At 37.2% G+C, this 144179-nt stretch overlaps 9 protein-coding genes and 1 long non-coding RNA gene across 14 annotated transcripts in view; 4 read left to right on the forward strand and 6 right to left on the reverse strand.

Moving 5' to 3' along the window:
* Positions 1-7391: 7391 nt before the first annotated feature.
* LOC133522605 (ras-related protein rab7) lies at positions 7392-11367 on the reverse strand. The gene has a single exon (XM_061857973.1). The coding sequence runs from the start codon at positions 11243-11245 to the stop codon at positions 10619-10621; it is 627 nt and encodes a 208-aa protein (XP_061713957.1). The 5' UTR covers positions 11246-11367; the 3' UTR covers positions 7392-10618.
* A 264-nt stretch (positions 11368-11631) lies between these two features.
* Positions 11632-48566, forward strand: LOC133522590 (serine/threonine-protein kinase CG17528). 4 transcript variants are annotated; one of them, XR_009800093.1, is made up of 15 exons: positions 11633-12006; positions 12083-12292; positions 13062-13161; positions 14677-14862; positions 23648-23764; positions 25681-25868; positions 26290-26376; positions 27902-28053; positions 32364-32482; positions 32973-33072; positions 33645-33790; positions 34224-34373; positions 35089-35331; positions 36605-42980; positions 46031-48566. XR_009800093.1 is itself a non-coding variant. In XM_061857953.1 (14 exons), exons 2-14 carry the CDS (start codon positions 12084-12086, stop codon positions 36659-36661), a joined length of 1854 nt encoding a protein of 617 aa, XP_061713937.1. In that variant the 5' UTR covers positions 11633-12006; position 12083; the 3' UTR covers positions 36662-48566. The 4 variants fall into 4 exon arrangements, 2 of the variants coding, with proteins under 2 accessions (XP_061713930.1, XP_061713937.1); XR_009800092.1 differs by having other exon boundaries at positions 36605-42907; XM_061857953.1 differs by having other exon boundaries at positions 36605-48566.
* Positions 20313-21572, reverse strand: LOC133522613 (uncharacterized). The gene is made up of 2 exons (XR_009800095.1): positions 21182-21572; positions 20313-20998 (listed from the first exon to the last, which is right to left on the reverse strand). It is a non-coding gene; the product is annotated as an uncharacterized LOC133522613 (long non-coding RNA).
* Positions 48567-52424: 3858 nt separating the features above from the next.
* Positions 52425-64123, forward strand: LOC133522554 (mitochondrial-processing peptidase subunit alpha). The gene is made up of 12 exons (XM_061857908.1): positions 52425-52667; positions 53484-53716; positions 53797-53876; positions 53991-54131; positions 54493-54630; positions 55665-55802; positions 56225-56362; positions 57098-57170; positions 57490-57622; positions 58301-58466; positions 62181-62313; positions 62919-64123. Exons 1-12 carry the CDS (start codon positions 52609-52611, stop codon positions 63095-63097), a joined length of 1611 nt encoding a protein of 536 aa, XP_061713892.1. The 5' UTR covers positions 52425-52608; the 3' UTR covers positions 63098-64123.
* Positions 64124-64268: 145 nt separating this feature from the next.
* LOC133522566 (succinate--CoA ligase [GDP-forming] subunit beta, mitochondrial) lies at positions 64269-69301 on the reverse strand. The gene is made up of 4 exons (XM_061857916.1): positions 68389-69301; positions 66434-66589; positions 65398-65632; positions 64269-64843 (listed from the first exon to the last, which is right to left on the reverse strand). Exons 1-4 carry the CDS (start codon positions 69061-69063, stop codon positions 64638-64640), a joined length of 1272 nt encoding a protein of 423 aa, XP_061713900.1. The 5' UTR covers positions 69064-69301; the 3' UTR covers positions 64269-64637.
* A 328-nt stretch (positions 69302-69629) lies between these two features.
* On the forward strand, positions 69630-70623 carry LOC133522577 (small ribosomal subunit protein uS7). 2 transcript variants are annotated; one of them, XM_061857926.1, is made up of 2 exons: positions 69630-69819; positions 69907-70623. In XM_061857926.1, exon 2 carries the CDS (start codon positions 69919-69921, stop codon positions 70576-70578), a length of 660 nt encoding a protein of 219 aa, XP_061713910.1. In that variant the 5' UTR covers positions 69630-69819; positions 69907-69918; the 3' UTR covers positions 70579-70623. The 2 variants fall into 2 exon arrangements, with proteins under 2 accessions (XP_061713910.1, XP_061713917.1); XM_061857933.1 differs by having other exon boundaries at positions 69714-69819; positions 69890-70623.
* A 17530-nt stretch (positions 70624-88153) lies between these two features.
* Positions 88154-92200, reverse strand: LOC133522630 (uncharacterized). Its single transcript, XM_061858011.1, has 3 exons — positions 91409-92200; positions 90075-91336; positions 88154-88493 (listed from the first exon to the last, which is right to left on the reverse strand). Exons 1-3 carry the CDS (start codon positions 91522-91524, stop codon positions 88489-88491), a joined length of 1383 nt encoding a protein of 460 aa, XP_061713995.1. The 5' UTR covers positions 91525-92200; the 3' UTR covers positions 88154-88488.
* A 145-nt stretch (positions 92201-92345) lies between these two features.
* On the forward strand, positions 92346-120353 carry LOC133522639 (AP-3 complex subunit mu-1). The gene is made up of 10 exons (XM_061858023.1): positions 92346-92550; positions 92695-92782; positions 93095-93238; positions 107144-107203; positions 107317-107438; positions 107910-108069; positions 109096-109209; positions 110571-110760; positions 113259-113410; positions 115520-120353. The coding sequence occupies exons 1-10, from the start codon at positions 92516-92518 to the stop codon at positions 115703-115705; spliced, it is 1251 nt and encodes a 416-aa protein (XP_061714007.1). The 5' UTR covers positions 92346-92515; the 3' UTR covers positions 115706-120353.
* An 883-nt stretch (positions 120354-121236) lies between these two features.
* On the reverse strand, positions 121237-140406 carry LOC133516110 (short transient receptor potential channel 4-like; the record flags this gene model as incomplete). Its single annotated transcript, XM_061849245.1, has 14 exons — positions 121237-121463; positions 124589-124741; positions 127888-128003; positions 129734-129905; positions 130253-130402; positions 130670-130797; positions 132026-132223; positions 132753-132903; positions 134848-134967; positions 136620-136762; positions 138762-138972; positions 139367-139590; positions 139681-139813; positions 140221-140406. Coding segments are annotated over 14 exons (2292 nt in total), but the record flags the coding sequence as incomplete, so codon positions are not given.
* A 2019-nt stretch (positions 140407-142425) lies between these two features.
* The window catches only part of LOC133522798 (odorant receptor 4-like), an 8320-nt gene continuing 6566 nt past the window's right edge, over positions 142426-144179 (reverse strand). Inside the window, exons 7-9 of the mRNA XM_061858249.1 lie at positions 144069-144157; positions 143547-143613; positions 142426-142693 (exon numbers count right to left, since the gene is read on the reverse strand). Coding sequence (XP_061714233.1) covers positions 142634-142693; positions 143547-143613; positions 144069-144157 — 216 coding nt within the window. The 3' untranslated portion in view covers positions 142426-142633. The remainder of the gene's footprint in view (positions 142694-143546; positions 143614-144068; positions 144158-144179) is intronic.

The raw sequence follows: 144179 nt of genomic DNA on the forward strand, positions 1-144179 counted from the left end.
GCAAGATAAACTGGCTTCACCAAACTGTCAGCATTTGTTATTGCGGCTAGTTTTTGTGGTTTTAATACAAAACAAAATGGAATAGCGATGCTACCAGAGCTGCCCCACAGTTAAATACGTCCATCTTCAAGCCCTGGCGCGTACTTGACGGCGAGATCGTCGCGAATTGTTATTTCTACAATAGCTATGAAAATGTGATGAAAAGAAGCCGTATTGTAGCACCACCACACTTTGTCACGTCAAAGTTGGTGCAGAGTAGACTGCGAGCAAGTTAAGTTTGCACTGGCTTAGCAGTGACAACACAAAGATAAATATCCATATCACTTGGCATGAAAATTAGCGTGGTCTAACACTAGCGAACTGCAGACGAAGGTACAGTTAAGGTATTAAATGTCGACATGGACAAAATGCCAAAAACGTATACACGAACTTATACCCTACACTACACAGTAAGGTAGTAGGTACCTATGTATTTATATTGTTGGCACTTTATTTGTTTCGATGTTTAATACCTTGACTGTACTACGCATTATTATAGGCTTATCAACGACCTGTAATATCTAACGCTCGCCACCGAATAACTTCAGGCAGACGTGGCTCACTCCGCGATTTCATCACGCCGCTACTGCAGCGCCGCTACAAGTACATGCGGCCCACACCGTTCTGGTGACTAGTAATGGTTGCCGCACGAACGCATAATTTTGGATACATTTTATACAGCCAAATTTGATAGATTTTGTTTTAGATAAATGACCTATGTATTTGACATTTCCTGCAATAATGCAGTCGACTGCAGCAGTATTGCAGCATGACTATACTGCGGACTACATTACTGCCGCAAATGTCAAAAACGATGTCACTGCTAGGATTTTTAACATTTGTGGCAGTAATGCAGCTGTTGCAATTATTGCTGCCGACTGCATAACTGCAGCAAATGTCAAAAATTCTGGCAGTGATATTGATTTTGACATTTGCAACAGTGAGGCAGTGATGTAGCGCTGCAATACTGCTGCCGATGGCGATATTACTGCCAACTGTATTACTTCCGCCAATGTCATAAATCTGGGCAGCAACATCGATTATGATTTTGCGGCATGTTGTCGTGCTGCAATACTGCTGCAGCCGATGGCGATATTACTGCCAACTGCATTACTTCCGCCAATGTCATAAATCTGGGCAGCAACATCGATTATGATTTTGCGGCATGTTGTCGTGCTGCAATACTGCTGCAGTCGAATGCATTAATACTACAGAAAATTTAAAAATATGCTTAACTAGTATACGTTAAACATAATAAAAGGTGACGGTATATACCTACTCGCTTCGGACGGTGCCAACTGTAGCGGTAGGCACGCTACAAGTGTGCTACGTGGGTCTTTCTTTACACAATAAGAAAGCCGATATATTTAATGACAATTAATTACTAATGCACACGTGTTTCATAAGACGGTTCTTAACACTCCTGCGAGGAAAAAAACTACACGTACCAGTAAATATATAGTGACGTATAAGATTTAAATTTTATGAATAAATAATTGAATTGAATTGAATCAAATATTAATTGTTAAAACAGTAAAAGTCTAAAATCTGTCATACTACCTGCCGGCCCCTCGACCCTGCCGCTGGCTCCAGTCCTTGTTGTAATATTTAGGTACTCGACCAATTTAAGGCTCCGTTTCCATAAATATTATTAGAGATTAGTTAGATATCTTCTTAAGTCAGTCGGATTAACATAAATTAACGCAGAAGTACTATAATATAATGAAAAAGCACCAGTGTTTATTTAGGATTATGAGCCTAAAAGCAATTCAATAACTTCCACTTTACGCGCAAGTGTTTGGTAACACGCAGCTATCATTTCATATAAAATAAAATTAGTTAGTGTAGGATTTTGTTAGCCCTGCCTGAGCAAGTATTAAGTAAACGTCATAATTTCATAGAATTGTGACGTGGAAAAAAACACTTGCACAGACTGGGCTATCAAAATCGCTGCCAACTTATCTTGGTCTGACTCTAATACGTTATACTTTTTTCAGGGCACTTTCTGGATCAGTCTGGTAGTGACATCTTTTGACAGCTTTAGGTATTTTGATTAAACTACTCGCAACGAGATGGCGCTGTACTTTCAAGTACGTAATTGCAAATGTTTACTCTAGAGGGCGACACAAGACCTTGACAATAACAAATGAAACGATAAGAGCAACGAAGTAAGTAACAGTAAAAAATTTAACTTCATTAAAAATTATTGCATAAATATAATAAGCGATCGTGCCGTAACACTTTATCACAACTGTTTTTTTTTTACAATTAAACCCTCTTAGATCTTTTTACAGACGTTTAAGAGTCTGTCTTAGATAATAACTTCTGCATCGACTTTGACTCTACTACTCATGTTTGATGTAAAAAAAACTACTCAGCCTGTTGCGCAAGGGCCCCCGCAAGCGCGAGGCCCCGGACGGTTGTCCCGTTCGCCACCCCCAAATGCCGCCCCTGATGATGGGACTGGCACCAGTAATGAGATGGTAGTATTTACCATCAGTCTTTAAGCACTGGCAGAATTTTACCATAAACAAGAGCCAAAGAGCTGCTTAAGTTTATTTTTTTATTGATATTTGCTAGTTTGAAAATAAATGGCGCCATACATCCGATGACTGGAGCAAAAAGCCATAGTTTAAATTTGTTAATAATATTGAAACCAGTTGCAGTAGCTTTAATCAAATACATAGAAAACATAAAGGACGGATATGACATTCAACGTTTAACGCATAAAGCGGTAGACATTTTGCAGGTGAAATATCAAATAATCGGACAGACAGACGGACATGACGAATCTCATAGAAATAGGATAGTATAGAACGACTGTCAAACTTCAAAAGTGTGACCAAAAATGAAATGCAAGTGTGTGCATAAATTGTCTATGTGCGAACAAAAATAGTGATGTCATGTTACAACATATTAATAATCTATCGATGTTTAACTGCTTTATTGACTACTTTTTCAAATGTGTTTGTTTTTATAAAAAATGTAATAGGTATGAGTATTATTACTACTATTAGACCTTATTAGCGCCTTTAGTACCTTTAATTTTCTTTAAAGCGGACGCATAGTAAATAACAATACTGATAGTGATAACCGAGGCTACAGTTACAGTCGTTACAGTCTGCATCAAAATGGTCAAATATATAGGTACACATGTGTCACAATGGTCAAATATATATTGTTACTTATTTTACAGTACATATGGAGCTACTTTACCGCACTAGTGCGATAATTAGCACATTACGTAACTATATCGAAAATTTTAAGGACCATATGTATTGTAATACATTTGCGAATAGTTAATTCGAAACTCGTGTCGACTTAAAATCGTATCGCCACTCATTGCGATTTTTTATTTTTCTCACCTGGTTTGGTGTTCTGGGACGTTTAGTAACTAAAATACTCGCTACTTGACTAAATTACTAACGTAGTCCGAACAAGCATTATGGAACGCGACGCTGTCGGTAAAGCAGGTGACTCGCGTTGATAAAGCAGGTTTCTGTCGTATGCGGGTGTGAGTGGTGTAACATGTGCAATGTCGTTAACACAAACACATGCTAAGTGTTAACAGTAGGCGCAAATAGTTGACTTACCAAAGAACATTTTAATTTCGCGCCTTTTCCGCCTGACAAGTTGGGTTGGGTGTGTATACGCTGTGTACAAGTATACGCTGTCTTGTGTTTCCTTGTGTTGGCGGCAAAGCCGTGGAAAAGTGGTTAAAATGTAAGTAATGTGTTGGAAAGTGAAGTTTAAATTTATCGCTGAACATGTGCACCTTCAAAAAAGGTATTATAACAATCGTTATTATTTTAAGTCGGTTATAAAGGTTAATATCTTAATAATGTCTTGTGAACAAATAATTCTATACCTACTAATATACCGACAAGTTATCGATACAGTCATATGAACATTTTGTCAAGCCCTAGCGTAAAGTAACAGTTTAGGTTTTTACACAAAATATTCTAAATTATTGACTAATATCATGAAATATTAACACGCAATTGAAGAAAAACTTATAATGAACTGTATAAATTGGCTTTTTACACTTTTTATGCTGTTAATTTGATAAAATATCGTTACGAAAATTTCGCTACGATTATCATAATTACCTGTGAAATGAGTATTTCCCTGGGTTTTTTGGCCCTGAAACACAACAATCCGGCACACAACATGACACCATCTTCACTAAATTACTTAATATTTATTTTTGATTTTGATTCTCGTATATTTTTAACGTTAAAAAATACGGCAATATGATTTTGGCCGCCTCGGCCGCCTTCGAATTCAAAAAATGGTTACGTTTTCTCATATGTAGTCTGCCTCTTTCACACTTGTGGCTTGTTCATATACGTGATGGCTTCCCTTTCGCACACTTCATCTGTCTGTTAAGCGAAGCGTATGACAAGTCTCTGACGAATCTATAAGGGTTCCGTTTTTTGCCATTTGGCTACGGAACCCTAAAAATAGGCAATGGAGTTCAAATAAGTAAATTAATTGATGTTGGGTAGATGTTCGCGCATCACTGTGAGCGCGGCAAACCAATTACTGCGCTCGCCCAGCGGTGGCCTCTATTGTCTGGCTAATAAGGGTCATGACATTTTGACTGAAATATACATATCTCCGTTCTGCAAATCGAATACCGCTTGGTGCCCATAAAACGAAATTAATTACATAGAAAACCTCTGCTGGGTTTTGGACTATTTTGACTTAGTCCTTTGAGCTCACGAAAGATTATATAGCATGTTACACTGGCATCTCTTTCAGCTCTCCCACCACGAGCATTGCACATACACTTAGGAGCAAAACTGTCCCATTAGTAGCATATTAGTAGAATGTGGAGAAGTTGATGTCGATCAAGGGGAGGAGGGGAGGGGCATATGATTAATACATAACAGTAGGTACTCCTTGAAATTTTCTACAAATCCGCCTAACATATGATGTACTTGGCATTTACGGTTATTTTGTAATTTCGAATCGAAAAGTAGAAAAAAACACAGTTTTATTTTTTCCAATATTTTTATTTCCTCCTATGGAAACTCCAAATAGGGAACCATATATAATTAAGAAATTCTGCCACTATAAAATCATCATGAAATTATTTTTATAGGGCATATTTTTGAAGTTACTTTTAGGTGCCATATAGTTCGGGGCAAAAGTATACCATTAAAACAGCCATAGAAAGTGTTTCTCAGTTCAATGTTAAAGACGACTGTTATTCTGCCGTAACTAGAAAACTATGTTCACGATTTAAACCTCATTTTAGAGAAGCTAAATTTCTTAATTATGTATGGTTCCCTATTTTGAGTTTTCATAGGAGGAACTAGAAATATTGGAAAAAATAAAAATGTGTTTTTTTCTACTTTTACGATTCGATATTACAAAATTACCGTAAATGCCAAGTATAATAGGCCGATTTTTAGAAAATTTCAAGGAGTACTGTTATGTATTAACCATGTGCCCCTCCCCTTGCTCGACATAAAAATGATATTGGAATTATATCAGTAAGCTGTCATTCGCGCGGGCATCTCGCTCGCACTAATCCTTGTGCGAACAAGTCTGAGCGAAATGAACGCGCGAATGACAGCCAACTGATATGATATGATGTACGTTCGAATGATGATGAATGAAATGACAATAGTCGCTGAAGCAGATATGAACACTTTAAACTAAATAGAATAGGCAGCATTGCACTAGGATTAATTAGAATAGACAGGCGATAAACGAAGTAAAGATTAAATAGCGTTTACTCATAAAGGTCAAATAAAGTAATGAAGCATTCAATAGATACGTACGGTGAACTCATTTCAAAGATTTGCTCGCATCGACCATTACGTAACTACAGCGCTAACGCAGCGGCTTACGTGAGCGAATAACTCGCGAACGCGAAGCGGCGCGGCGCGGGTTAATTCAATCCTATGGAAGTGTCCTACGTGGGTGATCTCGTTGTGAACGTGAATGCCGTTGGGCCGCCGCGCCGCGTCGCATTCGCGAGTTATTCGCTCACGTAAGCCCCTGCGTAAGCGTAGTAAAACTGTTAATGATTGTGCTATGTTAATGTGCTTAGGCCAGACATAAGATGCCACCTTTTTTGGTAGGTTAGACGCATGGTTAAACAATATTATTACGATTACGATACAAGTGCGAAAAATAGGAAATTCGCAACGAGTGGCGATAAATTAAAACACGACCGAAGGGATGGAGTATTTTAAATTGAGCCGAGATGCGAATTACCTTATTCACACATGTATCGTACAATTTAAATTTTCGTCATAGTCACGTAATGTGTTAATTATCACACTAGTGCGGCAAAGTAGCACCACATCACATGTACTGTATTTAAATGTACGCCATTCATATTCATGGTTGAAATTATCAGATATGAACTTTTCGAATATAATATTTTGTTAATTACCTATTTCCCTTTTAATAATTTGACGTTGTTCTTAGTTAACGCAAACAGAACCCCTAATGTAAATTTATTCGATAGCGTGACGTGACGTACGCGTTTGCTTTAAGTCTCATTTTGTACGGGATTTAGAAGCAGCGCGCCAAGCGGAACGTTTTGGAAACTCATATCCCATACAAAATGACTTGACGCAAACGCGTACGTCACGTCTCGCTATCGGATAAATTTACACTAGGGGGTACTGTAATGTACTTTACAGTACATATGGTGCTACTTTACCGCACTGGTGCGGAAATTAGCATATTACGTTACTGTGTCGAACATTTAAAGGGCCATATGTACTGTAAAACGTTGTACGGTACATGTGCGAATAGGTAATTCGCAACTCGTCTCGATTTAAAACACTCCCTTCGGTCGTGTTTTAATTTATCGCCACTCGTTTCGAATTTCCTATTTTTCGCACTTGTATCGTAATGTACTATTAAATAAATACACAATTCCAACAATGATCAATAAGGGAATCCTAGTGGAAATGAGTCATAAAACCACACCACAAATAAAACACGAGGACCTACATTATGATATGAGTTACGGGCGTTACGGCCTTACTCCCTGTAAAATAAAATAGAGTCAAACCAAGATAAGTTGGCAGCGATTTTGAGAGCCCAGACAGTGCAAGTGTTATTTTAAACGTCACACTTCTATGAAATTATGATGTTTACTTAACACTTGCACAGTCTGGCCTATCAAAATCACTGCCAAATTAGCTTGGTCTGTCTAGGATTTTTGAGGAAAGAGCAAGATCATAGAATGTATTGGTTGCCTTATATCAACTGCAAAAGTATGGATACCTATCTTTAACGATAAATTTATGAGTACGCAATAAAATGTTAAGCACTACTCTCATGAAAACAACCAATTTATTTTATATTTAATATAAACAACATTATGGGTTTTTATCTGTTTATTGATATAAAGTCAAAAGCAACCATTAGTACAGCATACATCATACTATGTAACTACCTTTTATTTAATATCCTAGAAAGTGTATTTTTTATATAAAGAATGTATAAACCATAATATATAATACTCCATATAGCTACTGCGTAAAAAGTATTAATGATTAATAATATGGTGTTAATCTTCATGCAAAGTAACAAATATGGGTATATATGTATATCTAAATTCTAAACGTAAAAGTAACTACAAATAATTGTAAAGGTTTATAGAACAAGCATCTTGTAACAATTAAAACAATAATTTTTCATAGGCAATATTCTGTCTTAGGGAACACAATGTATAACAAAAACCACTGCAAATCTCCTGTAATATTTTCAAATTCAAGGGTAGAACCGATCTACCTACAATATGTCATAGATGACGCACTGCCGACAGGAAAACTGATGAATTAAGTAGTATATGAAGATTGGACACAAAAATATTTTTTTATTAAACTTGCTATGAAATGATGACATGACTTGCGTCAAATTAGGTCCGGAATTACTAGATATCAGGTGCGATGAGTGAAGATGATATGTAAAGGAATTTCATACTGACTTACACACCTAGGACTGTAAAGCAACCTTCTTTTGTTTTTTAACGTCAAATTGTGACACAACGTCTTGGCATCAACCATCAACTAGCTTCAGTTAGCTTGGTACGGTGATTTGTTGTGCATATTCGTTGCTGAGCAACGGCGGTGGCGCACCGCGCTGACGCGCGGACTTACGCACGTAAGGTTGTACAGTCAGCGTCAAATACTTTATAGCAACCAAAGTATGGCTACTTTACAGTTCGGTACTTAATAGTTCGGTACACCATATATTTACTATGGTGTACCGAACTATTTGGCCACTTTGACTGCAACAAAGTATTTGACGCTGACTGTACACCGCTGGTAGAGTGGCGAGCCGAGTAGGTCGCCACAAAACAAATTAACTACAATTTTTTGTTTTAATTGCAAGTTTGAGAAAAGCACTATACATATCTCGGCGAGAAACGGGGTTGCCGGCCGCGTATCTTTATCCGTATATATCTACTTGGCCTGCAACCCTACGTTTCCCGGCCTCTATAGTAATGTACTATTTAATAAGTAATAACTACCATTTAACGGAAGGTAGGCTCCAAAATAGCTGAGGATGCAAGCGGCGACTGGGCAATATTGTAATCACATGAGTAGAACCGGAGCAGTTAACAACTTTCAGACCAACTCATGAATTAGAGTTAAATGACAGTAGATATTAAACGCCATTTTGGAAACGTGAGGTTAGCAGGTTTTTATGTTACACATTGCATTTATTTATCAGGATAATATAGCAAGAGCAGAACTTAAGAGTAGATTCTACTGATCATGCCAGTTTTGTTGGAACTACTGAAGTGTGGTCTTGTATTAACGCATTCACTGCCACCGACGCATATATGCGTTCACCGTCATACAAGTTTGTTCCTAGGCCACGCCCCCTGGCAGTGAATGCGTTAATAGCCTTAAAGTTCAACTCTATTTTAATGTTCAGCAGCCACCAATCAATCTTATGGTTTATAACAATGGCAAGTACTTGAACATTTGCTAGAATTACAGTTTAATTTGGGCTTAATTTATTAGGCACGTGACTCAAGCCGTCTGTAATTGTCAGAATTATTATTCCTGATTTGGCCATGGCTCTTTCTAATAATAATAACTTATGTATACAGATACATAATTATACAAAAACTTTTTTGTTCTTATAATGGCCTTAATGAAGTATAACTTGAACAATTAAAGCATTTCATCAAGTTATCATTAACTACTTAACCCTAACACAATATTTCATATATACACAAATAGTTTTTGTGTAGTATTAATAATCAAAATGAGTTAACTGATTTACTACTTTAAAGAGCTGAAATAAAATGGAATGCACCCATTATTTTAATTACCCGGTCAATCACTTACTGCTTGCACTATTTATTCCTTGGATGTGGCTGAATGTCACAAATATTTGCAAGCAAGCTGGAGTACGGCTTTGGCTTAAATTTCCTTCAAGAACTCTTAATAAGGTGTTCAACTGTGTTATATTAGACAATATTGTGGAAATTGAGAGTTCTATAATGGTTGACCACTGATGTGTATGAGCACTAATAGTTATCATGTTTTGCCCTATGCTGTTGATATGAGTAATTAAACATCAAAAACAACACTCACATTCTAAGTTTAAAGAGCTTGTGTGCAATTTACTACAAACAAGTCAAAGCCAGATGATTACTATGTTTAGTACAACTAGAATACAGTGTGAAACATTGTTCTAAATCAAACCAATCAACATCTATGAAAATAAAATGTTGCCAATAGCCTGCACAACAATTAAAACTATATTTTTCCAGAATTTACGGGTGAGAATTTTCAATATTGCTTTCTATAAAGTGTCATTGCCAGATGCCCAACCCAGCTTATTCATTGCTCAATATGACAGCCAACCAGTTAAGGAATCAAAAATTTATTTGTACATCAAGATTTTCTTACCTCTTACATTACTTGGACTATTTGTTTATCTATTTATTGCAGATGTAAGTACACTTGTTTGGTATGCTGAGTTCAGTTATTCATAAGGATCACATCACATGCAATTTTTTTCTAACTTTATGCTTGCATTGCAACATAAAAATCAGGTGCAAAAACACTGTGCAAATATTAACAACTCCGGTAAAAATATACTAAGAGGCCTACTTAAATATTGCTTATTTCTTTCGGAGGCAGAAATTCCGTTTGAATAATCTGTGTAGTACACTATATTCTGAGCTAGAATACAACAAAAAACAGGCTTTAAGATTATCCTTAGACCAAGATATATTTAGTAAAGTGAATTAAATGTTCAAGAACACAATTCACCTTGCAATAGTAAAATCTATGTACATCCTTGAACAGGCAGATCAGACAATGAATATAATAGCCGAGCCATAAATTGAAATGCAAAATAGTGCACTGTTACATATTAAACCATTTTAGTGGCAGGTGCTCAACAAACAAATCAAATCCATGTATTTCATTAGTATCATTGCAACACATCTTTACAAGACAATGACATAATGAAAGACATTACTTACACCATATAATTAAATATACTTTTTGTAATAGGTATTTAATGAATAAAAAATGAGACATGAATTAGCAAGAGCACAAGTTGCTTGCTATGAGGTTTAGCAAGCACAGTGGTCCCGTTCGCGGTCGCGGCTGTAGTCATTGGCATTCAGCTTTATCTGGTCAGGGAACTCGTTGTACAGCTCCGTCTCAGTGTCCTTGGCCAGGGCACGACGGGCGATTTCCTGGAACGCTAGTTCCACATTCACAGCTTCTTTGGCACTCGTCTCATAAAATGGGATATCATTTTTGCTCTGACACCATTGTTGTGCGCGCTTAAGAGTCACAGCGCGATTTTCCAAATCAACCTTATTGCCTAATATGAGGAAAGGAAAATTCTCTGGGTCACGCGGTGAAGCCTGTATCAGGAATTCATCTCGCCAGCTCTCTAAAGACTTAAATGTGTTGGGGGCAGTTACGTCAAAAACTAAGACGCAACAATCCGCCCCGCGATAAAACGCCACTCCCAATGATTGGAAACGCTCCTGCCCGGCAGTATCCCAAATCTGCATTGTAACGATTCTATCATCGACAATTACCTCTTTCGTGAGAAAATCTGCTCCTATTGTTGCCTTGTACTGGTTAGAGAATTTCTTGTTCACGAACTGATTCATTAGCGATGTTTTACCCACACCGCTATCGCCCAAGATGATTACTTTGAGGAGGACCTTTCTTCTAGAAGACATTTTTCTTAAAAGTGTACAATATCCCAAAATTCACAATTAAAACTCGCCCTTTGTCTTAACTTATTTATGACAAACGCAAAATTGTTAATGCGTCACCTGTTTCTGAGGACGAGTACTGCCAGTGGAAAAATTAATAACAATAAAATATATAGTTAATCATTGTAGGTAGATAGACAAACTAAGATTCACAAGTTATACACGTAATGCATTAGAATTTTACTATAAACTTTAACTAAATGAAAGGAAAATTTCATTTTTATAGAATACAATTTAAAAACAAATAGATTTTACGTAACTTCTTTTGATCTTGACACTTTGAGCCTGACAAAAATACTAAACTTTTGTGGCTACGGTTCGAGCAATTTTATTTTTATGCAAACAATCATGAAAAAGTGATAATATTCAATTATTTACATTTTATAAAAAAACTAAATTAATTTCACTTTTTTTTTGAGAATGACAATTCTATTGGCTGTATGTCTAGTGCCTGTGTTGAAATCGCGGATATTCAACGACTACAGTCATCACGAATGTCTAGTACACTACTATCTATATAGCTAATGAACCAACCGTTGGCATAGAATAGGTACCTAATAGTGCCTACTTAGCTTTACGCTGCTTTTCGTGTGATTCATAAATTAATCGAAGCCATAGCCGCTAATTAATTATTTCTTCTAGTTTGTCTATCCATGTGACGTTATCAAAAGTTATTTTATTCGAAGCCACATACAGTAGGTTTGCTGATTGTTGGAGGAAAAAAGGTGAGGCCTAAACTGATTCGTGTTAAAGAATACAATCCGTTATTCGTATCGTAACTTACTTCTAAACTGTTTTCAGGATGGAGAATTTGAGCGGTAGCGGAAGTCAATCGAGTTCCGTTAGTGAGCTCGAAAAAGATTTTAATGATATATTGCAAAACAGAAAAGACCGCCGTAGTATAGTTCTTCGAACGTCAGCTTCTCGAAAAGCAAAACGAGTAAGGTTTTTTCGGAACGGTGACAAGTTCTACTCAGGAGTAATAATTCCGGTCTTGCCTGAAAGATACAGGTATGTACTAATTTGTCAGCAACGTGTGCTAATTACATGCTGTAGAACTTCAAATAAGTTCATCCACTTTCACTAAACTTCATACCTATCTATACATCACACAGTGATTTAGCAATTAGTCACAGTGGACAGTACCCACAATGTTAACAATAGTTAATGTAATAGGGTTAGGGGAAGATTATTTTAGATGATTGTTACCATGTACTTGTATTTAAAATAAGTATTACTTCATATTTACCATTCTTGAATATAAAAACAATCACAACTGCAGGCTATAAAACTATTGTTTTAAGAACTGGCTTCGCCATTTGAGTGCTGTGCAGATATTTTTGTTCTAAGCCTGGTGCTCTACTAAGGGAAACATCCTAGTGCATGATAATGCCCAATAGATGACACTCTGCAGTCACCTCTGTTTATACTGGCGTGGATCAGTGATCAGCACTTGCAAGTCTACCTTATTAGGCAGGTCCACACAGAGCGAGCATATGCGCGAGGTAATTTGCTCATGCTCAAAGCTGACAGTGTAGATGTGCCTTGGCCGAGGCGGCGCGCGTGTTTTCCTCGCCTGAGTGCATTGCGCTATTAGGATTACTACATTAGCTTGATAAAAAAATAATAATTTCAGTACTTAATTTTATGAATTTTGGATATTTATTTTATCTAAAATGATAATAGGAAACAAATCATACTCTTTAACTGATAAAACATAAACATATTGCAAGTGATGGTACTGGCTTTTTTTCGGATTTATTTATGAATTTTGTTGCAGGTCTTTTGATAGTTTAATAGCAGATTTGACAAGAGTATTAGTGGACAATGTGACGTTGCCTAGTGGTGTCCGGACAATATATGCTTTAGATGGTAAAAAAGTAAGTAACCCAAAACATACTATGTATTCTCTTTGTATGAGTAGGAATTGACAGATTATAAATTCTTCAATCTAAAATAATTATTCATGTCAAGATAAGAATGACACATGTATAACATTTTTTATATTTTTTGTCTTGTTACATAGCTCTCATATAGAATTGGCTTTCTATTCACCTATGTCCAAAAATAATTAATACTATAATAATACTGCTATAATTGAAAAATTTAAACAAATAACGGACAAATAAACGCGGCTGTCCCAGCAGACCTGATAGTGAGACTCAAGTGGGACTGTGCAAATGTACTAATGCATGTCGCATCCCACAAGAGGCATCGACTCTTCTGCCATGGAACCAATGTCAGACCATCAGGCCTCTTGCCATCCGTGCGGCACAACCCTGGAGGCTCCAAATCGCAAGGAATATTGGCCGACACCGAAGCCCTGCGCATGACATCATTGATGGCATGATGCCTGGAAAAACGGCCCGCGCACTTCATGCAGCTAAAGCCATGGTGACCGTCTTCTTCAACCATGACCCCACAAATGCTCCGATGCGCCTCGCACACCTTACACCCCAAACGCAAGGCAACCGCGATTCTTAAAGAATCGTCATCCAAAAGTGTGCCTAGTGAGGGGGAAGGCAATGCGTGTAGCCACGCTCCTGACTCAGCCCTAGACGCGGCTTTGAGGCGCGCCAAGTCCGATCCTACCGCCTCCCCGAACATATTGGCAATAGTCTTTCTGCACAAAATATTGTCCCACCCGCACTGAACAATGGGATTGTCTGGCCGCTCATCGCCACCGCAGAAAGTGGTCCATTTGGCTAGAGCCTCCGCTACAAACGGTACCTGGGTAATGCCACCATCGTTAGACAAAATCCGAGTGACAACACCCAAAGTACCGTGAGCCGAGGCAAGAAAAGCTACCACTCCAACCTCTACAGCGACGTATTCCCAACCCACCGTGACGGACAGGAAGAGCAGCTTGACACCACTGCGCTTCATCCAGATGCACATTCAAGATGTATTCAAGCCCCACCTCGATCGTCTCGTCTAACCCTGCGACTTCGGCTTCAAATAACCAAGTTGGAGCTGTTCTCAAAAGATACATTATACGCGGCATCGCAAAACAATTTCGCAGTAGTATAAGCGAGACGTGCGCAGACAAGCTGTATCAGGTGTTCCTTGGCCCCAAACCAAAGCTAACCTTTTTGAAAAATTAATGCTGAAATAATTTTAACATTTATATATTAAATCTTTCAACTCAAATAACTAGGAAATCATCTTTCAATTCCAATAAATATATAAGTACTTACTATACATATAAAAAGGTTTTGATAAATTTGTAGAGTTTTACCAAATAAATTCTGCATGACATTTGCTATGACGAAGTGTTGCAATGCCAAAATATTATGTTCATAATGACACTCTCACTTTGTTCTATTCAGGTCGGCAAAGTTAGCTTAGACAGGCTGTACCTAATCTTACCATTCTTTTTTTGCCTTTAATTGTAGATAGGAAAACTTGATGACCTTGAAGATGGCCAGTCCTATGTGTGCAGCGGATTCGGAGAACCATTCAAACGATTGGACTATGAAGCCAGCGCTGTGACTCCACAGTCGTTTAGATTAAGTGGACCCGAATTACCTAGTGACTCTCCAAGTGTAAAAGCTACCAACAGATATTCCCGATGTATCCAGGTAAGGTTTAAGCATCAAGTTACTTTACCTATCTATTGCAGGTAATTTATATATAACCAGGGCCCGTACATTTCAAGCCGTTGATGGAACAATTACGTCACGCTACATAGAGTATGATTGCAATTAGTATTTTCGTAATAATTAATCATTTGTCAACCTCTTTAGCTAATTGATATAGATACTTGACAATCAGTACAGAAACGTCTAACTAACTTTCATCTTATTGTCACTCAACTAAATAGTAGATTATTGTATAACAGTGTATTTTACGGAACAAGTCTTTTTCTACGCGTCAATAGGTAAGTTATCTAAATTTTTAATGTTGTAAAAAAAACGTCATATTTGCGTCAACGGCATGAAATATACGGGCCCTGTATATAACAATTCCATTCATACTTAGATACTGACAGACAACAGAAACTAATAATTGCAGGTATTCGCTATGTGCACGACTGTCACGCAACCTAGCGTCCGTAAGTCTAGGGGAAAACGTCAATTCACTACATCTTATAAAACTACTCCAAAACTAAAAACTACTGAACGGATTTTCATACGACTTTCATCTATCAATAACCAATTTACACAAAAACTTGTTAAGGTTTTGTGTAAATTGGTGGAAATATAACGATCTTGTCGGAAAAAATCACGCTGGCTAGGAGCTTTAATCGAAAACGCTGCCTAATCAGTTTGAGCTGTAACAACACAATGTATGGTGGGGTTGTTTCTCATTTATAGGTCTGCAAAAAAATCTATCAATAGAGTGATTCTTGAGGAAGGCTTAGGTATAAAACTTGTTAAGGTTTTGTGTAAATTGGTGGAAATATAACGATGTCGTCGGAAAAAATCACGCTGGCTAGGAGCTTTAATCGAAAACGCTGCCTAATCCGTTTGAGCTATAACAACACAATGTATGGTGGGGTTGTTTCTCATTTATAGTTCTGCAAAAAAGTCCGATGTTAAATGTCTATCTTTTAGGGATAACTTACTATATCCATTCTTAACTTCTAGAAAATATCACGTAATATGTGGCATTTGCAAAGCTATCTACACGGATATATTATCAACAATTATCAAATTAAATGCGTTAGTTATATTAAACATTTCATACAGATTACAATGGTCCCTTACACCATACAATTTAAATGAATATTATTTCGAGCCATATAACTTGTACGAAATGTTAAAGACGCTATCCGCAGTTAGATTTAATTTTTACCACCTTATGCGCTGGGATCGCTTTACTTACCCCCACCATGCACTTCGCACGGTCCCAATTGTCACGAACAGGGCCCGTACATATCATACCGTTGACGGAAAAATTACGTCACGATACATAGAGTATGATTGCAATTAGTATATTCATAATAATTAATCATTTATCAACCTCTTCAGTTAACTGATATAGATACTTATCAGAACAGAAACGTCTAATTGACTTACATCTTATTGTCACTCAACTAAATAATAGATTGTTAGTTCATTAATGAATACATATTTTTGATTAGGAATTAACAGTGTATTTTACGTAATAAGTATTTATTTTTCTACGCGTATAACTTAGTTATCAAAATTTTTAGTGTTGTAAAAAAACTTCCTGTATGTTAAATTACGTCATTTTTGCGTCAACGGCATGAAATGTACGGGCCCTGGCATGAACTATGAAGTTCTTCAAATGTTGTACAGTTCTACTAAGAAAAATTATAGTTTAGAAATAGGTTGAATTTTGGGGGTGTAAATGAGTTACGTTGGGGAGAGGCCAGTACATCAGAATATTATCAACACACATACTCCACTTAGAATCTTGTTAATAAAAAGGAGATCCCAGCATCCTCCACCCCATACCAACCCCCACGCGATAAAAGCCAGAAGTATTTTTATAATTTGTAACAAAGGTAAGAATCTACACCTGCCTATAAAGAAATAAGTAAGCTTAGAGTGTTCACTTCATACATGGTTAAAAAGCCATTTAAGCGCGATTTCGAAAACGTTGGCTACGCTGAGTCTGTAGGTCGGCTAGCTCGGCTAGTGTCCCTCTTGTATGTTCGTACCTTAGTGCGACTGTCCTCTAACTTCTCAGTCTGCAGACACAGCGACTCGAGCAGCACTTGCTTCTCGTCGGCCAGCCGCTTTGTGTTGGCTTTGTAACGGCGTTGGTTGGTTGTTAATATATAAGTATGAAGTTTTAAGCGATACCTCCCGTATAACTTTGTATTAAATAATATTGAGAAAGGAAACTGCTCTAATGAGCACTCTAAGCTTGTTTATTTCCCTTATGACCTGACATACTATACGATGGTATTTGGTATATTGTTATAAGCAGGTGAACTCGCAAACTATCGTTTCGGTCTTAGTTAACATAGCCTTTTAATTACATACGAATAAGTTAAGCTATTACAGCATTTTTCATCACGCACATTGCACGCCTCGTTGGATCGCTTGGCGATTCTTATTCATGTGTGCGCGCGCTAATCCGCGAGCGAAGCATTTTCTTACTGTTTGTGAGACCTGATTAGACGGGCCACACAGAGCGAGCATACGCGCGAGGCAATTTCCTCACTCACAAAACGGTCAGTGTAGACGTGCCTCGGCCGAGGCGGAGCTCTTGGGCGAGCAAAACGCGCACGTCGCCTTCTGCGAATGCTCGCTCTGTGTGGACCCGCCTATTCACGAAGCCTATAGGTGTGCTAGTGTGCTCTGTATGTATATAATTGACACGCTTGTAAAATGGTACATTGGCACATTATGTTTGTTTCTTAAGCATGTTTAACAACACCAAAATAATACAAAACATGCAAAAAAGTGAAAGTTGCAATTTTTATATTTTAATAGTATTTTTGTAAAGATTTTCATGTTTAAAAATGTAAAATTTTGCAACTTTTTTTTACTGCCTTAATGTAACGAGTATAATAAATAAAATACGTTTATGAGCTTCTTTATGGTGTAACGAAAAAAAAAAGCGAATATAACGGAAACTTACTTTTCTAGATAAAAATGTTTGGAAGAAATCATGAAAGTAAGTGACGTCACAGGCTGCACGCTTTATGTATGGGCCGTTTATACACGCGGTGCACGCGTCATTTTTGGATGTGTTTCGGGTAGAATGATAACAGGTTTATTAGAAACATTTGAATTTCACTGGAAGTAGAATCGATGCTGTGATACAAAGCTTTTTAGGTTTTACTTTAAAAAAGTGAAGCATTTAGAACAAAAAGAACTTTTGATAATGATTCGATTTAAAATTCAACGTAGTTTTTTCTAGGGATATCGTTTTCCATCCGTCTGGTTGTCTGTCAGCGGACTGTATCTTAAAACATATAGGATGTATAGATATTTATGTATAGTTATTCAAAGGTTAATATCATCCGAAACAGGCTGTACAGCTCTTCTTTGACTAATTGCCTGCCGTGCGCTCCTCCGCTTGTATGCGGCGCTGTTGCGCTAAATTGTCTTTGTTGTTTTCTTTTATTGAGGTTTGCAATAAAGAATATTGTGTTAACTATTATATTTTATACCGGTTTCGAGCCATGATTATAATAATACCTACCGTACGAAAAATGGGCCCTTCATGTGAAAGCATCGTATTTTATCTTATCTTATTGATTGGAGTGCTATACAAACAATGATAGCGCGTCATTACTCCATTGATTGCTTTATTTTGTGTATTTACACCTATTTTTTTTTAACTTTAGTTCGTAGTTATTTCCGTGGTATGGTATAAGTTACGTTACAAACAGAGTTTGGTTCTAACATGGAAATAGCTAACTATTTTCTGCTCATAGCTGGCCATTGGCCAACCACATTGCTTGAGAACCTTTAACGTCTCTGCAACGTCACCGATAGTCTCATGCGATTTGCGATATATTGCGACATTTGATCGCACGATTGAATTCGTTGGTTCTACTTAGCCAGCAATTATCTAAAATCTCATGCCATTTTTTACAAGGTATGTCGAAACCTTTAGGTGAACTAGTACTTACAAGGTTATAAGTCTGGCTGGCGAAAAAAGCGCGGGAATTGTGAAACACGTTGGTCAAGTTTTTGATGTCTCGTTAATTTAATTTTTATTTTAATATTGTAGATCAGGAAATCGGTAATTTGTACGTAGTTTGTATACATGATTGTGTTTGTATATATACTTAATTAGGGTGATTTCGTCTTAATTATATTTAATGGACGACGACGATCGTCTAGTGTTGTCAACCTTTTCAACGCTTTTCCACACGTGTCAAGAAATGCCATGGACGCCAAAAAGTTAACCGGTGAAGAGCGAATATGAAGCTTAACTGACAGTAGGAAAGTCGCTTTGACAACGTCCGCCATAGCCTTTTTAATGGTCATTGGCGTCGCGGGCACGACAGACGATGACCGTTTTAGTGGTCTTTGGCGTTGAAAAGGTTAAAAGACTATTAGTCTTGAAGACTTTGAAACCTTAAAGGCTCGCAAACGTTGAAGGTTCAAGCTTTGAAAACTTAAGCATTGAAGGTTTGAGCCCAAAAACGGTTCAGAACCTTAACGGCTCAAGCTTTCTACGAGCTCTTAAGAGTAAGTTTTTAAGACTCGGGCCTCATAGAGAGCTCAGGCTTTAAAAACTCGGGCCTATTGAAAGCTCAAGCCCCCCGAACCTCGAAGGCCTGAGTCGAGCGTTAAGAGCTCGAACAATGAGCGTTATATGCAGAAAGTATTATTCTGTTTTTTTTAAAGAATATTATGAACCTAACTACGTTGCCACTCTGTAGTCATGTCTGGGTGTAGTGATTAACAGATCGCAAAAAGACTGATGTCACTCATAAAATTGATCTGCAGTCGAAATAAATCTTTAACTTTACGTTTAGAGGTATTGTTTATCGACTCTAATTGATATTTTACAAACAAAAATGCGATAAAGTCCTAATGTTTTATATCTTTTCCCCTATTTGACAAACATTAAAATAATATTTTTTAATTCTATTGACCTCAGGATTACGCTGTTAAAATCGCTCTGTTTCCTCACGGGCACCCAGTATAACTATCAAATATGGCATAGATTGATCTAATTTGTTAGAAGCTTTTAAGACTTAAATGCTCCAAACCTTATAGGCTTAAACCTTCAAAGCTTAGGAGGCTTTAAAGCTTGAGGCCTAAAGACTCGAGGTTTCTCTGATCGTAAGCAGTAACGCGAACTTATTAATTTGAGGCTTATACGGGCGAGACTTTAAGGTTCAAGGCTTCTAGACTCAGCAGTCACGACTCGAGTCTTGTAGTTTACGCCTCGAAGCTTAAATTCACAACACTACGATCGTCCCGATCCAGAGGTGCACACCTCCAGATCGGAATAATGTTACAATTGATTCAGCCACGGACACGGACACTGTAGGAAGCAGGAGTGAACTTAAAGAAATAAGACACACAAAAATCTAACATTCAGCCTACCACAAACTCCTCGGAAACAAACCAAATAATACAAATAATAGCACTACTAGCACCAAGGTTGGCAGGAATTTATTTTCATCCTCAGATACAGCTTCAGATACAGATGTATTAACATTTGACGGTCAAGTTTTACCCAAACGAGTGTTTTCATGATACAACTCTCTTGCCGTTGAACTACATACATACATTTTCCCTACAATTCAATGCTTTCTATGCTGCAAATTTGGTCGTACCAAAAATAACTGTAGATCAAAGCCTAAATGTTTTAAGTGCGGGGAAAAGCATCCTGGAAATACCTGTGTAGTGGAGGAAGAGGATGCCATTTGATTTCGTTTCGCCTCAAACAGGTCATGCCTATAGAAATAAATAATAGAAATTAGTATGGTAAATAGTAAATAACTGCATCTCCTATGGAGAAGCTGTAAACTGCACCCAGCCATACCCTCACCTGCAACTAGTATGTTAATTCGAATGAGATTGGGTCACGTATGTATACCGGTACACCTGAAACTACAAAATCGCGGGACGCATGTATTTGTGGAGCTGGAGTTGATCCCGCTGATCTTAATCACATATTCTTTTCATGTAACCCAATCAATCAATTTTTCGTGTTATGGCTCCATCAAGTGTTGATGATTCTGCCAATGTCGAGGTTGGATAAGACACGACTAGTATAATCTTATCATATTATGGTCATAGACAGTATCCGGTGGAGTATCCGATAAATCTGCAAATAAATATAAATTACCACTAACTAAACCCACCGTACCATATTATTATAACAGCTGTCAGATTTTAAAGTTCCGTTTCCCACATCTATTAGATACAACACTCCTGTATATTAATGATTCTGCTCCATATAATGTTTTTAAATTATTTCATGTCATACTCGTAACATTATATATTTTACCTTTTCCAAAATTCCGCTCTACCCATTTGAATGTAATCCTCTAATTCCGTTTTACTCGCCTGGCTGAATGCGCCATGAACGCGATGCCATAAAAAAGTCTGGCTGGCGAATACACAGGGCTGTTAGAATGGAATCTGGGATGTAACCATTCTAAACTTTAGTCCATCACGCACACAGACCCGCTGATAAGTAATGCACTTCTCATTGCATTTGTATCGACTAGACTGAATGGACGACGAGGTCCGATTACATTAAGTGGGTATAGGGCAAAGGTGACACTGGGCTATTATGTTTATATTTAATTTTATTTGTGTCGTACAATGCTCTTTCTACTCGTACATACCAAATACTATGAATCAGATTCTGTTTGCGTAGTTATAAACACACCAGTATGCAGGGCCTTTTGTCCGGGTCTGCCTAAAACGTAGTCTGACTAATTCGCATTATGCCTAGACCAACCGAGATATAGTTGCACTGAGACTTAGGCCTAATGAGTTTGTGTCCAAATGCGAATCTGGCATAAGAAGACTTAGGCCTCTTGCATTATTGTCCAAAAGCGAATCTGGCACAAGAAGACTTACACTTATGAATTAAGTTTGTATCCAAAAGCGAATCTAGTGTTACTTCTCCTATAATATAATTTTTTTCTAATAATTTCTTTTCCAAAAACATTTCCTCTTAAACGTAACTAGACGGAGCCCCGCTTTGCGGGGCTCCTATTTCTGGGTAGTTTGCCCTCCGGGCATCTGAAGCTACCTAACGAGCTTAACCTACCTAACTATTAACCTGACTAATTGTGACTTCCCTGAAAACATTACACTTTGGGGGGCGACTAGGTAATTAGGCGTATCGCGAAATGGATAAACAGCTACTTAGGCTTACTGCGTTTGGGACATATTGCGAAATAGGTAATATAAGTAATGGGTTAATAGCGATTTAGACGAATAGCGAATTTCAAATGAAGTTTTGTCATAACGCGAATTAGTCAGACTACGTTTTAGGCAGACCCGGACAAAAGGAAAATTGAACAGTGGAAATACTATAACAAATAAGGGGCCCTACCAGAAAGTTATACAAGACTGTACCTATATGAGGATTGTAGCTTAAGTTAATTTTTTAACAAGCAGATAAGTCGCTTCCGGCAGGACTCCCGCAACCTCCGCAATCCGTGCGTTGCTCTTAACCAATTGAGCTAAGGAAGCCTACCAGAAGGTTTCTGGTTTTTATAAAATATAAAATTAGTAGCTTAAGTGGTCGTTATTCGGGATCTAAATCACCGGGCCGCGTTCCAGCTGCATATACTTACACAGATAAAAAAAATATCTTAATTCAAAACGCAAAACTCTCTTGCGCACGATTGCTTAAATAAAATAATAAATTGCTTAGTCCAATAAATATGTCTTGAGTTAAAAACAACATAATTTTTTAAAGGAGAATAAAAATTATTTAGTTTTATCTTTACACGTTTTAAAGCGAATGGTAGTGATTTGAGTTAAGATATTAATTATTCGCCGCAAGAAAAAAAAGTCTTAGCAAGAGATATAGCACGCTCTTAAAAAACGTACCTAATAAAGGCTTGTATTTTGTACCTGCTATTTTGGACGTCGTTCAGTGGCAATGGCCTATTTCAATCTTACGACGAATGAACGAGGTTTTCTCAAGGGTTTATTTTACCCAGAAATCAAAACACCGATTTGTGTTTATTACAGTTAATAACTTAATAATGAATTCGTGTATAAAACAAATCAAATATGAAATATAGGCACCTGCTAGCTATTGGCCTCTGCATATTTCGCTTTCACCTTTATTATATTATTTCCTGGTAATCACGCACAGACACACTCACTCACATACACACGCACACACAAACACACTAAATTCCCATAAAGGCAAGCAAAATAATAGGCTCGCTCGCTTATGTACTGCATGTAATATTCTTATAACACTTTTACGAAATAAAAAATACAGTTTAAGATATTTTCATAGGAAAGTAGGAGATTTAATTTTTCTTATACTATTTTTCTTTGTATCTTAAAGATCTACAATTTAATTTATGTTTACAATTCTTGTACCGCACAAGTCACAAGTCTTCCCACAGATGATATTTTATTTTGTGTAAATTCCAGGGAGTTCTGTTATTGGCTATGCTTATAAGTACTATGTTTTTTATATATTATTCATTGTAAACGCTGTAGAACTTCTCAATAAATAAATAAATAAGATCTCCTAATGGGCACGTTTCTTCGCCGGCTTAATTAGCAATTTCATAGATTCTTTAGAGTTAGCAAAGTTTTACATACCTCTGTTAAATTTTGTCATTGATGATCAACGGTTTGTTAAATTTGACAAAAGTATATGAAGAACGTAATTCAACTTTATTCATCTTTAAAATTCAATCATAAGCTTGTGGTTAACATCAAATCCATATCACACCGTTTATTCAATCAATGTTTTTTTCTTGTACAGGCAAACGGTTCGCTAAATGTCAGCAACGGGACCGCGCGGGTCAGTCCAGTTCCTTCGGAAACCGTGATTCGATCACGTATCGTAACCATCATAAGGAACGGAGTGAAGCCACGCAAGGTAAGTTGTACTGGAGGGGATAAAACAAAGTCCCCCGACGCGTCTGTCTGTTTGTATGAATGTATGTTCGCGATAGTCTCTAAAACTTCTGAACAGATTTTCGTGCAGTTGTCGCCTATTTCGAATGATTCTTGAGGAAAGTTTAGGTGTATAATTTTTTAAGGATCTACCCGTGCGAAGCCGGGGCGGGTCGCTAGTTATGGATAGATAATATCAATTTTCTGTCAAATACATTTTCAATATGTTAACTTGTGTCACTTATTGTGTCACTTATTCATATAAACCAAGTAGCTTAAATGAGTTTAACTTTATAATACTGACGTTTATAATTTAATATTTTCGTTTATGTTGGAAATTATTTAATTTGATTAATTTAACAGCCGTTTAAAATATTTTTATATAATTTTCAATCATAGCTGAATGCCGAATAGGTCTGTGCCTTCGATGCCTAACCTGTCAAGAAATTACAAAAAGCGGACGAATGTTTGATATGTGACCGTATTTAAGAATAATTTTGCTTAAAATTTAGGTTTTTCGCAAGTGTAATGAAAAACATTGTTTGTAACTCCGTGGGTAAGAATGTTGCAAACTCGGGTCTTTAATTCCCTCCAGCCTGCGGCTGGAAGATCAGAGGTATGTAAATTACCACCCTCGTATCCAAAATTTCACTTACCCCCCTCGTTGCACAGTGTACTATTATTAGCATATGTGCATTGCAAGTCGTGATTTAGGAAGCGTTGCACAAATCGATCGCTGTGGAAACTTGTATTGTCAACTACGTTATTGAGTGATTGTTTGTATTATTGTTTATTTTTCTGGGTGCATTGATAGTAAATGTTAATAGGTTAAGATAGAGATAAATATGTAAGTACCATCAACCGGGTTGAAAATGACGGCTGGGCTGAATAGGGAACAAAACTTAAAGCGAGATTTACTTCATACAAAATCTACTATTATTTTTAATCGAATGATACAATTTGTATGGGTAGATATTAAGACTGTCTCTACTCACCCCGCTTGACGGTATAGAAAAAAGATGTGTCTTGCATCGCGAGTTATAATAGTCTTCTTATTTAAACATTTTTTTTAAATAGTATTGATATAAAATTCATTGTCTTCTAATACTAAACTCCAAGACAATTCTAATCTAACAAGCACAAACTGAAAGAGGTTGCGATATTTTAATAGACCTACAACCCTACTTTAACATACCTTCCCTACAACCTCAATCATATCGTAATTATTGTTCGTAAAATCACATTGGAATAGGAAGTATGAAACTATTCAACTCTTTCGGTAATTCTATTCGTCGCACTATCGCGCAGAAAAAGTGTACGATACTTTTGCAGATCTTGGAAAGGCTGTCCAGCATTGGACGTCTTTCGGCTTCCTTTTGATAGTTATGAATTAAGATGAAGGGAATTGAATTAGACGCATAAAAGCGTGTGTGTGTCCATTCGTTTCCGGGTTATACCTAGCTCGCGTATGATCCGTGTTAACGACAGCATTTTTGGATTGCTTTTGTTATTTTTTCTGTCACTTAATGTCTATCTAATAAATATTTAGTAAAGAAAGACCTATTTGGACAGCTTTATAATTTTTTTGTATCTTTACATGTCATTGTTTTTGTCTGTCACATAACCCGGTTATCATACATAGCGAATTCGCACGTCGCTCCGGTGCAATCAATTGTGCATTTTTTTATATGGCTTGCGAATTAACTCACAAAGTCAACACCTCGCAAAGCTAAACATTGTCTAAAAACGCGGGTACACGAAGCGCAGAAGAGCTGACCCTATGAGTTGTAAGCGTATAATTATGTGGGCAGGCTTGACTTTTTTAAATAACATCCAGATCTTCTATGCGCCGCTGTTCGTATTGTTCTAGTTTTTTTTTTAACAATATAAAATCTGCAGGTATGCAGACTGTTGCTGAATAAGCGCAACAGCCCGACACTAGAGCAGGCGCTGGCCTCCATCACAGACTGCGTGAAACTGGACACTGGGTGCGTTCGGAAAGTCTTCACGCAGTCCGGAACTCCCGTCACCGCATTGCACCAGTTTTTTCAAGGCGAAGACGTATTTTTTGCATACGGAAATGAAAGGTAGGCTCGCCTAGCTTCCTGTAGAGACAAACGTGAAATGATAATATAAACTATTTAATCACAAAACGTAGACCAAACGTATGTTTTCTACATATTGTAAACTCGATATAATGTAATGCACTGCGAGCTGGTACCTAACGTTCTTAGCAGTCAGCACAATAATATGGCAGGTATCTATATCTGATCACAGCATTTTTTGTATAAATATAAAGAATGCTGCGCTGTTTAGAAAATACTTTTAATTTAATTTACCCTCAAATTTTTTAGGTAAGTATTTTTAACTTATGAAGGCAGCTCGTCATTTATTTAAGTACCAACTTTAAAATTTAATTCGTTTAGGAAGATGATTTTCGTGAATAAAGTATGCAGTCCGTTCCCAATTATTTATATAAATAAATTATATTTTTTCAAATCTTTTTAGGGTAAATCAGGAAGACTTTGAACTTGAATTTGAAGAAAGTAAAGCTGTGCTACAATGCAGAAAGACGCCCATTACCAGAACCACAAGGTAACTCAGTTACTCTCAATGCAAATATATCATCCTATACGTTTTGTATTTATATACCTGTTATAATAAAATAAGAATTTTCCATATCATGTGTTTATTTTATAAGGAAATATTTTTAAGTCAAACAATGCTTCATGATTTGATTACATTGCGTCTAAATATCATAACGCCGTTGTTCTTATATGTCCTAAATTTTAAAACAACTTAGGCCCAAATTATCTAAATATCAAATTATTTCTTTCGTAAAATGGCTGAATGTCGATAACTTTAGTTCATATTGTCCAAGGCTCAAAATACCTAAATGTCAAAAAATATGTTTATCAAATGCCGAAATTCCGATGAGATTTCTTGTTCTAATATATTCAGTGTAACTATGTTCTAAGTACTATTTTGATAATCTTTGACGAAATGACAGTTATTATTTAACAAGTTGCTGGAACGACATACGATAATATTGGGTAAAATTGCACTCATTAATGTAGATAATTTGAGATTTAGGTATTATAACATCACGTCGAATTGAAGTTTAGGAATTTTGGAAATGTGGTATTTAAAAAAAAAAATTGGGGATATCTATGTTTTGAGATCTAGAAATTTTAGAGGTGCAAACAGACTTTACACAAGACGATACCATATCAATCTTAGGTAGTTAGTTCTGCTGCGCATTTTCCGCAAATCTTTTATCAGCCATTATTAATACTATACTGTATCTTAATCTTAATTTTATTAGACATTAGAAAAGGTCATGTTGCATAAAGAAACTTAAGAACATTTGTGACTTTTTTAACTACAAGGTACCACATTGTCGGTTGTCGATAAGGTTAATTTCAAATTGAAGCTTTATGGAAATAGCGCCTTATTGACAATGACAACCGACAATAAGTACCCTTTTGGTTGAAAACGGCACATTTATCGAAAACTAACCTTTCCGGTCAAAGTTAAAATCTTTATTGTTAAACGGCTTAAATAATTATGGGTGTGATTTTGTACATAGCTGCATAAATATTAACACGAAAGTAATTCAAGTGTTTGTGAGAGTCAGAATGGCGGGTGTACCTAAATAAAATCGAATGAAAAGCATACCATATTTTTGTACCTAATTTGTACTATTTAGTACCTCGTTTAAAAAAAATTGTACCTCACGGTACTTAAAGTTATCATCAAAAAACAGGTCACCCGCCATCCTGACAGTAAGAATGGCGGGTGTACTTTATTACGCTATGATCCCGTGGTTATTGATAAATTCTATAAAAGCCAAATTTTTGTACCTTCACATTCAATTATAATGAGCCATTTTATTTGTGGTTTTCAAGTTTTTTGATGATAACTTTAAGTACCGTGAGGTACAATTTTTTTTAAACGAGGTACTAAATAGTACAAATTAGGTACAAAAATATGGTATGCTTTTCATTTGATTTTATTTAGGTACACCCGCCATTCTGACTCTCACAAGTGTTTAACTACTTTCAAAATCTAATTCAGCTGAGCATGTAAATGCAATAATTGTGATAACCTGTTTCAACAGGAAAGGGCCGTCACCGGGCATGCCAAAGAAGGCCGGCGGGGCGAGCCGCAAGTCAGAGACGGGCGAAACGACCGACGATGCGACCAAGTCCATCGACCTGTCACTTATGCCGCAGCCTCTAAGGCTCAAGTACAACATTGGGGATATCATAGGTAAGTGCCGATGGCTTATATAGCTGTTGGTGTTGTAAAGAGCTTCAAGATAGTGGCAGGTGCGAAGCAGTATGAAGACCAGCCTCATGATATGCAGGGATATGATAGAGGTAAGTGCCGATGATTTAAGCTGTAGTAGTTATAGGAGAGGATGAGCCTTAAGATAGTGGCAGATGCAACGCTGTGGTCATCATGTCGACATGTCGGTCATGTTGCAGCCTCTAAGGCTTAAGTTACCGTGACCGTGGGTCAATGCTGCTGGTTATATATTTCTACAGGCGAGGGGCGAACATTTCCATGGTGGCAGGCGCAAAGCTAAGCAGTAGCAAAACCATTAGCTTAACACTCTTGCATATAAAAATGTATGCAGGGGTTCTAGCCGTTTTTCTGACTGTACATGAACTTGTCGTTCTTGTTGCATCTAAAGTTAAAGTAACATCAGTAGCCCTACCACGAGGTTGTCACTGACATGACACTGACATATTCGCTAGTGTGTGCGTAACTTACTTTCTATGCATCATATTAGTGCGAGTGAGATGTATGGACAGTAAGTTACGCAGACGTTAGCGAATATGTCAGAGTCAGGTCATTGACAAGCTCATGGTAGCCGTACAGGGATATCATAAATAACTCCATAAGACTTCAAATAATCAGCATTTCATCATTTCCATTAGGGGCCATGATGTGTAACGATTGTAGAAAAGACGTTTTCACTTCTCATGCTCATAAAATTTACGTTTAAATCGCATGTAAGCGCACAATTGCTTATTATGTTCTAGAGTATAAAGTATAGAGTATAAGTATCTCATCTATCCTAACAAATCTCTTGCCTGCACGTACTACTGTTTCTGTTTAGCCTGATGGTTGACTGGTAGGGAATGCCTTTAGGCATTAAGTTCGCCATTTGTACTTTATTTGTTATATAGTGCAATAAACTTTAAATAAAAAAATAAATAAATAAAAAATCTCGTCCAAAATCTGCCATACAATACTGCGCCCGCTTCGCGCGCTTCTGACGCCTGACCGGCCTGAGTACGATTTTCTTTAGTCTTGAAAAAATACGCCAAATAACCAAAATTATTGAATATATTTCTATAATTTCCTGGCATTCCAAGTGAAAAACAGAATGTATAACTCAGGCTTATGCCCTTGTTGTACAATCTACTATAGTGAGCTGTCGTTTCGGGTACCTGCTAAAACTTATTTTTGTAGCAAATGTGCGACCGATGTAACCATCAGGGTGGTCACTGCATATCTGTCCATTTTGTAGAAGTCGATTAACTGCTCCAGTTGGGGGATGATGCCTGGAAATATTAGTAAGTAAGTAGCAAACATTCAGTCATCTTATCATCCGAATAGTTTTACTGAACTCAATGTTTAAAATATTAGCCGGATATCTGCTCAATGTCAAAATTGGTCTATAAATTGTACATTGGTCTATAAATTGTACTTTCTCTAATATATGCCATATACCAAAGAAAAAAAAAAAATAAAAAAAAAAAAAAAAATATTATAGAACATTATTACACAAATTGACTAAGTCCCACAGTAAGCTCAATAAGGCTTGTGTTGAGGGTACCTAGACAACGATATATATAATATATAAATACTTAAATACATATAAAACACCCATGACTCAGGAACAAATATCCATGCTCATCACACGAATAAATGCCCTTACCAGGATTTGAACCCGGGACCATCAGCTTCGTAGGCAGGGTCACTACCCACTAGGCCAAACCGGTCGTCAAAAATGATTCTATAATTTAGAATCTTGAGCGTAGCAAGGGACTCAAGAGCGCACGAGATGTAAATAATGTACACAAGACTTTCACACCGGCAGTGAGAACATATTTGAATACATAGAAAAAGTATCTATGACAGTAGAGTTCATTATTTATTGCTTTATGCGTTTTTTAAATAATATAAAGTACTTGTTCTTTTATACTTACTGTACTGGAAGCGCTGGTGGCCTAGCGGTAAGAGCATGCGACTTGCAATCCGGAGTTCGCGGGTTCAAACCCCGGCTCGTACCAATGAGTTTTTCGGAACTTATGTACGAAATATCATTAGATATTTACCAATCGCTTTTCGATGAAAGAAAACATCGTGAGGAAACCGGACTAATCCCAACAAAGCCCTCCCTTAGCCTTACCCTCTGGGTTGGAAGGTCAGATGGCAGTCGCTTTCGTAAAAACTAGTGCCTAAGTCAAATCTTGGGATTGACACTAGTTGTTAAGCGGACCCCAGGCTCCCATGAGCCATGACAAAATGCCGGGACAACGCGAGGAAGAAGGACTTGTTCTTGTATACTTCTTGTTGCCCTAAATCATTCCATTCACGCCCTCACCTTATGCGAAATACGTGAATAGTAGGATACTTGCTTCGCCAGCGCATCGCATCCTACGTGTGCATAGGCACCATACGTTTATATTAACACGTGGGCCGTGGCATAGAATTCGATTACATTGTTACGTAAGCAATAATTGTACGCTCTCGAGTTTCATGTATTGGCAAATTATGAATTCCAACCTTAGAATATTCGGAAGAAATCTTTTGTAAATAGCAGACTACATTATTGTCATTATACAGGTGAAATTGTTATGTTTGACCATACGCTGATGAGTGAATAAAACATACATTGACATGTGATTCACCAAAATTTATGAGACGGCAGATTTGATTCACGATTTTGGGGTTGGACCCATAGTAAAAGTTGTTCAGTTCATATGCTGTTGTATACTTACCTACTTTTTGCAAAATTAGTTGATATATTGGTTAGACAGTTCGCAATTACTTTGTAATGTTATACTTGTACTAGGATTGGTCCAAACGTTGTTAGAAAAGTAGAGCCGGAGTAGCGATGGTAAGCGATTACCGCCGCCCATAGACACCTGCAACACCAGAGGGATTGTAAGTGCATTGCTGGCCTTTGAGATGGGAGTATGCTCTTTTCTTCAAGGTTTGACGATCGACTACTACTAACTAAAACTGGAACCCGCAGAAAACCATACAGGCAAAAAACGGGATGTTCAGAAGTAAAGAGCCCTTACATAATATTATTATAGGCAATGGGAAATCGAATGTAACAGATGGAAACATTTAATTTAAAGTTAATATATTTGTACTATCCCACACTTTTTCATTTAATATGTAATGTAAGGCTTCTATTTTATATCGCACGAATCTTGTATTCTTATAGTGTCACTAGTGTCAGTACTTACAATTCAGAATTATTGAGAAGTTTAGTATTTGTTGGTTGCATTTTTTTTATCATAGTTTTTTGTGTAATTCAACATTTAGAGACTATATACATCTCTAAGGAATATCTAATATTTCATATACATATTTGTAATTTTATTTGGGTATTTTTATTGTTTGTAAAAAATTTAATAAATGTTTGATGTTTGATTTATTATCCTTACGATAAAACTAAATTGAGGAAAAAAAGGAAAATAAATGAGCAGGCAAGTACAATGGTAAATAGTACGTGTAGTTACATAATTGACTATTTAGACTTTGTTTAACTTCCTGGTTGACTTTCAGGATGTTTACTTTTCTTACTTCGCAAGTTTTGTTATAATAATTCTATTTTTATTCTGATCTATGAATCTAATAATAATCGATTAAAATAGGTGATCTGTGGTATATAGTATATGTATTTGCTACATTGACATATATCTAAGGACGGGCCTTATGGACACTAAGAATGGTCTAGTTCACTGGTGTCAAGAATTCCAGCTAATCGTGCAGTCTAACGAAACTAGTTGCGACCAATCGCGCGCGTGATGCTAACTCATCAACCAATCACGTTAGACTGCATGTTTTTCTACTATTAAATATTTTTATGATAGTTAATGATGCTTTAAAAAGTTCACTGAAGGGAGTCTGCGACAAAAGCTTTAGGTCGTTATAAGCGTCCTGATGAGTAATTGTCTTGAATGGAAAGTACAAATAATATTTTCAATTAAAGTGCCCTCTGTTGTCCTAACTTTTTAACGGTTGATTTTTACAGTATGTCTCCCACCATGGGGCTTTAAATGCAGGGCTCGATTCGACTCGCTATATCGACCTACCTTTACTTCGAACCAACCCGAAATCGCGAAAAAAATGTTTGCTTTTCATACCGACATCTGATCAGCCAAAAGAATCCCGATTTCGTGCCCAATATTAAAAAATGATCGGAGACATCCTGTATTTCAACCCATTTGGATTCAGCAATTTTCAGCTCTTCGGAGCAGAAGATGTCTTTTAGTTTTATAAATGTCCGCAAATATGTTCCGTTTCCCTCAACTTTTGTTTTGTTACAGGCGAAGGCAATTTCGCGGTGGTGCGCATTTGCAATAACAAAACAACTGGCCAAAATTATGCTCTGAAAGTAATAGACAAGCTAAAATGCAAGGGCAAAGAGCATTATGTAGCAGCAGAGGTACGTTTACAAATATAATAACATTAAGTATACGTATGTGTTTCTTGTATCAAAGACAACTTGAAAATAGAGGTGGACTGTCAAAGAAAACTTTGTAGCCACAGTAAATTTACTGCCATCTTTCGACACATGATTAAACTTTTAGTACACCATTTGACTTTAATTCTTATTCTTTCACGGACATGTGTTAAACTTGTTAAATATTAAAAAGTGGCGTCGCTTTTCGGCGAAGCATCATTATTGCTTCGCCGAAAAGCGACTGAAATGAATGATTTTTCGTACCATTTACTAAGTTCCATTAACTCATTTGTATAATACGCACTACCCCTGGGCTACCAAACCTTTGAATGTGTCTATGTATAAATAATGGTTACGTAAATGTAAATAAATTCTACAGAAAATCCATTTACGTCATGGACGTAATTAACCCAATTTAACTTACATTTTCAAATTGTCATACGTAATATAACCTCACCTTGACGGTTTTCAGGTCCGAGTGATGCGAAAGCTGTGTCACCCCCGTATCGTCACGCTGTATGACGAGTTCCACACGCCGGAATGGCTTTTCCTCGTACTGGAGTTGGTTAGCGGTCAGTGTCAATTTCACACTATTTTGTTTAATTTAAAATATCGGTTTGATATAACTAGTAATTAGGACTAACATATTTTTACTTCTTGAAGTTTAAAAGGGCACTCAAAAAAGAATAACATGAACCATCACTGTTTTGGATCAAAGACTTCACTAGTAAACTCAGCTCAAGCGGACGAGGTGTCAAAATTACGTTCAGACGCTCTTTCTCTTAACCCCTTGAATTTTAGCACTTACTAATTCAAAAATCTTTTAGGACCTTGCTTTGGATTTTACAACACATTCTGAGCTATAAGTAAGTACATGACTGTGACGTGAGACGCAGAGGTAATTAAAGGTATAAAATCATGCAAGGTTAATTTTGAACACCTTGTTCCCTTAGCTACTTCTGTTATAGAGTTCCACATAATGTCAGCCTTGAGGTGTGTCCAGATCTGGTGAATACAAAATATGCGCAAGTGACCCTTCCTCAAAAGGTTCGTGAATGAGGTGTTAATGGCACGTTTGCTAGACCTGGACGCTACTTTGTAGAAATATGTCTGTATTCATAAGTTCATAACGTGGTATTTTCAGGTGGGGACTTATTTGACAACATCACCGCCTCCGGTGTGTTCTCGGAAGCGCAGGCCCGCTTGCTGATCAGCCACCTAACATCCGCCATAGCGTACATACATTCACTCTCCATCGTACATCGCGACATAAAACCTGAAAATCTATTGGTATGTGTGCTGTTTCAATCTTTTGAAGAAAGGAGAAGGCATTATATTTAACACCATTGTGTCATGGGCACAAGAGAACATTTTGTATGCTGCCTGCTTATACGGCCACTTGGGCACCATATTTTCAAAGGATACTTAACTTTATTATTTATCTCCAATAATCATACATTTTGAGATGTGGCCGTATGTGTCTGGCCACAAACAGTGTGTAAATTGTTTATAACTCATTATGTCTTCATTACTTCGAGAATCTTCTTTGCCTCCTAAAAGCAAACATTTGAAGTCCCTAAATCATAGGGCCCAACTTTTCGATTGCTAGATGAACTTTCAAAAATAGGAAAATATTTCATTGATATGCTGTAAACGATTCAAAAATCAGATTTTCGCCACAAAGCACTTTGTACAGCCAGTAACGTGCGTTAATAATTTATAGGTGGAGATCGCCCCTGACGGCAGCATACGAGGTCTAAAGCTTGCTGACTTCGGTCTAGCCGTGGAAGTCATGGGGCCACTGCGCGCCATCTGCGGTACACCTACATATGTCGCGCCTGAGATCCTCTTGCAAACTGGCTACGGCTTAAAGGTAATTGAGCCAGAGTTTAGGTGGGGATAGCTCCAGATGGCAGCATACGAGTCCAAAAGCTAGCCGACTGCGGTCTACCCGTGAAAGTCATGGGGCCACTGCGCGCCACCTGCGGGACACCTACATACGCCGTGCCTGAGGTCCTCTTGAAAACTGGTTACGGTAAGTAAGACAGAGTTAAATGTGTAGCTGTGTGGCTTACAGACGTATAGAATATACGTTTTAATTTGGTAATTTAGCCAGAGTTTAGGTGGAGATAACCCTGGATTTCGGTCTAGCCGGTCTAGGTTATGGGGCCATTGCACGCCATCTGCGAGCCACCTACATACGTCGCACTTGAGGTCACCTTGAAAACTGGCTAATGTAAGTAAGGCAAAGTTAAATGTGTGGTTGTGTGGCTTACAGACCTATATTCGACAAATATAAATAAAATCGAGGGAAAACGCTTGTATTATAAATGCTAATACAAAATAACGCTAGTTTTCTACGTAAGACATATAATATTCTTTTCCTGATGAATGGAAAAGACATCATTGGATATATTTGTTTTACTAATTGTAATATAATAGTACTGAGATTTTCCGAAACATATGTTACCAGTTTGCCGAGTATTGCGAGTACTGGGACATTAAAAAAAATGTATATTCATTCGATGTTAGTTATATCGGATTTGTAAGTGGTACGGTTTTATTTAACAAGTAATTGTTTTGTTTAGATCGACGTCTGGGCGGCGGGTGTGATCCTATACATCCTGCTGAGCGGCTTCCCTCCGTTCTCGTCTCCCAACGGCGACCAGGAGCGGCTGTTCGACGCGATCCTGTCTGGGCGGCTGGAGTTCCCGGCGCTGCCGTGGGAGCACGTGTCGGCCGGCGCCATCGACCTCGTGGCCAACATGCTGCGCCCGCAGCCCGAGCTGCGCTTCGCGGCTGAGGACGTGCTCGACCACGCGTGGATGTCGGTCAGTAAAACATTAGATTTGAATATTGTGTACTCACAAATATGTCTCTACTTCATTCGCAGACAAAGAACCAACTAGCAACCAGCATCCATATTTTTGAAGTGAAAACTTATTTAGCAGCGCTGTGCACTTTTTGTGATGGGGAAAAAATGTTTAATTCGCGTCAGGGGTGACGTGACCGTCAGATTGAAAATTCGTAAGACGGACACGTGCAAATTGAATGTCATCGAAGCCTGCAGGGCTAATATGGTCGGCTCGTTATCATTTGTCACCATACCTGTCACGTTCTAACAATTATGTAAGTGCGAAAGTGACGGGCATAGTGACAAGCGATAAGAATGGAACCATGCCGCCACTGCTGGTTACTTTTGAAAAATCGTATCTCATTCAAGTGTGACATTTTATTTTCTTCATAATCAAAGTGCTGTCATAACGGTTAAAGAGGTTTAATCTTTGTTAATTGTGTTGTATTGTATTTTTGTGTTGTTGGGTGTCCATGACTGTAAATACTGAAATTTTTCCTTACCAAAAACTTAAATAACAGAAAAGAAGCGTGATTGTTTTACTAATATGGTGGTGAACGATTCATTAACATTTACTGATTGTGTAGGCTGTAGTCCTGCTCACGGCTCATGAATTACTCTGTATATATTATATACACACACTAAAATTTGCATTTCAAAATATCTTCCACACTCAAATTTATTTACGTAGGTATAATAGAGAATTATGTCTTTTTATAAAACTACTACTCAATTTCTCCAAAATTTCAAAAATGCACAACGTTAATATTCAATTTTTCACTTCTGCCGGCACTCCTGGAGTGCAGCCCAATTTTTTTTACTCTACACTGTGCGAAAAGAAACTGCCCGTGTCACAGTTGAGACAAAATGTTTTAGCAATGAATCGAATGGTACTAAATTTTTAAACTTTGATGACTTGTATTATTATTGTATATTATAATTTTGCATATAATCTTTAGTGTCCAATTTTCATATTAAGGATAAATTGCCTAATTTCTATGTTTTCACCTGTAATTTGTAATAAAATTCAACATTTGTCATCATCTCAATTAAATTTAGATCAAAAAGATGAATGCTTTGTTCCTATTATAATCACACATTTACTATTTCTTATGGAATTTTCTTGTTCAACTCGTTCAGGGTATTCATCCGGACTCCAGTCTTTGTCTTTTATATTAAATTACTTATTGGGGCAGAAAAATATTAGGAAACGCTATCTAGATGCTATATTAGATCGTATTATTTTACAGGAGGACTACGACGGGAACTGCGACTCGGGGCTGTGGCAGGACGGGGACTCGTCATAGCGCGCCGCCGGCGCCGCGCCGCGCTCGCGCGCCCCTCGCTCGCTCTAGTGCAGTCCCGGGCTTCGAGCCTCATGGCGATCATATCGTTAATATCAAACGGCAAAAATCATACCGCCTTGTACTATTCAACTTGACAATGCAACTGACAGACATTTACTAAGTAGAGCAGACACCACAACATATATTTTGTGGCATTGCTAAGCACATTTTTCTTATATATACGTAGCTCTCCGTTGCTCCCTTACACATTTATATTGCTGTCGCATACGACCATCTTTATGGACGGGTTGTACATTTACCAAGTAACAAAGACAGCAAGACGTCTCAGCAGTGTACAAAATTCTGCGACTTCCCTTTACTCACCAACACGTAGAACTAAACTTTTCGCATTGTAATGAGTTTAACGAGGGCGTTTTCATTTAATCATGTACCCTTAAGTCGTCACAATACATCAATGATATAAGACGGATGTTTAAGTATAAGTTACAATGAAAATGTCCACGAATGTAATCAGTTAACTTTGCCATTCATAGCACAAAACTGTGATAGTAAATGGTCAGTATGTGACGGCCAGGGCAGTCATGTCACGTGTCACATCCTAAATTATTGGTTGTACGTGACTTCAGTAAATACCTCGTGAATCCTTGCAATTAATAAACAATGTGATACGAGCTCCCTATAAACTTTTACCCCCTTACTTATAAACGTCTACTAAAGTTACGATGCCGCTAATAATCGTTTTTCTCTTTCCATCATACCAATACGTCGGAAAGGGACAAACGATTATTAGCGGCATCGTAACTTTAGTAAACGTTTATGAATAAGGGGGTTAAAGTTTTTCATATTTGTTTGCTGGTGTTGATATTAACTGGCGGACTATTTTTGACACAGCTTGGTGGTATTAAAAGAAATCGCATATTTGTGACAAATGTGAATCCTTATTATCCTAATTTACTGTTTACTTTGTAAACTTTGCCATGTTTGATATTTACCGTATATCGTCGAGGGCCCGTTTAGACTAGCCCCGCGTATATTATAAGCGCTGTATGCAAGGCAATATTAGGCATTTATGGAACTGACACGTTTCGGTAGGTACCTATAAAATTTTTAGATACATATTTACATTTATGAAAACATGAATTTTGCCAAAAGGTTCCAGAAAGGTTCCAATCTTCGCGGGATATTAACGCATATCGATGCTGAAAGCATTTGCAAGTTGGGTCTTGCTCTACTGATTACTCTGTAGATTTTACTGTTAATTTCTGCGAAGAAAAGTTCCGCTATTTTTTGTTAGAACTTATAGGAATACAAATGCATTTTTGTCGTTCCACTAATAAAACTAGCGGGGACAGACTTTAAGCAACAGCTGCCCGGGCTTCGCTTATACAGCCTTCATAACCGCCGCGGAGCCCTATAGGCTGTAAGATAATAATTCATAACACCAATACCAAAGTTACTTCTAATATAATATCAATATCAATTTTTAACGTTGAAAGTTGGTATGAAAATAAAGTTTTCTGGACGTTTTATACATGGGTAAATAAATTATAAAAGATATGTAACTGATATTGATGTGATATATGATCAGAAATTTATGAAGTCCTCAAATAATTTTGTAATTTTTTAATTTGATAAGGCATTGGGACAAACGGATTTATACAGTCGGCTCGTGATTGTACACCATACATCCTTAACGTTTGACGAGGGCTTAGTATTCAAGAGCCCCGTGTCCTTAATAAATTGACACGAACAATGTCGACGAACATATCAGGTCTCTACAAGATACATTATGTTTATTTATCGACTGTTGAAGTCTAAATATGTTTTCCCCACACCAACTGGTAAAGGCCCTCTTGATTGTTCAAAAACTAATGAGAAAGTTGCGTTATACCCACATGCGGGGGAAAGTAATCGGATGCAAATTTTGAGTTGTTTCCTTAGGTTAGCTGGTAGAATTGACTTAAATGATGATTCAAAATTCAAAAATTTATTCTGCAAGTAGGCCTCAAGGGCTCTTTTACAAGTCAATACAACATTTTATAGTAACATCATATAGTGACATGAAAAATACATAACAACATTTATTTTGGATTTTGGATGATAAATATTTAATTACGTTCATTTGGATTTCTTTTGGTTTGTTTTTTTCTGGTATTTCATAGTTATTATTTTCCTCGCGTTGGTGTGGTGAAAAATGTTGTGTTCCACTAGGAGGCAAAGTTTGTTTAACCCTCGTGCCTTGAAACCCTCGCAACGCTCAAGATTCCACTTCTCGAACCACTCGCTACGCTCGTGGTTCAATTTTGGAATCTTTCGCATGCTCGGGTATCAATATTAGCACGAGCGGTTAAACAACAACTTTGCCCCCTTGTAAAACAATAGTTATTTGTTTTTTTTTTCACCCCACCAACACAGGCAAACTACTAATTATGAAATACCAAAAAAATCAAATCCAAATGAACGTAATAAAAAAATAATTATACAAAATCATCATTTTAAAGTCAATTCTACTAGCTAAATTAGGAAACAACTCAAAATTTGCATCTGATTACTTTGCCCTACATGTGGATAAAATACAACTTTCTCATTCGTTTTTGAACAATCAAGAGGGCCTTTACCAGTTAGTGTGGTGAAAATAACTATTATATGCATATCATTTTTTTTTCAAACATGTGTACATCCTTGGACATACTCTTTAAAAAGATAATATGACCAGAAAGTATACCTGACCTTCTTAACTCGAAGAAAAAGTATCCGTAAAATTAAGATGCATATTGTAGTACAACACGCTATATTTGCGTCTTTCAGTATGGTGCTAAGTTTTGACATAATATTTGAATTATATCCCGTATCGCCTCTTGGTATCGAGATTTCACTACGAGAAATACAAAATTTCCATAAATTGTTATGATAGCGAAATGCAGAGCCTTATAGCTAAGGCCTACATTTCCGGAAATGTAGACATGCGTCCATACTTCTTCGAACCAGTTCCTAGCCATGTCATTCTATGACGGTGATAGTAATAACATGGCCAAGCACCTTGGGCAGAAACAAACCTGGCAAGTAATGAAACTTATGCATATAGATAGTCCAGGACCTAGCCTTAATGTGAGCACGCGTTTTAGTCGAATTATGTAATATTATTGGTGGATGTTAGCATATATCCGTCTATGTCAGAAAATTAGAGGGGCTTTGTTTGTGTATTAGCGCCTACTTTATTCGCCAGAGGTGCTTTAACATGTAAAAGTGGTTGAACCATATTTGGATAAGGCCTTGCTCAGTGGGTTTAAAGTACTTTGCTTTCGTAATCATTTCAAGATAACAATGCCAAAAAGCTTACGTCAATGTTGTCACTCCAATGTAATTAAATGTAATACGTAAAATGAAATGAACTATGAATTACTGTACTAGTTTATAGTGACGAAAAACGGCGTGACGAACAAAGGAAATACACATGTGGCGTTAAAACCCCTAATATAAAAATATACTGTATGCTAAAATTATATTTAAACAAATATAACCAAATGAAGGCTAGAAAGCACGTGGATGAGTGAATGGTAATTCATGAATAAAAGTCTGATAACATTTGGTAGCATTTAACGTATGACTGGGCTGGTTTATATTTATTAATGACATGCGCAATCTTTATTGTCGTTTTAGATAATTATTAATTAATGTATTTATCACACCGGATGCGTCCTGCAGTCTATGGTAACGGTGAAACGGAATGAACTGGTTTTCATTATTGGAATTTACAGACAGTTGAAACTGTACAGTACGTTAAATACAACATATAAAAATTTAAATAACAAGTATTACTTACAAAGAGTTAAAACTGTATGAACTTCATTCCACAAATATTACAGTGATCCGACAGCTTTTCAATCTTTTCCTTGTGTTTGTTAATTTATTTTTATATGAAATAAAAGAAATGGTATAGATTATTAAAAAAAAAAAATTCAATTAAAAACTGTCTTGTATTATTAGGAATGTGCTGAAGTTTAATAGGAAAATATTGGCCACTGTTGGATCGCTGTATTGTCTGTATTCGTTTTCTGGTGTTGTATGATTGATACCATTTCAGTTTAAACAAATGAAAAATATATACCTAGATTTATATAAAATTTAATATAAATAATATTTATGAAACAATGATTTATTTTATGAAATTAGTCTATTTGATTTATTTCTTTATAGTGTGCATAAAATATAATAATTAAGAGTGTAGCTTGCTGAATAAATAGTTTGCTTCGGAAGTAAGGTAGCTTATATTAGGTGATAGGGGATCACTGCAGTGGCAGTCCGGCGCAAACGACATGGAAGAGTCGAGAGCATCTCGCACAGAAGTGTGTGCCAAATTTAGTCCACTCATCATTCATTAGATCCAATCACTCACAAAGATGACACTCGAATAATCGAAATCTGGTGAAAGATTCATATAGTATAGTGTGACAAAGGCTTTTTAAAATGAGACTTGGAAGAAGTGTTAATTACCAGTGAAAGTATAAGTATTAAATATGATTTTGTATTAGGCAAATAAAAATCATTGTATTGACCTGCGTTGCGATATAATTATGGATTATGGTATTGAATGTTTTTTGTTTTTATTTTATTTCTAATATTAATGTTCAATTATCAATTAGTTACGATATGAATTTATTATACGAAATGTCCTGTTGACGTTGAATATTATGACATGACTTTTAAAGAATTTTTAGCACTACGCACTAAAACTTATTATATTATTTTAGAACCAGTTAAACTAGCAATGCGTGCGTAGAGAGAAAACTTAAATTCTTTATAACAGTCTTCAAAATAAAAAGCCATTCCCAAACGTTTTAGACTTAACATTATTTTGCATTAGTAAGAACTATCCCACACGGCGACTTTTTGCAGCGATACAGATTATTATGAGATCTATAAGAATGTCATCAACTAACACAGTGCAAAAGTTGATTGACGCCCAAGTAAAGAAAAGCAGGAAAGGTGTGAAATTGCAACTAGGTACGCTACTGCACTGCTGTACGCTACAAAAAAATCGTGCAATGCTCTAAAGGATAATAGTTGAGGCAAACAAATACGACTACAATTTGGGATCATGCTTGGTTGCCTTGCTTTTCTCCGTTATTTCTTATGTACCACTTATGTTAAAAAATATAGGTAGTACCTACCAATGCAACTTAGTTTTTGTTAAAGATATGTTATGCATGCGCTAAAATACCAAGTTGAAACTGTTAAGATACACTGCTACTACATACTTATGCAAAAAATTAAATCATATTTCTAATTTTTTTTTTCTTGTCCTTTTCAACCCTATAAGTCGAGGCCGACTGCAGTTGTTGCGAGAATAGATATATCTGTGTTGAACTCTAACACGAATTACTAAGAATATACTTCGTTAGCTTCTTCTGGTATCTCAGTGGTTTTAAAGAAAACTCTCGGCTTTTAAACATCTTCAGTTTAAATTATTGGCCAAGTCTGCGTATCGGGTCACACATATGTAAGCATCACAATAGTTAATATCCTGTATGTGGCCTTATACTGATAATAACGTGTAGTATGCACCGGGCTTTATACTTTTTGGTTGTTGTGTTTATGGTCATTTTAGTTTTATATAGAGAACTGTCAGATTTTGGCGGAATGCCGTCGACCGATATTATGTACGATTTGATCTTAGTTAATACGGTGTATCGATGTAATAAAAGAAATATTAACTGGATGCAGTGGTTTGTATGATAAACCCCATTTACTGAGCTTTAAATCAATGGACTTCTACATCTCAGAAAGCGGGATTATGAATTCAAATGCCCACATAGATATTGGATGCACTTAATTTATTTTCACTTGTATAGAGGTGCATAAAAATGTAAGTTGCTTGGTCTTTTAAATGTTTGTTTCATAGTCGAAACAGTTGAGTTGATAGTATATAAATGATACAAGATTTCATTAGCTTGTTTGTTTTGCTCGCTAAAGAGAACGATTGACAGTTCGTTTCGTTTGCATAAATCAAAAGTTTTGTTTTAAATTTTCAATGTACTGTACATAGTTACATACATTTGCTATGGTATTGACCTATTTATTAACCCGTGTTCTTGTCATTGTTTGTTTTCGGTTTTGTGAGATGAGACGGAATACAATGAGAGTAGATCTCGAAAATGCAAGCGCAAGCAATCAACCATCAACTTTCTGGTGAGACAAGAGCCATACTTAAGAGCCTGTGACATGGTTATGAAGGAAGGCAACGCGGTAAGGATGGCATTGTGCAGTGCAAGTGCTCAGTGAATCTAGTTATTAACACTGAGTTGTATAATGACATTCTGTAAGTTGAATGTTGACTATTACTATTTTTGGATGGACTAATGGCAATGAAAGGTTTTTTTAATCATGCATGAGTATATAATACTTATATATGTTAAGAGATAACAAAAAAAAGGTATTGGATTGGTATCCTAGAGGTTTTTGCTATGATGGAATGATGGTATAACTAAGATGAGAGGAAGAACTTAATCTGTCAGCGGGCTAGAATTGTAGGACAGTGGCCCATGATAGTTTTAAAGAAAAAGAGCTAAAGGAGGCCTTTAGCAAGCAGCACACTCATTAAAATATACTTCTATCTACTTTGGTCTCAATAGAATCTTAATAAAAATCATTTAAATCATTTTGGATAAAATACACAAATGAATTCGTTTATGATTTGATAACAAACAAATTATTTATTTATAAAAGTTATTTAGGTTTTAGGTACTCATATGGGAAAATTCAAAAGAAAAAAGTTAATTGAAGATATTGAATGATATAGGTATAAGCATTGACTTGCCTAGTATTGCTAAGTATATTGAAAATTATTTATCTGGAAATTTAAAGAGAGGCAAATAGAAACAAAACTGAATGAATGGAATCACACACACTATATGATTTTTAAATATGAAATGATACTGATAGTTTCATGTCTTTTTCATAATATTGTTTTAAATGTAGCATTACAATAATCTAATTTTGTATATGAGAAATATTTACATAGGTACTTATACAATTTAAAGATGAAAATAAATGTGCTGAATTTTTGGAAATTTTAGATATCATTTGATGTATGGAAATTTTGCATATTGGACTATAGGGATATTATTCCAGACTTGACATCTTCACTGCGGTAGGTGGTTGAAAGACCTCATACAAAGTATGGTTAATTACGAGTTACACTTAATGCTGCAGCGAAGGTATTAACCCTCACACCTCACATACAAACCAAGGAAGTTAAATTAATATCATTAATGATATTAAGTACCATTTTATATTGTAAAACAGACTTGCACCAATTTACTGCTGTCATGTTCCTCTACGGTGCCAAAATATAAATTACAATTTCAAAGCATCATTATTATCATTCAGGGAATATGATGTTGATGTCTCGGGCCCGTTTTGGTTTTTGACATTTCACATCATGCAAGTCTTTTTATTTAGAATTCTTGTAGCTCTATTAATACTATATATAATACTTAATACCTTTACATAGTTGAGAAGCAGTATTTATCTATGTTTGTGTGTTTTTTATGCATTTTAGTAAGTGCAAATAGCATAGTGCAAATTCTGCCTATAAAAGCATTAGTTAAACAGGATTGAGTGAACAGATTACTTTTCTGTGCTGTCAACACACATGGTCATATTGTTGAAAATATTAGTGTTGTCAAAGATTTCAAAAGTAAAGATATGCCCATTCATATAACCGAACATTCTCATTTGGTGTGCCTAGTTCGATTGCTACAATGCACATTGATGGTTGATGAGTTTGCATCAGTCGCATAGTTACTTTGGAGTGCACGCTTGGCTCGCATTCACTGACACCGCTGTGCTGGCACCATACTGGGTGCCCGTAAGTCCCATCTTTATGAAGAAATTTATAAGTCAATGAATGTTGTATTATTTTTCTTAAATTTACTAGGTATGAAAATTTAAATAATGCAGCTGTACAATCCAATAACAAATCACGAATGAAATCATGAATTGTTGCTATGAAATACAATTTATTAGTGACTTATAGTTTCATTTGCTTTAAGGGTGAATCTGAAATAATTATTGTATGACAGGTTCAGGTTAATAAACTTAACAGTTAGTGCTATTCAATCATTAAATTTCAGGTTACTAAAAAGTAGGTAAAGGTGTAAGTAATGGACACGACCAGAAAGTGTCTTACAAAGGTAAAAGCAGTTTACTTAGTTATATAAAAATATTGTAAAGTTTAAGAAAATCAATTTATATAAAATTAATATGCTAACAAAATCAGTGTTCCTTTGAAAAGACAAGACTTACAGGATTGTCATTGAAAATTGACTTAAAATGTAAAATTGATGAATATAACAGGTAACACTAATTATTTACTAAGACATTTTAGTATGGTTTTGTGAAGAACTGTGTGATTGACCTAAACAAAGGATATACACACCAGAGTGAGTTATATGAATGAAGTTAAAAGTAGATAACATTTTAATTTAATGAAGCCTTATAAAGTAATTCATAAATTTTTGTATCATAAAAATTTAGCTTGATAAAGACACACATGATTTTGTGACAGAAGGTACAGTGATGACAAGAAATAAGTGGGTGATATTAAAAATATTTAGGCAAAACAACCGTGTTTAATAAACACAAAATTAGTGATTGCATTTTCGCCATGAAGTGTGTTGTCATCACTAGTATAGGCAATAACCGGATGTAACAACGAACAAAAAAAAACACGTTTTAAATGTAATTATTTTCGGTGTTGATGAATTGATTGAATATTTATGTCATTTTATTTAATTAATGTTGTGACATCTGATTACGATTTCAGCACCTATGAGTAAATCAGGTACCTAAGGAAAATCTTAGGCAACAGAGTTCCGATAACGATGATGATGTATATGACTGAACATGTCGTCTACAGTGACGGTGTCAGCGACGGTGTTTGCCTCGATGTCTATAACGGTCAATAACTGACCAAATCAATGATGATAACGGAGCTGGGTGATTTCGATGACAATGTCGGCGATAATGCTTGACTGAACGATGATGATCGATTTTGATGACGATATAGAATATAGATGATGATTAGGTATATTATAGTAACGATTGATGATGTTGAAGATGATAATGACTGAATGATGATGATCGACTTTGATGACGATATAGAATATAGATGATGATTAGGTATATTATAGTAACGACTGATGATGTTGATAATGATCGACTGTGTCGATAATTATGGCTTATAAAATGTTCATTGTTAATGATGACTGTGACTAAAACGATCTTTGCTACTGCCAATAATTATAACATTTTTATTTGTTTTATGTTTCAACGCTGCACGCTGGTAACCTGGCTGGACGAATGAAGTTGATGATAAGCGAGGGTCTCGCAGCAAGAGCTGACTAAAGCAAAGAAGGTTAAGCTATTACATGGTGCTGTCAGCAGTGGGGCAGGGTCCAAGCTGCCGATGGCCAGGGCCGCTGAGTGAGAAACCGGCGTACTATACACGCCGTGTCCAGGATATAGCAATCTGCATCTGACCAGCGAGAGTCTCTGAGTGTTGGGTTGGTTGGGTTGGTCAGTTTGGCAGACTGTCTAGTACAGGCCGTAATGGCAGACTGTCTAGAGCAGGCCATGACTGTTTATTATGTTAGTTTATACTTTGGCTGACTATCTAGAGCAGGCCCTGATGGCAGACTGTCTAGAGGCCATAAGTAGGTATATATGCTGTTAAGGTACTTGTAATATGAGATACTTGTAATTTGTTTGAATTGATATTTGCGGTTAGTTGTATTTTATAATTGTTGATGTGTTTTTTTTAAATTGTATGCAAATTCCATGTTGACGTGTAAAAGTGCCCTTGTGGCCTATTTGCTGAATAAATGTTGAAATTGAAGAAGTTGGCCTTGTTGCCTGATTCATTATATTCGTTTATACTTTGACAAACTGCCCAGGGTAGGCCTTGAAGGCAGACTGTCTAGAACAGGCTATGATAGCAGCCTGACTTCTAGAGCAGGCCGTGATGGCAGACTGTCTAGACTAATCTAGTCTGAAGCAGGCCATAACAAATTAAATCAGTACAATGATTAGGTGTGAGGTTTGGCAGACTGTCTAGAACAGGCTATGATAGCAGCCTGTCTTCTAGAGCAGGCCGTGATGGCAGACTGTCTAGACGAATCTAGTCTAGAGCAGGCCATAACAAATTAAATCATTACAATGATTAGGTGTGAGGTTTGGCAGACTGTCTAGAACAGGCTATGATAGCAGCCTGTCTTCTAGAGCAGGCCGTTGTGGCAGACTGTCTAGACTAATCTAGTCTAGAGCAGGCCCTAACAAATTAAATCATTAAAATGATTAGGTGTGAGTTTTGGCAGACTGTCTAGAACAGGCTTTGATAGCAGCTTGTCTTTTAGAGCAGGCCGTGATGGCAGACTGTCTAGACCAGTCAAGTCTAGAGCAGGCTATAACAATTTATACTTTGGAATGATGTCTAGAACAGGCCTTGAAGGCAGACTGTGATTGTTTATGATGTGTTATATTTTGTTAAAATTCCTAGAGCAGGCCTTGAGGGCAGACTGTGATTTTTGATGTTGATTTATACTTTGCCAAACTGTTTAGAGCAGGCCTTGAGGGCAGACTGTGATTGTTTGTGGTTATGTATTATATTTTGCCAAACTGTTTAGAGCAGGCCTTAAGGGCAGACTGTGATTGCTTCTGATCATGTTATATACTTTTTCAAACTGTTTAGAGCAGGCCTTGAGGCAGACTGTGATTGTTTATGATCATGTATTTATACTTTGCCAGACTGTTTAGAGCAGGCCTTGAGTGCAGACTGTGATTGTTTATGATCATGTATTATACTTTGTCCAACTGTTTAGAGCAGGTCTTGAGTGCAGACTGTGATTGTTTATGATCATGTATTATACTTTGCCCAACTGTTTAGAGCAGGCCTTGAGTGCAGACTGTGATTGTTTACGATCATGTATTATACTTTGCTAAATTGTTTAGATCAGGCCTTGAGTGCAGACTGTGATTGTTTATGATCATGTATTATACTTTGCCAAATTGTTTAGATCAGGCCTTGAGTGCAGACTGTGATTGTTTATGATCATGTATTATACTTTGCCAAATTGTTTAGATCAGGCCTTGAGTGCAGACTGTGATTGTTTATGATCATGTATTATACTTTGCCAAATTGTTTAGATCAGGCCTTGAGTGCAGACTGTGATTGTTTATGATCATGTATTATACTTTGCCAAATTGTTTAGATCAGGCCTTGAGGGCAGACTGTGATCGTTGAGGTTGGTTTATACTTTGGCAGACTGCCTAGACCAGACCATGATTGTAAGTTAGTTCATATATTGAAAGACTATCTAAAGAAGGCTGTTAATGCTACCAGGTGTTGGTTGTATTCAATGACTGTTTACATGATCTCAGATTCAAGCATGTTAAGCGTTAAGATTTATTTCTCAATAAGGCTAAAGGTTATTATTGGCTATGATTGATTCATGTGAGCCCATACTGTGCATAAGAAGTGTACTGTGTAGAACTTTACAAATACTGTTGTTGTGAATGTTTATCTTTGATATCGATAAAAGTGTTACGATATATTGCTGTTGTTATTAATGTTTATAATTACTTTTAGTGAGAGGGCTCACTTTTAAAAAAAAGGATGGCCGAAGCTGTAAGCATCACAATAGTTAATATCCTGTATGTGGCCTTATACTGATAATAACGTGTAGTATGCACCGGGCTTTATACTTTTTGGTTGTTGTGTTTATGGTCATTTTAGTTTTATATAGAGAACTGTCAGATTTTGGCGGAATGCCGTCGACCGATATTATGTACGATTTGATCTTAGTTAATACGGTGTATCGATGTAATAAAAGAAATATTAACTGGATGCAGTGGTTTGTATGATAAACCCCATTTACTGAGCTTTAAATCAATGGACTTCTACACATAGGTAATGTAGGGATCCGTGCCTTCATCAAGCCTTCATACAGTCAGCGTCAAATACTTCGTAGCAGTCAAAGTGGCCAAATAGTTCGGTACACCATACTAAATATATGGTGTACCGAACTATTTGGCTACTTTGACTGCTACGAAGTATTTGACGCTGACTGTACAATACAAATGAAAGTGGGCGTATTTTCGCGTTTAAAACTTAGAAAATAAGTTTTTTGAAAAACAAAAACTTTAATGGCTCAACTACTCATATTCAAAGCAATTTTTGTCGAAAGTATTTATGTTTTATTTTCTGATTTTTCAAATTCATTGCACGCTCTGTTCAATAGTCAGAAAAGGACAATATTTTGGAATCTGTCAGGGAGCGTGCATTATCTGTAGGGAACACGGACTTATAAGATTAACCGGATAGGGTACATTGGCCAAAAAGTATGTCCACATGAGAAGTCAAGGTGGGCCGTTGCATCTCTTTTTCTAATTAGGGTGACCATGAGTTATATGTATCTGGGATATTAACATAACGTGGAATATATAGTTCGGCCAAGATCTTTTCTCGTACGTGCATAATCAAAGAGAATCTTACTGTCTCTTTGCTGTGCTAGTATTATGGTCCCTGAAAAGGGATGGATAATATAGTTTATTCTCTTCTGTAAAACGCTTCACAAAATCTTACTTAATTTAGTCGTCTTAAAAGCTGTTACAATGGGCGTATCGGACCGCCACCATGATCGATCGTGAGGAAGGTGGTACGCCGTAACTTCTGTCAAGAATACAGGTATGAGTAAGAAGGAGAGAGAGCCAGATATGCTGACAGGACCAGGGTCGCGGTCCGCTCCGCCCGTTTATTATAGTTTTTAACCAAGGCGCTTGTCAATGGAGCGTAATAGATATTAGAGAGAAACATATTATCTTTTTCGCACGATAGTATTATGGAGCTTGTTAGAGTCGAGCCTACCGCAAACGCCGAAGTTCGCAAATTGCGAGCATCTTTCTCTGTCACTCTTACTCCTTTATATCTCCATGTATGAATTATTAACTCATATAAACGGGACTTAATCGCGTATTAAGTTTTATGTTTACGTCCGACGTTCCGAGGACGGCGTTGTCCCCGTGGTCTCTAAGAAGACTGGCTAAAGTTGACATCAACATCTATCCGAAAAAAAAAAAATCTAGCCGCGCGAGTTTTTCGAACTACTCGCACTTGGTCTTGTTTATTGACTTGAGCATTTTGCGCACTAGGGATGTTACTCTGTCGACACACAATACTAACGATATCCGATTTTTAGCAATATAGGGAGAGTGCATGAACTGTAGGAGGCAGCACAGGAGCCGTCAGATTTTTGGCGCGAGGCGTAAATGTGATGTATTTTGTTCCAATGTAGCCCACAAGATGGTAGAACTTACTATGCACAAGAAAACACATGACGTGTAAATGTGCTTGTTTATGGTTCCGATTCAGGCCACAAGATGGCAGAGCCTCCAACGCGCACGGTCCCTATTATACGTATCAATGCTGAGCGGCGCCATTAACGTATTTTGAAAATAGACGAAAATATGTCATCAAGTTGGGGATATCAATTAATATTCAAAGTTACTACAATTTCTACTATATTAAATTTAATGTTTTTTTTTGTTGCTTACATGCTTGTTTTGCTATCTCAAGTTGACCGTCTTCTTTTTTCTCTAGTATGATACGAACACCTTTCTGACTTGGTGATAAGGTTCAATTTTGTATGGCAAAAAAGTCATTTCGCTCTCCACTTTAATATATACTTTCATGGTCACGGCTCGCCACTCCCCCGCGAATGTAAAACGCTATAACAGACGAGCGTGGCGGACCGTGACCTTGGTCCGATCAACTTTCACTCACTAGTCAAAGAATACAATACTCACTAGGATCTAGGAGCCAACTAGAACGTAGTGATTATATGCTCTTTGGGAGCCAACTAGGTGCTCATAATTGCGTCCTTAACGGACGTACAGCGAACCACCTTCCACACTTCCACTTCAACAGTGGTAATACCGTTTACCAGGAAAAAGACCCTTAATGGCATGGAGCAACTGAAGCTTTATGGAAGGGTACTGGAAATGTCCGATGAAGTGAAATATCTAGGTGTAACACTAGATAAAGAACTGAACTGGAGGAAGCATGTCGAGCTTACCACAACCAAGGCGCTGAGAGTGTTTGGAATGTGTAGGAATGTGAAACATGGGGTTTAAACCCAAAGGTACTAAGATGGATCTATACCATGATGGTAAGACCTATCATTTTGTACAGATGCCTGGCATGGTGGCCAAGGACACTAAAGAGCACATGCAGGGAAACCCTTATGAAAATACAGAGAACAGCATGCATGGCTATTACCGGGGCGTTTAGAACATCGCCAACAGCGGCGATGGAGGTACTGCTAGACCTCCCGCCGCTACATCTGGTGATACAATCTGAGGCGCGGAAATCGCTACACAGGCTGGCTCTAACAGGCCTATGGAGCGATAGCAAGCCAAAAACTAAACACACAAACATGGAATGTGACAATTTCATGGAAAGGATAAGGAATATGGGCTGCGATAAGATGCAACCCAAGTTTGTGTTCCGTAAGAATTTTAAAGTTAAAGTTCCAACAAGGGCTGAATGGACCGAAGGTCTTCAAGCACCAAAGTCGGATGAAAACGACATCATATGGTACACAGACGGGTCCAAGACAGTATCTGGTACGGGGGCAGGCATTTATGCAAATGACTTTAGTTGTAGCATAAGCATGGGTAATTACGCTACTGTCTTCCAAGCCGAGACGTACGCTATAATTGCCTGTGTGCATGAGAATATAGTTAGGCAAATCCAAGGGAAGAATATCTATATACTCAGTGACAGTCAGGCTGCACTCAAGGCACTCATGGCACCCAGAGTGGACTCTAGACTGGTGTACAATGGTGTCCAAGCTCTGAACAAGCTTGGAAGACAAAATAGAGTGCAACTGGTATGGATTCCAGGGCACGAGGGATTCATAGGCAATGAAAATGCAGATGAACTTGCCAGAGCCGGATCCGTAAGTAACCACATAGGTCCGGAACCATTCGTGGGGCTCTCACAGGGAACCATTATAACGGCTATCAAAGACCACACTAAGACCAGACACCAAAAAGAATGGGACAGTCTGACGGGTCTAAAGCACTCAAAGCTCTTCATACAAGGAGTAGACTCCGGTTGGAGCAAAAAGCTATGGAAACTTAGCAGGAGACAACTCCAAATTATAACAAGGGTGTTTACGGGCCATTATGGGGTCAAAGGGGTTTTGGCCAGGATGGGACACTCTGACAACAGCGATTGTCGAATGTGTGGTGAAGAGGAAGAGACAGTAACACACCTAATGTGTGAATGTCACGCCCTCGCCAGACAAAGAATGAAGGACTTTGGAGCAGGCTATCTGGAACCAAAGGAATTCAAAAGGCTACCCATAAGCTCCATCATCCGAGACATGGAAATGGTCAAAAAGGCTCTTGAGTAGCTAATGGGTCTTTCCTTAGGGGGCAACTACACAAAAGATCCCTATGGGTCGAAGTGTATCCGCAAGGGCCCTCGGAAATTAGAAGATAAGATAAGATAAGAACCACCTTCCACTCAATCGAGCGTATACTCGGCGTTTTGTATACTCGGCCTTATCCTTGGTTTACTTTTTATCAAGAATACAATACTCACAAGGAGCTTTTTATTTTCAGTAACCGGAAATGGTGCAGCAAATTGTAAAGTGTTGCTTTTTTAAAAATACATATCTATATAGTCAATGGTTCAGTTCAGTAGCGTTATTTTTTTGTTAGAGAACCTGCTTAATACAACTGTCAAAAAATGATAAGGCGATGTTGAAAGCTCCAAACGTCTTTGAAGTATATATATTTCTGTTACAGCCCGATTATAATTGTATGTAATTGAGTTTTTTTGTGATCACTCGGGCAAATACATCCAATAAGGTTTTCGAAACATGTCACATGTAGCCGAAGTTAAAGTTCTTGTTTCTAGGTTATTTTCTATGAAAAATGGGTAAGTAAGATGTTTTCTATAAGTAACTACAAGAAGCGATTATTCCTTTTATTATTTCATGCAGTAAAATTTAATAATTTACTACGTGTGTACGAGTAAAGCATCTATATTTAATGCAGTGTATTGCATCATATTTGTTCTGTCTCATTTGTGTACCTACTTGACTACTTTTCTAGCTAGAAAATACATATTGGTCTTCTTTTATTTCTAAGTTTGCACACTATAAAAAGTTTAGATTCACAAAATTTACTGTGCTATTTAAACATTTCTTATATATACAATGAAGCAACCATTTTTTTTTTTAAATGCAATGCAAAAAAATTGTCCTTAAAAGGTTATGTTACAAATTATTTTTAATCAACCTGTTCTGTTTTAAAGACAAACAACTTTCATTATTTTAACAATAGCATTTTTTATTCATGTCTAATACAATCTTCCTTGGCTTGTGAGTTTGACAAAAATATAAGAATATTCATGCTTTGCGAAAAAGTTTATTTTTGTATAGCTAACATTAGAATATGTTTTATTGGCTTGCCTCATATAAATATAAGAAGCCCATTATTCTAAATTTTCTAAGCTACATTTCAAATTGTATTTTACTATTTCTCTGCAGATCTCATGTTGGGTAGGTCTCCTTCATCTTCTTTCAATATTCCCTGTCCTTTCCCGTTCCTAGGGACATTAAATTCACTCCTGTTATTGTCTATACATCATCTACCCAATATGTCTGTGGATTGCTCAATTTGTTAAATTTATAGCATACAGGTTATGAATTGAAATATATTTATATTCTACATTTTCATTCTAATATTTCAGGCTTTTGAAATCTGGTGTAAGAAGTTTCAGTCAGGATGTGGACAAATCAGCTCAAGCCCTGGCTAAGAACAGTGTTACACCACTGCCACCACTGTCAGATCCTATGCCAAACCTCCCACCTGTTTTATATTCCACTGGAAAAGCAGAGGACTGTGTAACTGAGGTCACAACCCTGAGCAATGGGCTTCGAGTTGCATCAGAGAAAAAGTTTGGCCAGTTTTGTACTGCGGGTGGTAAGTGGGAGCTCAACACAAGAAAGCTAACTGCTTTTTGTTTTGATCTTTATAAATAATATTCATGATTTTTTTTGCAGTGGTTATTGATTCCGGTCCACGATATGAAGTTGCATACCCAAATGGCATTTGTCACTTTCTGGAAAAGTTAAGTTTTGGTGTAAGTGTAAACCAATTTTGGTTTTTTTTTTTCTAATTGCACTGTGGACTTATCACAAACCATTTATGAATTAGATATACATAATACAAATGTCTTATGAAGGTATTTTTCTAGGCAACACATAAATTCGCAACCCGTGATGTGATGCTGCGAGAGTTAGAGAGGCATGGTGGCATCTGTGACTGCCAAGGGTCTCGTGACACTACAGTATATGCAACTAGCGCCGATTCTAGAGGCCTTGAGGCTGTTACACAAGTAAGACATTTATTTACCTAGATAGCTAATTATATCCAAGGATCCTAATGACACTTTTTTTGTTGAAAACTTTTGTGTTTAAGTCAGCCACTCGAGAAGCTATGTGGTTTATGCAGTGGCCGGGCAAGACCTAAACTTTATGTGAGCAAGGTACATTAAGCAAGGCCCTCTGGTGGTGCAAGAAATAATGAAGATTTTTACGTTGTGTCTGAGTTATTTGAGGCTTAAGGCCATAGGCGGTGGCCCACGTCGCCCACTTCTAACGCCACTTCTGGGTTTATGTTAGCAGTGATGTATGGTTGGAGCACAAACGGACATCTTAACCCACTGTGATGTTACATTTACAAACTTATGATTTAAGGTACTAGCAGAAGTGACATTAAGGCCACGGCTGTCTACTGAAGAAATTGAAGCTGCCAGACAAGCAGTAGCATTTGAATTGGAAACTCTTGCTATGAGGCCGGAGCAAGAAACTATACTTATGGACATGATACATTCGGTTAGTGATTGACTTTCTATTTGTATGAGCACAACATTAATGGCGTTATTCATAAATGCGCAACAAACCTCGATTAGCTATTATGGTTTGTCTAAGGCGAAAAAGAATTGCCTAACTGCTTGGGAGAGTGCGTGGAAGCAGCAACAGCATGCTAAGGATGTTGGCCGATCGCCTCGACTGCCCGCTCACAAAATACTGGGTTGATGTGATTATTGGGAGGGACAAATAGGGTAAGACTATTTACAGTACATATGGGGCTACTTTATAGCACTAGTGCGAGAAGTAGCATATTACGTTACTGTGTCGAGCATTTAAAGGGCCATATGTACTGTAAAACGTTGTACGATACATGTGCGAATAGGTAATTCGCAACTCGTGTCGATTTAAAACACTACCTTCGGTCGTGTTTTAATTTATCGCCACTCGTTTCGAAATTCCTATTTTTCGCACTTGTATCGTAATGTACTATTATCGCTCCCAATACCTACTAGGTTAAGTTTCCTGTAGATATATAGTTCATAAGCCTAACATAGATTTTTTAAGAAGCTAAATTACTAACTAATTTCTATGGATTATGGTCCGAAATAAACAATTTTTATTTATTTATTTATTATTTAAGGGCAGGTTGCACCAAACCGCCTGTTTCCGTTAGAGTTCACGAAATTTTATTTTATGGGAATTTTCATAGTTGAGACGGACAGAGGTTGAGTGATGTTGATCAGTCTGTTAAGTGTGGTTGATGCAACTAGTCCTTAATCTGTTATTTTGACTTATGTATTTGTATTCGTAAGAAAGTGATAAAACATAAATTAACTAATTGAGGCTTGTAAAGTTTTATGCATAGGATTTACATCTGGTAGGTATACTTAGCATTCACTATAATCATTAACTATATGTTATATTAATCCCTGACAAAAGAGAAGAGCATTTTAAGTTAGTGTGTATCAGTGGTATCATAATTATATTGTCGATGATTTTCATGTTTAAAAATTTTACTTCGAATATAATTTTTTATAACACCTGCTTCTTTGTAGGCCGCATATAAGGGCAACACACTCGGTCTCCCAAAGATTTGCCCCAAGGAGAATGTGAACAAAATAGATCGTGGCATTATACTGAATTATTTGAAGAACCACTACACGCCAAATCGGATGGTGGTTGCGGCTGTTGGCGTGAGTAATACATTTCTAATAATGCAAATTCTTTTCATAATTATACGTATAAAAAGACATTTTTCATTCCCAATCGCTTTGCTACATTTGTCCCACATAAAGCTGCTCAACAAATGCTATAATGGTGGTAATGTTATGCTGTATTGGTGGTAAAAGAAAAGCACTTGCTATTCTGGACAATTAACCATTAAATTGGCAATGGGACACAGGAGGCTCATTACCATACACAGTCTTCTTTAGATTTTTCCGAAACAGAATCTTTGATTAGCAAGATGAGCTTCGAAGAGGCTTGAATTCACGACCTTTCACGTTCAGAGCCAATTTAAGGGCTAAAGTCAAAACAGGATAGGGATTACCATTGTTTTGTTCTTAACAAGTTACCGCATTAAACGTGATAATGTTTTTACTTCTAATATGTCTAGGTCGACCATGAGCCTTTCGTAGAATTTGTACAGAAGTATTTTGTGGACATGAAACCCACGTGGCATGGTGAGGACAGCGACACGTTCACACCACTAGTCGACAAGTCCGTGGCTCAGTATACCGGCGGTATGGAACAGGTATGTGTGTGTAGATTTTAAGTGACTGTCACAATATCGATACCCTAGCTCGCAATGTACTAATTACGCGGAAAAATATATAATTAGTACTGTAGTAAAATATATAATTAGTGTACAGACATAAAGTCTAAATTACAACTTAAATTTCCGTGAAATTAATACGATTGTAAACTAGGGTATTGATATGGAAATCTAGCCTCTGCCCGCGACTTCGTCTGCGTGGAATGATAATGATTTTTTCATATATTTTTCCATGTTTTTTTTTCATATATTTTTCCATGTTCTATCCCAGGCCTCCAACTATCTTTATACCAAAATTTCATTTAAATTGGTTCAGCAGCTTAATCGTGAAGAGGTAACATACAGACAAACTTATTTATGCATTTATAATAATACTCCCATAAGCCGTGGCAAAATGCCGTGACAACGCGAGGAAAAGGAAGAATATTTATTAGTGAGGGTAAGACGAGGTTTAAACATGACTTTATGTATTATTAAAGGGTTAAACACCATACCTCATTAAATAAAGGATTTAATACATTAAAAACACGGAAAACAGGCATAGCTTAGGTAAATCACACTCCGACGACGTATGGCGGGTGATACTTCTCAGACAGCCCGCCCGTGCCAATCGTATTGTGACCATCGAAACCGACCATAGGGCTTGACACAAGCAAGCCTCTCAAGCGGTTATCAATTTTAACAAATAAATAACGATGTCCGTTTTGTTTACAGGAAGAATGTGAAATACCACTCTACCCTGGATCTGACTTACCAGAGCTATCTCACGTTGTTATTGGATTAGAAAGTAAGTGTTATTTCGTTTGTGCTTTTGTTGCTAAATAAAACCAAAGTTCAGAAAATTCTGTTTCTTATAACTTGTTCTGTAATATCATATATCACAAACATACCATTATGAACGCAAATCATATCAAGGTTCCGGAGTGCTAATATTTTGCATGCTAATGTTAGTTCGACGACCAGTGAGCTAGATATACAAAAATACTAAGAGCTATGTAACGAAATTAGAAGGGCCTATCGAGCTAAAGCCCTTCCGTCCTTTCTTTGCACCTGCCATAAATTATTTAAATGAACGTTTGAATGACGAATTTTTGACCTTCGTTAAGGTTGCTCGCATGGAGACCCAGACTTCGTGACGACGTGCGTGCTGAACATGATGATGGGCGGCGGCGGCTCTTTCTCCGCCGGCGGCCCTGGTAAGGGCATGTACACACGCCTCTACACCAACGTGCTTAATAGGTAAGGTCCGTCACCCGTTGGCGCCATACGCTCCCAACACCATTACGTAGAAACGCTGCTTAATTCGTACCAGGCCTGGGGACTGGGGAGTAAGGATTGCTTAATGATAAAAGGTATAATGAACATATTTTTTTAGAAAGGTTTGTTGGGATTCCCTGAGTCAAACAACCTAAGAGTAAAACATTGAAAACATATGCTGCGAGGTAACATTGCAAACTTCGTAGAATCTGTTTCTGCTATGCTAATTATGTTGTGAAATTATTTGATTTATGATTCGGGCTCCGAGGTATTCGATTTTTACATGCTTTTATTTAAATTGCAATGTCTGTAGTATGTATATTGAAAACTATATTAGACCCACTTTCCATTATTTATAAGGTGGGTGACAATGCAATATTACGGTACCATCAAGAGTTATTTGAGCTGATCTGGTGATGGACACAGGAGGTGGCTATAGGAACTCTGTGATAAAACAACGCAATTTCAGTGTGTTTGGGTTTGTTAGAATTGTTTTAGTTGTATAAGCACGGGCATTGATAAAAGTCTGTATAAAAGAGGATTTTTTTGATAAAAAACTTATGTTTTGTTTGATTCTATCTCTCAATGTTAGATAGCAAAAGCAATCCAGATGGCAAAGAATTAGTTCCAAGGTTGACCATATAATTGTATAACTTCCAGATATCACTGGATGTTCAACGCGACGGCGTACAACCACGCGTACGGCGACACCGGCGTGTTCTGCGTCCACTCGGCGTCGCCGCCCAACCGCATCTACGACACCGCGGTCGTGATCGCGCGCGAGCTCGCCAACATGGCCGGCAAGGTCGGCGAGACGGAGCTGAGGGTGAGTGGCTGACTAGCAGTTCAGATATCATAGTATACAGTGTGTAAATCTAATACGGGCGAATCTCTTAACGGTGGTTAGTATAGGACATAAGAAATGTAATTAAATAATTTTTAATTAGAATTGCAATTAAAATTTTATCCATACAAAATAATTCGGCCCGCAATGTAATGCAAACACACTCGCGTTAAATGCTCGTTGACGGTTACTTTCAAAAACTCATATAGGGAGCGTGCATGAACTTTAGGAGGCAGCACAGGAGCAGTCAGATTTTTGGCGCGAGGCGTAAATGTGATGTTTTTTGTTCCGATGTAGCCCAAAAGATGGCAGAAACTACTATGCACAAGAAAACACGTGGCGTGTACATGTGCATGTTTATGGTTCCGATTCAGGCCACAAGATGGCAGACCCTCCAACCAAAGAGCATATAATCACTACGTTTTAAGAGACGGGACTTCCATACTAGCGAGTGGACTCGGTTTGTTTCGCAAATTATTACCAAAATCTACGACAAAGAACTGTCAAGGAACCATAATACCAACATAACCGATTTAAATAGTGTAGTACGCTACACGCTTGCGATTCTTATCGATATCGATAAAATGGGGAGGGTTGAAACATAGGCTCCTGTCTACAAATTTTGTACTCGAAATCAGGTTAGCATCGAGTCCACATTTAAGTTCTATGTTATATAGTGGATAGTTCTTTGAGTGGACTAATATCTGGTCGGGCTTAATGTGGACCCGAATTATTTTAAAACAGTTTTTAAGTAGTGTTTTTTTATTTATTTAAAGCTTTATTTTCAAAATGTTCTGCACATACATGTTTCAATAAATGTTACTTTTCTATGGGAAGATGTATCGTCAGGTCTTCGTTCCCAACAAATTTGACCCACTGCCTGCATCTGAAAACATACAGCCTTGGACAAATATGACTTTATCTACAGTTTATATTCCAAGTATTTGCTAATGAGATGATCAACTGATTATTTAGCGCTAATATGCATCTATAAATCATGTTTTTCGGCATCCAGTTATCAACAACCCTTTATCAATGCTCTAACTTTTTATGTATTTATATGTCTGTCATGAGAACCGGTCTGGCCTACTGGGCAGTAACCCTGCCTATGAAGCCGATGGTCCCAGGTTCAAATTATGGTGCGGGCATTTATTTGTGTGATGCGTATTTGTTCCTGAGTCATGTGTGTTTTCTATGTACTTATATATCGTTGTCTAAGTACCCACAACACATGTCTTATTGAGCTTCCTATGGGATTATTAAGTCAATTTGTGTAATAATGTCGTATAATATTTTTTATTGATTACAAAAAGAGAGATTAATTTACTTACATTTCAGATTAATATATTAAATAATTACTAGATTAAAAAAATATGTCAAATAATGACCATTAATGCATAGATGATATATAATTTTCCACTGAAAATCTTCGACGAATAAATTTTGCAAGTTCTCAGGACATATTTTATTTAATTACTTACACTGATATACAAATAAACATACAATTATCGATAGTTTTAGTACATCCCTAGTTCACAACTAAAAATAATATCAAATATCAAATTTTCGATGTGTTTAAAGCCTGCTGCACCAAAATAAGGTCAAAAGTATCTAAAGCAATACGTACCGGTCTTTATCCAAGGGAAATTTCGCCATAAAATCCCTTTTTTCGTGATTTTCTCGAGTGGCTGGCTTGCCACATATTTCACACTTAGTAAACCATTTTCTCGGTGGCATTATAACAAAGTCACTCTTTACTCTGATCACGGTTCACTATTCTCGATATTTTCACTAAATAATAAAGAAATTGCACGAAATACCCGAACAAAACATTGAAGCCTTCATAACAAACAAAACAATTAGGCTGACAGTTGACTTGATGTAAACTTGACAGAATATATAGCACTGACGTTTTATTTTTCTTCGTTGGCAAAGATTTGCGAAACAAGTTCCATACATACTTATTTTGTTCCTTGTTGCGCCAGCCTGCCTCCAACGCGCACGGTCCCTATATAAGCTCATATCGCGTATGTAATGTCATTATTGTCATTAACTGCCATGAGTGGGTAAATAATAACCAAGTATAATGCTTATTATCTGGTACTTAAACGTAATACCTAGTTCAAAAATAAATTTAGGTACACGTAAAAAAAATCACATACTTAAAAAAGCATTTTATTTGAATACCTACCTATTAAAAGCACAGTTTAGAAAATTAATTAATAATAATGGAATTATGCAATGTAGCATGGTCAATATCAATACGCATAATTTACTTCAAAGTTTTACTAGAAAGTACCAGATTTGAAACCACAAGCTTATTTCTGCGGAGTTCTTTCTAATACTAAAAAAACGAAGTACTAAACGTAGACTTTTTTACTGCGGCACATTTTTGTTATTAAAAAAAAAGTTTGGGTTTGGGTGTAAAAGCTAAAGTTTGAAGATAATACGTTTTATTTACGAATGAATGGTTGTAGTTTTCTTTACCTGCGTAGCTTCATTCTTTACATTGGCATAGTGTTTCTGCCGTTTCAAATAAAACCACTTCCTTATGCTAACATGGACCTGATCTGATAATGCAGTAGGAACTCGGCAGATGGCTGAAAGAACTCCTAGATAGTTCTACAACGAGTACGGGTTCTTGAAAGGAGGAATGTGCAGGAGGCAGTCTGCAATTAAACATTACAGTAACTTGTTACCAGCTTGTTACACAGAAATTGTTTACCCTACTAAATATCACTACATATTATAAAACAAAGTCGTGCTGCGTCAGTCTGTCCGTATGTTCGCGGTAAACTCAAAAACTCCTGAACGGATTTTCATGCGGTTTTCACCTATCAATAGAGTGATTCTTGAGGAAGGTTTAGGTGTATTATTTGTTAAGGTTTTATGACACGTATGGGCGGGTCGTTAGTTCAGGATAAACAAACCTACGCGTCTGACATTTACAGTTCAGTAATAGTACATTACTATAGAGGCCGGGAAATGTAGGGTTGCAGGTAAAGTAGATATAGACGGCCGAGCGTAGCGAGGACGGAAAGGGAGACGCAACTTGCAATGAAATAATTTAAAAAAAAATAGGATGATGATGATGATGATTGTTTCATGTCCTAATGTGATAGGTTATTCAGTGCTTGGGGTATTGAAGGGGAACAAAAATGTAATTATTTTGGTGCTACCACGCACGCCATTACGCTTTTCCTTTCTTTTTGTGTTTTTTGTTGTTACCGAAAGGGGAACGAAAATTTGATTGTTTTTACGCTACGACGCACGGTTAGGAGATACAACCCTATAAAGATTTCTGCATGACTGAAAAAAATAAAACTTTTTGGGGCTGTATCTCCTAAACCGTGCGTCGTAGCGCAAAAATAATGAATTTTTTGTTCCCCTTTTAATTCCTGAAATAATATGTATTTAACAAACACAAACAAGAAAACAAAAGACAAAAGAATTAAAAAAAGCATACTGGCAGAATTTTGCTTATAGGTTTTTTATAGTTGAATGCCAAGACGTGCCATTATTTGACGTTAAAAAACAAAAGAAGGTTGCCTTACATGCCTAGGTGTGTAAGGCTGTATGAAATTCCTTTACATATCATCATCACTCATCGCACCTGATTTGTAGTATTTCCGGACCTAATTTGAAGTCATGTCAACATTTCATTACAAGTTTGAGAAAAATAGTTTGTTTGGACAGCGAGCCAAGACCCAGTTGCAGTCGATGCTGCTCATGAACCTGGAGGCCAGGCCGGTGGTGTTCGAGGACGTCGGGCGACAAGTGCTCGCGACCGGGAAGAGGAAGCCGCCGTCCTTCTTTATCGATGAAATTGGTATGTATGCCTTGCATTATAATGTGTTAATCATTGATTGCATCTTAACTAGATTTAATTTTGTCATTCCAGTAATGTAATATGTTAAGATGGATCCATCTTAACTTGGCAGTATGGGTACTCATACTGGGTCGCATATACCTGTGGGAGATTGATGTCGTGTGATACTTATATTAATGAATTAACTCATTCATAATAGTAGGCATGCAATTTTTTAGTTTATATACATACTGTTCTTAACTTTTATTTAAACAAAAGAAGTATAGCATTTATTTTGCGAATGGATAAGGTTATTCAAATGTATTTAAAAAATATCCTATAATTGTTTAAATTTAACATCACCTACAGGAAAATATTTGGGGAGGAGTTTTATTTACACTAAGACAGGTTTTTAGGAAGCAGAGTTTCTAGTTTAATTAATATTTTTGCGAATTGACGTTTAAGAAAAAATAAATCAATATTACTAAAATATTATTCATATTCGACACTTGAACATTTTGGCTTGATGGCTGTGTCCTACAGTAAACATTAAAGAATTCTAAAATGTCATTTCATTAGGGATTACGTTATAAAATACAATAGTTCAATGCACATTGTTGTTGTAGAAAAAGTGTCAGCCGACGACATCGTGCGCGTGGCCCGTCGCATGCTGGGCGCGCGGCCGTCGGTGGCGGCGCGCGGGCGCCTCGCGCACCTGCCCTCCTTCGACGAGATCTGCGCCAACATGGCGCTCACCACCGACTCCTCGCCCCAGGGCCGGCGGCTCAACCTCTTCAGAGCTTGATCGACTGATTACACCGCCGTTACGGCGCCAAATGGCTAAATTAGGCAGGTTTCAGTGCGACGACAATCAGACCTTTCTATAAAAAGCGTATCAGTTTTCTTTCTACTTAGAATCATTAGCTCCTTTGTTCTTGATAGAAGATAAAAAATGTTTAATTTAAAAGAAGTAAAAATGCATACAGTTTTCGTATTGAAATGAGTTTTACCCTTGTAAAGCTTCTTATTATGAGTAGAAAAAAGGGGTACGATTTATTACAGCATAAAGATAACTGTCGAACTTAGAGATGCGGATTTCCCATGTCACATGAAATCAGCTAAGTCTTCGCACATAAATACCACCGTGCCGATGTCTATCACACTAAACTAATCCCTATTATACATCTTAAATCCTGCAGAATTAGGACAATGAATATTGCATTTATTAGTTGCACCACCTGAAGCTGGGATAAATTCTTCAAAATCGTAGCTGTTCAGAGTCAATTACGGAACCTTTTATTACAATTCACGGATCAAATCAACCTTGAGTATGATTTTTTTTTCGTTTGACATATCAATTTACGTAGTCAGAGAACTGTTTGATTAATAATTAACGTAAATGAACACTTACCAACTAGTTGTGAGTAAACAACATCTGAAAATTTGCAAGTCGATCTTATTATTCCTAATAAAAAATCCGTGTATAATATTCCTAATCTTGCTTTATGCTAATGTAAATAATTGTAATCCAGTTCAGTCTCGAAAGGTCGGAACACTACAAATGGTGTGTATTCTATCTCTTAGTTGGTTGAAGAGTTGGTAATACGATTACTTAGCAGAGCACAGGACACCATTCAGTAAAAGTTTCTGTAATATTTATTTTGTCCCAGTAATTTAAACTATGATAAATTTGACCCTGGTCACCAGAGCGGCTTCGGCTATTCGTTACGCATTAGTAGTTACTATAGAAATTTCATAATACATATTTAGATTTTGTTGTAAAATTTAACTATAATCGTATTTGTTTAATAAAATGTATGTTACATCAAAATTTGTGTTCATTTTCTACAATGCCCACATTCTAATTTTTTTTGTAGATAATGTCCGTCGTCATCTTTTGGGCGTCAAACATTACTTCGTTTTGATAGTATTTACCTTTTAATGTTAACATGCGGAATAAAATAAAAACAGGATACTTCCAATAACAACTCTAATTTTCATACATCGGACGATATAGATTAAAACAAAGCCAAGTACATGGAAGACCATTTCATTGAATAAAAGAAAAATACAAAAACATTATGTACAATTTTAGTATGGTGTTAGCAAATCAGTCTTCAAAATGATTTTGTATTAGTTAAATGGTGTAATACATCTCACTACATAAACTATGATTAACATAACAATTCCTGTAACATAAAAACCTGTAAAGATAATTTTGCATCAACACCATGTTCATCATTAATTCATTACCAACATGAAGTTGTCTCACTTTAAATGTTTGAGGACTAACATTTCATATTGAACATAAAAGTGTTGATTCTTTTGCTTGTTTAGTTTCTTTTTTACTTAGAATTAGCTAATCTCACTGCGGTTTGGGCAGCTTTATCCGCGTCATTTATCATGTGCAAGGGCAAGCCGGACTCCTCAAGGATTTTCTTAGCTGTGGCTGAGTTTGTACCTTGCAGCCTGATGACTATAGGATGCCTTGGTGGGTTTGCTTTGCAAGCTGCCACGATTCCGTTAGCAACTGTAGCACAGTTCACAATGCCTGAAATGGAAAAACTTGTTAATATTTCAGTAGACATACAAGTACATTCCTATTCCTCTACCATAGATAAAGTAGTGCACTGTAGAACCTCGATTATCCTAATTAATTGGGACCAAGACTAGTTTGGATAAATCGAAGTGTGGGTTTTTTGAGATGAGATTAAACAAAAACAACACCTTTTTACATTATTAAACGGTACAGTATATTATAAATTTAAGGTAGTCAGCTGCCGAGATAAGTGATGCCCCCTGGAGACAATTTTCTGTACAGGGTATTTTGTGCAGATCTGCAGTGACTGCAACTAACTACAAATAAAGTTAAAAAAATATAAAACCTGATAAAAGTTTGGATAATCAAAATTCTACTGTGTAACACAACTCTTAGTATATTCTTGTCTATGCCACTACTTAAAAGTGGGCAATTATACTAAATTTCTTAGGATGTGGGTAACCTATCCTGGCCTATCTATGGGTTTGTGCACCATGTCAATATAAGTGACTAACAAAGAGAACAAAAATCATTATTGTAAATTTTTTATTTTATCCATTACTTACCAGCAAGAACATTGACAAATACAACTTTCACTTTCGGATCTGACTCCAAAATCCTCAACGCTGCCGAGACCTGTGCTTGACCCACACCTCCTCCAAGGTCTAAGAAATTTGCAGGCTGGCCACCACTCAGTGCAATCAGGTCCATAGTGGCCATGGCCAGACCAGCCCCATTCACCATACAGCCAATGCTTCCATCCATGTCTATATATGTGAGGTTGAGAGCAGCTGCTTCTTTCTGTAAAAACATGACACAGATGACATTAATCTGGTCAAAACAATTTCATTTGTAAATAAATGCAAAAACCACCACTAAAATCGCATTTTGTTAGGGAGCCAATTTTTGTCCCACAGCAAAAAAGAATAGCCTGCTACAATTTCCCACATAATATGGCATTTTAACCTTTTTTTTTTCATTATTAATGCACTTTTCCACTTAAGACTAGTGGTGGTCGTTGTTTCAATGAACTAAATGTTTCATAAAATAAAATAAAATTAAACTAATGTCAAGCAGTAATGTCAATATTTCAGTGGCTCAGCAGCTCTTTAACAAGTGTGAATGAACAAGACAGAGTGTGGTGTGTTGTTGACAAAATCAAGTAATAAACAGATCAATGTCTGCTCACCTAGTTTTAGTAAGGTAATAAAATCAACCCATTGACAAAAAAACTATCAACTAGTTGGCAACATCAATGTTAATGTTTTGTTTTGTTGAAGCTCCTTACTCCTTAGGCAGAATTGTTGCAAAAGTTTCCAGCTGTCAGCTATAAATAATAGTTCCAAATCTCTCCAGAGTAGCTAAGAACCTAGGCGTTATTGACGGAGCGAAGTGCGCCGTCTATGATTCGATTTTTTCCTCAAGTATTCTAGGTATTGTAGCACCACCTATTTATGTTTTTTTTTCAGACACTTTTTGGTATATGGAAATTTTCTTCCTTGCCTCTACCTTCCGTATATCCAAGACCCTAATTGTGTCTGTTTGACATGCCAAAAGTCTGAATAGTTTGAGGATAGTAAATATGATCTAAGATTGCATTACCTCTCTAGGATCTGATTCAGAATCATCATCCAATGCAAATATCTCTTGCTGCCTGAACTGAGCATTGTCATCAAAGTTGATCTTAGCATCCACAGCAACCACTCGTCCATCGTCTGTCTCCACTAAAGGGTTTATTTCAAGTTGGGTTGCATCCACCTGTAAATAATAATGAAAAATCAACACAGAACTCAATAACTGATTACATCCATAATTATTATTTTGGCAGATTAGATCACTATCTTAGTAGCATGGTTTTATGTTATTAGTTGGGTCCACACAGAGTGTGTATCATCACATGTGCAGTAGTGCAGTGCACATTGTGCGTATGCTCGCACTGTGTGCCCGCCTATTGATTATAACCAATGAGCGGAATTCTTCATAGCAAAAATCAAACTGTCAGAGGGATTGACCTAACTGTTTTATCGACTTATCGATAAATATTTGTCACTTAACTAAACACAGGTGTCCCTAATTAGCTGACCGCCACTGTAAAGAATAAAACAGAAAATACTTTTATGATGTAAATGAACGTAACATTTAGAGCAATATATTGTGGAAGAATCTTTTTTGAAACTGAAATAAGAATCTTACTGTATCCATTTTTTTATTGTTTTCTTTTAGGATTAACCATTTTAGTAACACGGCACGGAAATCACTCATGAAAACTCAAGTGACATAAATGACATATGTGACGCTGACATGATTTACTTACTGGTACGGCAGATCGAGCTCGTCTTCTTGCCACTGCGGAGTGGGAGTCGGGACTGTGGTTGCAAGCTCTACCTTCACCATCCATAGGCACTCTAATCGACAACTCCACTTTTCGACTGGCAGCTTGTTTGCGTTTAGGGACTATAACGAACGTTCCCCATCGCTGCCGTTGTGGTGCCATGGTGGATAGTTATGGTCACCATGGACTCTCTTGTGGCAGAAGCGCCGGCCGCATACCCCGACACGCCACCATCAACGATGTCATCCGAAGGGCCTTTGTCAGTGTCAAAGTTCCGGCCATACTGGAGCCCGTCGGTTTGGCAAGGGACGATGGCAAGAGGCCCGACGGTATGACTCTGGTGCCTTGGAAGTTGGGACGGCCTCTAGTTTGGGATGCCACATGCGTTGACACTCTCGCGCCGTCCCACCTTCCGGGTACCAGCAGTGGTGCTGGTCGTGCCGCGTCCGCGGCCGAAGACCTCAAACGCCGAAAATACGCCACCCTCGTCAGTAGCTACATTTTCGAGGCGTTTGGGGTCGAAACGCTGGGGCCGTGGGGGCCAAGCGCGCGTCGGCTCTACAAGGACCTAGCGTCGCGCCTTATAGATGCCACAGGTGACCAGAGGGCTGGCCAGTATTTTGCTCAAAGGATAAGCATTGCCAGCATTGGCAGCGACTTGGGAGACGTTTTTTATTTACTTTAAGTTTATTTGTAGCCTTTTTTATTATTATTAAGTTTATTTATAGTTTATTGTTATAATTATGTAATATCTGTGAAATAAATCTTACCTTTATCTTCATATCAAAACTTATTTTACTTTAATACGGAGATGCAAATTGCTTATCAAAGAGGTCAAATGTTACAGAATAATCTTTTAAGTTGATTATGGATACCTAATGCGATATTATTCCGTAACATTGATAAGTCGATAAAACAGTTAGGTCAATCCCTCTGACAGTTTGATTTTTGCTATGAAGAATTCCGCTCATTGATTATAACATCAAATTTCAGAGAAAAGTATTTTAAGAAGAAATCCAAAAGAACACAAAGATAATAAATAAGTAATCTAATGAGTTCCTTGACTATTATTATTGTAACAGAAGATACACAATAATACACATTCCTCTCACACTTACAGGCAAGCACAACATGCATATGAAATTAAACATTGAGTGTAATTAAAAAAGATAATAGTTGTAAAATAAACATAGTAGTTAAGATAGTAAACAATTAACTTACATACCTTTGTAAACAATTGCCACATTTTTTTAATCTCCTCAGCACATTTCTTCTTTAGATCACCTTTGAACTCTAAGAAATCTGCAATCTCAATTGCTACAGTATCAGAAATGCCCTCATATATGTCAATGGGCAAAGTCTTCACTAAATGGGGCGTTTTCTCCGCCACAGCCTCTATATCCATGCCACCTGCTGGCGATGCTACCAAAGCTGCACCATTAAAACTTCTATCCATTATTATGCTCAAATATGTCTCGCGTTTGATGTTTACACTCTCGGCCACCATGACTTTTTCTACTTTTATGCCTTCCTTTGGAGTCTGTTTGGTTATTAATTTATGACCTAACATATTTTTTGCTAAGCCCATTATGTCTTTGGGATTTTTGGTCAAATGAACTCCCCCTTTAAATCCATTATCGAAATGACCTTTACCTCTGCCGCCGGCTAGGATCTGGGCCTTCACCACGTACTCATCAGCTTTGAAGTCGCCGAGTGGTTTAGGATCTAGTTTGGTATCAATAATACGGAAGTCCTGAACTGATACCTGATGCTTCCTTAATAGATCTTTGCTGTGGTACTCTTGTAGGTTCAAGAATCTTCTCGTGCTCACTTGAGTATTACATTTCGAAGCCAGAAAGGTGAAAAGTTTAATATTCTTGGTATTTTTCATCGCAGCCATAGCGACCGAACTTTGTACACCTGTTTCTAACCTTGGTGTTAAATTATGTATTGATTATGAGGTCACTGCAAAAACGCCTATTGTTACCTCGCTTCGATATTATCACAATAGATAGGGTCTCCGGCCGGCGTAAAAGATAGATAAGGGTAGACAGAGGAAAACTTATCTACTTTGATGGGGACCGAAGCACATCTCACGCACAGTGAAATGTCAAAAGTTTGACATTACGACACGTTTCATTTCACTCTGATCTCAGTGCATTAGTACACGACGCTGTAACATATACTGCTATGTTATAATGTAACGTAGTGATTGATAATGTAGTACCTGGCACATAAAACGTAGTGATTATATGCTCTTTGGCACATGCCTCCATTTCGCTAACGGCCTACGTAGCTCAATGCGGGGAATGGGCATAAGAATCAAGTAAAATGAGGGAAAACGAAAATATTAATAGTATATTGTCACATTGAATACGCTACAACTTGTTATTAAGCTCGGAAAGAAGAAAATTTACGATTGTTTACTTTTTTTAGAACAGTCAATATATTTTGCTGTCAAAAAACATATACATATAATATGTCTTTATTCTGCCCTATGTACACACATCTTAATTTATTAATATGAGTAACTAAAATATTTACTTTATCATGGCAACACTAAAAGTGTGATGCCAACTTCACGTTTCTAATCCACTTCCTTTTTACCGTGTTCCACTGACAACACAAGGTTAGGTCACTATTTCTTAGCCTAAAAGTAAGTATTTTTCATTTAAATAGTAGTGAAATTATACAAAATGTGTGTGATTTATCATGTTTTAACACAGTAATCGTTTGTTTATAGGCTGAAATAATCATGGCTGATGAAAGCTGGGTTGATGACGGCATGGACGCAGGCAGCGTGGCCGTCGACAACGCGCCCCTACCCCAAGCGGCCGATATTCCCGAAATCAAGCTTTTTGGGCGATGGAGCTGCTACGATGTCCAGGTTTCGGACATGTCCCTGCAAGATTACATCTCCGTGAAGGAGAAATACGCCAAGTATTTACCACACTCAGCTGGTAGGTACGCACACAAGCGTTTCCGCAAAGCTCAGTGCCCCATCGTGGAGCGTCTGACGAACTCCCTGATGATGCATGGTCGCAACAACGGCAAGAAGCTGATGGCCGTAAGAATCGTGAAACACGCTTTCGAAATCATCCACTTGCTAACCGGTGAGAACCCCCTGCAAGTCCTTGTGACGGCCATCATCAACTCCGGGCCCCGTGAAGACTCCACCAGAATCGGTCGCGCCGGTACCGTGCGTCGTCAGGCCGTGGACGTGTCGCCGCTGCGTCGCGTCAACCAGGCTATCTGGCTGCTGTGCACGGGTGCCCGCGAGGCCGCCTTCAGAAACATCAAGACTATCGCGGAGTGCGTCGCCGACGAGCTCATCAATGCTGCCAAGGGTTCCTCCAACTCTTATGCTATCAAGAAGAAGGACGAGCTGGAGCGTGTCGCTAAATCCAACCGTTAATTGTTAAATGTAAGGGCTGGACTCAATAAAAAAGTAAGAAATCCACTGATTGTTTTATTAACTTTTATACTCAAAGTAACCTTTTAATCAAAATTTGCCAGTAAATATCAATATGTTTTATACTTATCTAAAAGAAAAAAGTGGTAACTGACATTACAGTCTCGCAGAATTACCCATACTCATTTTCTAGGACTAAGTACTCCTAAGCTTGGCTTCTTGGTCTCGGGTTAATGTTATGGTTCCCGTGTGATGAATTGATAATGCAGCCCATTATCTCTTTATTAATGATAGTATAGTTACTGCTCTGAATTTGGTATTAAGAGTAGTTAAACAAACTCTCATCCTGTGCAATAACTTAAGCAATATTTGTAGTTAGGTAAAGTTAATTACATGTAGACTTACTACATCTCGACTGAGTAGCAGTATATATAATATGTATATAAATTATTCTTGCAACAGCTTGGATGGACAATAGAATTTTATTTATTTGCAATACCTGTATATCGGGAATCATGGAAATCAAGGGGAGAGGCCTTTGCCCAGCAGTGGGACATTCAAACAGCCTAACAAAAAAAAAACTGTTCAATACTAATTTAGAGGATAACAAAACAAAAATGCCTTTAGCGAATTGTAAATGTAATGATGTTCTTCGATTTGCGAATGATTTTATCCCATGTACAGTTAGACCTATGTTACATATGCAAGTGTATTTAATTTTTAGGGTTCCGTAGCCAAATGGCAATAAAACGGAACCCTTATAGATTCGTCATGTCCGTCTGTCTGTCCGATTATGTCACAGCCACTTTTCCGAAACTATAAGAGCTATACTGTTCAAACTTGGTAAGTAGATGTATTCTATGAACCGCATTAAGATGTTAACACAAAAATAGAAAAAAAAAAACAATAAATTTTGGGGGTTCCGCATACTTAGAACTGAAACTCAAAAAATCTTTTTTCATCAAACCCATACGTGTGGGGTATCTATGGATAGGTCTTTAAAAATGATATTGAGGCAGGGGGGTGTCACTACGCAGTTTAGGTATATTTGGCCGGCGCGCCTCTCGCGCAGGCGTATAGCAGCGGGCTGCCGCTCGGCTCGCACGATCACGATAGTCGTGTCACGTGGCGCTCGCGCAAATTTTAAAATACGCAATGGATTTGAAACCTAAATCTCGATCTAATCCGTATAAAAGATGTCTATATATATGTAAAAGATGTCTGTTTACTGATGTCTGAATAAACGGAAGAACAAGGAAGCAGATATAACATTTTTTTAAATTCTGGACGATATCGAAAGTTAAGTCATTTTTATGAATTTAAACTTTAAACCATAACATAAATACTCATTAATCAAATTCGATAACATTTTGATTTGTTTTGTTTGCATAAAACTAAAGCGCTTTAGACCAAATTAAAATGAATTATGCATTCCTAAGCTTAGACTAGGTAAATACCTACTTCTAAGAATTTTTCAATAGCCTGGGGGGTAAGGTCAATTAAGCACCTACTAAATTATTCCTTATGAATAACTTATAGGTACACACATATATCAACAACAATGTATCACAAAATGTTAAACAAGAAGGTACCTATAATTACGTCGTCAAGTAGGTTGATGATTGATATAGTCTAAGAGCTAGTGACCTTTTCCCGAATCGTACTTTCTTTTCAACAATTTCGACATTCACACAACAAAACATATTTTTCACCACACCCGCTCGTACAGGCTGATTTTACCCTTTAAAAACAGTGAGTAAAGTTGCATTTTATCCTCTAGAGAGTTAACGTAATTAGATTTTGATTTGTTGTTCACGCGTTAATTAGCTTGTTGGATAGACTAATAATACTTAAACGATTATTTTGAATAATAAATATTACATACAATTAATATTTATTACATGTAATAAAAATTGTTGCAATTAAAACAAATTGTAGTTTCCTCGCATAGGTGTGGTTAAATAGTTATTTATTATACAAGGGGGCAAAGTTGTTGTTTAACTTCTTGTTATTATTAGTGTTGAGTTGCTCACTCGTGAGGCACCTCATTTGTACCACTCACTTTGTTAAATTGTCGCAGAACTTCACACCGCATAAATGTCATACATCACTCCTCAATTAATTTTACTCATTTACTCGCGCGCATCACACACAGCTCTTACCACTCAAACACTTCAAATTTAAAAAAAAACTCTCAGCCTTTCAAACTCACTCGCGTTCCTCACAACTCGCAAGAGAGTCGCGAGGCGCTCGGTGCTCGCCGACATTCAAATGAAGAAATGAGTCATTGACGTCATCGTATTCATCGCTCATACTATCAACTGTCCAACTACAAACCTTATTGCAAGGACAAAAGGTCCACCGAGAAATGCGTTGTGTTTATACCATTCACTCGCCTCACTGTGACATCCCCTCAAAAATCCTTTCAAAATGAAACAATGAATTGGATTTACCGAAAGAGGGAGTGAGACAGACACGCGCCGTGCTTCAATAACACCTCATCGAAAATACGTTAAAAATGAAACACGAAAGAAAACAAGCGTAAGCGTCCGCAAGCTTACATACATATTACGCCATTTTGATCCTAGCATTGCTAAGTTACTTGTCAAAAGCGAAAAATCTAAGTCATCAAAGAACCTACCGAAGAAAGTTTTTTTCTCTGTCGCACTTGTAATTTCATACGTAAGTGCGACAGCAAAGCAAAACTTCGTGGTTCGCGGTAGGCCTCCATATTTGTTAGCTATTATTGTACTAACGCGCATACCAGTATAACCTGACCTCAAGACTCATATTGCTGGTGTCATGTATAATCTGAATCAATTAGACTGGACAGTGAAATGGTTACTTGATAAGCGATTGAAATGCCAACCAAGTCTCACTGGGCATTTACGAAGCTTGCTTAAAAACAGTTATCGTTTAAGAGACCAAAATATTATTTAAATTATTGAAATATAATATAGTGGCGTACAAAAAATATGATAATTTACATTAGTTTATTAATAAAAAAAGTAAATATAATTTGTATAGGTGAAATAAACATGTACATTTTAACGATTTGAATTTGTAATACTTTTTGTTAACGTGCTTCGTAAACTATTTCGATCATTTATGATTTTGACATATTTATAATACGAGAAACTCGAAAAAGTTGTTCGTAATCTTTAGTTGTGTTTTATAAATAGTGATCAGTGACCATTCTTATAATTATGCCAAAATAACAATATATTAACATTGTTTTCGCGATAAAATATACCTGTGGGTCTTTCGTTGTGTCTTTTGCATACAAAAATCAAGTGTATATTACACGCCGGTGGCATTACCGCGCGAACGTTATTGAGGCTTTCGTTTGTTATCATATTACAATGATATTATTACTGATAAATTATGAGGTGGTAAGTTAGTAATTTCTATATAATAATGGTACAAACAATATTGGATTTGTTCTCCTTAGTTTGTTAATTGTTTGTTTGGTAGTTTATGGTTAGTATTTATTTCAATATATGAATGTTAAACTTAAAATGATATCAAGTAGCAAAAATTGATACTGAACAATCTAACAATAAAAATAATAAACTGCTAAATTAGAACAAGTTTCATAAAAGCATCAAATTAAGTTGCAATAGGATGTATGTACTTTAACTCCTTAGTTTGATTCTTAAATGTATGTCTTCTGTTGTTAAAGTTCTGTTTTAAACCTCCAGAATTGCACTCCAATTAAATATTTAAAAGGAAGTTTAGCAATGCCTAAATATATATTTACATTAAATATGGTTTGCTGCCGTTGGAGTTGATGGAATAGTCGATGCTGCAAAACTGCTAGTACCACTCCTCATTTGAAGTAAGACATTGTAACACCTCATTTTAGAGAATGAGGTACTCATACAAACTCATTTTAAATTGATGTCCTACCCATCACTAGTTATTATATCCAGACCCGAGGCAGCGAAAGATTTCAAAATTGATCCACGAGCGTAGCGAGTGGTTCAAATAGTGGAATTTTGAGCGTGTGAGGGCTTCGAAGCACGAGAGGTTGAACAAATTTTGCCACCGAGTGCCTTCTCAGGAAATAAATGAGTACGTTCAAAAATTAGGGATTGCATTTACACACAATTTTAAGCACTATTTACACGGAAATCCTCGAAGTGAAATATTTCAATTACTGCAAGAGATTCATTTACGTAGGTAATTGCCATATTCGTGTTTCCCTGCGGACTATTTATTAAGATTGTATATTTTCAACTCTGAGATTTAATAATCGAACTTTTAAATTTGGGATAAATCAATTAAATAATAGTTAAAAGTAAAACAATTCAAAGATAATGTTGTAATAAACACATTTGATTTTTATTATTATTATTATTATTTAATAAGCAGGCAGGCAGTTTGACAACTGATATGACCTGTATCCAATATTCATAAAGATAGTTATCATGAACGAGTAGTAGATATCATGTGCTTGTCTAATTTATTTTTAAACTGGTTCACATTTGGTGCTGAAACCACTACTTCTGGGAGCCTGTTCCAAGCCCTCACCACTCGATTGCTGAAAAAGTGTTTGTATGGGTTACTGTGAGCCCTATGCCTTTCCAACTTTAAATGATGACCTCTCAGACGGTTGTTGTTGTTGCGCTTGAACATCTCTTGGAAATCCTTGAGGTCATAGTGCCCAGATAGTATTTTGTACGTCTCTATTAGGTCGCCACGTTCTCTGCGGTGCTTTAGAGTGGGTGCGGTGTTTTTGTACCTATTTGTATTTTATTTCGTTACAAATACTCAGTTAAACGCCCATCGGTCCAATAAACTAACTTAACAATTAACATAATTAAGTTGCCAGCTCTTAGACTATGATTATAGCGCGTCGTCTTGGAAGCCAGCGTAAAGGCGGCGGCGCCCGATCGGGTCGCATTTCTTCTTTAGTTCCCGGAGTCCTTACTTAGTAAAAGTTAAAATAGACATCCTTAATTTATTGAATATTGGTTGCCCAGAAACAATATTAGGAACTGACCGACATATATTTCCGTGAGATGAGAATCAGACATACTATCTCCGGATAAAAATTTTATGTTTACAGAATCAACGTTTGTAATTCCTACATAATTATTTACCTTAAAAATAATTAGTAGGTATAGGTACAAAAACTTGTCAAGTGACAACCATGTGCCGGCACTCACAGCTGGGTCATAAAACTGCGGTGCGCAAAGAAGATTCACGGTTCGTGCGCGGTTATAAGTTTCAATTTTGCTTGCAGGCGGCGAGTATAGGTATAATTTTATACCTAAATCTGACTTTTGTGAAGGAGTGAACTTTATGTACGGTAGTACTATTAGTTATTCTGTGGCACCACCAACTACGACCGATTTTGAAGTAAATATCGCATTATAATGATCCATAAAAGTGTGAATTTGGACCCATATCGGAAGACAAGCGCCAAGCAAGGGTAGCGCCTGAACTAGACTTTTCTTCATTCTTTCTACGCGGTCCGAGGTTACTGGTACAAAAGTTATTTGTTTTCTCAAAGTATTTTGCCTTAATGTCTCAAATACCATTAATTGACCTAAGTGGTCTGATTCTAAATTACTGATAACTTTTTTAGTAATAGGAACAATATCAGTCAAAATATTATCTATACAGGTTGCACAAGTAGCAGTCACTCTAGTAGGCTCCATAAACATGTGGTTGAGATTACCAGATTTGAAAAGATTCAATAATCTACAAGACATTGTTGAATTTTCCAAAATATTTACATTGAAGTAGGCGCATATAAATAGTTTCTTACTAGAAGATGATATTTTAAGTAGCACAGATTCCATTACACTTTCAAATATTTCAAAATTACTTAATGGCGGCCTATACACACAGACAACAATAATTTGCTCCAATTCTACTGCACTTAGTTCCGTGCATTGTGTGCGTTGTGTGTCCGTTCAACAGACATGGATTCAATATCCTTACGTTCCTTTAATTTTAACTGACCATTTAATATAATTAACGACCCACCATGTATGGAACTAATTCTGGTGAACGAACTTCCCACCTGATGATTATTAAATTGAGGCATTAATTCATTATTTGTTAACCAATGTTCAGTAATACATAAAATATCAACATAAAAATCATTCATAAAAAGTTCAATCTGTAAATCTTTTCCTCTAATACGAGTACATTGAATGTTTTGATGCACCAGGTGGATATACTTTCCATGTTTACAGTATTTTTCATTATATTTATTTAAAACTAAATTTCCAGAGACAGAATCTTTTGTCTTAACAGCTAGTTTAAATAATTGGTAGCTAGTTTAATTGCGAAATATTTAAAAAATGGGTAAAAAATGTTTTGTGTGACAGGTTGTAGAAGTGAAAGTTTTGCTGATTGTGGTATATATTATTACAGGTGAACCACAATCATTCATTATTAACTCAATTTTAAGATAAAAATACAAGACGAGAATTGTCAAACTCATTAGGGTGACCATGATGTCGGCACGATGTGAATCAGTTTTACACAATTCTTAATGTACTTAAGTAAGTTTATCTAATCAGGTATGTCTATATTTCGGCATGATTAAATTGGTCAAATGATAGCTATTACAGAATAATTAATTGCAAAAATTGAAATCCAAAGTCCGAAACGGTTTTCCTAACTATTTATATATACCTAATCGATTCGATGTAGGTTGGACACACATTTCCGTCAGTAGAAAAAGGCGGCAAATTTAAAAAAACTAGTTGCAATCACAGATCTACGATGAGTAGATGACGCTTAAAGAATTAAAGATAGTTAAAGTGTGCAAAACGTAAGCCATCACGCATATGAATATACCATGAGTGCGAAAGAGGCAGACTACAAATGAAAAATTGTGACCATTTTTGAGTTCTACAGTGGCGGCTAACGGCCGCCATTTATTAATTTTCAAACACATGCCCGGCATCGTAACACCGTAAGTATTTTAATTAGAAAATATAAATCTCATCCATATGGAATTCAGGGCATAACCGCGGAAATCGAAGTTCATCAATTGCGTGCGTTTTTCTCTGTCACTCTTAATACGTCTTAGTGAGAGTAAAAGAGAAATCTCCCCGCAATTTGCGAATTACGGTTTTTGCGGTAGGCCCCCAGTTATTAGTATTTGTAAGCGAGAGCGAATATCGAAAGAAGTTACGGCGGACCACCTTCCTCACGATCGATCATGGTGGCGGTCCGGTACGCCTATCAGCTATCAGTAACAGCTTTTAGAACGACTAAATTAAGTAAGATTTTATGAAGCGTTTTACAGAAGAGAATAAACTATATCCATCCCTTTTCAGGGGCCATAATACTAGCACAGCAAAAAGACATAATTCATAATTCATAATTGATTTATTGTCTGTAGAACACGGGTAGATACAATGATGGAACATAATAATATAGGATCACCATGGTCTTGCCATTAGGCGTACAAACAGTTAAACTTATTATCTAGGTACTTACTACTACTTAATACATAAGTCATGCAAATCACAATACATTTACGTAAGTTAACAAAAGCGGTCTCATATTTAATATTACACGATGATGTTACAATGTGTCACAGAGGTACTCTTGAATGGAGTAGTGGGCTTTTTTTGATAAAAAGTCGTGCAAAATTTTCTTAAAATGTTTTTGATTATTACAGTTTAATATACATTTTGGGAGTTTATTATATAATTTGGGTGCCATTCCAAATACACTTTTGGAAAGTAAGGCCGTTTTGAATGGTTTTGCGTATATTTCTCCTTGATGTCTAATGCTATTAAGTTTTGTATATTGACCTATGTTAAATTTTACATGTATAGCTACTTCATAGATGAAAAGGCAAGGCAAAGTTAATATTTGATGTTTTGTGTACAAGGGTTTACATGACTCTAAAGATTTTTCATAACATGCTGCTCTAAGACATCTCTTTTGTGCTCTAAATGCTCTTTCTCTATCTGTGGAGTTTCCCCAGAACATAACTCCATACCGTAAAGTGGACGTTACGTAGGCGTGATACGCTGTAAGCACAGTAGACTGATTAGCTACTTTCCTTAGGTTATATAAAGCGTAAGAATATTGGTCTAGTTTACTACATACTACATCGATTTGATTTTTCCATGTCAATTTATTGTCTAAATGTAATCCTAAAAAGCGTGTCATTTCAGTTTCGTCTATCTGTGTATTCCTATTATTAATATTTAAGTCAATCGTTTTATTAACTCTTTGTCTAAAATTCATTATTTTTGTTTTAGATAAATTTATTTTCAGATTGTTTTTGTTCATCCATTCAATTATTCGTTCAAGCGTTCTATTAATGTTTAGTTGGTATGTCTCTAAATCTGAGTCTTCTCCTGAGATGATTACCGTGCTGTCATCAGCAAAGAGTATCATAGGATATTCAACGGCTAGTGGAAGATCATTAATATATACGTTGAACAGTAAAGGACCTAAAACGCTACCCTGTGGTACCCCGCGTATTACTTCTTGTGTATCTGATGAGAACGTGCATTCAATTTTACTGTCTAAACATATTCTATTCACTTGAGTAATTTGTTTCCGATTTCTTAAATAAGATTTGATCAAATCGTGGGCATTACCTCGTATACCATATCTGTATAGCATATTTAACAATAATTCATGGTCGACGAAGTCAAAGGCCTTCGTCATATCCATGTATACTGCGCATACCGGTATTATTTTGTCTACTTTTTCCATGATTATCTGTAGTAATTCATATATAGCCATGTTTATTGATTTGGTTTTTCGAAACCCCTTCTGCTGTTTGGCAAATAAGTCCTTCTTTTCAAAGTACGAATTAATATTCAGATTATAGACAGTAAGATTCTCTCTGACTATGCACAAATGAGAAAAGATCTTGGCCTAACTATATATTCGACGTTATCCTAATATCCCAGATACATATAACTCATGGTCACCCTAATTAGAAAGAGATGCAACGGCCCACCTTGACTTCTCATGTGGACACAATTTTTGGCCAATGTACCCTATTCGGTTAATTTTATAAGTCCGTGCTCCAGAGACAGTCAAAACATTTTATAATAATTTTATATTAAAAAAGATTGTAGCACCGCTCGCAGACGTACTGCTCGATAAAATTAAGTATATGAATCGTTCCAGAAAAATGTCGAAGATGTTAGACAAGGCATGGAGCTGTTTCAGTTAACGTTGTTAGTACTGGTCGATTTCTCAAATGCATTTAATGCGGTTAACCATCATGACCTTTTACTAGCCTGCCTTAGTCACTTGAATATGTCATCGTCGTCGGTTCAGTGGTTTTCTTCTTATCTTCAAGATCGCCGTCAATCAGTTCGTGCCGACCGAACCTTCTCCGACTGGTGTGATCTCTCTGCTGGAGTTCCACAGGGCGGCATTCTATCACCTCTACTTTTTTCAATTTTTATCAATATCGTCACTCCTAACATTAACTGCTCTTACCATCTTTATGCTGACGATTTGCAGCTTTACACACATGCGAACGTTAAGGACATGGATCATGCAGTCTCTATCATGAATAGCAATTTAAGCCGTCTTTCTGCTTGGTCACGTTCTTTTGGGATCGTAGTTAATCCAACCAAATGTCAAGCGATCGTACTTGGGAGCCCACGAATGCTCGCGTTGACGGATTTACATAGGTACTTTAACACCGATCAGGTTTGAGGATGTCGTGATACCGGTATCACCTAAAGTGAGAAACCTGGGTCTGATTCTCAGATCATAGAAAGTACTAGATGGCTGACGGAGGCGTGGCGCGTGTCGCCGCGACATGGCCACATCGTGGCCATACCGGTCCGCCATAAGACAGTAGCAAATTAGCTGTCATTGAACAATGTGCGCGTCAATTTTATTGAAATGCCGAATTATAGCGTTATTTTGTGTCGAAATAGGAGTGCATCCAAAAACTGTAAGGATCATGGAGTTACATACCACATGTGAGTACATTTTTTTTCACGTATTAGTCAATAAAACCACACATTTTAACAAATAAATCCAGTGACATGATTTTTCTGAGTCAGACCATGTCGTCACACAAACGCGTGGCAATTTGTCTATGCATTCTACATTGACGCTTTGGCATGGAAAACTATTTGTAGTGTCCTAAGCAACGGCGCAATGCATTAAACCGCTAACGATATTCACAGGGGCTTTATTGTTTCTTGGTACGACCGCCAACCGCTTCCTTCACTGACGCCGCGAAGTAGAGTGGTGATCGTGCATATAATTGATCTTTGAGCGTTATCGATAAAAATGTTTGGATATAGTGTGTATGAAAGTAATTTTATTTTTCAAGTAAAATTTTACATTTATTTAATATGCACCTAATGTTTAATTTAATACCTATTAATTTGGATTAAAAATCGAATAGGTACGCCAAAAAATTAACTGATTTAATTAAGTACAATTTATTTATAACATTATAGTTTATACCTATAAGTATATTTTATTCAGGTTCTTAGCAACGATTCGAATAACTGCACTAGGTATAATCAAATATGTTCATGATTGCAATTTTTTCAGTTTCCCGAAAAATCCCAGTATTAAAGGAAAATGGATATATGCTACATGTAGAGGCCCTAACTGGTTTCCGAGCGAGAAAAGGGTTATTTGTTCGGATCATTTTCAAGAAAAATAAATAAATAAATCCAAAGTACTATCAGAAAGATTTTTACTGATAATTATGATTACTCTTTCCTTATTATTCGTGCATATGATTTAAAAGCTTATTTAATGGTGCATTATACTTACAATATAATTTACTGTAACTTGCTTTCGCAGTTCTTCATAACTCTATGGAACATGCTGGAATTGCTTTCAATTGGTGACGAAATATGCTCAGTGGCGGATTTACCAGCAGGCTGAGTAGGCTCGAGCCTAGGGCGGCAGATTTTGGGGGCGGCAAATTTGGGGAACGATTTTTTTTTTTTTACCTCAGAAATCAAAAAGATTTTTCTATGACGGTTTTCTGATGTCTTACAGATAGAAGTCTGCAACAAATTTTGTCGATGACTTTTCTCTCTCACTTGTCATTGCACATTCCGAGAATAGCAAACTTCCATATTCTAGAGTAAAACAGCTAGTTCGCCGCCCCTCAAGCAGTAATCGGCCTCTCGCCTCTGCGCCCTTTGCCCACACTTCTTATGAGTGAAAAGAGCGCAATTGTAAAAAATATGCCCCTCTTCCCACTAATAACCCATACATGCCAGTCTTACTACTGGTTGGAGGCTACGAACTGGATGGTTTGTATATAATTTTTCGATTTTTATTCGAATATAATGAATAATTTAGTGAATAATTTTACCGATTTCAATCTAATGTATCGACTAAATATTACGTGTTTCACATGTGAAAATTATTTTACGTGCAATTTCAACGAAATTTTGCATTGTAAAAATAATGTATGATATGACAATTGTTGAGGCAAGGGCGGCAAAAACTATTCAGCCTATACCTTGAAAATTTGTAAATCCGCCACTGAATATGCTATAATAAACGGAAACTATTTTTTTAACGAAACACTGATTTTTACTCCGTTTTGTGAAGTACAATCCAGGCGAGCACTCGCGTCTAACGACAATCCCAAAGTAAACAATTTAAACAAACATTACATCAAATAATGACTAAAATTTAAACCAATTTGATTAGTTTAGCATAAACAAGCTTTCGCATCATGGTACATTTTTTAAAAAATTAAAAGCTTTGTATTACATTTTATCAGTAAAAACCTTTGTGAGAGAACTTATGGATCAACTATTTTTTTTTTTATACTACGTCGGTGGCAAACAAGCATACGGCCTGCCGGATGGTAAGCAGTCTCCGTAGCCCATGTACACCTGCAACTCCAGAGGCGTTACATGCGCGTTGCCGACCCTAACCCCACCCCCCTCGTTGAGCTCTGGAAACCTTACTCACCGGCAGGAACACAACACTATGAGTAGGGTCAAGTGTTATTTGGCTGCGGTTTTCTGTAAGGTGGAGGTACTTCCCCAGTTGGGCTCTGCTCTAGATCTGGAATGACATCTGCTGTGCTGTGCCCTACCACACAAGGCGAGATGACATTCACATTGCCCATACCTCTCTTTTGGACGTAGTTTAAGGACATACCCGGGTCCGAGGTCCGGGTAATATACCTTACACGTACCTACCTTAAAATTCTTAGCACGCAAATAAGGTCAAAAATTTAAAGGAATATAAATTAAGTCTACTTATGGCAATTATTACTTAAACCAAAAATGTCAAAACTCTTAAGGTCATGTTCAGAATATGTAAAATATCGATAGCTCTATCGAATTGTCCTCACTCTAGTGCCGCCGCTCTAGACTCCTACACCGCGCGGTTTGGCCAATCACAGCGCGTGAGTTGGTTGTCTACAGCAGAAAAAGCATAAGCTAAGGGCCCCGCGCCTAGGGGGGGCCCGCACTCCGACCCTGACCATGCGATTTCGGCACGCGGAACCGGCCAAGTTCAAGTAGAACTCGCACTCCGCGGATCGTGTACTATAACATTTTATTTACAATGTATTTTTTTCGTAAGTCAGTAACAATATTTATCAATTATTATTATTTGTTATTATCATGTCTATTTTTCTGTACGACGATACCAAATTAAAAGAATTTTTAGGCTTACGCAAAGATCAAGAGCAGAGTTTAGCATAAAACCGAAGGTGCAGTGTCTCAAAACTTAAGTGCATGGCTAAGCTGCAGGAAACGGCAGAGCTCGGAAACGAACAAAAGAAGATACTGTGTTAAAAAACATATTAGTGAAAAGCAAGGAAGGATGATTTATTTATTTATTAATTCAAATAACAAATTACATCTTACAGCTAATGCTTAATGATGATCAGCTTTGAGCCCGTAGTAGGCCAAAGGACGCGCTCCTCTACGGCTGGCCGAGCGCCCAAAATATGCAGAGTTGCTGCAAAGCCGTTATAAAAACAGCGGGGCCCCTATGTAGGGCTTTGCATTCGCGTAGGCCGGGTGTAAAGCCCTACATAGGACCCGATACCCAAAGCATCCCAGCAAATCGCACTTTCGAGCAAGAACTAAGGCAGTAGGCGAGCCGAGGTCACATTGGTTCAATTCCAAACTCTGTTCTCCTGCAATTCAGCCTTTGCATGGTGGCGCGCCGCGATAGAACGCTCCGAGCCTCCGCCCTTATACGGAGCTCGGCCTACGGCCTCGTTCACACTCTGGCATTGGGCATTGGTTTCATTCTAGGCTCTGCTTTCCTGCAGCTTGGCCTTCAGCTTCGCACGGGAATGCTACGAAATCGTTTGGTCCGGATATTCAGCTCGTGGGGCTCAGCCTTCGGCCTTGTTTTTTGGCTCACTTAGCCATTAGTTCCCACTTCTTAGATCCGACTCACATACTGACCAACATACTGTTCAGGCGATACGCCTGTGGAACGACCTTCCACTCAATATCAGAAAAGCTCAAAGTAAATTCACTTTCAAGCGCATGTTGCGCAAGCATCTATCTGACAGATGTAAGTAATGTTTCTCAGTAGGTACATGAATAATGTATATATCTAGATATTTATGTAAGTATATTATACAAAGTATATGTATTATATTATATTAATTAGTAGGTATTTAATTTGTAAATAGTAGGTAGTGATATCTTATTCTCAAGTACAAAGACTGCACCTAACAAGTCTCTTTTTGATCCAGTGGTTGACTGGTAGAGAATGCCTTAAGGCATTAAGTTCACCATTTGTACTTAATATTTTATGTGCAATAAAGTATAAATAAAATAAATAAATAAATAAAAATGCGGATTCAAGATTCTATCTAAATAGCGCCATCTTAACATCTAATGCGCTTACTAAAAATAGTACGAGTCGGGTTATTCCCAGTAGTTACCACCAAGTTGTTACCAGTGGTAACTACTGGGAATTTTTTTCCCACCTCTTACCACTAGTAGGCTAGTTAGCACCAACTTGGTTTGGTGGCAGTGCCGGATTAACCATTAAGCTAAATAAGCACTTGCTTAGGGCACCACGTCTAGGGGGGCACCAAAATCATAGGAAAAAAAAACGCGCAGGCTGCATCAGCATCGCAGTCGTAGTGTACTACACTTATGTACACGAAACTTTTTGATACGTGTGCAAGTACCCATCTAATAACGAAGGATCGTAAGAGAGAGAGTACACGTAAGCACATCTCCAACCTTACGCGGAGGCCATCAAAGCTCATGGCCAAAAAATCTTACCGTCGGGCTTGTGGCCAACCGATTTTCTCGACGTAGATTACCGATTTTGTAGCGTATTTTGGTCTCTTGCACACCAGATGTGTCGGCCAGGCCGAGTTGCTGCAGAGCCGCGATCCTGCGACCTAATTGTCAAAGTGTAATGAAGGGCCCTGCGAAGGCCGAAAAACAAAAGCATCGTATCAAGTTGCGCTTTCGAGTTAAGGCAAAGGCCGAGCAGTAGGAGGACCGTGATTACATAGGTTCGATTTCAAGCCACTCTTTTGCAGTTCGGCGTTAGGTCTCATGCGACGCCAGGCCTTCTACCTACTTTATGCAAACTGCCCCACTTTCGCTTGGTCATGGATCCAAATCCATGCTGTCCTCTTTCGCAGCTGGGCTGCCTTGCTCACACCTCGCCATTAGTTGTATTATAAGATAACGCGCCGCGATCTGACGCTGCGGACGTCCAGCTATTCATACCTCGCCATTGGTCAAATTCAAGCCTTGCTTTCTTCCAGCTCGACCTTTGGCCTCATCCGTAAGCGCTGATCGAACGCTCCGCGCATTCAGCCTTAGACTTTGCCTTTAAAAACACCTTCACGATTTAGGCCAATCAAATTAGATCCAAAAATAGCGTTTTGAGGAATTAATTCCCAGCAAGCTGGAAATTGTTTTAATACATTTATTTGGTCCTAAATGCGTGTAATACCAGTTTGCTCTATCCTTGGAGGTGTGCATACATTTTGGGATCCTTATGAGATAATTTTTTCCTTTGGATTGCCAAACCACTCGATGTAGAAGGAACCCACTAGCAATTACAATAGCACTTGGTGGATCAGACACTGGTAAGAAAGCGTTTTCGGATTATTAACATGATTTTACCAAAAATAAAAAATGTCGACCTAATTTACAATTTAGGTACTACGAATACATATTAAGGTACCTTAAATCAATCAATCAATCAATATATTTTATTGCAAGAACATAGTTAAATTACATTTCGGATCCTCAGATATCAATTTTAATAATACTTGTAATTAGAACAAATTTTCCGTCGGCCGTACCGTTTTCGATTTACAAGCAAAAAAACTGAAAAAGAGGAAACATTTATGCACACCTCCTGGAGTGGAGCAAACTCGGATTACACGTATTTTTAGGTCGAAAAAATCTAATTGTATTGGCCTAATTGTGACACATTATCTCGCTCGGCCTTTGCCCTCACATGAATGAGCTTCGCAGGAAAGCTCTAGAGGTTCCAAAATCCTGTGCGGAATACTGCCTATGTCTTACGTCTTCGCTTACACTTGGACCATGGTTGGCTTGGCCTCCGGACTTATGCGAAGCACGGTCTTCGAATTTGCTTACACTTGACCTTACCTACTCTTGGAACATGCTGCAGTTCTGTCAATTTCCGTGATAAAATGATGTGACGGATTGAAAATTCTATTCTCAGAAGTAATGCGGCAATAAACGTCACTCAATTTACCAAGAAAATTCAATGTAATCTTGATGAGGGGGCACCATGGTCTAGAAATGCTTAGGGCACCAAAATGTCTTAATCCGGCACTGTTTGGTGGTAACTTCTTAGATTTTTTTTCCCAGTAGTTACCACCAAAATTTGGTTAGCATTCAATACTAATAAAAACAGTATAAATATAGAGATTCCTTAATCAATAATTAATTAAACGTCGAATGCATTATAAGTTAATTAGTTATTCGTTTCATTATATGTCGATAAATGATTCAGTAAACTGCCTTAAAAGTGATAAGAAAATTTGTTTGTTCGTTCGTATAATTGTGACGTTATTTATTGAAAGGGACTTTATTGTCGATGGCGCTTACGCCATTTCAACGATGCTCCTATACAAATACAACGCTGCGCTACGCAGTGTGGCGTTAGCGCCTTTGACAAAAGATCCAGGTTTCATAGATAACGTCACAATTAGTTCAATTTACAATTAATAAGATAAATGCTCTCATAAAAATATTAATTTTTTAACAAACTACATTGATATTGGCGCGTAGCGATTAAAAGTTCGGTGTACAGTGAATCATCGCGCGAGCGCGGGCGGACCGAGCTGTCGCAAAGACCAGCGTAACGTGACCGAGACATTAATAGAGAGCGCGCCAGAGATACGCGTTTATACTGGTTGGTCTGAGCGGTCAAAACGTCCGTCGAGCTCGCCCAGCAGTTGGCGATAAGTCATACAACATGTATGGTATGGTATTAACTACATGTATTAGATTATATGTTTTTTTCCTTTTTCCATTAGCCTCGAGAGTATGAGAGCATTTATCGCTACGGAGACTGCCATCAGGCGGGCCGTATGCCTGTTTGCCACCGACGTAGTATAAAAAAATATCTTATTAATTGTAAATTGAGCTAATTGTGACGTTATCTATGAAACCTGGATCTTTTGTCAAGGACGCTTACGCCACAATGCGTAGCGCAGCGCTGTATTTGTATAGGAGCATCGTTGATAATGGCGTAAGCGCCATCGACAATAAAGTCCTTTTCAATAAATAACGTCACAATTAGACAAACGAACAAACAAATCGGTCAAAAAGCGATTTTTTTTATCACTCTTAAGGCAGTTTACTGAAACAGTTATCGACTCGCAATGAAACGAATAACTAATTAACTTATAATTAATTCGACGTTTAATCAATTATTGATTAAGGAACTCTATATTTATACTGTTTTTATTAGTATTGAATGCTAACCAAATTTTGGTGGTGACACTGGGAAAAAAAACCCACCTTTTACCAGTGGTAACTACTGGGAAAAACATCCACCAAACCAAGTTGGTGGTAACTAGTGGGATTTTTTTTCCCAGTAGTTACCACTGGTAAAAGGTGGAAAAAAAAATTCCCAGTAGTTACCACTGGTAACAACTTGGTGGTAACTAGTGGGAATAACCCTACGAGTCTGGGGTCATTATCGCTATAAAAATCTTGATAGCGAGTCAGGATTTTCATCAAAATTTTATAGCAAACCTTTACGGGACTGTATTTTACCAATCGCTTTTAGTGAAATAAGACATCGTGAGGAAACCGATCAAGCCCTATAAGAATAAGACTGGCTTTCTTACAACAAGTGGCTGGCGACCGTGTAGATGTCATAAGAAGGGTGACGCATATCTGTGAATGAAGTTGAAGCCAGTTTTTCTGTTGGGATTCTTGGGTTCTATACTAACCGCGATACCAACTGGCCACTAAAGTCGTATTGCTAACTTTCATGCTTGTTCAAGTCCAGCGCTATTGAAAGGGATGGCATTGGCACTACAGTCGCCACTTGGTACTGCGAAAACAGGTGTGATTGTGTTGTACCTATATGTATAAATTTCTGGTTATAGTTGAATTCTTGAGAAAAATTACACATGTAATGACATAACATTTAATTCAAACACTTCAAATCATATCAGTTCTAATAATACACAAGTCAAAAATACTTTAAAATAAACTAAGTCAGTCAAACATTATCTATTGCCAATGTAACAAATAGGCCCAGGTTTAGAAAGCAGTTTTCTTAGTACAAACCGATACATCAGCTTGATGGAGTGATAAGTCACCAAAACTGTCTTCTGGGTTCCTTTGTAATTGTTTATTGGCAAAGTCTTTTTCTCTGTGTGTGTGTTTTATGACTGCAGGCCTTGGCAATGTCTTTATCAATTTCTTTGCCCATTGACTTTCTGGCATCTTGGGTGCATTTGATACATCAATCTGAAATAATTTACAAATTATCAAGAGTTTTCCCACATGGTTATATAGTTAGTTGGCCATTTAATTTAAAGTTGTCTACTACACTTTTTTTTTTCAGATGGTTTATGTTATTTCTACTCATAATGACAAGTCCAATACTGTCATACATGTCTGTAAAAATGGTAATGGAATGGAAATAAAAATCTTGGGACACTTTTCTCCTATTAGGCTCTAACATCTATTGAATCTAACAAAATTTTGGTGGTTACTACTGGAAAAAAAAATCCTACCTTTTACCAGTGGTAACTACTGGGAAAAAAAAAAATCAAGCCAAGTTGGTGGTAACTAGTGGGATTTTTTTTCCAGTAGTTTCCACTGATATAGGGTCCATAAGTGCCTTTTTATGGCTTTTATATTACAATTTTGCTTTGACCACTAAGTATGTGCACGTATGGTCAAAGAGAGTGTGCAACAAGAGGGTGCTGTGGTAATATATACAGATAGCCAGGCAGCACTAAAAGCGCTAAAGAAAATATCGGTCCTCTCTCGTGAGAAAATGTCGACAGGAGCTTAACTCGATAGGCAAGCAAAGATGTGTCACGGTGGCATGGGTACCAGGACATCAGGGAGTGACGGGAAATGAGAGAGCGGACGAGTTGGCGAGGATGGGAGCAGAGATGGAATATATGGGGTCTGGAACCGGCTCTGCCCATGTCAGCGGATGTCACAAAGGGAGTCACAGAAAACGTAAAAGAGATGGAAGCACAGAGAGATTGGGAAGGAGAGACTGGATGCAGACAGTCGAAGATGATGATTAAAGGTATAGATCACAGGAGAACCAGGTATCTTCTGAAACTAGGTAAGAGCAGTCTGAGACTACTGACGGGTATCATTACTGGTCACAACACTCTTAATAGACATCTTAAGATAATTGAAATCAGTATAGATGCCTCCTGTCCACACTGTGGTAAGGAGGAGACTAGATTACACTTACTAGCTGAATGTATAATGTATGCGGCACCGCGATATAATATATTCGGTAGAGACATTCTGGAAACCAACAAACTAAAGAATCGAATTCGAACTTAAAGATTTAGAAGAAATCAAACTAGAAGAACAGAAGAAGGACTTCTGTTCTGCAGGAAAACAAGAAGATTTGAGGAGAATAGTGTGGGAATACCGCTGGGATAGTAACCTGCAGTTCCAACCTCAGGGAATTGGGCTGAATGAACTGGACATGTGATAGACAGCCCGCCTGTTTCCAGCCGGGCGTCCCTACACTACATCTACAAGTATGGTGCTAATTCAGACTTATTAAACTCTAACTTGTAGATTGATAAATGAAATAGGGCAGAAACTAGTAGTTGGCATCAAACGTAAATATCACGATGTACAGTTGCCATCAAATATATCAGAGCAGCCGAAGTGCTCAAAAATACATAAAAATGCACTCTAACACTTTGACAATAGAGGCGTGTTCAGATATTTGTGAGCACCTTGGCCGCTCCAACATATATATTTGATTTTTAAACATTACACTCAAGTGGTATCTTTTATTTATTTACAGGAGCTTGGAAAATACAATAAATAAATAATACTTACCACAGTGGTTTTTTTTTGCACTTTTATATGCAACAGAAGGAAGATTAACATTCTCTTTATTACTTGGCTTGCTTACAGAACTCTTCACAAGCTTTGGAATGGATGATAGTCCTCGCAAGATTTTCTTAGGGAACACATTCTGTATCAATGGAATTTTTGGGCTATTGTTGATGTAGTATGCCACAGGACTAGCAATATGTAGAAATGCATTGTTTTTCCTAGGAGTTTTTTTTGATGTGGATGGGGATGGCTTCTTGAAAACTGTAGGGTTAGCTGGTGTTATACATAAGGCGGGTTTTGTATGTCGCACAGATGATGAAGTAGCAAATACTTCTTTCTCTTTCTGGACTTGCTTCATAGAGGTTACTACAGCTGAAGGTTTTGCATTCAAAGTCACTTTTTCTTTTTTATGTTGCACAGATGATGAAGCAGCAAATACTTCTTTCTCTTTCTGGACTTGCTTCATAGAGGTTACTACAGCTGAAGGTTTTGCATTCAAAGTTACTTTTTCTTTTGTATGTGGCACAGATGATGAAGCAGCAAATACTTCTTTCTCTTTCTGGACTTGCTTCATAGAGGTTACTACAGCTGAAGGTTTTGCATTCAAAGTCACTTTTTCTTTTGTATGTGGCACAGATGATGAAGCAGCAAATACTTCTTTCTCTTTCTGGACTTGCTTCATAGAGGTTACTACAGCTGAAGGTTTTGCATTCAAAGTCACTTTTTCTTTTGTATGTTGCACAGATGATGAAGCAGCAAATACTTCTTTCTCTTTCTGGAATTGCTTCATAGAGGTTACTACAGCTGAAGGTTTTGCATTCAAAGTCACTTTTTCTTTTGTATGTTGCACAGATGATGAAGCAGCAAATACTTCTTTCTCTTTCTGGACTTGCTTCATAGAGGTTACTACAGCTGAAGGTTTTGCATTCAAAGTCACTTTTTCTTTATTCACTTGGATAGGAATTTGATTTCCCTCTAATTCTGCTTCTTTGTGAAAATTATTGTCTGTATTTTTCTTCTCTGCTTTAGGTGGGTTGTTCAATATGTATTCTATTTCTTCAAGGGTATTATCAAACTCCATACTTGAGGTATCCCAGATCGCGAATAAATTCGGTTGGTCAGGGGATAATGGTGTGTTCGACAGTGATTTTGGAATGTTTTCTGGTGATGCATCACCTTTATGCTTCGATGTAATATCAGGTTCAGAGTGAGTTAGTTTTAGGCTCATATTATGATTATCATTCTCAAGTTGTTCGTTAGTACTGTAAAAATATATAATATTATTTTCGTGAAATATGCATTGCATGCATTTATAATTAAAAAACCGTACTTACGCTATAGTTTGTCCGTTATTTTGGTGGATACAAAACATGTGTTTAAGTTCTTTCAAACTTAACTTTCCGAAGAATACTTCGTCATCACTGGTTGATTCGTCGTCTCTCAAACTCATAATGATCACGTTGATAAGGCAAATAAATAGCTATGTAACTTGTAATACACGTTATTTTTTTAAACGGTATTTTGAAAATCATTGCACAGATAGCATTCTAAATGTGATATGAACGAATATTTTATCGTTCTTGATGGTCGCTGGGCTAATGAGATAAAAGCATGGTAGCCAGCACAGCACAAAAATACAAAAGTAAATCATAGTTAAAATCCGTTAAGGGTTCGACAAACGTTGCAACATATGGCAAGCGATTTTAAATAATTGCCGGCTAAAGCGCTTTACACACCATGCTTAATAGGGTTGTTTCCATCTACAAATCTTAGGGCAGAATTGTATCCCAATAAATTCTTTTGGATTATAAGAACATGTTAAACTACTTTTAGGGGACCAGGGCGGCTACCGGGAAAATCATAATTCGTCATTGCGGGCATTTTTCTCTGTCACTCTAATTATGTCTTAGTGAGAGTAAAAGAGAAAGATCCCCGCAATTTGCGAATTTCGATTTTCGCGGTTGGCCCCCAGTTGACTGTATGACCGTTCTATATTATTAAGACAGCTGTCCGATTTAAAAGTTCCGTTTCCCACATCTATTACAACACTCCTGTATATTAATGATTCTTCTTCATATATATTTAAATCATTGTATTCATTCCTTTCACGTCATAATATAAAACTATAGTTTATTATAATATATTACCTTTCCCTGATCCTTGTCCAAATTCCGACTTATCCGTTATAATGTATATAATCCTTTAATTCCGTTTCCTCGTTTTACTCGTTTGGCTGAATGCGCCAGGAGCGCGATGCCATTACAAAAAAAAAAAATAGGCCTAAACTGTACTGTCACTGTCAGTCACATTTTGACAGTTACAAATAGGATAAGCTGCCAGCTTGGTAGAATTTTGTTCTGGCGCCGTGATACTTTATTAATTTCTAATACACTAATGTTACGATTAAAGTTGTAGTACATATCTTATTGTTAAGAATCACGATGATTCATAGTTTATTCATTATTAACCCCTCTGGGTATGTTAATTATCTTTATTTTGTATTTAATTTAACATTTAAGTTTGATCTCCATTCTTATTACAGTTTTTATTAGAAATTTATGTATGATTTCTTATTATTAATGTGCAATATGAAGCCAGATATGTATTTTTTTATTCCCAGGGATGTTTTCCTTGAAAAGCATTGGCGTAGCGTAATTCCAAGATCTGTGTGCGACTACTATTTGGAAGCTCAACGAGCTTTGCCTAATGTAAGTATAAATTTGTCGTTTCCAAGCAAAAGGTCCCACTTTGTCGCTTGCTATAAGGACGCTTTAACAGGTTATTCCTATAAAGCTACAAGGAAATCTCATTACTACTTATAAAGTGGGACCATTAACTAGACTTTGACACAAATATTCGTTTTGTTGTTAACTTCGGTTAGAGAATAGGAAAATATACAAGAACTAAAATGCCAATTATTAAGTTGCATTTAAGGTGCCCTTAATGCCTATTTTACCATGTCTTCATAAGTATTAAAACACAGATGTATTTGTACTTATATTTTGTTGGTATATGTTAAGGATGTGCCTCCGGTTCTGGCGGCGCCCCATCACTACCTGATCTCCATTCAGAGAGGAGGTGTGGCCCTTGTAGCAGTTTGCCAGCAGGAGGTTGCACCACTCTTTGTCATCGAGTTCCTACACAGGGTTGTAGACACATTCCAGGTATGCATATTACACACCAAGGGCCAATCAAGTAAAATGTTTATGATGACTAAATAATGCAGTTCAGAATCACACACATGAAGTAAGGCTAAGTAGAATAAAATTTACACTAAAATTCTGGTTGACCCCTGGATTACACCGTTGTTTTCAACACCGTGACAGACTGCACCTAAATGCATGGCAATATCCAAAAGCGACCTAATGGAAGTGACCTATAAGTGATACAAAAATTTATTTAACAACCTGCTGTAAAAACTGAAAAACGAACATGAGCGAAGGCAGCTCCTATCTAACAACAAAAATCCTACGAAGCTATGGAGCACAATAAAATGCATTTGTAATATTTCAAAGAAACCTTCGCATCACCTTTTTGATTGATCCGGATGATCCCATATAATCCTTGAATAAGTTCAATAATTTCTCTTCGGTAGGCAAAAAAGTAGTATGTAAAATTACTGATCACACTGGAGAATCTGAAGAAATATTAGCCACCAAAGTGAATACGAGTGGAAGCCTTTCGGAATCTTTCTTTATGCACCCTACTGATGCAAATGAAATTAAAGGAATTATTTCACAACTGAAAACAAATACTACACCAGGCTTGGATGGTATCAGCAGTGACCTAATCAAATCTGTTAGTCATTACATTTTGGAACCACTAACACATATATGTATTTAATAGACCCATATCCTTACTTATTTAGATAATGTAGTAATTGAAACAACGCCATGACAGCATAGACAATCTGTTTATTTTTTAAACAAGAAACAACACTTGTCAATGTGCAACATAACACCTTTCCACTAAATTTGACACAACATTAATCAGACTTAAATCTCTCGAATATAATTAACTACTCAACAGTACTCTCTGTGAGTGGACAACAACAACAGAAATAAATTCTAACATTACACATGTAACAAAATCAGAATCCAATTATATCCCTCCATTCACTTTCAGGTGGTATCACAATAGGCGGATCACACTCCTGTGACAGATCTCTGACCCATCTCTCTGGTGTATCGCTCATGGGCTCCGGTGGGACTCCAGTCTCAGACTCCTGGTCCACGCTGTTATCTTTCCTTGCTCTGATCTGATCAACATGACGTTGATGTACCACCCCATCTTCAGTTTTTACCTCATAGATTGTTTCACTATTCCGTTTCACCACCATTCCTTTCATCCATTTCTCCAAATTACTATTATATTTTCTTATGTATACTTTTTGGTCAATCGAAAATTCTCTCAAGGCCTTACTTGATGCTTGAACAATCTTTTTGCTTTGAGTGGACTCAGGATGCAATGTTGATAATGCAGTTCGAAATTTCCTGTTGTTTAGGAGTTCTGCTGGAGTCTTCCCTGTCACTGTACTGGGAGTTGTTCTTATATGATACAGGAGTTTTGCAATTCTTTCCGGCCATGGTATATCACTCTGACGCTTGAATTTGTTCTTAATTGTCTGCACCGTGCGTTCGGCCTGTCCATTCGAGTTTGGATGATAAGGTGGTGAAGTTATATGTTGTATAGAATTCCTCTTCAAAAAAGTTTCAAATTCATCAGAGACGAAAGCAGTTCCATTGTCTGATACGAGTAAATCGGGCAATCCCTGTTCCGCAAAAATCCTCCTAAGCGACTGTATCACTTGTGTGCTTGACATACTAGACATTACTTCTATTTCTGGCCATTTCGAGTATGCATCCACCAGTATCAAGAAGGTCTTATTCATGAATGGGCCCGCAAAATCAATGTGCAGGCGTTGCCATGCTTTCTCAGGCATAGGCCATTCTCTCAGTGTTGCCGGAGGATTGTTGCGAGTCAACTGACAGCGTTCACATTGCTCAACAATTTCAGTGATATCTGCATCCATACCTGGCCAGTAAACGTACGCTCGTGCATAGGCTTTCGATTGTACCATGCCAGCATGCGGTGCATGTATAATCTTTAATACTTGACCCTGCAATTTCTCTGGTATTATGACCCTATTTGAAAACAATAAGCAATCTTTGCTGACTGAAATTGCATCTTTCCTTTGTATATAGGGTAGCAACCTGCGGTCATTGCTCTCTGATGGCCACCCATGTAAAGCAAAAAACACAATTTTTTTAACACCTCATCCTTCTTAGTTTCCCGGGCAATATCGCCTACAGAAACTGTCCACCCTTCTGGTGTTTGTTCTAGCAGTAACACTTCTGGCAAAGGAGCTTCCTCCTGCACAGGTTCTGGACTGCACCATCTGCTTAATCCATCAGCATTCTGAATTACCTGGCCTGGCTTATACAAAATGTCATAATTGTAACTAGCTAAAATCAGTGACCAGCGTAGCAAACGAGGAGAGATCTGGTCTGGAATTGGCTTTCTTGGGTTCAAGAGCCCAATTAGCGGCTTATGGTCTGTAACTATGGTAAATTTGACTCCCACCAGGTACTCTCGGAACTTCCTTAGTGCATAAATAATAGCCAGGGCCTCCTTATCCAGTTGGCTGTAATTCCTTTCATGCAGCTGCATAGTTCGTGAAGCCATTGCAATCGGTTTCTCTTGGCCATCTTCAAAAACATGACTTATTACAGCTCCCACGCCATATTCCGAGGCATCGCAAGTGAGAATTACCTCTTTATTCTTGTCAAATTGCACTAGTGTCAAGTCAGAGGTTAACAGCTGTTTAGCCTTCTTAAACGCGTCTTCCTCTAGCGTTCCCCACTTCCAAGTCATATTTTTCTTCAAAAGCTGATGCAGAGGCTCTAAGATGTCAGACTTAGCTCTGTAGAACCTTTCATAGAAATTGATTAGGCCTAAGAATGCACGGAGCTGTTTCAGATCTGAAGGGCTTGGCCTTTCTTGGATTTCCTTAATCTTTCTTGGGCAAGGGTGTATGCCATTTGCATCAAGAACATAGCCGAGGAAGGTCACTGATGGTACCGAGAATTGACACTTGTTAATGTTTATGGTGAATCCCAGCTCTTGAATACGCTGAAGTACCTTAGCTAGCCTTGCAGCATGTTCAGTCTCATCAGTACCTGTCACCACAATGTCATCTAATAGAACAGCGACACCATCCATGTCTGCAAATTGACTTGACATCACTCGTTGAAATATGCCTGGTGCTGAACTGACCCCAAAAGGTAATCGGTTTACCTTCATCAGTCCTAATGGGGTATTCCATGTCAAAATTTCAGCTGATTCCGTATCTACTAACATTTGTGTATAAGCTTGCTTCAGATCCAGTTTTGAAAATATTTTACCTCCAGCCAGTAATTGGAATGCTTCAGTTGATGTTGGCAGTGGATAAACATCACAGTTTATTGAGATATTAACTGTAGAACGGTAATCGCCACATATTCTCAAGGTTCCATCTTCCTTTCTTACAATGCGGAGTGGTGTAGCCCAATCAGAATATCTCACAGGAGTCAACACTCCAATTGCCTCAAGTCGCTTCAGTTCAGTTTTAACCTCTTCTCTAAGAGCATAAGGGATAGGTCGACATTTCAGAAACTTTGGTTGAGCTTCATGCTTCAGAATTAGTTTTGCAGGCGGCCCCGTATAACAACCCAGTTGATCACTAAATACTTTAGGGTATTTCAACTGCAGTTCTTCTGGTACTTGACTTGTCCAACAGAGTCCTTCAACTTGTATGCCCAATGGCGCAAACCAATTTCTTCCCAAAATATTAGGTCCCCTGTCTTCAGCAACAATTATTGTTAATTCATGTTCAAGCCCTTTGTATCCAACTTTAACTTTAGCTAATCCCTTCAGCTTAATTGGATGCCGACCCCAGGTGATAAGGTTTATTTTAGCATCCTCCAATTTAATCTTGAACTGCAGATTTCTCCATGTTTCATATGAGATAACAGTACGTGCAGCCCCCGAGTCCACTTCAAACTGAACTTCTTTATCATGCAACTTGATTATAGTGAAGATCTTGCTACTAGCTTGTTCAGCACTTGACTTGACATGTACTTGCAGGATTTCATTCATGTAGGCGAAGTCCTCCTTGCTGTCGTCCAGTTCTTCAACTTCAACCAGGTTAATTTTCTTCTTATTACGATTCCAACATACGGCAACCGTATGGCCCACCTTCTTGCAGTAGTTACAGTTCGCCCTAGCAAATTTACAGCCTCTAGGGTTATGATTCGCCCCGCAGTGACGACAGGCAGTCTCGCGCTTTTGCGAGCCGACGTTAACTAGGTTGGTGTCCATCGGTTCAGATATACTTGTGCTCGTTGTTGGTTTGGTCTCCAGAGGTGTTGAGGTACTTGTTTGCGGGTAAAGGTCGCTCACAGTTTGCTCATATTGAACACTTCGGCTTACGGCTTGTGCGAACGTTAAATTGTCCGTTTTCAGTAATTCTCGCCGCAAACGCACATCTCTAACTCCCAACACCAGTCTGTCACGCAATTGTCTTTCTAAATCACTGAAGTTACAATGCACTGCTATCGCTTTAATGGCCGAAATAAAAGATTGCATTTTTTCACTTTTCTCTTGACATCGTAGATGGAATTTCCCGGCTTCGAGTATTTCGCTTTTCTCGGGCGCGAAAAACTTGTCTAATACGGCCAAGATATCATCAAAGTTCACTTCTACGAGTTTTTTCGGCGCCACTAATGAACTTAAAAATGCAAAAGTATCTTTTCCACATTGTGAAAGGAAAATGGCGCGGGCACTTTCTAGGTTATTTTCCACGCCCAGTGCTTGTAGCGCAAATAACATTTGTTCTTTATACACTTTCCAATCGTCCTTTTTTTGATCGAAAGCCCCGGGCAGCAAGAAATTCGTATTTAACGCCATTTCGCTAATAACAACTAATTAAATTTCCTCGAATCGCCAATGTAGTAATTGAAACAACGCCATGACAGCATAGACAATCTGTTTATTTTTTAAACAAGAAACAACACTTGTCAATGTGCAACATAACAGATAACAACATCAATTGTATTGGCGTCTTTCTAGACCTAGCGTCTTTTTGACACTGTGTCGAAACCAATACTGCTTCATAAGCTTGAGAAAATTGGAATTCGTGGCGTGTCACTGGACTGGTTTAACAGCTATTTAACTGATAGAAAGCAACTAGTCAAAGTGGATTCTCGCAAGAGCGAGTTGGATAGTCTAAATAGAAGCCATACAGATATATGACAAAAAGCCTTTATGCTGAAGCCCAAGTCCTCACAGTCCGACAGCTCTACATACACAAGGTTTGCCTCTCAATGCATAGATACGCGTCTAAACGGGATAATTAGTCTGAATCGCTCTCTAAACGCATTTTTAAATTACCTATTCCAACAGTCAACACCGTATTTGGCAGGCGCACGGTATCGGAGGCTAAACGGTTTCTTTTTAAATGGTTATTGCCACTTGACTACCATGAGACTGAATACTTACTTCTAAGGGTAGTTTAAGGTTAACCCTATCTATACCTGTGTTCATTATGAAAGTAGTTTCTGTAAAACTTTAATGTAACATAGTTTTATTTAGTTGACTAACAAATCAATGTATGTTTAGGTCACAGATATGACATACAAACGCAAACTTGGTCTCCCGCGGTACGGTACAGGTCTAGCCTAGTGCCTCACGGAACCCCTAGGGACCCCTGGAAACTCCTTTTATGTAACTATGCTATGCACCCATCCGATATCACGCCAATTCTGTATCGATTCTGTATACTGTTTATGTGCAATAAACTTATTTTTTTATCTATCTTTACCTTAAAAGAAATTGATAATTCAGATAATACCCAAAGTAACTTTTTTAGCTTGTCAACATTATTAAATCCCAGAGGTTATACCAAGGCACAATTTTATAATATTAAAATGCACCAAACATAATTATAGTGACAGCCAAAGTGTCCAAATAAATCACAACACAGCTTTATTTTATGGTAGCAAAGCTGTATTGAACTGTATTTTAACACTTTGGCTGTCACTGTCTGTTTGATTTTGACTGTCGACTGACTTAGGCGGGTCCACACAGAGCGAGCATACGCACGAGGCAATTTCCTCATGCACAAACCGGCCAGTGTAGAGTAGACGTGACTCGGCCGATGCGACACGCGTGTTTTCCTCGCCTGTGTGTCCCGCCTTTACTTATAATAGCTCTCTTCATGCTATAGCCAGGCTGACGCAACTAGGAACAAAATAAGTTTTGTATGGAACTTGTTTCGCAAATCTTTGCCAACGAAGAAAAATAAAACGTCAGTGCTATTTATTCTGTCAAGTATACGTCAAGTCAACTGTCAGCCTAATTGTTTTGTTTGTTATGAAGGCTTCAATGTTTTGTTCGGATATTTCGTGCAATTTCTTTATTATTTAGTGAAAATATCGAAAATAGTGAACCGTGATCAGAGTAAAGAGCGACTTTGTTACAATGCCACCGAGAAAACGGGTCACTAAGTGTGAAATATGTGGCAAGCGAGCCACTCAAGAAAATCACGAAAAAGGGATTTTATGGCGAAATTTCCCTTGGACAAAGACCGGTACGTATTGCTTTAGTTACTTTTGACCTTATTTTGGTGCAGCAGGCTTTAAACACATCGAAAATTTGATATTTTATATTATTTTTAGTTGTGAACTAGGGATGTACTAAAACTATCGATAATTGTAAGTTTATTTGTATATCAGTGTAATTAAATAAAATATGTGAAATTTCCTGAGAACTTGCATGCAATATGACACAAAATTAATTCGTCGAAGATTTTCAGTGGAAAATTATCTATCATCTATGCATTAATGGTCATTATTTGACTTTTTTTTAATCTAGTAATTATTTAATATATTAATCTGAAATGTAAGTAAATTAACCTCTCTTTTTGTGATCAATAAAAAATATTATACGACATTATTACACAAATTGACTTAATCCCATAGGAAGCTCAATAAGACATGTGTTGTGGGTACTTAGACAACGATATATACATATAAATACATAGAAAACACACATGACTCAAGAACAAATACGCATCACACAAATAAATGCCCGTACCAGGATTTGAACCTGGGACCATCGGCTTCATAGGCAGGGTTACTGCCCAGTAGGCCAGACCGGTTCTCATGATTAACAGACATATAAATACATAAAAAGTTAGAGCATTGATAAAGGGTTGTTCATAACTGGATGCCGAAAAACATGATTTTTAGATGCATATTATTGCTAAATAATCAGTTGATCATCTCATTAGCAAATACTTGGAATATAAACTGTAGATAAAGTCATGTTTGTCCAAGGCTGTATGTTTTCAGATGCAGGCAGTGGGTCAAATTTGTTGGGAACGAAGACCTGACGATACATCTTCCCATAGAAAAGTAACATTTATTGAAACATGTATGTGCAGAACATTTTGAAAATAAAGCTTTAAATAAAAAATAAAAAAAACACGACTTAAAAACTGCATTAAAATAATTCGGGTCCACATTAAGCCCGACCTATCCACTATATAACATACAACTTAAATGTGGACTCGATGCTAATCTGATTTCGAGTACAAAATTTGTAGACAGGAGCCTATGTTTCAACCCTCCTCATTTTATCGATATCGATAAGAATCGCAAGCGTGTAGCGTACTACACTATTTAAATCGGTTATGTTGGTATTATAGTTCCTTGACAGTTCTTTGTCGTAGATTTTGGTAATGATTTGCGAATCAAACTGAGTCCATTCGCTAGTATGGAAGTCCCGTCTCTTAAAACGTAGTGATTATATGCTCTTTGGCTATAGCATAAAGCTGCTATCCAAGCCATGATCGGCAACCATAGCTAACAAGTGTGTGTAATGTGTAAATTTCAAGCTAGTCATATTATAGGTATAATATATGCTAGTAGCAAAGATATACACGGTGCTCACGAGGAACCCAAAAGATTTTGACAGTGTATTACTGATCACATTTAGAGACTAAAATGTCATATAAACTTTTCTGGATTTCGCCTAGCTTCAGAGTTAATACCAATTAAAAAAAAAAAACATCTTCTAATCGTAACTTAGTGCAAAACGCCTTTTTGATCGCGATGATGCCATTATGGGGCGTAGTCTAAATATCCTTATTGATAGATGTCAAAAAGTGACAAGTAACCTTTGCAAGAAATAGTTTTTACAAAAAAAAAAATCGTAAAATAATATTTTCAGTGCCAGTTTCAGCATAACATTAACTTTTTATGTACAAATACGTTTAAAATTAGAAAAAGACAAAAAACAAAAAATATTTTTTTTTTGGCGAAATTTAGTGAAACTTATGTAACATTTTTTCCTTCTTTTGGCCTCAGAAGTACGTGGTTAAAATCAAATCGTGATTAAAAGTGGTGTATATAACTCCATATAAGATAAAATAAAGTATATGAAAAAAAAGTGCCTTTAATAATCAAGAAATATTTATGCTTGAATAGATGGCGATATACCTTTGCCCTATTCGAGTAGATGGCACCACTGATTGATATTTAACACATATCAGTGAAAGAACATAGCCATATGTAATTTTAAGAGTTTTAGTCTTGTGTCAAAAGATGGCAGTAAATTACTAGTAATTATTTTTTAGTAGACGACTACTAAATTTACTTTGACATTATGCCTCTATACAAAATTTCTTTGCGAGTAAAGCCTGACAACAGTTTATTTGACCTTTTGATTTTCAATGGTACTAATTTCTTTTACTGGCAACAAGTACTCTTTGACAACGAACGTTGGATGTCATCGAATGTCACCGATGTAAACAAACAGAAAATATCTACGAATATATTAAAATATAAAGTTTTATTACAAAAATGCAAAAAAATCTTCCAAAGATGCGAAAAAAATTGTAGTTAATGTAATCACAGCTTAAAAAAGCGGCCAAGTGCGAGTCTGACTCGCCCACGAAGGGTTCCGTACCAATTATGCCGTATTAAAAAAAAAACTACTTACTAGATCTCGTTCAAACCAATTTTCGGTGGAAGTTTGCATGTATATCATATATTTTTTTAAGTTTTATCATTCTGTTATTTTAGAAGTTACATTTTACCACTTTGGAAGTGTCTCTCGCGCAAAGTATTCAGTTTAGAAAAAAATGATATTAGAAATCTCAATATGATTTTTGAAGACCTATCCATAGATACCCCATACGTATGGGTTATAGAATTTTTTTTTATGACGTATTAAAAAAAACTACGTACTAGATCTCGTTCAAACTAATTTTCGGTGGAAGTTTGCATGGTAATGTACATCATATATTTTTTTTAGGTTTATTATTCTCTTATTTCAGAAGTTGCAGGGACACACACACACACACACACATTTTACCACTTTGGGAGTGTTTCTCGCGCAAACTATTCAGTTAAAAAAAAATGATATTACAAAGCTCAATATCATTTTTGAAGACCTATCCATAGATATTCCAGACGTATTAGGGCCCTTCACACTCGTGCGCGAAGCCGCGAACGCGAGTGTGGATGGCCCTCGCGTCGATTTCGCAGATTGTTCACGCCTTCGTGCCTTATTCCCCGTTTTTTGTCGGTATTTGGCCCGCGTCAAAGGTCGAACTTGCAAGACTCCACATTCGCAATCGCTTCGCGCCGCGATTCGCTCACGAGTCGGTTAATCTGTCATAACCTTCTATGGCGGCTACTTGGTAATATTGGGTGCGAACTTGATCAACCAAAAATCAATTTCGTTCAGTGCAACCAGTTTGAATCAGTGCCTTGCCGCAAACTATATCCGATCAGCTGACGCTTCGGCGCCATCTTGCCGCGAACCAAACTGCGAAATCGCCGTGAAGTTGTGCGAGTGTGGAGTCTACGTCAAGGTGCGTCGCGGTATGTTCGCTCCGCGAACTCGCGCCGCGATTCACGCGCATAGTCTGTCTGGAGGGGGCTCAAGGGTTTGATAAAAAAAAAATCGAGTTTTAGTTCTACGTATATTTTTCTATTTTTGTGTGAAAATCTTAATGCGGTTCATAGAATACATCTACTTACCAAGTTTGAACAGTATAGTTCTTAAAGTTTCGGAAAAAAGTGGCTGTGACATAAACGACGGACACGGCCGGTTTGGCCTAGTGGGTAGTGACCCTGCCTACGAAGCTGATGGTCACGGGTTCAAATCCTGGTAAGGGCATTTATTCGTGTGATAAGCATGGATATTTGTTCCTGAGGTGTTCACGGGTGTTTTCTATGTATTTACAACGATAGTTGTCTAAGAACCCTCAACACAAGCCTTATTGAGCTTACTGTGGGACTTAGTCAATTTGTGTAATAATGTCCTATAATATAATAATAATATAAATAAACGACGGACATGACGAATCTATAAGGGTTCCGTTTTTTTGCCATTTGGCTACGGAACCCTAAAAAGACAAGGATTATATAGCATTCCAATAAACAATGTTTTAAAGTTGGTTGTTGACATGACCGGTATTGACATTTTATAGTGCGGTTGTATTGAACTGGTTAGTTGTTTGGTTTAAACTTTAATATTTCATTTAAGGTTTATACGGAGACAAAGTGATAAGATTACCGCCATATCTCATATATAGATGATTTGGGGCATTGTAAAAGCTAAAGTGGCAACTAAAAATGTGTAAATCGATAATAAGGCTTATCTAAAGCTTGTTGAAGATAGTTTTCAGGTATAAAACTTATTTTAGTGTTTAGAATTTAGTTATGTAAACTATTTAGAATTCAGTCTATATCATTAATGATTTAATTTTTTAATAAATTATTATCGACATTATCGTATAAGAAGTAACTCAAGAAAATTGGAGCAATTGCTGTGACCATGTTAAAAAAAACTGAAGACGATTATAGTAATAAAGGTCTTATAATCGAATTGGAGACTGACTGAGACTCGTTTTACTCGTATAATCGAGGTTGGTGGTCCTGAAAGCGACATAACATCTGATGAAAATCAGACTTCGTCAGAGTCAGAAAACTACGAGTATGAATATATAAATATTGAATATTTAGAATCAGATTTTGACGAATAGGTAAATTGAAAGAACCGAATTCTCTGTAAGCAATGTTTTGACATTATACGAGTATCAACACGAAGCCAATGCCCACTACCCCGACTATACATGACGTACGCACATTATTGCCATACGTAAGCTGTTTGCAGCGACACTATCTCAGGGTTAAATAAACTGTTGTCAGGCTTTAGTATGTGTAACAACAGTTTGTTTTCAAATAGGTGCCATTGTTATTTTATAATTTATGAAACAAAAAACAACAAGTAAAAAAAAGATAAGCTAATGATAGGCTGTGTATATAAAAAAATGCCCCTCCAAAATCTAGTCTCAAATAATATGTATAAGAAGTTTTGATACAGGACACAATCCAATAATTTAACTGAGACCACACATTTATTTAGCAAACCAGATAATATTTTTCATTTATAACCGAATTCAAGATTTCAAAAGATTAGGTTATCAATTCGGTTGTAATTTTTTTTTTTTTTTTTTTTTAAATGTTTGTTACTCCATAACTCCGTCATTTCTGAACCGATTTTGAAAATTATTTTTTTGTTTGAATTTATTTAATTTATATATATACAGATTGGTCCCGTTTTTGTCAAAACTCAGATCTGATGATGGGATCCATGAGGAATTGAAGGAACTCTTCAAATGTGAAAGGCATATATATAATGATTTTTGTATTTTCTGTAACAAATCAAGCATTTACATTTAAAAAAGTGACATTTGATGAAGTGGAACTGCTGATGATGATCAGAATGGAACTCTTCAACGACGCATAGTACACGTTTAGCGATTTCTCCTCTTCGCTGTGTTTCTTAAGTAAATTAGATTTTCAAGACAAACTTTTGTCAAGTTCGAGTTCTGACGATGTGGTCCATGAGGAATCGAGTGAACTCTTCAAATATGAAAGGCATGCATATAGTGATTTTTGTATTTTCTTTAACAAATCAAGAATTAACATTTAAAAAAGTGACATTTGATTAAGTGGAACTGCTGATGATGATCAGAATGGAACTCTTCAACGACGCATAGTACACGTTTAGCGATTTCTCCTCTTCGCTGTGTTTGTTAAGTAAATTAGATTTTCAAAACAAACTTTTGTCAAGTTCGAGTTCTGACGATGGGGTCCATGAGGAATCGAGTGAACTCTTCGAATATGAAAGGCATGCATATAGTGATTTTTGTATTTTCTTTAACAAATCAAGCATTTACATTTAAAAAAGTGACATTTGATGAAGTGGAACTGCTGATGATGATCAGAATGGAACTCTTCAACGACACATAGTACACGTTTAGCGATTTCTCCTCTTCGCTGTGTTTCTTAAGTAAATTAGATTTTCAAGACAAACTTTTGTCAAGTTCGAGTTCTGACGATGTGGTCCATGAGGAATCGAGTGAACTCTTCAAATATGAAAGGCATGCATATAGTGATTTTTGTATTTTCTTTAACAAATCAAGAATTAACATTTAAAAAAGTGACATTTGATTAAGTGGAACTGCTGATGATGATCAGAATGGAACTCTTCAACGACGCATAGTACACGTTTAGCGATTTCTCCTCTTCGCTGTGTTTGTTAAGTAAATTAGATTTTCAAAACAAACTTTTGTCAAGTTCGAGTTCTGACGATGGGGTCCATGAGGAATCGAGTGAACTCTTCGAATATGAAAGGCATGCATATAGTGATTTTTGTATTTTCTTTAACAAATCAAGCATTTACATTTAAAAAAGTGACATTTGATGAAGTGGAACTGCTGATGATGATCAGACTGGTACTCTTCAACGACGCATAGTACATGTTTGGCGATTTGTCCTCTTCGCTGTGTTTGTTAAGCAAATTAGATTTTCAAGACAAATTTTTGACAAGTTCGAGTTCTGACGATGGGGTCCATGAGGACTCGAGGGAACTCCTCAAATGTTAAAGGCATATATATAGTGATCTTAGTATTTTCAAATATCAAACATTTATTCAGCAAATAGGCCACAGGGGCACTTTTACATGTCCATTTTTACAAACAATAAAAATTACAAAAAACAATTACAAATATGGAATCGATGAAATAATAAATACTTTATTAGAGATGTTACTGTCTCTAAATGTCAAATTACACAAAAGAAACTATGATAAAAAATAAAACCAACAAATACTAAAATTCTTTAGAGATGTATAAGTCTCTAAGTGTCAGAGATAAAATATAAAAAAAGATATTAAATTATCCTTAGAGATGTAGAGGGTCTCCAAGGCTTGAATTCTAGTATAAATAATTAAAACACAAAAAATTAAACCAGACAAGAACCGAATGAAGTGTTTCACGTTAATGCCACTCAAAAGTAAAGTTACATACTTATAACATAACATGTAGCCCGTGTAAGCTTAAACAGACCGGTCCCCACCCGTTCACGAGTATGACGTGTATCTCAGCCATCGCCATTTTCATTAACGAATCAAGTATTTACATTTGTAGAAGTGACATTTGATGAAGTGAAACTGCTGATGATGAACAGAACGGAACTCTTCGATGATGCATAGTTCACGTTTGGCAATTTGTTCTCTTTGCAAAGCAGTTAGGTTTTCAAGGTAAATTTTTATATTTCCAACCTATTTGTTTTTTTTTTTATTATCCGGTGCTTTATTTCATGCATGGTGTGAAATAATTTAGGTATCTTAAATATAGTCGAATACCCTATTGTGGGTATCTTACCAGTCAACCATAGGGCAAATCAGAAACGTGTCAAGGTGGGTGCAGTGGCAAAAAAAAAACATGTTACTTCCTTTTCTACATAATTAGGCGTAGGACGCTGTCTTTTTAATTTCATTGTATGAAATCTATAATCAACAATAATCGTTCTTTCACCGGTCTCCCTCATTGAAGTCGGTATTTTTTTCTGAAAAATTATCAGTTCTTGTATTGAAAGCTGTCTTCTCTTTGGCTATAAGCTATAACTTATGAAACAGCTGCTTGATTACATTATGTTGCTCTTTTCCAGGACTACTTTTCTGATTGCACAGAGACTATAATCAAAGAAAATTATGTTGTTGTGTATGAGGTAAGGATGAAGAAACTATTTTATGAATTTTAATACAATCAAGTGTACTACGTACCTTTTTAATTGTTACTTGTATTTTAATACTTATTTTATAATATTTTTTTATCTTACAGCTGCTTGATGAAATGTTGGATAACGGGTTTCCTCTGGCAACTGAAAGCAACATTCTAAAAGAACTGATCAAGCCACCAAATATTTTAAGGACTATAGCCAATACTGTTACAGGAAAATCCAAGTATGCCTAAGTTGTTTTAAACTATTACACTAGTATTATATTTGTAATTCCCAAAAATAAATAGGATGTTTAGATCAAAATAAGGTTTATATATTCAAGAACTAGAGGTCTATGCATCTTCTTACTATGAAAATATTAAGAAATAAAAACCATGACTTCACAATGAATTACCTAAAATGCGCAAGGCACGTTTAATTTTATAAAGAAACAATCCAATTTTGTCCCAAGTAGTAAAATTAATAAAATATATTTATCCCTTTTTTTGTGGTGATAATGCTAGTGTAAGTAAAAGACAATATACAAGTTATTATATTATTCTCTCTAACAAGTACATATTCAGTATTATGTCTACCAATGCTGCAGCGACAAGTGACTCTTGATATTACGCAAAATAGGCACCAGTCGTCGAGTTACGGAAAATCGCCCGTATTACAATGCAATACAATATACACTTGATAATTTTGTACGCAGCGTCTCTTCGATCCTGCCATCCGGTCAGTTGTCCAACGTGCCGTGGCGGCGATCGGGCGTGAAGTACGCCAACAACGAGGCTTACTTCGACGTCGTGGAGGAGGTGGACGCCATCATCGACAAGAGTGGCGCTACTGTCTCTGCAGAGATACAGGGCTATGTAAGTGCATGTTTTACACATACAGTTAACATCAAATAGAAAGTGTCAGCCAATGTGGCCCTACATAAATGACAACACACCTTTCTACTTACTATCTATTTATGTCAACCGAACAATGTTCTAGTATATAAAAGGCCGCTGGAGTATGCTACTGGTGCGTTGCTTACTAAATGCTTTTCTTTTGTAGACGTTTCTGGCTTTCATTCATCTTCCCCGCGTTGTCCCGGTATTTTGCCACGGCTCATGGGAGCTTGGGGTCCGCTTGGCAACTAATTCCAAGAATTGGGTTAGACACTAGTTTTTACGAACGCGACTGCCATTGACCTTCCAACCCAGAGGGTAAACTAGGTCTTATTGGGATTAGTCCGGTTTCCTTACGATGTTTTCCTTCACCGAAAAGCGACTGGTAAATATGAAATGATATTTCGTATATAAGTTTGAAAAACTAACGAGCCGGGGTTTGAACCCGCGACCTTCGGGTTGCAAGTCGCACGTTCTTACCACTACGCCACCAGCGCTTTTATATAGTTCATTTTTTTAGCATAAGAAAGAAGGTAAGCGATCTTAACCCTTTTATTAAAATAAGTCAGTTCAAATATGTAACAATTATAAATCATTTGCGATCTTTTACATTCTTTTGCTTTCATAAGTAATGTAAACTGATTTTTAAAGTTTTTTTATAATCTTTAATAAGAAGACACGTCAAGATTGTTTACCTTTTTTCTAATGCTAATAAAAACGAACTATAGGCCACCAGCGCTTTTCTGGGACACCATTAAATTTTGAAGTCAAGCCATGAAATATGATTATAGTAAAAATCTACTTCCTAGCATGTAAAACTGTTAAAAGAGTAGTGGGTAAGCGACAATGAGCTAAAACAAATATTTTGAGTGATAAATGGCTAATTTGCTTCGCAATCCGTGGATCTATGTATATCATACGTGTTCTTTTTTAATTATATTTGAATTAAATAAAAGAAGTGTAAGGTTTTATTTTTATATAAGAAAATACTTGTTGCGATTTCAGATTGACTGCTGCATCAAATTAAGTGGCATGCCGGACTTGACGCTGACTTTCGTTAACCCGCGCCTGTTCGACGATGTCTCGTTTCATCCTTGTGTGAGATTTAAACGATGGGAGGTACGAAATTTCAATTATCTGATGTCTTCTACTTCTTCTATTAATTAACCTTTCCACCGCCATTGACTTGATATAAGGTCAGTACATTTCGTGCCCCACACGCCAAGACTTGATTGTTATACGGGCTGTGTACGTCTCGGCGTTGATGACACTATCCCTTCATTGACGTGGCGGCGAAAAGGGGTCATTCATTAATTTCGTCACACTAATTTCTAGGTTTTTTTACCCCTCCCCCTCCTTGTCACACTTGGTCACATTTGGCAAACCCCTTCCCCTCCTGGTGCGACGTCACATTTTGGGCATTAAATTTCAACGAAATCGGTGAACCGAATTATTAACCATTAATACTTTATTAAAATATTGTTGACAAAAGAAATATTAGTAATCATAACAAAAAACCGATTAGGAAAGAAAATTAAACGCCTAAAATGATTATCGTTCCAAAAACTCGTTATTAGGGTTCCGTAGCCAAATGACAAAAAACGGAACCCTTATAGATTCGTCATGTCGGTCTGTCTGTCAGATTATGTCACAGCCACTTTTTTCCGAAACTATAAGAGCTATACTGTTCAAACTTGGTAAGTAGATGTATTCTATGAACCGCATTAAGATTTTTACACAAAAATAGAAAAAAAAAACAATAAATTTTGGGGGTTCCCCATACTTAGAACTGAACCTCAAAAAACTTTTTTCATCAAACCTATACGTGTGGGGTATCTATGGATAGGTCTTTAAAAATAATAGTGAGGTTTCTAATATTTTATTTTTCTAAACTGAATAGTTTGCGCGAGAGACACTTCCAAAGTGGTAAAATGTGTGTTCCCCCCCTGTAACTTCTAAAATAACAGAATGAAAAATCTAAAAAATATATATGATATACATTACCATGCAAACTTCCAGCGAAAATTGGTTTGAACGAGATCTAGTAAGTAGTTTTTTTTTAATATCATCGTCATAAATGGTACGGAACCCTTCATGGGCGAGTCCGACTCGCACTTGGCCGCTTTTTTTATCTGTACAGCAAATAAAAAAATATATAAATTTACAATTACTGATAAAGTTTGTGACGTCACAAAGGTTGTGACTCCCCCCTCCCCCTTGTCACAACATGTCACATTTTCTTGAACCCCTCCCTCCCCCTAAACGTGTGATGTGATTAATGGATGACCCCAAAGGTCAGATCTAACTAGAGTAATTTTCCTCCCTGATAATATTTTCGTCGACATAAATCACAATGAAATCTTCATTACAGCTGTACAATAACTATTCCTCTTTTGATAAGCAGTACTCGTATTCTCGAGCTGATTGAACGATTCTTAACTCGAGTGAACCTTACAAATAATTAATATTTCTTATTACAGTCTGAACGAATTTTATCGTTCATTCCCCCGGACGGCAACTTCCGTCTGATGTCGTACCACATTGGGTCCCAGAGTGTGGTGGCCATACCCATATACGTGCGACACAACTTGATGCTGCGCTCGAACGGGGACCAGGGGCGGCTGGATCTGACCGTCGGACCAAAACAGACGATGGGCAGAACTTTAGAGAGTATGTTTTATCTTTTCATTTTATTCTATCGAGCCAACTGTAACATAATAAGGCCCATGCGAATATAAATACTTTTCCATGTTTTTTTTAATGGTATTTGCCCTTGATTTAAACGTGAAACAATTAAATACTAGTGGCGTTGTCAGCTGTAGACCTCGTAATAAGCTTCAGTAGCTCAAGAGGGGGCGTGAAGTCAGGAAATTAGAAAGGAACAAAAGTATCGGCGTGCCGCGAGAAACTTGCGACGGAAGATTTTGCGTTTGCGTGGCGTTTAACGTTTTACCCTAATAACTCTGAAAGTATACATACTTTTGATTAAAATTTTGCTATTGTGCGCGCGTTAGCGAAGGTCTCCGCTAACGCTCGGTCGATAAAAATACTACAAAAATAATACAATTTTGCGTTAACCCCCTCTTGAAACGTCTCTTCCAATATTTTAATTCACGTTCGATGTACAAATAATGTATCAAATATGCATGCTATCATATTTAAACTGTCCAATTGTTAACAGCTGTCAATAATTAATGTGGACCATTACTACCAGGCGGATGACACAGTCGCGCACGTAGCCAATGTTAACATGTTCTTGGTTTTTCTCGCTTGTCAATATGAAATATTTATAGAATCAATGCAATTTCTATATAGAAAATCAAAAGAGGTGTAGAATCGTACTCACGCAAATACAACAAAGCAAAAGATAAGAAAAACCTATAAATCCGATTTTACCATAACAGTCCAGATCTGGAAATTGTCATACCGAAATCTTATGAGTTACGAGGGTGGATTGAAAAATTCGCGGCCTGAATATTAAAAACAAAACAGAGGGTTTTTAATTTATTTTTATTTTTCTACATAGTCCCCGTCGAGTTTAATGCACTTGTTCCATCTGGATTTCAGACCCATTACACTTTTGAAGAAGCTTTCCTCGAGACTTTCAAAATAGGCATCCACCTCAGCTTGGACCTCGGCGTTGCTTGAAAATTTCATACCACCCATATGTTTTTTTTAAATTGGGGAACAGATGAAAGCACCATCGGGTGCTAAATCGGGTGAATAGGGTGGGTGGGGCAATAATTCAAACCCACATTTGGCAATCTCCGCCATCGATTTTATTGACGTGTGAACACGTGCATTGTCCTGGTGGAAGATAACTTTCTTTGTCAACATTCCAGGTCTTTTTATCTTCAGAGCCTCGCGTAATCTGCGTAATAACTCGCAATAATAGTCGGAATTTATAGTTTTACCTCTCTGGAGATAGTCAACCATTATTATTCCCTTTGCATCCCAGAAAACAGATGCCATGACTTTATTGGCCGACAAAATTGCTTTGGCTTTTTTGGGAGGCGGAGATCCAGGACGAACCCACTGCTTCGATTGCTGTTTGGTCTCTGGTGTATAGTGGCGGACCCACGTCTCGTCCATAGTTCTTTCATAAGAGATGCCTACGATGTCAGCTATTTCCCGCACCTTTAATCGCCGGTATTTCATTATCATTTCGCATATAATTGCCACATTGTCCGTGTTAGTCACCGTTGTTGGCCTCCCGGGACGAGGGTCATCTGCGATACTATCTCGTCTACGCTTGAATTCAGCTGCCCATTTTTTCACCATCGTATATGATGGACAGGATTGCCCTAATGTACTTTGCGTATCATCATAAATTTGCTTCGGTGTCAATCCTTTTTTATGCAGGTATTTAATCACAGCACGCTGCTCTAATTTCTCAATTTTCACGATAATACCGACACGTAACTTTAAATATGCCGTAAAATTGCTTATAAATATAGACGCCAATTGAAATTTCGCGGGAAGACAGTTGAATAATGATAGTTCAAAATGGCGGCATAAAAAAGAAAAAAAAATTTTTTTTAATTGGCCAGGCCGCGAATTTTTCAATCAACCCTCGTATGACAAAAACCCTTTTATTTGACGACACAGCCTAGCAAGCAGTCACCCTGCTTATGAAGCAGGAGGTCCCGGGCTCGAATCCTGGTAAGGGCATTTATTTGTGTTTATCACAAATATTTGTTCCTGAGTTAGGGCAGTGGGGCGACACTCCTCCTTTTTAGGCCATTCTCGGCTCCGTTCGGCTCAGCATTGCTCCAAGCAATTAGTAGAGTTGGCACAAATTGACGTCCCTATACGTGCAGTGTGCACGACCACAGTTATAATAATCACTTGAATTGTGTCAACCCTAAATAGCCGAAAGGGATAGTGCCATACATTAGAAAGGGACAGCATAATTCCTCCCTGAATCGCTGTCAAACTTCGGTTTTGTAGGAAGTGTAATTTCTGTATGGTAGTACTATTATTTATTCTGTGGTTATGGATGTTTTCTATGTATATAAGTGTTTTTATATAACTATATATTATATGTATATCGTCGTCTAATATCCATAGCTCAAGCCTTACTGAGTTTACCGGTTAGGGGATTAGATTAATCTGTGTTATTTTTCCATAATATTTATTTATTTATTTTCGTTGTTTGTCAATTTCAGATGTGGCACTAGAAATCTGCATGCCGAAGTGTGTTCTGAACTGCTCGCTGACCGCGAACCAGGGCAAGTACTCGTACGATCCGGTGAGCAAGGTGCTGTTATGGGACATCGGGCGCATAGAGCTACCCAAGTTGCCAAATATTAGAGGAACTGTGAGTAACAATTGTTTACAGGCAATATTACATGTGCGTTGTGTGCGATTGTGTAAGGCCGTAATTACAATATAATAGAAATAATGATTTTTGAGGGTGTCGCCATTTACAAAAAACATCAAATGGCTGGGTTCACTGTTACTTTTTACATTGTGGTTGAACGCATGCGATCAACGGAATGTGTGACAGATGTCATTTCACATTAGATAATCTTATGACACTATATTGTTTTACGCGGTAAACGTAGCGGTAAGCGTGTCGTCATTTTTCATACACTCTGTCAACGCATGCGTTCAATGCTGCGCTTATAGCATAAAACAAATGCGCGCTTTACGCTACCTATAATAGTAGTTTATGTGACTGCTACATAATGAAAGTGAACGAAGTGAGTTTCTTAAAAGCACCACACGATAGTGTTGTGAATTTAAGCTTCTAGGCGTAAACTACAAGACTCGAGTCGCGACTGCTGAGTCAAGAAGCCTCGAACCTTAAAGCCTCGACCGTATAAGCCTCAATTAATAAGTTCGCGTTGCTGCTTACAATCAGAGAAACCTCGAGTCTTTAGGCCTCAAGCTTTAAAGCCTCCTAAGCTTTGAAGGTTTAAGTCTATAAGGTTTGGAGCATTTAAGTCTTAAAAGCACCTAACAAATTAGATCAATCTATGCCATATTTGATAGATATACAGGGTGCCCGTGAGGAACTCGAGCGATTTTAACTGTGTAAACCTGAGGTCATTAGAATTAAAAAATATTATACATTTTTTTCTGAAATAGGGGAAAAATTAAAAAATATATTTAGAGTTTATCGCATTTTTGTTTGTAAAATATCAATTAGAGTGGATAAACAATACCTCTAAACGTAAAGTTAAATATTTATTTCGACGATCTGTTAATCACTACACCCAGACATGACTACAACTTGGCAACGTAGTTAGGTTCATAATATTCTTTAAAAAAACACACTAATACTTTCTGCCTAGGACGCTCATTGTTTGAGCTCTTAACGCTCGACTCAGGCCTTCGAGGTTCCGGGGGCTTGAGCTTTCAATAGGCCCGAGTTTTTAAAGCTTGAGCTCTCTATGAGGCCCGAGTATTAAAAACTTACTCTTAAGAGCTCGTAAAAAGCTTGAGTCGTTAAGGTTCTGAACCGTTTTTGAGCTCAAACCTTCAACGCTTAAGTCTTCAAAGCTTGAACCTTCAAGCTTTGCGAGTCTTTAAGGTTTCAAAGTCTTCAAGACTAGTCTTTTAACAACACTACCACACGAGTGTTTCAATGCCTAATTATGTAGAGTTACTTACACTATTTTATCTACATACATATTATAAAATTTCTATGATATATTCAGTAACCCAAATTACAGGCAACATTGGGGCATGGTTGCTCTTTTGGCGGAACTCGCGGATATGTGAAGGCGTCGCCGAAATATGTTTTTCGCTCATTTTAAACGAAACGTTTGCTATAGTTACTTTAAAACAACAAAACAAATTCATTTCATACTTAAAACTAATTAAAAGATAAACTGTACGTCAAATGGCGGTAAATGAAAACTTTTTTTCACGCATGTCACACATTCGTGGTTTTTTTAATTCAGAGACAAACTAGAGTCGGAGGCCTATTTCCGTATCGTTCGATACAGACTAACATGCTAAATTTGTGAAAATTGTATGCAATTTACATTTCATGGTGAACAAAAAGGAATCTCGACTGATATTAGAGTAGAGGTCGAAACGAATTGCTTTTTTTTTCAGGTATATTCGAAATTTGAATGTAACCAAACTGATTTTGATAGTAATGAAGCAATAACAATATTTTCACAGATAAGAAATTTGTTGTAACAAAACAGTTTACCTTAATGTTGGCCATTATTTACCTACGGATTTTAAGGCATCATAGAAATGTGTGGGTGTGTACTTATCTATAAGTAAATGTACCACCCATTTTTGACGCTGCGTATTCGTTTAGACATGTCCATTGCGTCATGTTTTTCAAACGATTTGCTGCATATTTTCAATTTTGTCGCCAATTTATAATTTTTTTTATATCAATTTTCAACTATAATGTGAATAGTCCGCGATACTACTTATTAACCACCTTATTTTATCATATCAGGTATCAGTAGCGTCAGGCGCGGACACGACAGGCGCGACGCCCAGCGTGAACGTGCACTTCACGATCCCCCAGCTGGCCGTGTCCGGGCTGCGCGTCTCGCGGCTCGACATGTACGGCGCCAAGTACAAGCCGTTCAAGGGCGTCAAGTACGTCACCAAGGCGGGCAAGTTCCACGTGCGCATGTGATGCGAACCCAACCCGGACCTGGCGTGGCTCTTCCTCAGGCTGCTGTGACCCGACTAAACGCCTTATACGAATATGATCCTGCAAGTATCCTTTATGTACAAGTCGAGCAACTTTTGACGCCGTTCATTAGCGTCAAGTACTCGTATCTCACTTGGGCTGGCAATGTGATGCGAACCCGACCCGGACCTGTCTAGGCTCCTAAATGTGAATTCTAAGCGTGATATATATTAAGCTGCAAGATTCCTAAATACATGTCAGTATATACCGTTATAGGGGGAGCATACTTTCTAAGACGTTCCTCGTCAGCAGTTGATGTGAGGCGATTTCAGTTCATTTTCTTTAATATTTACTGACACATCACTACTACTGGACCAGAAGGTTTAGCCAAGATGTCAATCGTTATGGAAAACGCCAATCAAAACTTATGGAAAGAGTCACATTCGTCGGGGATAGGGAGCGTGCATGAACTATAGGAGGCAGCACAGGAGCCGTCAGATTTTTGGCGCGAGGCGTAAATGTGGTGTTTATTGTTCCGATGTAGCCCACAAGATGGCAGAACCTACTATGCACAAGAAAACACGTGACGTGTAAATATACATGTTTATGGTTCCGATTCAGGCCACAAGATGGCAGTCCCTCCAACGCGCACGGTCCTTATAGTGCAATACCGCGCAACTAACAAAGTCGAAAGAGTTCGAAATTCAAACAATGCAAGGCAATTGGACCTTACTGCATTTATTAGTTACGTGGTATTGTAATATCCCCGACGACATGACTAATGTGACATAATGTGACCAATTACATGATGAGTGACATGATGACTCATCAGTCACAACATGCCACTCATCATGTCATTGGTCACATTATGTCACATTAGTCATGTCGTCGGGGATATTACAATACCGCGTAACTAACAAATGCAGTAAGGTCCAATTGCCTTGATGACATAGGTGATGTGACTTCGTAGCATCTGCCATCCCGGTACATTTTTACTTTTCGTTTGGAGTTTGTCGATGCACGATTGTCATCTTGTTGGACCCCAAGGGGCGCTACCTTTTAAGCGTGGCAATTTTTGAGCTGTAATGTCCTCACACTATAAATGGTAAATCAATAAGAATACTAGCCAATTTTTTTTTCTTAGCGAAGATAATTAATATGAATATTACATAAGCCTTGGAATTAGACTGTAAAATTGTTTACTGCCTTATATAATAAGCACCTCATAATATGTATTCATTCGCACACTATAATATTCATAAGTTTCGCTTATAGGTAGCCTCAGAAATATATGTACATAATCTGCACATTTTTGTTAAAGATATTATTATATTTAAAAAAAAAAGACAGGCTTATATTGATATTGCATCATCAATTAGGTTACAAATGTTCCGATATTAGTTTTGAGTTCATGCCTTTCATTATTTGCGCACTAACACTGAGTATAAGAATGTAACTGCAGAGAATTCGAAATAGAGGTGTACTGTCGCAGTAGGTAGTCGGGAGATTACCCTTCAGTAAATTTGGTACAAGTGTGAGATGAAAGCGCTTAGAACATTCTTCTCGGTCGCGCGCTGTAAATATTTAGTTAACTTAAGTTTTTGGGCATGGTGGTCTTAGAAACGCATATTTTTGGATTTTTTCAATGCGTTTCATATTGTCTTCTATGACGAAAGAACCTTCCTAGGTGACATTGTTAACATCACTGACATTTTCCGATCTTTATGTTCTATCACGGTAACAAGGTAACCGAAGCAAAGTGAGATATATTAGATTGGGGAGACTCCACGGAACTAAATCCTTGAATCGCATACTAGAAAGCAGTCTGGGTTGTTTAAAGGGCAGAATAATGTCAAATATCCCCTTTATTCGAATGAGGAACACATCTTACGTATGCTGGAAGGTTTGGGTGTGCGAGAGGACATACTGAGGACCCCCAGTTGCTTAATCTATATATAGACGCCATTATCCTACTCTGCAGCTGCATCTGACAAAGAACGTCGAAAATATTTATTTATACAATATTAGTTATGCGGACGACATGGTGTAACTGGCTTTATTCGAGGGCGCGCTAAGACAGCATAATACAAATTAATGATTCTCAGTACGAATGCTGCAACGGACGGGTTCGAATGAAGGCGTACGGCAGAGCGGTCGTCCGCCCCAAGTTCTTCAATTTGTATGTCAACGCGTTCATTGAGAGATTCGCTCTGGTTTTTAAGAGAGTTCTGAAACGTGACCGTATGGGGCAGAGTAAAATGTGTAGCGGGGTGAACTAACGGACCCCTATGATATGTAGGAATTCGCGACTTTACCCCCTTCCTCTCTCTCTCCTTGGACATCCCAAGTACTACTTCGATCAATGGGGTGGCCGACTCATCAGAAGGGTCTACTATTAGTGTGGTGCGATAAAGTTTATTGGTGTCTCCCAGCTTGTTTAACTTGTATGTCAACGCGCTCATCGTAAAGGAACTCGCCAATAAGCAGGCGATAACTGCCCCCTCTTCTTATTGATTACCATAGAAATCTATGGAGGTGAACAATTGAACAGCGCAAATAAATGGTAATAGACATAAACATTATATTGCGTATGCTTCACTGCGCCGTTAGCGATAGACCATAGAATTAAAAGACCAATAATAACATATACGGTTTACACTAAATGTACCGCTTTACAGATTATTTAGGGACGTTGCTAATCACTTAATCAGTAGTTTTTAGTCAAGCACAAAACATACGTGTATTCGCACGATACTTGTGACTAAACAAATATTCTTCAGTTATTCGTATTTTGGAGGTCCGACCATCCAGATTGGTTGTCAGGTTGACAGGGCCTCTGGTATTCTTATTAATAAGTTATGTTTTGGTTTGGCTTGGCAAGTAAGGGTGTATTCGCCCATAATTCTACATATGGACAGGGCAAGACGGCAGTCTCTTATTAATAGGCATAATACGTTTAGATATGGTAGGTAATATAATTTACAGTACATATGGTGCTACTTTACCGCACTAGTGCGAAAATTAGCATATTACGTTACTGTGTCGAACATTTAAAGGGCCATATGTACTGTAAAACGTTGTACGATACATGTGCGAATAGGTAATTCGCAACTCGTGTCGACTTAAAACACTCCCTTCGGTCGTGTTTTAATTTATCGCCACTCTTTTCGAATTTCCTATTTTTCGCACTTGTATCGTAATGTACTATTGTGTATCATCCCTCTATGTAGGGTCGACGTTGTCCAACGTGTTTCCTGACATTGTAATTCATAAATTTGTCCTTGTAAGACTAATGCTGACATAACTCTCTGTCTCTGTGGAAGAGAAGTACCTAAGTTTTAAACAAATTTAACGTTACTCCACATTTAAATAACGATCTGACTAACGGTGACATATACATATAATAAATGCGAACGTACCTCACTTACAGGCCTTAGTCTGAAACTGAACGCGGTCTTTCTATAGTTATAATTAGGAAAATATTACCTAGATGTATAAACCGTGACAGCGATGGGGGCTCTATTTTGTGAAAAGGCTGTTATTTAAAGCCATAACCTATACGATGGTTAGTCAGATGTAAAAATATTGACGTTAAAGATCTTATAAATATCTTATCACCGACTGTATGTTATTGAAATAAAATAAGAGGTTAAGATATTTTTGAGCGTATTAAAGTTGTAGAAATAACTTAACATCTGAAAAGAAAAGTATTATTCACGTAAAGGGGCCCACTGACAAACAGTATCGGCCTGTCAGTTGTTCGGAACAATAGACAATAGCATTAGACCTTTTTGTTCTGACTGATAGACCGATACCGTCCGGCGGACTGTTAATCAGTGGGCCCCTTAAGCAACGTAAGGGTAACATCATGTTTCTAAAGGTGCGCCTCACTCTTGGCCTTCTGCACTGATTTAACCCTTTGAACGCTTTATATCATAAACACAAACATCACTCAAACGCCAAGCTCCTGGCGGGAAGGGAGCCGATGTAAACCTTACTCGAAAGTGTGAAGGTTACTTTGACAGGGTCCGCCATAACATCTATAATTGTCCTTGGTGCTATGGGCACGACTAGTAATGACGCCTTTAGGTGTTCTTGGCGTTCAAAAGGTTAAGTAGTTTTTACTTATTAGTAAACGTCTGCTAAATCTAACATGCTGTGGATAATCATGTGGCTGTTTCAGGATTTCGTCGGTTGACATTTGTATTTGTTAGTAAAAGACCATTTTATGATAAGAGCGACTTCACTTTTATGCCTTGATCACACGTACTGAGTACATTGGCGAGAGAGTGCCCTCGGCCGAGTAAAGGCATACAAACTACACGCGAATCCAGCACTCGGGCACTCTCTCGCCACGGTCCGTGAGATCAAGACATTATAGTTATCACTATTAAATATTATATGTAGATGGAAAGTATAAACATGCAATTTTCATGTACTTGTTGATTATTATAGTTTTATTTAATTGAGATCAACGTAATATGTAATCATAACGTGAATGTTATACAAAATATCCGAATGTCGTATTCTACAAATTTATTACTTTATGTCAACTTTTTACACTTATATAATAAATCTGCAAATATTCTTAAATATTCTTTGGTTTCCAATAATTAAGCAAATTCCTAATTATAACGGTTTTATAACTTAACTCTCGTTTTACTTTACCCTTATTGGCGAGTCATAGCAAAAAATAAGGTCCGATCCTCTGGGGACCCTCTAAAGATCTATTGGGCTCCAGAGAAGACTCAATCACACGTATGCAGATACTGCAGATACAATAGCTTTTAATCAGACAGAATTTTGCTATTAAAAATGAGTTCTTGACAAAATGTAATATCGAGTCATAGATTAATAAATAATGTGCTGTAACTTACCTGTATATTTCAAGAACGCAAATCAATTGCAAATTAATTAAGAGAGGGATGGGCATTGTGAATGTCATCTTCATGTCGCTTTGTGTGGCAGGGCACAGCCAGTGGATGTTATTCCAGATCTAGAGCAGAGCCCACCTGGGAAAGTACCTCCACCTAGTCCACCTTACAGAAAACAGCAGCCAAATAACACTAGTCCCGACTCATAGTGTTGTGTTCCTGCCGGTGTACTCACAAGGTTGCCAGAGCAGAGCAGAAGAGGGGGGGGGGGGGGTTAAGGGTCGGCAACGCGCATGTAACTCCTCTGGAGGTGCAGACGTACATAGGCTACGGAGACTGCTTACCATCAGGCGGGTCGTATGCTTGATTGCCACCGACGTAGTATAAAAAAAATCGATACATACATCATCTTGTCCTCTTTAGGGTCACAGTTCATGGTGTCACTAACAATCAAGTAACTGTATTTTGGGAATGCGTGTACTACTTATAGGTATGTTATACCTACATAATTAAACAAATATATGAATTGTAGGGTATCAGTCGGTTGCTAGGCACTTGGGACTATCGGAGTTACAATAACAACAACAGCTATGAATTTGTTTTATAACGATGATTGGCGAAAATAAGGCACGGTTCATTAGGGGAATAATAAATACAGTAATTGGTTAGCCTATTTAATATTAATTGTTATCGGTGGTACCCGGGAGTTGCAAGTTTTCGAGTAATGATTTTATAGACGACAATTCGCGGCGCAGCATATTCAGATCTCGTCCGCTTGCTCGGTCTTCACCCTGGATCGCTAAGCGCTTTTCCCGAAAGTATCTTTGAACGAGAACTGTCATCAATGCCGCGTACTTGGTGTTCACATGCATACATTCGCCACACTCCTGCAGATCAAAATACGGTGTTTTTTTTAATAATCAACTGTATTACTTAGGTAGGAAGATTTTTGAGGTGATAATATATATTTATATTGATTCAGATATGTATATAAACTTATAAAGTTATTTATTTCTATATAGTTTATAGTATGCAACAATATATCATTAGATCATTACTTTAGATTTAGATTTTAATTACTCTTTTAGGTTTAGGTTAACTGGAAGAGATCCCTCTTAGGGATAAGTTCGCCATTGTACTATACATGATGTCTGGCCTAGTGGGTAGTGACCCTGCCTATGAAGCCGATGGTAGCACCACATGTACTGTAATAGTACATTAGTATAGAGGACGGGAAGGGAAACGAAGGGTTGCAGGCCAAGTAGATATAGACGGCCGAGCGTATCGAGTTTGTTTTTATTTCTTTTTTGTTTGTTAAATATTATTTTAGGGAACAATAATTTGATTCTTTTTGCGTTACGACGCACGGTTTAGGAGATACAGCCCTATAAAGATTTCTGCATGACTGAAAAAAAAACTTTATGGGACTGTATCTCCTAAACCGTGTGTCATAGCGCAATAATAGTCAAATTTTCGTACCCTTTTGGGAGACCCTGAAATAATATTTAACAAACACAAAAAAGAAAATAATAAAAGACAAAACAAGAAAAAAAACATAATGGCAGAATTTTGCTTAAGTATAGGTTTTTTTTTATGTTTGAATAACAATACTTGCCATAATTTGACGTTTAAAAACAAAAGAAGGTTGCCTTACAGGCCTAGGTGTGTAAGGCTGTATGAAATTCCTTTACATATCATCTTCACTCATCGCACCTGATATGTAGTATTTCCGGACCTAATTTGAAGTAAGTCATGTCAACAGTTCATTACAAGTTTGAGAAAAAAATATTACAATAAAACAAAGCTGTAATGGAATAATTGGCCATGAACATAATTGCCGACTTGTGTTATGTTGTTGTTGTTGTCCTGAGGCACCCCAGAGGTGCAGACGGCCTTCACAAGATCGCGCCACGCCTTCCTATCTTCAGCGACCCTCCTGGCCTCGTCCTAGCTCAGCCCGACCGCTCGTAGCTCATTCTCGACGGGCCATCGCCAAGAGTCACAAACCGCCCGGAGCCACGGCTTCCGTCCGGCGGTTTCCAAGCGGAAGTGATGGTTTCATTATTCGTTTCTCCTCTCCGAATAGTATGTCTTATCCTACCCATGTCCATTTCTGTGCCGCGGTTTCTACGTCAATGGGTGTTTGTCGAAGACGCAAATGATCGACCTCAGGGACTTGTTGACGAAGACTTGAAGTTTATTTCTTCAGTCATTCTCCACGTTTCGCAGCAAGAAAGCGGCACAGATTTCACAATGGATTCGAAGAGGGAATGATGTTTAGCGCGTCGTGTATGCACATTCGACTCCCAGTCTTTAATTGAGCGATCGCAGCCTTCGCTTTCTTTATCCTGCTGTCAATATCTCCATCCACTCCACCTTTGCAGGCCAATACGCTCCCGATTTGCAGGTCAATTCGCTCCCCAAGTACATCAATTTACTTTTATTAAATTAGATAAGTAATATTTTCAAAGAATTTTTGGTATTTTAAATAACTCCATTTTGGAGATGATCAATGATTTATTTCTATCTGATAAGGCCCCTACAAGGGCCTGTTTACATATTGATTATTGTTTAGTATGAGTTTATATGTTTGTACTATCGCGGTGGATCGATATTCAAAATGTCATTGATGTCATAGTTTTCAATTGTTTGATGGATTTTAATATAATATCCGTTTTACAACAACGCTATTAATTACTTTTTACAAAAATGAATAAATAAAGAAAACAAAAAAATAACTAAGTACAAATACATGTTTAAAAGACACACACAAACAAAACAAATGTCTATTCGAACACGTCACAAGTACATAAAACAGGTGACTTACTTAAGTTTTTTACCTATACGCCATTTAGTTTCCTTAAATGTACTTAGCCATACCCCGAAGTTAACGGAGTTTAAAAAAACATCATTTATAAAAAAAGTGAATAAGTTAGTGGCGTGTCGGATAAATATTAGTTAAGCTTAGAAAAGTTAAAATAGTTTCTGTTTTAACAGTTTTGAACTATTTTTTGGTTAGTGGTAAACATTCTCGCACCCAAAACGTAATTAGTACATTATGATACAAGTGTGCTAAGTTGGTCAATAAGAAAGCCGATGTGTGTAATGACAATAGCACACACGCGTTTCATACGACGTTTTTCAACACACTTGCGAGGAAAAAACAAAACTTATAAATTCGTTTTTTTTTGTCAAAACAGTAATTTGCACCAAATTGTGCTGGGCTTATAGGCACTTATTCGCCAGTTTATTGAAGTAAGCTACCAACACGTTTTTGCTGATTTTCCATTGAATAAAAGTTTCATATGCCGCCAATTATTTTTTACTCGATTTTGATGGTAAAAGGCTATTGTTCTCTGTGGCAGCGTCAATTTTAGGTGTTCTTCATTTTCAATGCTTGAAAATGACATTTTTTAAACTAAAAACTTCATTAATTCATTTTATAAACTAAAAACATGCAAAACTATTCCAATTTTATAACAAATATAGGATTGCTTACAAACTCGTTAACATTCTTGTCCTTGACTATAAAATTAAAATCAGTAATTAAATAGATGAATGAGTATGAGTATGAATATGAGTTGAACTTTATTGCTAATGTCTACTCCATAGCTCGCTATTAGTCTTACCATGCGATAAAAACTCCGATGCCTAGTAATAACCATTCGCTACACATACCGCCATTTCTTGACTACTGTAGTTAATAGACTGTTAAAATATAGCTGCATGTCATAATTTTTCATAGAAGTTTGTCGTTTAAAATGCACCTGTGCACCGTCTGGGCTATCAAAATCGCTGCCAACTTATCTTGGTTTGACTCTACAGTTCGAGTTTCAAAGTATCTGTCCCAATTTAAGTGTTCAACATGTAGAGACACATCTTTTTGAGAATTTTGAGAATATATACTTTTGACGTGCTGTCTGTTTGTACAAGGTGTTTTCATTTCATTTTTACACCTCACACCATCACCCAGTACTAGATATTGAAGAAAATATTGTAATTTTATACTTACAATATTGGAGTAGCTTGCACAGCATTTTACTGTCGGCTTGTTGCGGCATGTTCTGAATAACAGCCACTCTGCGGCTGCCCGTATGCCACTAGAAGTTGGGATGAGGTTGTATGGCGACGGCAGCGTGGTCTCGTACATATAGTTCAGATACATCTGCAATTGATCTTCTTTTTACTGGACTGTTGACAAAGAGAATATGAAATGGAGGTGGATAGTCAAAGAAAACCATCTAACAAATCAAAGGCCAAAGGCAGGGCGACATCGTTTCGACCGATTGCGCCATAACCTTTAGGTTGTGCCCGGTGAGATGGCGCCACTTTTTGATATTTAACAAATTTAACACATATCAGTGAAAGAATAAGGATCAAAGTGAAATGGCGTTCTAAATGTTTTAATCATATGTCGAAAGATGGCAGTAAATTTACGTGGCTACAAAGTTTTCTTTGACAATACACCTCTATTTCAAATTCTCTTTGCTGTTGATAATGATAAATAGAGCGAACGAGCAGGCAGAATGCGGCATACGCCTGTTCTTCTTGGGTTATTCACAGGTGTTATCACCAAGTTAGTACTGGTGTAAGGGGTGAACCGAAAAAAGAACTGTAAACTTTAAATGACAAAAAACTTATGCAATTTATAAGAAACTATGTTTTAAGAATAACCTGAATAACTACAATAAAGAAGTTACTTTTCTTGTTTATTTATTTATTTTAAGCTCTATTGCATAACAAAAAGGGTACAAATGGCGGACTGAATGCCTCTTGGCATTCTCTAGTTTCTTTCTAACAGTCAATCATAGGGCTAAACAGAGAAATGTCAAGGTGGGTGGAGTGACTTTTAATTTAGATAAATATCAGTTTTTTTTAAATTCTGTAGAAGTTGTTAAATTGCGTTTAGAATATTAATTGTATGCATTATAATAACCATAAACTAAGTTTTTATGGTGCAATACCGAAACGTCGCCTATGGCTGATTGTTCTTGTCTGTGGCCACTTTTTTTTTTATACTACGTCGGTGGCAAACAAGCATACGGCCCGCCTGATGGTAAGCAGTCTCCGTAGCCTATGTACGCCTGCAACTCCAGAGGAGTTACATGCGCGTTGCCGACCGTAACCCCGCCCCCCCCCTCGGTGAGCTCTGGCAACCTTACTCACCGACAGGAACACAACACTATGAGTAGGGTCTAGTGTTATTTGGCTGCTGTTTTCTGTAAGGTGGAGGTACTTCCCCAGTTGGGCTCTGCTCTAGACCTGGAATGACATCCACTGGCTGTGCCCTACCACACAAATCGAGATGAAATTCACAATGCCCGTACCTCTCTTCCTTCTGTATTGTCTGCTTTTTGTGCTCGTCATGTATAAATGTTAAATTTTATTTCAATACTTATACCAAAAGTCATGAGTGATTAATTGTATTATTTAAAAGCTCCGCTATCCCGCGCCGTTCTCGGTTCCCGGCTCCTGTCATCGTTGTACGTATCCTGCAAATCTTCATTCCACTCGATCTACGTGACCTCCAACAGAAGTGAGAGGCAGCCTCTTCCTAGCGCATTCGGTGGCATCTTTTTACGGAGCTGTTTTTCATATTTGCTTACATCAACCCATCACCTGCTGGAGTTGTTATAGATTTTTGGCTGTTTTATCCTTCCCTTTTAAAACACTCTTGATTTGAGACGTTTAATGCTTTTACTCTGGTCTTTGCCAATTACCCAATGCGATTTTTTGTATAAAGAAAATATAATTTTCGACTTGGCTTTGAATTAAATAACGCAAATTTTAGGTTACTTTAGCTATCCTGATTTCGTTGTAGTTCGTTACACTTTAGCGTATTTACGATAAATATGAGAGGCATGCTTCGTTTTCGCAAATATACTAGCAACCTGTCTGTAGGCGCTTCGAGGCCTCTTTGTTCAAGAGACAACATACTAAATTAGCTATTAATTATGAAATACACGAAACTTTGAGGTCATAAGTATTAAGTGTTTCAAATTGTAGATGTTGCAAAATTTGTTGCTATTTGGAAAAACCTAACTTTTAGTGATATTTTTTTATTTACCGGTGTAACGTCGCACATTGTAAAACCAGAATTATTTATATTGGAAAATATAATATAATAATAAAACGTTTTATCGTGGTAACAAAACCGTCGTCATCTTACGTAGAAACCAAATTACAGCTATTGAAATTTACGGTTCTTACAGTACTACCCTTAGTTAGAATTCTTTAAAAATATTTTATCATTCGGACACCTTAAAAATGCTAACTAAGTATAACAGGTACCTTATTATTTTAGTCTTAAAAACTTGAAACCAGTGGGATGGCGATGTTCACATTGGAATCATTGGATGCGGATTCGCACGCCGCTTCGTTATATAGCATAGCGCGATAACCGCCAAAGCGTTGGTAATTATTAATAATCTATTTTCTTTATAATGAAACAACAGTTACTTCCAGTTAATTGTTATCGCATTAAAAACATAAATGTGAAAACGGGAGTCAGGGTCATTGCCATTATTAAGAATATGTTGTGTTAGTTGAAAACACAAAGCCAGCTATTTTAAGTATGTGAACCAAAATGTTAATAGGTGGCGACTTCGTGGTACAAGAAGTGTTGGCCGACCGCCAGCTTTTTGGGTGGACAATACGAGGGCAGGTTGATATACAACCGAAACCACAGGTGAGTATAAAAATAATGATAACAATTTCTTCTGTATCTTAATTTGCAATCCTTCTCATATAAGTATAAAAAGTATTATTATTATTTATTTATTTTTCAAAAATGTTGATTGTTATTAAATCGGTTTTCCGTTTTTATGAAAATGGAGAAAACGGAGGATCGAGTTGTCATACAGTTTTATGTTTTAAACGATTATATTAAAACGGAATAAGGGCCCTGGAAAAACCTTGGTTTATATGTATCAATTTAGAAATATAAATTAGTCAGATTCTTTAAACATTTTTATGTCTTTATTTCGGATATTTCTCAACCCGCTCTCGTAGGATAGCCTTACATAAGTCGATAGCAACTTGACGTTCTTACTGCAACGCAGTGATAGATAACATTGGTAAGCAGGTGCATTGGGATAAATTCGAACCCGGGATAATTTCGAACATTAAGTACTAAGATCTACTAAAAGCCAATAAGCATTTCATACTTTAGCAACACTTACGCTACTGCTACGCATGCTATGCACTTGGCATCGTGCTTACTGTTGCTTCAATAAAAAGTCCTTCTAGTTTATATTATACATTAGAAATTTAAAATGACTCCGCTTTTGAAGTTCTCCCAGTGAAACTTACTTCAGTTTTGCCAAAGGTCCACTCGGTGGCAACGTTGTCTATGACACGTTGGTATGTGTTAGACATTGTCGCTATCAGCATGTTTAACACTACTATCACGGATATCACTTCGAAACCTGCAAGAAATAACTTAATAATAAAATCTAGTTTTTTTCCTCAGCAGCTCAAAATAGCAAGTGAACAAAACCGCAGGGAGGCAATTTCGACAGCTGCTTAGGGTAAAAGATACCCTGTAAATTAATATGGTGCAAAAATCTAAGTTTTATGCCAAACAGGATGAAGAAATTAAAGTTTAACTTAGTAATTTAATTGCCCAATGAACAAGCTTCCAAACAAGCTTAGACAACTTGATATTTTTAACTTTGAGAACCATTACATTGCTTTACGTTTAACACGGTAAAGTGCGGACCTGATTGAAGGAAATGATTTTTTGTCTCAATTGTCAATGAATGACTTTCGAGAAAATGCTGTCATTACAGCTAGATAATTTTAACAGAACATGGGCGGTAGTCCCTAGAGGTAAATCATGTGTCTAAAGTGAACAAGGTAGATTTTGGAACATAGTACGTACTTACCGTGTGAACGTCCGCACTTTTCCTGCTAAAACATTTCAAACATTGACTTTGGGTCTTTATAAAGTATTAACGGCATCTTGTATGGTGCAAAAATATGTATGCGATTGCACTTCATACTTAGTAATAACAAGCATTAACTTTTCAAAAAATATTTAACAGTTGCGAGTGTGTAATACCAACTTGCTGCTGTGTACCGTACTAATTTTAGATTTTATGGCGTGCCTATCTTTAGCTATGTTCGCTTACTTTATATACTTACTAAGTAAAAAGTTGCCTTTAAAAGGGTTTAAGCTCCTGCTTTCATGCTTATCGATTTACTTAATTATCCTTTTACGGATAAGTTGTGTCCATTATAAGAAATAAAATATACTTAACACGGTAATAATCATGTTTGTGGTCCTGGTAATGTAGGTCATTTAAATTAAATTAACTTAATCGATGAATCATATTACATTACTGTTGTATATATACAGTTTCTTATCTGGGCGAAAAAGTGGAGACGTTCAGGAACAATACGCTGATCGTCTATCGAGAGTACGTATTTTCTTTTTATTAGTAATATTATCTTTATTTTTCTTTCGTATTAGGTAAGGTATGTTGGGATAAATGCGGATCTGGGATAAGTGGGAATAATTCAGGTATCTATAAACTAAGCGTCATTTTCGATTGAAAGTCAACCCGTCTTCCAACACCATTTTCTTTGCTTTCATATTACACTTAGTCGTATTTAATAATATCAAAATAATATTGAATTTCGGGAAAATGCTGTGATCGTAGCTTTAACACAACATGGGCGGATTAAAATCCTTATAAATCATGTGTCTAAAGTGCACAGGGTCCGCAATATATCGTGCCAAAAAATGACAAACACTGACTTTGAGTGCTTAATGCAAAGAGTAAAGTAAGTATGCTGAATGTTTATTAAGTAAAAACAGCGTCTTGTATGATGCAACAAACAATATGAGGTATGTAAAGTACACTTCATACTTATTAATAACAAGTATTATCTTTAGAAAAACCCTTACAATAGTGAAAAAATAAACCCATTTGTCAACATTTTTATCGTACTTGTCCTAACATACCTTAGTAATTTATAAGTATGTTGCATGAAGCTCACCAGAACATTTACTAAACTGTATTTACTCCACATTGTTTGTTGCTAAAGGTACCTAATCAAACAGTTAATCAATCACATGCTTTTGGTACCTGTAGCTACCAGCTGTAATAGAGGTCACTGAAAAATATCAATCATGGGAGTTGTTATGACTTACATCCGAAACAAATGTATCCGATGCGTTCAGTGTACGTGTGCTGCGCCAGAGGAAGCCTGTCCGAAGAGTTGCGGTTGTCAAGCACCACGTCGGCACTTTCCAGGGGTGACAGGCAGAACAACGCCCAGAACAATGTTTTTAGGGTGTCCGGTAAGCTTATGAATGACGACGCCTGTGCATAATAATATGTGCATAATAACTCAGTCTGTGACCGAGTCAGTTACGAAATTCATATATAACTTCGTCCATTCCCAACATTTGACAGTCGATTCTTTTGCCATCTCTATTTCACATTTCCATACCACGTATAAAGTTTTGTTTATCTAGCGGGTCTTTCCTAGTTTGCTATCCTGTCATCGTCGTTCCGGCCGACTAAAACCTGTTTCTGCCATACACGATATTATAACATGAAAACACTTTCACAGGACAAACGAAGGAATGCTACTCTAAGTAATACCAATTAATTATATATATGAAAGAAAAAGAAAAGAAAAATGAAATATAAATGAAGTAAGGAACCTGTACAGTTTTCATCCCAGCTTCGTCCTCATAAACCATACCATCGTAATATTGATAGAAGTGAGCCAAACCCACCGCAAATGCGCTTATTATTATTGTGTACACTTTTAAATACTGGTAGATATCAACAGTCATTTTTCCTAGAGACACCTGTGAAACATTATTCTACTTAGGTATTGCTAATATGTTAGTACAGTACAGCTGTTTCGAGTTCGAGTGATAGGAATCTGGAGCAGCCCATGGCGTATGGTACTCGCTGACCATCAGGTGAATCGTACACTTTTTTGTCACCATAATTTAAAATACTAATTCAAATTTAAAGTGTAGGGATCTCACATAAACTTAGTTTGCCGCTCACTCCTACTTATTACGGATCTTAAGGTCATTCTTACTTATGCTTGAGTAAGCTTCACTTACTTGAAGTGGTCCAAGATGGTAGTTAAGCTGGCAAAATGACAAGAGTCTGAAGAAAGCAAATATCGTTGCAAGGCAGAAAGTGCCCTCGGCCAGTAAGGTTGGATCATGTTGGTTCCAATATTTTCGTTCTGTCGACAAAAGTTAATAAGTCTCCTTTTAACTACATAAAATTTTACATTCACCTTTTGCATCTAATTAACTACAGTAAGTCAAAATGAATAGATAAGTTAAGTGTCCCTAACAAAAAATACTGTAGGGGTTATTAAGTAATCCCATCTAAGTATGATTCGCAGCTGGTAAAATCAGAAAACCAATGAGTTGCAAGATTTCGAGGTGGTATAAACGTTAGTGTACTTGTGTTCTCAAATAAGGGACATTGGTAACTGCGACCAAGAGTTGTCCAGAAAAGCCCAGATGGCGGTGAAACAACTAGATAAGACTTAAATATATGGGAGAAAAGAAGCATAAATCGCATCACAAAAATTAGACTAGAGCGGACGCTTGTTTTCTCGATCTTTCTGTACGCGTCCAAAATCCAGACATTGTGCTAGCGAAAAATGCTCTGATGAGATCTCATTGATCAAACGTCGTGCAAATGTTATTCTAGATGAAGTCAACATTAAAACGAGGCTTTCTAATGTTTGCACCTAACCGCGCATAGAGTGTAACCGCGTATGTATTTAATTCTTGATAATAATGATAGAGCGGCTTGGAGAGGATTACTGAAGAGTGTACACAGTGGCCACGAGTGTCACTATTACCGAATGCGTTAGTAGTGTAGGTAACGTATGTAGAATAAAATTTGGACAAAATTTGAATATGTGAAATGTTAAGAAATAATATCATATTATTAATTTAACGTCTATATGTTATTGTAAAAGCCCCAAGGACCTACGAATAAGTTAGTAAATGCAGCCACGTACTTGGGCAAATATGTAATTTAAAATACCAACGGTAAGAATCATATGTCACTTAAAATGAAATTCATGGCATGGTATTTAATTTTTATTTTGAGAACAATGATCTAACGGACGAGAATGTGAAATATATCGAGCATACGAAGTTTCCTGAAAATGTTATCCTGTGTAGAAGATAAAATTAGACTAACTACTTAAATTAAATTCTAATGACCTCAATTGATAAAGTACAGAACTGGACTAAACTTTAACTTGCATTTTGAATTTTTTAAGCAATGTATTACTTTAAAAAAATATACCTATATAAAAACAATCATGTTTTTTTTCATTTAATACGACATTGAACTTAGTCCAAATTCACTTCGCACACGTTACATAGATATACTTCAAAGGTAGATCTATAAGTATGATCAGTATAATGGTCTCCTGGTTTAGTTACCCAGTTCCTCATTCTCGTTAACAGTTTCATACTTGGCGGCAACCCAAAAAGCAAATGTAAGTCCAAATAACAAGAGCATGGTGAGGTCGAAGATGTTCCAAGCGTAAGAAAAATAACGTCGCGCACCCTGCACCACGCACTTACGCAGCGCAGACCAAGCGTAGCCTAGCACGAAGAGCATCAGCGGCATCTCCGCACCTGGATACATTAAAAAGACAGACGTATCGGTAGTAAAATACTTTTAGGAATATATGATAAGTACGTATTTACTTAAAAAATGCGCAATTCATCATCTAGTCATCTCTTCAAGCAATAGATAGTACTCCACTTCACAACAGTTTATTATTGTCATCAAATCACGCGCCGAAATGTCCCGACTTGATTAAAAAGTTTGGATCCAAACCTTCTTCCTTTTAAAAGTCGGTCAAATAAAATTAAGACCATTAAGAGGTATACAATACAAGTATTTGGATTTGTGCTCGGATGACTACACATCCAAAGTTCGAATGAAAAGAGTTTTCAAGAAGGGGCTTTAATAAGTTTTTTACCCATAGGTATGAATAAAATCAACAAGTTATGATAACTTAAATCGATTTTGACGAGTAACGCTAACAGTACCAACTCAAAAGCTAATCGTTGACCTACAATGTTCCTAACAATTAATTGTGATAATCTTGACAAAAAATCTCATCATCGTAATCTTAGCGAGAGTGAATAAAGCTCGAACCCGTATTCGGCGGTCCTCGTTTCTGCTTCGCTTTATCTTGATTAGAGATATAGAAGACTAGGGCCAGGAATACGAAGTAGGCGGTGGCGTGGGTAATCAGCTTGTTCAACGGTATCTGGTAGTGGCTAACGAGACGGTGGCACGGGGCAGCCTGGAACGTGCGCCGTTTGTACCGAAATGTGTGCTGATTGTATCGCTGCGCTTGTCTGGGCGCGGAGGCACAGAGCACTTGTCTACTATATTGTAAATATATGTTTTCATCACACCACCTGGTAAAGGATTCAACGACTGATGATAAAGTTGCATTTTATCCACATGATGGGATAGAGTAATCTGATCTGATGCTAATTTTGAGTTGTTTCCTTATTGCAGAATTGACTTTTAAATGATGATATTGAATGATAACTATTTAATAACGTTCATTTGGATTTTATTAGGTTTGATATTTTACAGTTTATTTTCCTCGAGTTGGGGTGGTGAAAATTTTTGTTTCACTCGGTGGCATAATTTGTTTAATCCTTGTGCCTTGAAACACTGCAAAATTGTATGTTTTCAGTCCTAGATTGTATTTAAAGCGGTAGCTACCAGTAGGTTGAGCGCAACCGTTAGGTACGAGTAGAGGACATTTTAGCAGACTGCGGCTTACTAACGCTAGGTAAGGTACTCTTTTAATACTTATGAAAAAGCTATGAAGTCGAGTTTTGATCTGACGATACTTCATGCCATGAGTAAAAAGTGTCGAATCACACTCGACTTATTAGCATTCTCAGTAAATCAAAAGAGTACCCTAAAATCACAACTATGTTCCGCAAGTTCAACATGTGATTAAGAATAACAGTGTACTTTTAGATTTGTCTGAGTTCTATCTTTTTATAAATATCATGTAATATATAAATACGAAATTCGAATAATAGACACACCTGAACGAAGATATTCGAGTTAATTTTAGATTTAGACCATAATTGGCAGCTTTTGTACTATGGCGCTTAGCACACTAGATCAGATTAGCAAGTCGCTCCGACGTGCGAGCGGGATGTCGGTATAGTACGCGCATAGCGGTGTCTCGCTCAAACATCGGAGCGACGTGCGAGTCGTGGGACTCGGATCCAGTGTGCTAAGCGCCTAAAATTCGGTTGTTTTACGATACCGTTTCTAAGGGTAAAGCTAGACACTGGTGGAGAGCAATGGTAGAATGTTAATAAATATTGAGATGGACTATTGTATTGTATTTAATGGGTGGCGTGGCTAGTAGCTTAATATTATACGAGTAAAAGAACTCCTACGTGTGGCATCCTTATATCTCCGTAAACGCTTGGTATTGAAATGCGAGGTCTATGGTGGGCACCTGGGCACCTAGTATTTTTTAACATTCATCTGAAGCTGTATTCCAGTTTCTTACCGAGTGCAGGCGAACGTTTTATTCTGATAAACGAGTACGAGTTTGTTTTAATGAACCAAAGCAAGTAGGTATGTTTTCTTAGAGTCAGTACCTTAGGACTGGTTTACCAGAAACTAGCGCTCATGCGCTTGCCATGGTCGTGAGCTATGTGATTAAAGGCACTAACAGACGGGCGTACCAGACCGCAACCTTTATAAGGTCCGAGGCGTCTTCGATCGAATGGAAGGTGGTTTGCCTTACCCCCGCCCCCGTTAAGGAGAAGCGAGAAACAGATAAGCTGACCGGACCAAGGTCGTGGTCCGGTACGCCCGTCTGTTAGCACTATAACTTAATACCTATCTGCGGCCCCACAACGAAATAGATTTGTGTGTAAGTTTAGTGTAAATGTAGGTTTCATTTTATTACCATACATATCTGTTGAACTGTAAATATATACAACCGTGTGTCTCTTAATAAACAAGAAATAAATAAAAGTTTAATTGCACCATGTTCGAGCAAGTACTTAAGAGTAATAGGTACATTACGACCGAATGAATTTTATAGCCGATTATACGATCGATTTGTCCAATTAGAATTTGACATGAACATAAGAGGCTCCTAATATCTGAGTTTACTAACTGGTTAACAGCCAAGGGGGATTTAGATGTCAAGCTATCAAACATACCTTAATATCCGGCGGAAATGTCGTACACTTACCACGCACATAAATAGAATGAGTGGCGTAATGAAAATCCGGCTCGTTATTATGAGTCCTTTGCATACCGTTGACTTGGTCTCCCAACTCGACCAGTTTTCCAGCCAATAGGATTGCAGAACCTGGAAAAGAAGTGACGGTTATCAAACTGTTAAGGTGTATTGGGGTTATTCAGTAAATTATTATTAGTCTGTTTATCTGAGCTATACCAGATACCACCTATACCTTTGTCGTTCGCTCCAATACTAAATATGGAGCTCGTGAGCATTGCAAAAGATTAACAGTATATTCCTGATCATATTTAAAGACTAAAATGTACTATAAACTTTTTTGAAATTCGCTTAATTTCAGGGTTAAAGTCACTAACAAAAAAAGACATCTTTTTATTGTTACCTATTTAGTGCAAAATGTCTTTTTGATGGCGATGTTGCCACGATGGGACCTAGTCCAAATATCCTTATTGATAGATGTCAAAAAGTGACAAGTAACACTTTGCAAAAAATAGGTTTTACAAAAACTTCAAATTCTTTTGGAGTTACAGTTTTACAAATAGCGTATACAGCTCACATAAACCTAGTAAGGTATCAAATGCTCAACTTCCGTTTGGTATTTTTGTTGAATGTCTTAAAATATCGATACGAAAAATGTGCCAAAAATATGTATATACTACCTTAATATATGGGCAATACAGTAGTGTAATATGTTTGGCACTTTTTTCGTATCGATATTTTCAGACGTGACCGTACCTATCTTTAGGTATACCAGAACTTTCATGAAGCGTTGATTAATGTATTTAATGTATATTACGTATATCCAAATCAAAAATAACGGCATCAGCTTAAAAAAAAATTCGCAAGTTGTGATTTTCGAGCCCAAATACAAACAACATTTGAAAGTCGCCCATAATCCGAGGTATTGGAATAGCCCTAAGAAACCTTAATAATAGCACGCGATTGGATGCGTGGACTGGCGCCAATTAAAATAGCGCTACAATCATGAGATTGTAGCGCTGCTGTAAATAAAATTACCAGCAAAGCCTTTAAGTGTTCATTATTCATTTTATTTCTCGAGGCTACGTCCTAGTGTAAAGAGGCATTAACATACAGGGTGGATATTTCGTGGTCTCCGTTAATTTAGATAGGTAACTTTTTTTATGAATCCAAAGGTTTGAATACATAGCAATCTACGTCACAAACGGGAGAAAATGTTTTCCATACATTTAGTATGAACAAAGTTTGACTACTCCACAGTCAATCAGCGTTGTTCGGTGAAAGGTTTCAATGATAGCCATGTTATAGTTAGACCAAGATAAGTCTGCAACGATTTTGATAGCACACGCAGTGCAAGTGTTATTAATATAATATGTCATAATTTCATACAAATTTGACGTTTTAAATTTATCTGCGTTGCTATTCAAATCGTTGCAGACTTCTCTTGGTCTGACTATATGAAGTTACAGTAATAAACAAGTTACACTAGTATTTTACCAAATATAGGTTAATACGTTTCTTAATTGTAAGCTTTTGATAAAACCTTTTAAAATCATTCAATTGACCCATTCTGTGGGTTAAATTATACAAACGCGGTGATCAATTATAACATATCTATGGAACCTTTTTTATCAATAATTTCTTATTTATGAAAACAGGTAATATTTGTGTATCAATTACCTATTAATGTGACTTAAAATGCACATCTCTCGGTTGCTGTAACTGTAAGTCTCAGTGGATTAACCCCATTTTTAAAGAAAGCGTTCATGAAATATTCAAGATACCAGTTGCGTGTTAGGATGTGCGACGAACTCCTTCTGTTTGTAGTCCACGGCCATCAGAAGTCGCGGCAGTTTGAACGGCGTGTGGCTCTGGCTACACGTTTGTTTCAATACGTCTTCCACCTCTGCTGACGTTCGGCAACAGCCTATAGGCGAAAGGCGACAGATTATAATTTGCAAATAAATCTCATTTTGATAACACTCACTCGTACATGCCACTCGTTCTTTTATATTAGGGAGCAAGCGAGATGGGCTGCGAGTAAGTTACATATCAATAACAAATTTGTAAAGTTCAATTTCCATACCAAAGAGCCTATCCCGAAAATCGAAAAGCAAATAACGAAATTCCAATTTTCGATTCCCGCGAAGCAATATATAATAACAAAGATAGACCCTTACAGCGATCGTAAAAGAGACGGTGTAAATGCATTTAGATGAGGAGGTACGTATTTTGCGGGTTATTTGTGCACATTAAAGAATGTCAAACATAGGTCGTTAAATGTAAATTATTGCGAGGCTCTTCATAACATCCGCTACTGTACTTAAACTATAAAAGTTAATATGTTAAACTGACATATGTTCAGAGATTTAGCCATTAAACCACAAAGGATACCTTTAAAAAGCAATACGAAGCATAACTTGGTAATTAGGTACGTGTATGGCATTCGTTGTCAAAGTACCTAACTAATTATTGTAACTTAAATTAGCAAAGAATTTTAAGTAATATTTTTAACATAATGAATGGCAGAAGGGTTAACATGAGTAAATTAAACGTTTTATGGAGTTTAAATTGCATTACTATTTACAACTGCATACTACTGTAGGAACTATAGTTTTATTATTACTCGGTTTCCCAATAAAGTAGTGGCTAACAAAAGGGCAAACCACATCCCATGGCGGGCTAACGGTTTGTACCAAAGGCCAACGATTTGATATTTAGCATACTTGCGGAGAATAAACTTGTGGCTAAATTGATGTCATTTGGAGTGAGCATAATGTTGTTATACTCGTATCAGGCTATATGATGTGACACGTGTCATTTACTGCCATTTTATTGAAACAGAAACGGTTAACGGAATACTTAAGAGGCAGTAAAAGCTAAAGGCTAATTTTGGATTAAACCTGCTAATGAGTTGGAACGCTTGAAACAAGCAAACCATGGACTTACTGTGAGTACGGGTACATAGCAAGCTTTTTAAATTTAAGTAAGTATATATTATGGATATGATTTGAATTTGTATTAAAATGGAGGGACTGAGACGTCTCCTGTGCTGAATGGAATAGGCGGTTCATTAGTAAAGCTGTTATATGAATAGTAGTACTACGAGTATGTATCTTTGCAATTATGGCTGAAATATAATATGTACCTATCACAATGACCCTGTAAAATTACTATAAACTAGGCATGTAAGTACACAGACACTAACGCACCGAATACTACCAGGCACTGATGCTGGGCATTGCTGTTTAGTCGGCGGCGTTAGAATTGTTAGAGCTTTCAAAATGAATTACATTCTGCAAATATTTACACGACATAATTAACTGCTCATCACCAAGAAGACACAATGCCTTATTTAAGGTACGTATCATCGAGTTCACATCACCAATATCTTTACAAGTCAACGTACCAAAAATATATTTACACGATCATATCACGATCTTAGTTATTTGTTTTATAAAGGGGCAAAGTTGTTGTTTAACCGCTACGCTTGTGGTTCAATTTTGGAATCTTTCGCTTGCTCGGGTATCAAGGCACGAGGGTTTGCCTCCGAGTGAAATACAACATTTTTCACCACACCAACGCGAGGAAATTACTAACTATGAAATACCAAAAAAAAAATCAAACCAAATCAAATCCAAATGAACTTAATTAAACATTTATCATCCAAAATCATCATTTAAAAGTCAATTCTACCAGCTAACATAAGTAAACGACTCAAAATTTGCATCTGATTACTTTGCCCCACATGTGGATAAAATGCAACATTCTCATTAGTTTTTGAACAATCAAGAGGTCCTTTACCAGTTGGTGTGGTGAATATATATTTTTGGAACATTGATTTGTAAAGATGTTTGTGAACTCGACTGTACATACCTATGCATTCGATAAGTTATTACTAGAAAACTATTTTTGGTATGTTTAACCTATAAGATTCACAGCGAACTCGCTGACTTGATTTCTCAGTTGTAAGTAGGGGGCAGCCTGGTGGCGACAGACGTCGGCGTACGCGCTCAGTACCCTCGCCAAACGGAACGCCGCCAGTATGGGATCCGCGGCCACATGGATCAGGTACTCTGGCGCGCACATAGCACGGTACGAAGCCAGCCGGGCGTTACTTGCCCGTAGAGCGTCCGTCTCGCGGGACTCCCTTACAAACAAGTTAACAAAGTAGAAAAAATAACGAATGTCACTCGTTAGCTATTCCCAACGATAATCCGTTGCTATACTGTAGCAACTATACCTATTCCAATAACTATTCCATTATACTAAAAAAATACCGTGCGTCGATGTCGCTGTATGAGCATATATAATATCTGTTATATCTAATAAGTAGTCCGACGCTATAACCTGGGTAGTGGGTATATGCAGTATGTAGTGGGTGTATAGAACCTACGGGAATGCATAAAGTTTCGATTGAGAGTAACTTGGCAAAATAATAAAATTGTTCTGCTAAGCCCGATCGTTCAGTGAAGTTGTAAAGTGTATTGGGGCCTGTAATTTAAATGCGGTCGACTGGTAAGATCCCAGCCATTACCGTAGAATTTACTGACTTGCATTCTCCGCAAAGGCAATTCGGTGTGTGCGGTTGAGGTATCGTGTGGCCTCGATTAACCAGCAGCGCTACTATTTCGTAGTTCCCGGAGTGCGCGGCTAGCATCAGAGGCGTAACGTACTCAGGGAAATCTGGCGAGTGAGTGCTGCCCACAAACTCCAAACCAGGGCATATCTTCTTTCGAGTTTCGAGCAGCTTTACTATAAACACATGTCGCTATACAAATTGCGTTGTATGAAAAAAGAAATCTTATTTTTAATTTGAAACGATGTCATATTCAACCTCATTACCAAGTATTTTTATGGTATTCTCTCGAACGGCGTGCATTATCGTGTCACCGATTTCTATATTTGGCTGTGTTAAGAGAAATTCGACCATTGCTTCCGATCGGTTTTTTACAGCTATGTGAAGTGCTGAGGTGCCCTATATTGCACACATTAAAATCGTGGTTAATATACTGTGTTAATTAATTAATTAATGCGTATACGATAACTATAAGACATTAATAAGTAAAAAAGCCAGTTTACATGTATGCCGTTGATATTAAGAGATATATTTTCTAAAGCTATGGCTGCTTACAAGCAATTTAATTAATTAAATCAGTGGAGACTCGTCATGAAACTCATGAAATCGGTTGTTCGCTGCATTGACCCTACATATCTCGCAATCTTGGAAGGTCGGGAATATCTAATTTCAAAATTTTAAAGCAGTCTCAGAAGAATTTTGTCGAACTAACTAACTAATTACTTAGGTAACTAGTCAATATAGTCTATTAACTCAGGTAATTTGGATATCTCGTCATACGATATTCGCTAATAGATGTGTCTGACCTGAAAATCGACGCAGTTGATGTCGAGGGATGGGTGTGAATGACAGTAGACCCGCACAGCAGGCACGTTGTCATCGGTTACCAGCTGAAGGAATTCAAGCTCATTCGGCAGTAGTTTGGGCAATAACACGCTCTCCTTTTTAGCTAGGTAAGTACCTTCTTCATTTTTCTTCACATGAAAGTAAAGTCACTATTAAGTTAAGCCCTTATTAAAATATTCATACAGAAACTATTAGGGGACATCTTACACAGATCGACCTAGCTCCGAACTAAGCAAAGCTTGTACTATGGGTACCAGTCGACCATATACACATACTTATATAGATAAATCCATACTTATATACGTAGAAAACACCCATGACAACAAATATGTGTTCATCACATAAATAAATGCAAGGACATGTAAGGACCGTGATTCGAACCCGGGACCATCGGCTTCATAGAAAGGGGCACTACTGACTAGGCCAGACCAGTTATCGGTAATCAAGATAACTTAGGTATTAACTTATTAAGTTACTAAGTAAAAATTAATCTATTTCTACTTGCCGAGTCAAGATTTTCATATTGACGATCCCAGTTGTTTTGAGAGCAGGAGTTATTACGTTTTTTGCTCGTTCCACTATCTTCACTCGAGATTGGTCCGTTGGTGGTGACGCTTAATAGCGAAACATTAGGGTAAGGTGTGAGATAAAACAGGCGTTTAGAATTACTATCTGAACGAAAAAAAATCTATAAAAGTGACAGTATATACCTAATATGTTGTTAGTTTTGTATGCTTTTTGTGTAGTAGGATTTTACCTATTGCCGGTACACTAGGTAGGCTTTGCTGTTCTATAGAGTCTGTTTTGTTTGATGCTTTCATTGTTTTAATCCAAAAACCTTAATTATTTACTACAGAATTCCGACGTGAAAACTGTTAATCACTTTTTATTCTCGTCGATTCAAAGTCGTGTTATTTATGTATGAATTATATGAACATACACAAAACAACGTGATATATATTACACTAATACCATGTCAGGTTCAAGACAAAGGTGACAGATTTTTTTTTCTATTATGTAATTTCATTCGCATAAGTATGTATTCGTGTATATAAGTAGTAGTCATGTTCAAGTCATATTTCTCATATGATTCTGCATAGTGCTTGCCAAATGAAGGACGGCTTGCGACTTACTTTACTCTTTGGGCATGCGTCTGTATGTGACACTAAAGAGTTTGGTGCTCTGTGTGATCCCTAAAGACTGCAATGATTTTGATAGCGAACGCAGAGCAAGTTTGACGTTTAAAATTACACACTGCGTGTGCTATCAAAATCGTTGCAATCGTGTAACTCTTTAATACTAAGGAATTAAGGGCGCCACCACCGATCTATCTACAATCTAAGTGTAGGGGTCATCTTAGGTCTAAACCAAACACATTTAATAGGCAGTACAAAAGATGTACTGCAATAAAAAGAGCTGGAGGTTCATAGTCATAAATAATGTAAACTGAATTTTTTCAGTACTTATTGGTACAAGTATATCTAATGTATAGATCCAATGTATATAAAATGAACTGCGTACAACATAAATATACGTATAAGTACTTGGGTACTAAAACAACTTACGTTATAGAGTAGCCAATCAACTTTGAAAGCAATATACATCGTATAGATGTTTATTGTAGTAACTCGGAACTCGTCAGAAAAAGGTATGTCTGGAATAGTTATTCATAGAAAACTGACATGAAACAGCGATCTAAAACGTAGTGATTATATGCTCTTTGCAGCGATCGAGGGCGTAAGGGGAGATGCGGACAACCAAAGAGCATATAATCACTACGTTCTAGTGCTGTCTACTGTTCTGCCCCACTGCTCTGCCCTCGTGTGAAACGGGCATTATCTTTATGTGACAGATAATTTTCACTGATGTTTGAAAAATCAGACCTAACTCGAAAATAGACCCTTGAGGTATTGTACCAAGGATGCTCGAGGCATTTCCTCGTTGTATCGCAATACTGATACGTTGTGCGAGGAAGCCGCCAGCTCTTCGGTCACTAGCTACCAACCAACCAACCAGCACCAACCAGACAACCAACCAGACGCTTTGCGATTTCTTCAAAAAAACTTATGCGCGCTGGGATCTTACTTTACTCTTTGGCTGGGACGGCTGGGACACTATGCACCTAGAGTTTCAAATCAAGAAAGAGGATATTACAAATGAAATACTTGAAGCTTCGCTTTTTTATTACGGTTTGACACCCACGAAACATGCCAAACTATTACATTCATTCTTGAACTAAAAATAATCAATTTCATAGTAAGTATATTATGAATGCTCTGTTTTATATCCTCTCTGCAATCTGGTAGGTTCCATTTTTAGGTACATAAATATATACAAGTTTCAATAATATTTCTTCATTTTATTTTCTTGTATTTAGCTGTCATTGTACATGGTGTATAGTAAAGCGAAGTATGAATAGGACCTGGTCAGGATCTGAAACAAAAAGTAAATATGAGCTGCTAAATCATTTTGTCATAGTGGATCCAACAGACCCAAAGTAGTCCAACAAACTTTTACAATCTGACTTCCACAGATATCACGCGTGCTTCGGCATTTGTATATGTAAGATAGGCAAATAGGCATACGTTCATTGTGTTATTATTACTATGCAAGAAGCCATACCAAACAATGAAATTGTCGTAATCGCAATCAAAACGTCGTAAGCGCCGTAAAAATTCATACATTCACTTACGTGTTTAAGTCGCGAGATTCACGCTCCGCTTCTATGTTTTATTGTCAAAACAACAACAAAACTCATGGCGCAAAATACTAGTTTAGTTCTAGACGTAGTAATAATAATTCAATGCATTCGTTGTATAATTTAATTACTAATCATATTATATTATAAGTGCCATATTGCTTTTATAAACTATTTTCTACTCGTCGACTGATGGTTGAACTAAGATTTCGTATGCTAAACTACAATTATGTACTTTTCATGGATGGGCTCCCAACTTAACTAAAATATTAATTTCGATACGCTATAGTCAACTATATTTTGATATTAGAATTTGACCAATTGTGCCGCTGCGCTCCCATTTAAGAGACATAAACGGGCACCAATAGTCGCGCGTTAATGTCTATTGTACTATTTTTTTGTTTACTGAGATACTTACCAATTTGCATTTATTATTTAGATTTTATAGTAAAAAGGTATTACTTTTGATGACTCATTGAAAAAGTATCTTATACAAATATAATCAAGCTTTTGAATATTCTACCTTACTAAGGCAACTCAATAAAATACCATTAAATGATTTAACAGTACTTGTACAACACAACATACCGATGAATAGGTGACCAGAGACAGGTTTGTGAATTTCATGGCAGTGAACGCCACTGGTTTTTGAGCTCTGAAAGTGAACATACCAGATATTAACACTGCTAACCACCTTCTATGTATGTTATCCAAGTCTATGAGATGCAAAATTTGTTATGGAATAAGATATCAATGAAATAAAAAAAGTCTTGTACCTACACTCCATTGTAAAATTATGCAATTATACACTGAATCTATGCGGCCATAAGACTAGTTTATAAAACTTTTGTAGGGACTAGTTTCATTTCAATAGTGAATTAACGAATTAGGTCTCTATAAACGACGATTGAAAGATAAACCGACCGGCCATGATGGACAGATGAATTTACAACTATGTATTATCGTTGTGTAAAAAAAGACCGATTGATAGGAAATGATTGAATCTGTGGACTGGCCGCTAAGCATTCTCTTCTGTCTGACGACGGTGAGTGGAAAGTAGCAATTGTAGTGCGTTTACATTTTTTGCGGTTATTACAGTGTCAGACCGACCTCCGAATAAGGAAAATGAGGGCGCGGCGACACCGAGGGTCTGTACGGTACCACCCACTGTTATACACCGCTAGCGCCACGTCGGCGTTCTGCAAACAATGTACTATTATT

The sequence above is a fragment of the Cydia pomonella genome, chromosome 1 (assembly GCF_033807575.1).
Source record: "Cydia pomonella isolate Wapato2018A chromosome 1, ilCydPomo1, whole genome shotgun sequence".
NCBI lineage: Eukaryota > Metazoa > Arthropoda > Insecta > Lepidoptera > Tortricidae > Cydia > Cydia pomonella.

Excerpts from the sequence above, each read along its gene's own strand:
- LOC133522605 (XM_061857973.1), bottom strand. The coding sequence starts at position 11,245 with ATGTCTTCTAGAAGAAAGGTCCTCCTCAAAGTAATCATCTTGGGCGAT.
- LOC133522590 (XM_061857946.1), top strand. The coding sequence starts at position 12,084 with ATGGAGAATTTGAGCGGTAGCGGAAGTCAATCGAGTTCCGTTAGTGAG. Across the intron at positions 12,293-13,061 it reads GTCTTGCCTGAAAGATACAG|GTCTTTTGATAGTTTAATAG; the intron begins GTATGTACTAAT and ends ATTTTGTTGCAG. Across the intron at positions 32,483-32,972 it reads AGCATTATGTAGCAGCAGAG|GTCCGAGTGATGCGAAAGCT; the intron begins GTACGTTTACAA and ends GACGGTTTTCAG.
- LOC133522554 (XM_061857908.1), top strand. The coding sequence starts at position 52,609 with ATGTCACATGTAGCCGAAGTTAAAGTTCTTGTTTCTAGGTTATTTTCT. Across the intron at positions 53,717-53,796 it reads CCAGTTTTGTACTGCGGGTG|TGGTTATTGATTCCGGTCCA; the intron begins GTAAGTGGGAGC and ends TTTTTTTTGCAG. Across the intron at positions 53,877-53,990 it reads TGGAAAAGTTAAGTTTTGGT|GCAACACATAAATTCGCAAC; the intron begins GTAAGTGTAAAC and ends GTATTTTTCTAG.
- LOC133522566 (XM_061857916.1), bottom strand. The coding sequence starts at position 69,063 with ATGGCTGCGATGAAAAATACCAAGAATATTAAACTTTTCACCTTTCTG. Across the intron at positions 65,633-66,433 it reads CTGAATCAGATCCTAGAGAG|AAAGAAGCAGCTGCTCTCAA; the intron begins GTAATGCAATCT and ends ATGTTTTTACAG. Across the intron at positions 64,844-65,397 it reads ATTTGTCAATGTTCTTGCTG|GCATTGTGAACTGTGCTACA; the intron begins GTAAGTAATGGA and ends TTTCCATTTCAG.
- LOC133522577 (XM_061857926.1), top strand. The coding sequence starts at position 69,919 with ATGGCTGATGAAAGCTGGGTTGATGACGGCATGGACGCAGGCAGCGTG.
- LOC133522630 (XM_061858011.1), bottom strand. The coding sequence starts at position 91,524 with ATGAGTTTGAGAGACGACGAATCAACCAGTGATGACGAAGTATTCTTC. Across the intron at positions 91,337-91,408 it reads AATAACGGACAAACTATAGC|TACTAACGAACAACTTGAGA; the intron begins GTAAGTACGGTT and ends ATATTTTTACAG.
- LOC133522639 (XM_061858023.1), top strand. The coding sequence starts at position 92,516 with ATGATTCATAGTTTATTCATTATTAACCCCTCTGG. Across the intron at positions 92,551-92,694 it reads TTCATTATTAACCCCTCTGG|GGATGTTTTCCTTGAAAAGC; the intron begins GTATGTTAATTA and ends TTTTATTCCCAG. Across the intron at positions 109,210-110,570 it reads TGAGATTTAAACGATGGGAG|TCTGAACGAATTTTATCGTT; the intron begins GTACGAAATTTC and ends TTCTTATTACAG.